The sequence below is a fragment of the Hemibagrus wyckioides genome, linkage group LG25 (genome assembly GCF_019097595.1).
Source record: "Hemibagrus wyckioides isolate EC202008001 linkage group LG25, SWU_Hwy_1.0, whole genome shotgun sequence".
Taxonomy (NCBI): Eukaryota; Metazoa; Chordata; class Actinopteri; order Siluriformes; family Bagridae; genus Hemibagrus; species Hemibagrus wyckioides.
Genome location: NC_080734.1, coordinates 14,182,865 through 14,285,517, shown reverse-complemented (window position 1 = coordinate 14,285,517; position 102,653 = coordinate 14,182,865). Strand labels below are relative to the sequence as shown.

General features: G+C 38.2%; 2 protein-coding genes across 2 annotated transcripts; one reads left to right on the top strand and one right to left on the bottom strand.

Annotated features, from left to right (window-relative positions):
* Positions 1-8,639: 8,639 nt before the first annotated feature.
* On the bottom strand, positions 8,640-78,449 carry kcnh5a (potassium voltage-gated channel, subfamily H (eag-related), member 5a). The gene is made up of 12 exons (XM_058379296.1): positions 78,221-78,449; positions 70,965-71,088; positions 64,341-64,447; positions 63,268-63,396; positions 57,422-57,537; positions 56,625-57,017; positions 50,765-50,845; positions 47,116-47,545; positions 32,863-33,062; positions 31,146-31,398; positions 29,559-29,755; positions 8,640-13,308 (listed from the first exon to the last, which is right to left on the bottom strand). Exons 1-12 carry the CDS (start codon positions 78,291-78,293, stop codon positions 12,109-12,111), a joined length of 3,303 nt encoding a protein of 1,100 aa, XP_058235279.1. The 5' UTR covers positions 78,294-78,449; the 3' UTR covers positions 8,640-12,108.
* Positions 78,450-78,709: 260 nt separating this feature from the next.
* rhoj (ras homolog family member J) lies at positions 78,710-100,871 on the top strand. The gene is made up of 5 exons (XM_058379297.1): positions 78,710-80,231; positions 92,032-92,090; positions 95,690-95,854; positions 97,632-97,727; positions 97,818-100,871. Exons 1-5 carry the CDS (start codon positions 80,024-80,026, stop codon positions 97,962-97,964), a joined length of 675 nt encoding a protein of 224 aa, XP_058235280.1. The 5' UTR covers positions 78,710-80,023; the 3' UTR covers positions 97,965-100,871.
* The last annotated feature ends 1,782 nt before the right edge of the window (positions 100,872-102,653 follow it).

The window sequence follows — 102,653 nt, the reverse complement described above, 5'->3', positions numbered from 1 at the left end:
TTATTCATAAGTAGCAACGCAGAAAATGTATCACAATGAAAAGCAAAGCCTTTATTTGACTTTTCATTGGTTTGCCACACAGATATGCTCTTACTGTCCAGTTAATGACCTAATTTTGGGTGTGGTGGTAAAAAATAAATAAATAAAATAATAATAATTATAATAATAATAAATAAATAAAAAAGAAGGGCCTGAAAGCTTCATTTTCCAGGTGGTATTGCTGTCCATATAGATGAATATATACTTCTGTTCTAGAAAGGGAATCCAGCTAATTAAAATAAATAAAATAGGCAAATAAAAAATCTAAATGTCCTGTTCAGTCACCATTAACACAACAGTTGCACTCAAAGACACATACACGATGGCAAACTCAAAAGCAAGTAATATTACATCTAAATTTATCCTGCAATGAATCTTATAAAGAAAACACTTAACTTCCAGTGTTATCTGGATTGGCTGGATGGAAATAGGTCTGTGCAGTTAATAACAGAGATTAACTAAGCTAAGCTTAGATTGGCTAAAGCTGTTTTAAATCTTAATATGTAAACAAATTCAGGCTCTCCCTTCTGTGATTCTTCTAAATTCATGCTGAATTAACAAGAAACATGGTTGACAACCAAGCAGCAATACCTTCTTACCACCAGTATTGCTGGGCCACATGATCCAGTGAGACAAGTGAGATTAATTGACAGTGAATGGATAATGACAAGAACTCAAAATATTACGAAATGTATTCTTCTCCTTATTATTATTGCTTGAGGTATCATACTGAGGAACTGTGATTTTCAAACCAGCAGCTCAGTCATATACACCCTGCCGAGTCAGCAGATCAACTCTCATCAACTCTTACTCCCACTTACTTTCTCTGCATGCAAGAGATAGAAGGCCCTGTCATTCAGCATGTCCTTAGAGTGTCCTCATTACAGTTGTTCCAGATAAGTTGTAACTATTCTTTAACTCTCCAGAAAAAAAACCTGTAAGCGCAGAGTTCTCCAAATGGCAGCTTAGGATCTGATTGCTATTACCATCATCAACTGTACACTAACTACAGAAACACACCATCATTTGGTGTGAAGTAATAATTATATTCACATCAAAACGATATCATTCTTTTTAAAAAATAACAACAATATGTAATGATTCGATTTCTTCATAACAATACATTTAGAAGCCTAACAGAAGTGAGTATGTGTCTATGTTTTGGATATTCATTCAAACACATATGCACATGTTCTTACAAAGCAGAATTAGACATTAAAATGAAACAGATTTCAAGACAAATCAGACTATAAATGTACCAATACATATGGCACCATTACCAGGATGAATAGCAATATGTTTCACAGAATCGACAGGACGTGAAACATTTTGATGTGCTAATTAGATTAAAATAAATCATTGGCAGTCTGCCTTTAGAGATCTGGCAGACAGCACTGCATCCCACTCAAGTCAGTATTTAAACAAGAATCTTTTCTCTTCCTGCAAAGACTGTGTTATTTGGCAATGCATGATACAATGTTAAAAGATGTGGGCAGAGCAAGATATTCTCAGAAAATGATATTCTCTCACACGCTCACCAAACATCTTCCATCACCAAGCAAATAAGGAGTAAACAGTAATTTAATATCAAGGCTGCACTTCTCTCCCTGAAATTATTTCCACACTATCATAACTGTGACAGAGCCTAGCATCACGTAGGTGGTACTTTCAGTTCCTCAGAAAAGCAAAGCACTAAAAATACAACAAAGTAATATGCATTGTGCACCCGGAATATTCTGCATGGGAAGTCTGGAGTGCTATTTTTGAGAATAATGTGAAAAAGCAAGCTCCAGTGTTGCATAACATGTAATATTAACTAAGGTTGCATTCTTTGTAAACCTATTATGTATTCAACAAGAATTAAAACTATAATGCAAACACAAAAGGGTCGGTTTAGCGTCACAATCCCAGAAGTTCTATAAGGCAAATAATTCACCCACTAGAATGTTCTGCCAAGAATTCACCCACTTGGATTTTTTTGCAGTACATGCCGCTCTTTACCCCACTCACTGTTACTAAATTAAGGGCGAGTACAGGAGCGATACTGATGCTGGATTGTCAGTTCCTGACTTTAATTAGAAGAATCGAATCACCTGCTATCACTGAAATCATGCAGTATTGGCCTACAGTGTGCGTGTCAAACCACTAAGGTTTTTATGTTTTAACACAAATGTTTTAATGTTTTAATGAACAGTTAGTGCTTAAATGTTTTTTTCTTCCTCTTAGCAATTGCTTACATGATGCAACATCATTGTAAGACTCACAAAACCTTGAACCCTGCCCAACATGGTGCATATCTCAGACAATTATATGCACTTTTTTTTTTTTTGACAAATGCATTACAGTTGTTTTGCAACAACCACATTGAGATGGCATGACCGGACCGTGTGCAAAGTCATCCCAGCATCATTTTAACAAGCAGGAGAGTCAGAGCTGGACACATCCACCATCACGTTAGACTTTCTCCATGTTAAAAGATGCTTGGCAGAAGTGTGACTTATGACAGGAATGTCAAACTCAGGTCCAATTAGAGCTATTTGTGTTTTCCATCTTCTAATACACTCAACTCAGCCCATGATGGTAATTTAGCTGATGAGTTATGTCAGGTGTGTTGAATTAGGTAGAATGTTACAACTCAGCCTTGCTGAAGCTTTCCAAGACTGGAGTCTGAAACCCCCTATTTTGTCAGCCATTCCTGCTCACTCTTATCAGTGATACAGCAAGACAGTCATACTTACTAAACATGATGCAATGGCCTCATGTCACAATGAATCCTAGAATCTCTGTTCTATCTACATATAGTACGTATGAAGAGCAGGCAAGACATAAGGAAATTGCAAACATATTGTACAAAAGACGGTTCTGAAATTGCTTTGAGTCATCAGAAAGCTGATTTTAGGCTTCACGTCAGAAGCTGACTGAACACACACTTAAGCCAGAGGTTTATAAGGTGATGCAACCTTGCCATTAAGTAAAATAACAGTACTGTCAGGATATCTTTTTAAGAATGATGATCTAATTCACTGGATGGCTGTAGGTCACTGTGTCAAACAGACAAAATGGTGAAATAGCTCTGGTTCTTTTCTGATGCTATATGAGAATATGGATTGGGACTATTACTATTATTATGTATATTTTTACTATTTTTTTACTGTTTTTGCTATTACTATTATTATGTATGTTTTTGCTTAAATATATATTTACATACACACACACACACACATATATATATATATATATATATATATATATATATATATATATATATATATATATATATATATATATTACTACTATAGTAAATTTCATTTTCATCTCTTAAATCTTCTATATTACTCTAACATCTAGTGTTTCCTTATCAGAAATTAATAGAAGTATAACCCAATTCTGTCAGGAATAGGAACAGAACATATGACAGGGCATGCTGGTTTATGAAAACAATCAGCAATGGTGTGTCCACCCTGTAGTTGATACTTTTCTAATAACAGCATGTCCTGAAATGTTTTATTCCTCTTATACCACAATACTTTATACAATTATTACATTTTATAGTTAACTAAAAAAATGAATTTACTTTTTATGTCTTTTTTTTATGTATAGATAAAACACATCATCATTTTTATAGCAATAGTTTGCTTTTGTGTAATGTCTGCTATAAATAGTAGCTCCATTCCACTCACCTTAACCTCCAGGGGTTGTGTTCAAACACCTGAAAAACTGTTCATGTGTACTCTCAGGCTGATCATTTTACTACAAAGTCATGTTGCAACCATATAACTCCGTGAACTTAGTGGTTTCCATTAATATGCAAATACATGTAGGAACAGGTTGTCTTCCATTTTTTTCTGCTTCAGCCCCAAGTGGATCCTCCCTCTGCGCTTCTCAGTGCTGCCTTACAGGCTGAAAATACTTTGTTGACTGGATCACTGACTGAAATTGGAGCTGAGCTCTCTGTCGATTTTTTTTCCATGCTGCACCATTTTTGTGTTTCTTTTGTTTTACCTCCGAGATTTATTTTTTAGAGATTTATACAGTGAGTTTCCACTGTATTCTTTGCTACTTGAAAAAGTAGCAGGCTTGTTTTCACTCTTTTCATGTGAATTTCCCTCCTCGCATTCCTTCTGGCGAATCGCAGAATCACTGGTTCCCACTATATGCATAGTCTTAGGCTCTAAGGAATAATGAGTAATAATAAAGGTTTCACACTTGTGTGGTCAATGTCTGAACTCTCTGGAGGCCAAGGACAGGCATCAGTTCTGTGCCACTGATCATCTCAGAGTAGCAACTGTCAGAACAGTGGTCTCATGCCCAGAACCTACTTTCATGACAATGCTGCCATAGTACACTAGTTTGGCAGATGTGGACCCAATCTGACCCACAGCCCAAAATTTCTGCAAGCCCTAAGCATTCATGATCAATGACAGATGAAAACCTGCTTAAGAAGCCTTGAAAGTAGTCTCTTTTTTAAGCATATGGGTGACATGGCATCAGATGTGGCTCAGCTGAAATCAATGATGTTAAACCTGAAGCTGGCAGCAGAGTGCTCAGCATAGCCCAGAAGCTTATTTTCCAGCTCGCTCCTCATCTGTTTTCTCACTCACCGATTTATTCAGCTTTCATACTGTATCTCTCATCATCTTATAACTAGTGGGCCTGTGCCATTCTGCTAGCACAGTTGGTTTTCCCAGAATTGGACACATTCTTCTTGTTTAACCAGTGAGTTAGCTGGTATCCTGCATACACACACAGTCTCTGCTGTGAGTGATTAGGAGCCATGCTAAAGGATTGAATTTGTATTCCTGCAGCCAGTTTTTAAGCTCTATGGAAGCAGGAGACAAACATCAGCAATATGTCTGCCACATTCACATTGACCATATCAGAGGGACACTGAGCTGTACCTAAAATAATGGTTTGCCCACGTGTTGGCCTCGGCCATGTAAGTGCTATTGACAGAGGAAGCATTATGAATGCAAATTCACTGGTGACATTTTTTACTATGTTGCCTCAAGCATTTAGACAGTTAACTAGTTCACAGCTATCAATCCCTCTGTGACAGAGCTAATCAAATCCTCATTCCTGACAGACACCTAAGACCCGGAATGGATCTTCACCAAATAGGTTTATGAATGATGGTAGGCAGATTCACCGTTTGGCCATAAGAACAGCACAGGATTCAGAGTTAGAAATCAGAACAGCTGAATGGATCAGCCAGATGAGATACCACTGCATTGTAATGACTAAGCCACAGAGGTATAAATTTTCATTATGCCATCATCCCAGTCTTTAGGACACAGGCCAATATTAAGCCCCATCAACTGGCCACTCTGTACCAAGAAATTTATTTTATTTTAGCAGAGGCCCAATTGAACGATTAGACCCTTTGGTCAAATCAATGGGTTCTATAAGAATGACAGAGGTCCTTTAATGATTATTAAAAAACCCTTCCATTATATATGACTTTTAGATTTTAATTAGGTTGTGCAGCACAGATTAGGTCACACTGTTGAGTCATGTACTTTCATGCACTTATTACATGGGAGCACAGTTTTTTGTGTGAATGCAAACAGTTCTCAACTCTGATGGATGGATGGATGCATGGATAGATGGATGGATGGTCAGAGACCTAAGGGTACTCTCATACTTGGATAATGGTTTCCGATGGCCTGCACCAGGGATCAGGTCTTCTAGGACATGTCCACCCCCCTAACATACATTATGTCAATTCATATGATTATGGTAGACCATGTGATTCATAACAGTGAAAGTAGATTCATTGTTGATGCTAACCACCCTGTCATCCAACATGTGGCAGATTTTATCATGCTTGCCAGTCAGTTTAGTTAGGTCGCTATGGGCTATTCCAGTTCTAAGACTGATTGACCTGTTAAATCCTGCTGCAACTGTAGCCTCATTAGGGGCTATTAGAATTAATACCACAGCAGCAAATGATCATCTCAGTGAGAGGGACACAGGCTTTAATAAGGTTTTCCCACAATAAAGACCTCAAAAGAACCTCATAAAGAGTCCTCAAGTCCTTTCTTCCTGAATTGAGACACATCCTGATAGTTTATTACATTGTAGTGAATGTATATAAATGCCCAGTGTTTCATGAGGTTTAGTGAACATGCTCGACCTTAAAGATGCTCCACAAGTGGGATCACTAACAGTTTGCCTCACTGAGCACAACTTACCTACTGGTTCAGTACAGTGGTACAGCAGTCTTGCTGTTAAGCAGACACCCCCTATGGAGTGACATTTGCACCCAGGGGTGGTGAAATAGATCTGGGAAATTCAGTCATGCACAGACAGCTCTTTGTCAATGCCAAGTCATTTAACTGTTAGTAATGGCTCTTCGTAGTGGACAGTTGCCCATGACTGAGCTTGGCAACTAGTGCATATGTTCACACATCTAATACTGGCAATATTGCCTGGCACATTATTATAGCACAGTAAATGGGTGGAAATTATCATACTTCACAAAAATGTATACATTCAAAATATTTAACTCTGCATTTTTAACAGGTTTATGTCAGGATAAGAGCATTTATTTGAAAACTAGTTTCATGACTGAAAGGTTCCTTCACATCCTGCATTGTCACAGTCAGTGGCACAGGAAAGATATTTGCACTGCATGTGGTGGGCATTTAACTTTAGGCTCAAAGCAGCATTTCTGAATGGAACTAGGTGTCCTTCATCTGCCCCTCAAGAGTTAGGAATGGGATACCCCCTAGTGCCGTTGTCCATTATTAACACCTCTCTCTATGGAGCCTTAAAGAATACTGATTGAGGCAGCAATCACTGCAGCAAAAGGGTGGGATAAGCTCGTCCTGTATGTGCTAGTAAATTGTGGCCAAATCCAGGGTTCTTGCATAAGGTGTTTGTTTCCTAAATTTGTTGATTAGATGATACACCTGATTGACCAGTGCTTTACAAAAGTCTAAGCAGAGTTTGGCCAACAATGTGAAGGGTGATGACTACATTCTATGAACAGGCTACACGCCCAGACCTACAGTAATACATCATTCCAACGAGTAGTTTTTATCCTCATAGGTACTACAGAGGTGTGCGAATGCAGTACATGTGAGTTCTTAAAGATTACACAGGAAGCCTGGCTTCATTAAAACTTGATTAAAATGTGACAATGAAATTTTTTATTAGTCTGTATTATTCATCAATTTTGGTTGAGTTGCAATATCATGCTGTTTGTTCATTAAACACAGGCCACAGGACATGTTTTACACAGGAAAAAAAAACATCTCAACATTTATTGGATTATACTCCTTACTTTACCTACCTGGATACACGGCTTCTCTTAAGATGATTGGTAGACCACTCACAGAGGCATCCACCTACCATCCAGTTACTCTATACAATAAGTATAGAAAGTTGTGCTACCACTATTGTAATTGTAGCAGCCACCATTGTCACTTTCACCGCAACCAGTGTGTACCTTTCTAGGTTGTACAAGATAAGTATCGCCCCTCCAAGTGGTATGAAGATGGTGGTCAAATCTGCACACTTTTCCAGTCAGTCATAAGGTGAGCCAGTTCCTTGTGACATCTTTGTATAGTGTTTCCTGTCATTTCAACAAATGCTGAATCAGTGATTTTGTGTTAAATGTCTTGACGTGTGTGTGCATGGACACAAAAATGGTATATAAGTTATCTAACTAGAATTCCCACTTCCTGTTCGGCCTTTATGTTTGCCTTTTTCTTAATTAATCAGCACTTTCTGAACTATCACTATATTACTATATTGCCAAAAGTTTTGGGACATGTGCTTTTACATGCACTTGAACTTCCCATTCATGCTTCATGATATCCCATTCTTAATCCATAGGGTTTAATATGGAGTTGGTCCGCACTTTGCAACTATAATACCTTAAAATCTTCTGGGAAGGCTTTCCACATGGTATAGGATTGTGTTTATGGGAATTTTTGACCATTCCTCTAGCGCATTTGTGAGGTAAGGCACTGATGTTTGATGAGAAGCCCTGGCTCAGAGTCTCCACTCTAAATCATCCCAAAGGTGTTCTCCTGGGTTGAGCTCAGCACTGTTGTGCAGGCCAGTCAATCTCGCCCATCCATATCTTTATGGACCTTGTTTTGTGCACTGGTGCGCAGTCATGTTGGAACAGGAAGGGGATCCATAAACTGTTCCCACAAATTTGGGAGCATGGAATTGTCCAAAATGTCTTGGTATGCTGAAGCATTAATCATTAATGCATTAATGAATTCCTTTCATGGGAACTAAGGGGCCAAGTCCAACCCCTGAAAAACAACTCCACACCATAATCCCCCCTCCTAGCTATTGACTCTGCAGAAAGTTAGCAGCTTCTGTGTACTGTGAGTTTGATTTTATACACCTGTGTCCATGGAAGTTGGAACACCTGAATTCAATGATTTGAAGGGGTGCCCCCAAAACATTTGGCAATATAATGTAGATAACCTGCTTTTCAATAAAGTATCTATTCCAACATAATTGGTTAAGAAAACAAATGTGATATACTGGTATTGTTCAAATATTGAAATAAAGACGTGACATGAGCACAAAAATAGTACAATTATGTTTATTTTTAACACCAGTGTAATACACTGTATATAACAAATTATAGATTTAGTCATGCCAGTGTGGTAAAAATAAACATTTGCCCCCACCTCTAATGTTTTTGTAATATCTTTTTACACTCTGATAAAAAGGAAGTCTCAGGTACATGAAAAAGAGTTTAACAAATGCAGAGTCTCACGCAATCCAAAAGAAAGAGCCTGGGCAGAGTCCTTCAGCCAAAATACAAAGTCCTTTTGCAACAAGTAAATGCTGTACCATGCAGCAGAGCTGTCTAGTGTATTAATATGATATAGAATATGGGGGAGAAATAGCATGCTATATTGTAAATCCGCTCCTCTTTAAAACAACACCCAGCTATAGATCATTTATAATACTTGGCTGCTGTGTTTGCTGACTACACATAATGGTACAGTATCACTTGGTGCATTGTCTATGCTTCCCAGCACTAAAAGTCTTCTTCCCCAGGGCCCCTTGGATTTCGTACATGTGTGAAAAAATTTGCAGCAAAGTACCACTTTGGCAGGCAAACATCATTTTCATTGGCATCAACTTTTCGAACACATCAAAAATGCAGCATGCAGTCAAACGCCCACTTCTTCCCTGTGCAAAAAAATTCTGTAGCTCTTTTGTGCACCAGGGAAATGGAGACAGACCCTAACCTTCCCATTTCTGATGCCTGGCAGGACAAAAAACCAGACTTGCTATCAAAAATCATATTCCAACTTTACAAGGTGGAGGAGGTCAACAATGTGAGTCAACTTCATTAAAAATGAGCAATGTTTTTGTTCAAAACAAATGATCATTTAGCATCTGTTATCTCTACAATGTTAATATTCATGTTACAGCCTGTGTGCTACTCTCTCTTGGGTCATGAAGAGATAAACGGTAACTCAATTGGATTGCACAGAGGAAAAGGAGCAAAACTAATGCCCCTATGCTACTTTGTGTTCTCTCAGTGAAGGCAAAGGCCCACAGTAGAAAACATTAGCTTCTTAGTTTATTAAACAATTATGCAAAAAGGTTTTAATATACCTATAATTTCTTTAATAAGATACATTTGCAGCAAAAAAAAAAAAAAGTTTCACTCATTATTCTCTGATCTCATAAACCGGTGTATAAAGTACTCTTTCACATTCACTCTCAAAGCCTGAGTACAATGAATCATGAAGAATGATGCACGATAAGAAATGCTGAGGCAGGAAGTTTACCAAGATAAACTTTATGAAATTGTTAATAACTGCTAACCACATTTATCTCCAAAATACGGGGGGAAAGAATTCAAAAGCCAGAATAGCTGACCCAGAATATAATAGCTGACCATGTGAATTATAAGGTTAAGATTACGGTAATGCTGACAGATTTGCGAAAGTTATTATATTGTGAAGATATTGTCGCTAATCATCCTGTACATATCCACACTATCTTGGTTATTCAGCTTATATAATACAAAAACCAACACCAGCTCACCCGGTTTTGGTGATACCCTGGAATTCTTCGACATGTCTGTGTTAAGATTCCTTCATTAACAGCATTTACATCACAAAAATCTATGTGCAGAATGAATCTGTGACTTTTGCACCTTTAAGGGGAAGTGAAGCTTCTACAAGGCCTCCAATGTTTTATGTATTTAAAGCTCAGTGTTTTCTGTAAGACTATTATTCTATACTACTATTCTAGTGTTAGTATTACTGAATACCTAGGGCCGAACTAGAACTAGAGTACAGACTAACACTACTTCAACTGAAAGGTTATTGCTTGTCTTTGTTAAGGCCAGTAAAATTAGGCAAATTAGATGTTTCCACAGAACAAAACAAGGAAACTTGAATGAAGAGTTTTGCAAATATTTGGTAAATGGATTTATGGTTCCTCTCACACTGCATACGTAATTTTATTTGCAATGTAAATTGAACAACTGAACAATATCTAAAACGTGTAGCACTACACTGTGAATATACGGCGTGAGCCATTTGATTTTATATCCTGGACTTATATTCATAATACATACATGGGGGAAATTCATTCAGATCACTCAGTCATTCAGCTGATTACAGCCACGGTTATATTGGGTTTGTGCTGTTACCTTCCATGACTCAGATTTCTAACAATTTATTTCATTAACTGGTAAAAAGAGGGAAAAACGAAAAAATAAACTTCCCCAGCTGAATAAGGAACATGCTAGATAACTGTGTTACTAGGTTACAGTTAGCTGTATGACTTCATTTGACACTAGAATTCTAAGCTGCCTTCCTATGAGCCCCATGTGAGGTGAATCAAAGTTCCAAAGCTGTGTTTTGTGAGAGAAAGTAACAAGAAAACGACTAGCATTGAATGAACATAATGCCACTATTTCCTAACAGCGTGTGGGTTTGAGGAGGATAGCATGCAAATATTCTTTGCTTTAATAACATTTGATAACTTTTGGTGCCTTCTTTATAGCTACATCACCAAACGAAAACTTTCCAATCACGTACTTTTCATACAGAAAGTCATAAAGTGATATTCAGCTTGTAAACTATTTCAGTGTAATGATAAAGTGAAACAAAATAAAATAGGACAGCAATATGAGAAAATCTCCAAAATTGACATCTTGACATCTGTTATCAATGTTTATATTAATGTACCAAAAAGGACCTATTACCCATGCGGAAAAAAAAAATAAAATCATGCTTATGATAATATAGACGTGGGTATGTTCATGCGTCTAAGACTTCTTCCAAAATTTTGCCTATACTAAAGCTGGACATGTTAATTTGTACAACTGAATGTTGTCTTTCAACTCCCTTTCATGCCAATTAATATTACAAATCCAGCATGCACTCACATCATAGCGAAACAATTTTCCCACCCATCCCACATTCTCTCCATGTCAAATTTAGATGCTAGATTTAACATAAAAGTATTGCTTCATGGGTTTAGGATGAGAAAAATAAAAGCTACATATCTTTAACTTTCTATATTAGAAGATAAAATAATCTCTTTTGGATATCCATCTACAGTCTGCATGCTATGATTTATAGGGCATTAGACACTTAAGTTAAAGAAACAAGACATGGGGACATGTTGGGGTAAAGAGTGTGAAAAGATGAAAATAGCTAATTAAGTCTTCAGAGGTGGTTTGTTCAAGCAGTGCTACCAAACACCACACCAAGCCTTTATTACAGCCACAGAGCTCATGTGTGCACCGTGCAGTGCTTCTGCTCTTGAAGATAAATGCCCTGAAATATTAGTCAGTCAAGAGATAGTCCAGCACATGGGGTCAGTATAAAAATTGTGTCTTTTTAAATCATTTTGCATGCAGTCATAAATGTACAAGCAACTACTGTTCTTAAAGTAGACTTCATTGGCAGGCCAGATTCCAGCTGGACATGCATCTATTTACAGTAGAAATTATTTTTACCCCCTTTAACATATTTTTCTGATCGTCACGAGAGGAGGTAACATTATAAATAAACCCACCAATCTATTTTAAATAAATAAATAAATAAATGTTTCTCTCTTGTTTCAAAAAGGTCCATCATCTCTGTCTGCCTCAGGAGTAACAGGTCTGGAGACAATGAAAATGTCTTGGCATTTGAATTCGGTTTTTGGGGTTGAAGTCTGTGGCTGTGGGCTTGATCTCCTCTGCTCTGAAAGCAGTCTTAAAATCTCCCCCACCTGGGCCTCCAGGACAGACAGACGACCACTCAGAGTCTGAATATCTTCCTTAAGTTCCATCTTAGCCTCCTGCAAGGTGTTTTGAAGCAGAGCCTGCTCAGGCACAGGTAGGAAAGAAAGACCTCTTGTGGTCAAGGCCCCTACTCCAGGGCTAGGCTGCTCAAGTGGGCTCCGCTCCATGGGGCTACGAGAGTCACCTACCCTGTCAATGCGTAAGTCACTTTTGGTGATACCGCTGTCACAAGAATCTGTCTTGTGTAGTGCACTCTTCTCATCTGCTCCTTCAGAGCCTCCATTTGCAATGTCACTTCCATTTCTGTCTGAATTGATAGTAATGGTTTCTTTTCCTTCAGCCACCTGGTTTTTGGTATCTTCTGGAAGCGGTCTTAGGGGCTGGGCAACATCTCCCCACTCCTCCTCCCTCTGTGGCCAATCTGAGTTAGATGGAGGAGCGAGTGAGGCTCCATTTTCTGTGTTCCTGAGACGCATCCATCCCCGACGACCAACACCACCAGCACTACCACCCCCACCCCTGGGTCGGGCAGGACTGGTGAACTTTAAGCAGTTCTGTTCAACCACACTGAGGCTGGGCTTTAGCTCCATGGCCTCATGGCAGGCCCTCCCACTGGAGTCCTCTGTTTGAACATATGCCAAGGAGCTGTGAACTGGGGTTATCTGCGAAACAGTCACAACTGTGGAGCCTCCATTACCACTACCTCCACCCAAACCAGGAGCCCCATTTTGCATAGAGGGTCCATGATGATGATGATGATGGAGCGACTGGTGCACCTGGTATTGGGGCTGAGGATAATGGTGTTGCTGATGGTGGTGGTGTGAAAGTGGATGGAGCTGGTGCTCCACATGGTGCTGGTTCCTCTCCAGGTCAGGCAGCAAGGACCCCTGTGCTCTCATCTCCTTCTGCTGTTTAAACTTCTGGAAGAGTTTGCGGACTGGATGGTCCACAGGAATGGAGAGTGTCACTTCATTTTTCTGGTGTCTTCTCTCCTCCTCCTCCTTCTTCACATCTGCTATTTTACGGAAGACAATCTGTGAAAAGGCAACAATTTCTTAATTCAGCTTTGTACACCACTGGGGTCTATTTGCTCCCCACAGAGTCTATTTGTTAGTGGCAAAAACATTATATTTCTAAATCTAAATTAGGAATATATAGAGGAGAATAATGGTTTTATAATGGGTTATTTAGTATTCTCTAGCATGCAAACAATTTTACATTTACAGTGTTCATTTCTCCATGTCACTATAATATCCAGCATGCATTACACAATTACCACAAACACACAACTCTCACCATGAGCTAGTATTAGTGATATAGAATGCTTTATTGAGTGCTTATATTATAAACATGCAACAGCATCCAAGAATTCTTAAATGAATCTTCGAAAAAGCTTTCTTTCTCAGGTATTTTGAAGAGAATATTATGTTGAATTGATAGAGATATCAAAAGCACTCCCAAACATGGTGTAAGCTGAACTTTTATAGATTTTTGAACATGTAAAATAAAATTTCACTCCTTTTGATGCTTACATCACTAATATGATAAGAGCACAGAGTCTCTTTCTGTAATGACCAACAAGATTGGACACATCTGTAGTGAAACTCAGCCCACTCTGCCATGCAGAACTCCTTTATAGTCTTAGGTATGTTCCTTCTTTAATTCAGACCAATTCAGGTTTTCAGTATGGTTCAATGTGAGATGATGACTGCACCATTGATTTAGTTTGATTCTGTGATAAGTCTGTCTTATCACTTTATTGAAAGCCATATCTAAGGCACTATAGCCATATCTAAGGCTATATCTAAAGCACTAATATCTAGTGCATTTCAGTAGCAGTAATCAGGTTCTGGGCTGTATTATTCAGGTATCAGAATTCATGATGACATCAATATTCACAAGAGACCCAAAACAGCCAACCCCATATTAAAAAAACACCAAACAGTAGTTCTAATGAGAATGGTTTTGTTGGAGTAAAGATAAACAGTTTCTCTTATTGTTTAAGTGGAATTTTTAATTATTATGCATAATGTTTAATGTGTGGTTTTTTTTTTAGTTTTGCAGGGAGGAATTGAAGCTATGGTTATGGACAGATCTCTACACCGAGCTGCATCAAACATGCCTGGAGTTTTGCCGAACGAAATGCAGTGTATGATCAAGTCCCTAACAAGCAGTGCTCTTTTAAATATTTTAAACTGGAAATAGCTAACAAGCAACACAGTGTCCTTCAGTAAGTAAACAGCACTAGATAAGTGGATCTTCTGTGGGCAAGAAAAAGCAATGCAGCCTCTGACAAGCCAGCACTTCACTCAGACCCAGACCATGGACCTCCTCTTCTGTATTTTGCCTCTTTTCAGTTATGGGCATGCATGTGACAGAAGCTTTGATCGCATATGGTATTAATTAGGCAGTGCTAATTAGCCGCTTGGGCTTCTCTCTGGGTGCCCTAGGGAAAGCTGAGTGGCCCAGCCTGGCATACTATAGAAGACATTCTCCACAAAGCTTGTTATTTTTAATAAGGTTCCAATCACACTATCTAATGACTATCCCAGGTTAAGCACGTGGATTTTGTTTTTACTTGCCCCCTCTATATTCTCTGCTTTGGGATACAATTCAGATAATTTGCATAAAAATAACTTTCACCTCTGTTCACCTGTTCTTGAAACCAGAATTAGTAAGATGGAAGAAGAAAAATCTCAAGAAGGTTTTTTTTTTCTAATGAAATATCTATTGATTAACACACAAACACCAAATCTAAGATCTCGAAATGTATACACTAAAAAAATTTTAGACAGTGGTAAATGTTTTATGACATGATGTTTTACAATTGTCATTACTCAATTTTTCACTGCCACAGCATTCAGTGACATTATGTTATTTGTCATGAGATGGAGACAGATGCAAATGCAGGAAGAACAGTTTAATAAACAAGATAGCAGACAGTCCAAAATAAAAGACAAACTCAGAATCAGGGAACAGCACAATTCAGATGATATGCAAACTGGGCAAACTAAGTCAGACAAAATCATAGAATCTATAATCGAAACACGTTCAGAAAGCCAGGTAAGCAAACATGATGTGGCATATGGTATAGTCAGAACACACAGTAAACACAGCAGAGATGTCCTGGTGTTAGTATGTGTATGAACAGAAGTTCTGAAGTGTACTGAAGTAGAATTTTGCATGGCCATGTTTGCAGGCCGAAGTGCAAGTTTGGTATTATTAAACTATTATATCATCAGACATGCCATATATTTGCATAGACACTCTTCAATGAAGAAGAATTTTGCATAGAAGCTCTTCAATGTACTATCAGAGTACACTAATATAAGTTATCACTCAAAAACATGAGCAGTATTTTTTATTCTGCCCATTTATCTGATATATAAAACATGAATGACTTGCATAAGGGTTTTGAATCCTCCGATGCACCATACACTTGTCTAAAGTCGTGCAGTGTCCTCGCTTTCTGTAAAGGTAAATGGTGAATCTCATTCTATCAATCTATCAATGCACAAAGCTTTCAATTAGCTATATATATTAATGAAGCTGAAATATTTCAGCCAAAAATAGTTCAAACTGCTTGTTTATGTTAAAATCTAAAGAGAATATGATTTCTGTATGGGGTTGTCCTAACATTTTTAAATACAGCTAAATAAATATTGCCTGAATATGTGCCTTAGGTTCCAGTTTTAACCTGATTAAAACATTTAACAAATGTGAAACATGATTAATTAAACAGCACCGGTATGCTTAGTGAGCAAAAAGCATGCATGTCATCGAGCCAGGGACTTCAGAATTCAGAACATCACCCACATTTCCCTACTCCACAGCTTATAATATTATAATTAAACACCCCACCTACTCTCTTTAAACCTGAAAAAATCCACAAAAAAAAAGCAATATCACCCAAACCTGATTTTAATTACAGCTAGAATCTTAAATGATATATATATATATATATATATATATATATATATATATATATATATATATATATATATATATATATATGGATTTTTTCCAACTGTGCAGAATTATGTGGGTGTGTTTCAGATCACAGAATGATTGGCGCTGGTGTTTTGTTGGCAAGGTAAAGATGTAGGAAACACAGTGGACTAGGGTTCGGATAGGACATGAGGATAGACATGAGGATGGGAATGATACCATTCAGTGCTTTTCTTGTTTCTTACACAATTTGAAAAAAACATCACATGGGTGAAACTGGAGTAAACAAAGTAGGTCACACAGCCCTGGTTAATAGGCTGAATTACCTAATGTCAACTGATATTACCATCAATGTAGTCTCAACCAACTCAAAATTAGGCAGTAGAATGTGGTGGAAGAAACTTTCAGAAATCATCATTCTCTATTTTTTATTTTTTAGTTTGTGCCAGAAACGATAACAAATTGCTAAAAAGCCAAAATATTCTACAAGGGGCCATTCACAAAATTACTGTTTTTTTATTTACTATCACATGCTGTGTAATATAACATCACAGTAACACTAGTGATTTTAAAAATGTCATCTTCTCAAGGCAGGCAATGGGCCATGATGTTAAAAATAGAGCTCAGAATGTCATGTGACTCTTCATTATCTCTGTGCAGTCTTTCTGCACTGCATTGCTGCAATCGCATGTAATTTCCTATCTTTGTGAAGGTAAATAAGAAATTTAGCTCCTCTCTGCTATCAGATTATTTACGTAGCACTTTTTTACCGTCAATGGGATGGCAGTGACAGAGAATAAGCAAGGAGGAAAGAGGGAGAAACAGACAGCACAAATAACAGAGCTCAGTAATAATGCTGAAGATATAAACAAGAGCTAGAAATGCTACAGAGAAGTTATAGTTAGACAGAGAGCCAACGGGATATTCTCCTATGCTTCTTGTTTTATGAAAATGATTTAGATTTGTAAAATGATCAGGAGTCAGTAGTTGTTACAGTTTAAAATGGTTATAAACCAGGGCTATATTCTGAGTTGGCATCAGCTCAAAATATATATAAAAAAAACATCAATATTTACACAAAGTGTATAGAGTTGGCTTATGCAGGTGTGTGATACTTGATTTTCTAGGTGACCTAACCAAATTATTAAAATTGTGTGCATTTCACATCTTTGAGAAATAATGTCTAGGCCACCATTTTAAAAAAAGGCTGCATTTGCCCTTGATCCATAAAAAAAAAAAAAAAACAACTGATAAAATTTTAGGCAAAATTTTATCCTCATAAAATTGGGTATTTAAGATGAGCTGCATCTTCAATAAGCTGCTGTCTCCTCCGATGTCCTCTGTGTGATAAAAAAAAAAATACAGACCTTACAGGGATGATACAATCTATTAATAAGGGTAGATTAGTGGTTAAGGTGTTGGACTACAGATTGGAAGGTTATGAGATTTAATCCCAGGTCTAGCAAGCTGCCACTACTGGGCCCTTGAGCAAGGCCCTTAACCCTGCATTGCTCAGTCTTATAAAATAAAAATGTAAGTCGGAATGTAGGAAACGCAGTTGACTAGGGTTAGGATAGGACATGAGGATGGGAAAGATACCATTCAGTGCTCTTCTTGTTTCTTACACAATTTGAAAAAACATCACATGGGTGAAACTGGAGTAAACAAAGTAGGTCACACAGCCCTGGTTAATAGGCTGAATTACCTAATGTCAACTGATATTACCATCAATGTAGTCTCACATGATAAGGGTGCCTGCCAAATGCCAGAAATGAAAAAACAATTTTTTATTTTTTTTCTTTGCTCTCAAATTTAATAAAACATAACATATAGTTATCATTATGAAGCTACTATAAATGATCTTAAATTCTTAACACATTATTCAGTGACTTTTAAAATAGCACTAGAGCCAGCACATCCTATTATCTTGTATGATGAACTAGAAGTAGCCGTAGCAGAAAGTGTGGTAGGAGTGAAAACACTACTTCTACTGCTGACATTTACACGAAGTAACTGCATGGACCTGAAAAATTTCATTATGAATTATGAAAATTCAACTGTGCTGGCAGATTCACCACATGAAAGTGCAACAGAAAAATCTGCAGGAATTACATGATGCAATCATGGACCATCAACATGGACCAGAATCTCAAAGGACTGTTTTCAATATCCTGCCATATCCATGGCATAAAGTTTTGAGAGAAAAGTCAGGCACTGACCGGTATTAATATATTATTCCTAATAAAGTGTTCAGCGAGTGTAGCATTTCATTTACAAACACCTGGAACACTAGTAAAACCATAGTGTATAATTATGTATTCTTCATGTCCCCTAGTAGCGCTAGAGGTAGCCCTGTTCTTATCAGCTTCATGAATGCAAATTAGATTAAATCTAATTCTGCAGAGATCTAAATCTCTAAAATATTTATAGTTACTGTGAGTCATGGAAGTCCTAAAATATTTTAACCTCTAGGACAAAATATAAGTAGGAAAGCTCTATCATCACGAAAGAAGTGATGTGTGTTGATGTTGAGCTGCTTTAGAAGATCTACAGCCATGTAGACCCCTGAAGCCCCGGGGTCAAGGTGGGCTAAAATACACAGTGACCGATCACAGTATCAAACTGTTACTTGCTAGCAGAATATATCTGATGGTAAAGGGGTCAGAAGAGAGCAACATATCCCAGATAACACTGTGCAGAACTGCTGTAGCTCTCTGGGGACATTTAGGGCAGGTGTGTAATGGGTACACCTGTTCCCTGAAATAGCGATATAATCCCAATTCACATCGGTGTTCTTCTAGCAAGTGGCTTGTTTGCAGAGTTCAGTGCTGTTACTCACCCTAAAATACACAGCGCTATTAGAACTAATCACTGTCCATGATAATAGAAAAGTTTTCTCAAATATGAAGAAATGGATACAAGCAAAGTGTTTATTTAAATTGCAAAATTAGTGCACACTCCAAGCAACAGGTTAAGTTGATTAGAGCTCTGGGATGTGGGATATGACAGGTATTTAAACTTAAAAACTACTTATAATTAGACTTCGGCTGCTGCTTATATTTCCTGAGTATCTGTGTAAACACTTTAAAAGGATGGCTGACCGAGACAAAGCTCCTTTACATAATAAAATTATTATTATACAATTAAATTACATTTTCCGTTCACAGAAGAGTCAGTTCATGAATATTACACTACTAGTGGCATCATTTTGGTGACATGGTCCATAATTCCCCTGAGCATGTGAATTTTATACCAATTTTATGTCTATTCCCATTTTGATTACAAGTTTAGCATAATGATGCCATTACTGGCACAACAAGAGTAAAGCCTGCCAAAGCCTATTCATACAGGATTTGGGGGAACTAATCATCACCCGTGGAGTACAAATGAAAACTGTGTATTATTCATGCAGACAGATTTAGCAACACAAGGCAAGTAGGCAACGTGCATTTGTACAGGCTTCCACAACATGTGAATATTTCTACTAGTCACTCTGTCCGTATGCTTTTATCGTATCTACAGAGTCATAAGCCAAACAGGTTAAACAAGGATGAATGCATTTGAATTAAAGATAAAAATGTGTAATATGTACAAATAATAAATCATGCAAGCGATGCATCTTTCATTTACACGCTATAATCCAAAATCATATAGTACAGCAATGTAGACATGAAAGTTGATGTAATTGTGATGTAAATAAATAATACAACAACTTCCTAATGACTGAATATAAAGAGGAATTTACACTTAATCATACAATGAATAATTTTTTATTCCAGCTATTCACAATGCATTCACAATGACCTCTAGGCATTAAGAGGGAATTTAAAACAACAATTCATTTTTTTATTGTTCATACTCTCTGGATGGCATTATTATTTTCACAATTACAAAAAAACTGGTAAAACCTTATATGCAAACTAATACATTTACTTTTTCCTCACCTAAAAAGTTTCAACTGACTGATTTTATTTCTGAACAGCATCAAGGCAATATAGTCACCTAAAAATAGAAACTGGTCTTGAACCAGCATGTGTCTGAGAGAAAAATTCCTGAAAGAATGAGGCAAGTCATGTAAGCACTACATTTCCAAAAACACATCCAGACTGTGGTTAAGGATTCACTGGTGTCAAACATTTTTTTTGGCTTATTCTCAAACTGAAACCAGAGGGATAATGGAAAAAGCAATTTCCCAATTCAGTCATCTGAAGCAACCACTGACACAAAAGAACAAACAGAGATAAAAGACAGAGCTTCTATGATCAGAGATATGAAGGGAATTAATAAACACTGTAATAGATAAATTGGACAGCCACAAATTACACAATGCCTGTGATAATCGATAAATGAATAGAAAGAAGACACCAACACACACTGAGGAAAGAAGCAGGATGGAAATCAGCTGGCTAGGTGCACAATGCATTAAAAACATCCGGGTGAAACAAGTCTCTATGATCAGCCTAAAATATTATTGCAAACATATTTATCCAGGAGGCCAGCCTATATACTGTACATTTCACGGAAACAGTGGATATATTTTACGGTGTTACTTTTTAAAGAGCTTCTAAGCTTTTGAAAAGTATTTCTGGGAAATGAAACAGCTGCATTCTTAAAATGTAAAATAAAAGAGAGGTCTTTATAGTGCTAGTGGTAATTTTTCTCTAATCAATATTTAATTTCATGCACATTCAGAGCTGCTAGGTCAGCCCTTCAGATATAAGAGTGAAATGTGTTTATGAAGTTAGACTTTAATGCCTGTGAAATCTAAAATTCCACAGATGTCATTTATGGAGGACAACACTGAAAGAGATGGTGTACTATTAAAAGAAAAAGAAGTGTAGCAAAAAGAAAAGAAAAAGAAAGTGTAGTTGCATTTTTAATGTAACTTCCGGTGCTATACTGGGGTCATGGCTGAATGATAGCATCTAATTATATCCTTTTTCTCAAACAAGATTGAGTACGAGCTTCAGTGTTACGTTTAAATTAACAACTGATCTATTCGATAGATAAATAGATAGATAGATAGATAGATAGACAGACAGACAGACAGACAGACAGACAGACAGACAGATAGATAGATAGATAGATAGATAGATAGATAGATAGATAGATAGATAGATAGATAGATAGATAGATAGATAGATAGATAGATAGATAGATAGATAGATAGATAGATAGCATGCAATGTCTGTGGCTACTTCGTTTCATTCCAGGGTCGTTACCTTCTAAATTCCCATTTCCATGCTAAATAGCAATAGCAATTTCATCACTTTGTCCATGACTGTGAACACCAGCAGTAGCCTATAGAAGGTCCCCTACTGCATCAAGCTCATCCGCTATTCCATTTTCGCCTTGTCAAAAAATTGTCTTGCTAATAATCCCGATCTTGTTATTGTTCAACTTGCCTCAGTTGACAGTGCATTGATGTGCTCTTTGGGTGAAGGAAATGTGTGTATTTTATTACACTTGTCACCTGATAGTGTGAACCTAGGTATTGTTCTTCCAGGCCTTGATAGATTAGTTAGATGATAGACATGATCAATGCATTAATTGTTTAGGACCTGAGCATTTGCAGTAAACACAGATTTAACTAGAGAAAGGAACATTATACAGAGCATGAGATCTTTAACAAAACTAAAACTGGATCTGTCACAGAATAGAGCTGAGCCTTATCCATTTAATAGTTTCATCCATTCCTAATTCATTTCATCCACTCAACTGAGTGACTGGGCTATTCCACAATGTACTGGTTTCATTAATGTACTCTTACCCATGTTTAAGAATATACTGAAGTTGCAACCAGATAAAGGGGTGTGCTGCACTAGCAGATGCAGAAGCTCTAGACTTGAAATCAATATCACTGATAGAGAGACTACTAGCCTCATTAGAGGAACAGGCTGATGAAGCATTGCACATAAATCCACGCTGCATACAACTCAAATATAAGAGAGCTGACACTCTGGTTTGTAAAGAATACCTGTGGCTGCCAGGAAAAAAAACCCCACCTGTGTCATAGTGGCTGAAATTCGGGAAAATTGTGTTTTTGACTAAAATTGAGTTGTACTGAGAATACTGAGAAAAGTGTGTACATTTACGCTCTTATGCTTGTACACAATAGATTGAATAAAGTTTTAAAATGATAGTCTAAGAAACACAGAGACATTTAGCTGATAGAACATAACTCACAAGTCAGTGAATTAATCAGTTTATTTCCCCGTCAACGTTATTGCAAACAGGTCCGTCAAGTGAAGAGATGATCACGCCGAAATACCACGAAGGAGAAAAATGCGGATGAAGGCAAACATTAAAACAACATTTCTCATTGTAAAAGGATTTAGGCTTAGGATTTTAGCCAATCTTTCTCCCAGTCTGGTCATTTGCCAGTTCCCACCCACTAGCTAGCTCTTCCTTATCACATAAGAGCTACCAACTGGGATGAATTGAGGCTGCATAGATGATCTTACATAAGTCAATAGTGCAGGCTCTAAATGCAGGCATCTACATCTACATCTGCTTGCAGGCAAGTGGAAAGTTTTTTCACTATGGTGCAAAACTTGGGCATAAACCCCTTATCTTGCACTGTGAACAATGCTTTGGAGTTTTTTTTGCAGAGTTGGCTGGAAGAATCTCTTTCAGGGTCTACCTTAAAAGTTGATGTTGCTAGCATTGTCTGTGCACTGGGGACAAATTGGCGCTTTGCCTGTGGGAACATTAAAATTAGACAAAACTTTTCTTAAAAAGGAAATTGTTCCACTGGTCACAGTGCAGCCTGGAGTTGGTGCTAAGCAGTTTGTTAAACTGACCATATGAACCAGGGGAAGCACATATAGTGGTTTTCGCTTACCACAGCTAGCTTTTTTTTGTCGAATCTAATTAATCGACGTAAAGTGTTCAAATCACCGCTCATGCGCTCTGTGGTAGAACTGAGTGATTCTCAGCCTCAAAAGAGACTAAGTTGAGTGCTTATTGTACTCAGCAACAAAAAACAGCCTATGAGAATGAGTCTTATCCTTAATAATAAACAGATTTAGAATGTTGAGTGTTTCTCAACCTCACCTGCATCATCATTGCACAAATTTTTAATCTATAATAAAGAACACAATCAGGCTGATTCTCAGTAAAGTGGATGTGCGTCAACATTTTGCATGACTGTAATACACAGTAAAGTGCAGAATCCTCAGTTATACTGTAATTTCTTTGGTACCTTAACTTGCAGTGGGATCAAACACAGCCGTCAATATGTAAATAAGTCCCAGAATTAATAAATACAGTGGATTAACAAGATGCTGATACCTATTAGCAGTGTTAATGACTATATATATACAACAATGAACGGTATGTGCTTCATTATGCACTGACGCCGTGAATTAGTGTGTGCATTAAAATCATTACAAGTAAAGCATTTTCTATATGTCTGCATTCTATATTTGTGTGTGTGTGTACGTACAACTCGTAAAACATTTAAAGCACTGATTAGTTTAATGCGAATTTACCACTTAAATTAATTTTGTATTTAACTTTGTTGAATTCCTGTCAATCAAAATTTCCAAAGTGCAAAATATGCCTGTGATCATTCCTCAGGAACATCTTCTGTTTTTGAATTTCTCATTTCTCAGTTAAATGAAATGCTATTCTCCTCAAAAGTTTTCAAATGGCATTTTCCAACCCAGTTAACATTTCATCATAATTAAGAGAAATTCAGGGCACCTGAAGAGCCTCCAGTGTTCTAGCTCACAGTAAGAAGGACAGACACAAAGCCAGGCTGACTTGAGCAAATTGGTACTGAGGTTCACATGGTGCAGAGCTTTATATGAGACGGGTATCAAATTAATTTTCTCTGGGATCACAAACCCATGTAACCTGTATATTATTCAGCTGGGTCTTACTGAAGAGTGTATAGCAAGCATTTGTCTAGAGGTGTAATGATTGAAATTCGATATGATGCAGTGGTGTCTCAATATGATATATTTACATTAAAGATAAACCTTTGTATCATTTAATTAAAAATTTTATCTGCCAACAATTTCAACTTAGAACATTTACATTTAGGAGAAGCATTGAGGAGCTCGCCTTATTTGGTAACTTTAAGAAAAGCTGCTGGAAACGAGTGTGAAAAGCTTCATCGGGAATATTGTCCTGAATTTAAAATAGATATATAAAATAGATTTGCTTTTCTTATTTATTTATTTGTTTATTTATTTATTTTTTAGATTTGTTCAATGAAAAAAAACATCTGAGAACATGTGTGTCTACTGACAGGTAGCATATATTTATATGAAATTATATTTTACTATCTGGCCTTTTTAATATAGCCAAAAAAGAAAGACAACTGTATTATATACTGTACATCTCACAACCGTCAAAATTATACAAGCAAATTCTTTATTAGAAACTAACCATCCTGGTTCTTTATATGTCACTGATTTCCAAAGGTATGCTATATTGTATTTATACAAACACAAAAATAGTCCAATTGTATTTTTCATCTAAAGGATACTTTATGAAATTTAGTGATAGAGGAGATAAACTATGAAACATTTCCACCTATGCTCTATATATTATTCTTTTTACTGTAGGGTCTGAAGTCTGAAAAACAGAAGTTGCTTATAAAAAAAATGCTTTGCATCCTTGCATAAGAAGAAGGTGAGCGTCTCTATTAATGAAGTCTGGCAGGTATTTATACTTTATTCAACCCACTGCTTCCTCTCAGAAAAGCGTACTCCATTCTCCATCTAGCCCATGCTCCATCCTCACATGGTGATATTAGCAGCCCAGCTAGACTGCGTACAGCACCTCCCACTGCACAGCAGGCCAATCATCAGATTAGCGCCTGCCGCTAGCGACCACAGAGAGATCTATTATAGTCTCAATCAGATTCACAGATCCATTCTTCCTTATTAAGGCATCCTCTGGAAGGCCCATACTGAATGGGTGAAGATGGAGCTCACCGTCTGAAGGGGGGTATTGCCTTGGTGGAGGCGATGCCATTTAGAACGGCATAAATTACAGCACTGTTTGGAGATCAATGCCTAGTTTGGACTATGAGCCAAAATTGCTGGAGTAATCAATCTGACTATTGTACAATATGCAGGAGAAAAAAGGGAGCCTTTCGGAAAATGAATGATAATCAGCATAAATTTTAAGTCTTAAATTTTGTATTGTAATTAGAACTGTATAAAATGTCGAAGTGGTTAAATGATAAAATGTACTAAATGTAATGCTTATTCAAAAAACACAATCCTTCATAATAATGTTGATCATTAAATCATTTTTTTCTTCTTCTTCTTTTTTTTTATCTTTTTCTTCTTCTTCTTTTTGTTCTTCAAAACTTTAGTATTTCATGGCCTCAGAATACTCTTTGAATATACTTGAAAATTCACATCAAAAAGAATTTTTAGTCGTAACTCTATACACTTCTATGCAGTAGAACAAATAACATTTTGTTCATAATAAAGTAAGTGTTCATTTGAGGAAATATAACTTGCTTGTTTCAGCTGTTACAAGAGGCTGAATTTCACTCTAGTCCTTTAGCTAAACTGATCTCCACACAATCAGAGCCATAATAATACTTGTCCTGCACAAATAAATGCGGATGCAATAACTGCATTTATAGACTAGCTGTCAAATTGTTTGCTGCAGTGGGCGGAAGGATCAACTCACAATAATGTCTTGCTTGCTTAGCCAATGCATAGGGTCAGGATGGGCAGCCATTTCCATTTCCATACTCATTTCTCGAATTCCATGTTCTCCCAAAGCTCCAAGAGACATGTGTACATGCACTTTATATAGCACTGAGTTCAGCATCAACAATGTAACTGTAGTTTTAAGGCACTCACAGATGCACAGGTTCTTAAAATAGGGGATTTTTTTTTTACTATATGCCATATCCATAAAATCATCTTTTAGGACACTTCATGCCAAAGATAGATGATACAGCAAGCACATACAGTATCTTCCCTTTTGCTATTTCTGCAGATGTGTGTATTTCTCAGGTCTTAGTCTTTCCCCTTGCTGCTGAAAGAGCAATTCTCTGTCTTCTCATTTACAGTAATGGTTAGAATGATGAACCTGTGTTGTTCAGCTTATTGGCAGGAAGAGGGGCAGTTCCAAGAAGATGCCTTGTAAATCAAGCAAGAGAGATGCCCATCAGTAGAGCCTCATTTCTGGAATTAAGTCTTAAACCACAAACCTAAATGAATAATAATTAAACAAGAAGGTGTTTTTACTTCTGAAAAAAAAAGAAGAAATGACAAGATAAGATGTTCTCATGTTAAATATAGGCTCATACTCAGTGATTGATGAGAAATGATTTTTTTTTAATTATTATGAAATCTCTTGTACAAACTCAGTATGTTACATGAATATAGGCTTGTCATATGGCATGATTCTTCTAAAGATGTTTAGAATTGGAAGTTTTACTGGTGTCAGGAGACTAGTTGGTAATGCTTCATTATAACTGCATGCCATTTTTTTGGATTTCAGCCTATTTAAAAATGAGCCGTTAAGCCTTTACAACTGCTAATTGTTCATTTTCAGCCACTCCCTAGTTCTTCCATTAGCTACCAACCAGAGAATTTGAGAGAGAGAGAGAGAGAGAGAGAGATAGAGAGAGAGAGAGAGAGAGAGAGAGAGAGAGAGAGAGAGAGAGAAATGCTGTCCTTTCCACACTTAGAGCAAGGTAAATCATGCACTCTTGGACCGCTGGCCATAGCATCAATATCTAATCTTGTAAACTCCTGACAATGGGGCGTATGCTTTTCTGTTCACCTACTCAAGATCCTGTCCTGGGAGTTTTTTCCTGCCACTGATTAAACTGCGTTGAATTTACCAATAAGTATGAAAGAATGCTAGTGTTAATTGTACAGGACTGCAAAATCATGCTATAAAAGCTTTATCTGCTGAATAAAAAGTCAATAACTGTCATAGTGAGCGGCCATGTGATCAATTATAAAAGTTTTATAAGGAGGTATATAGGAGTATTATGTGAGCCCATCCATGAGCTACAAAAGACAAGAACTACAAACTATTTTTAACTGAGCAGGATCAAGATACAAGTTTACACCAGCTCTGGTTCTGGTCACTGCCTGATGACTGAAGATACAAGCAATCTGGTCCCTGTGACTCAAAAGTTTGAGAGTCTTGTCCATAAAAGGAACTGGACTGCCTATAAATCAATAGGCAATTGAAGGTTAAGGTTTTGGAGTTCTTTCACAGCTAGACATTCACTGCAGAGATATTTCCTAGACTTTCACTGAGCCGTTCTCTCACAGCGAGGACACATTGAGGAGTGATAAAGAGAGTCACACCATACAGGGTGTTGCAAAAAGCCACTGACCAGGGCAAATGGTTCATGGTGAGAGGTTTTGAGTGACAGCTCATAGATAAAAGCTGCTCAGCTATGACACTGGGAAAGAGAAGGCTTTTTAGATAAATGGCATAAAGAATGAGTAATATGTTTGCCAGTGTGAGAATGAATTCATGCACACAATCAGGTTTAACCGTATTTCTGAGTTATTGTAAACGTGTTCGGGTTTATGGCTCATCAGGTAAATCACATGTAGTGTCTACTTGTTTTATAGAATCCACCCAGAGGGTAAGAATAAGGCTGTGTTTATGGGTAGGTGTAAGTGTGTCCTTCTAAGTGATCAGACTCATGCTTTATTCAAGATATGCTCTGTTGGGGGTATTTCTTCTTAGTAGAGCCAGCTCATCAGCTAAGCCACCCAGAGGGGTGGTACTCTGCCTGTGTCGCTCTGGCAGAACAACCGTCAGCCCTAAAACCTGGCACACAGACATACACGACACAAACCTGCTTCATCTCATATCTCATGATTGTTAGTTCTTACTCCACACTCCTTTTTAACCTACACATGCAGAATGTCCCTCTGAACACAACCTACTTGCAACGCACACAGGAAAAATCCACCACTCCTACTACTTTATGTTTAGGCATTATGTACAGGGCAACCTACAGCTAGCATGACTCACAGGTTGGTGAAATGTTTTATTTGTATTTAAAACTCAATGCAGCTGGCAGTATTTGTTAAAAGTTATTAACATGTGACCTTATGGCACATAAATAACTGTCTACCAGATCAATGAGTATTAAAATACAAAAGGAAAATTGGACCCCTAGCCACAGATATCTCTCATAACAGTATCATATCAGTGTAATAAACTTTCTGAAGTGACATTTTAAAGCAGGTATTCCCTCATGAGCAAGACTGTCTCCCTGCAAGACAACAAATTAATGGTTGCATATGTTACAGTAAATATGCTTTCTTCAAGCTGTCTCTGGACATTTCTTTTTAGTCTGTTTAAAGAAAAAGCAACAGCATAGTTGTTCAGGAACAAGGAATTGAAAACACTGAAACACACAGATGTCCGTATCAGATTCTACAGGTTTAACACTATCCACTATATGACCAAAAGTATATGGACACCTGATCATCACATATGTATGTGTTTGTTCAACATTCCACCATAAAGTCAGCCCCCCTCCTTTATTGTTATCATAACCTCCACTCTTCAAGGAAGGCTTCTCAGTAGATTTTGGAGTTGGCTCTGGGGATTTGCCCATTCAGACACAAGATCATCAGGCACTGATGTTGGGTGAGGAGGTCTGGTGTGCAGTCAGTGTTCCAGTTCATCAAGGTGTTCAGTGAGGGTGAGGTCAGGGCTCTGTGCAGAACGCTTGGGTTCTTCCACTGGAATCTTGGCAAACCTAGTTTTTATGAAGTTCATTTATGTACAGAGGCATTGCCATGCTTGGAAAGGTTTGGGCATCTTAGTTCCAGTGAAAAGACATTGTAATTCTACAGCACACAAAGACATTATAGACAACTGTGTGCTTTTCAACAATGGCTGAGATGATCAGGTGTCCACATACTTTACTACATACCATACTGGTATGTTTTATTTTTGGCACCAAAATTAATAAAACAATGCAGTTTATTAATTAAATGCCTTTAATAGTCTTTAACCGTTTAAGTCTTTAAGTTATTAATAAATCCCATTCATTTCTGAAGCCACACTGCTCAGCAGTCTATGCAGGCTGTCAATCTAAATAAATCATTCATGTGCTTAACCAGCATGAGACCCAGTTTCAAAGCCATAAGTGGGCCTGAAGGCTCTGCCCCATCAGTCCCAGCCCCAGTAATAACATGGGACTACATGTCATCATGCCTCAAGTTCAGGTGAGGACAAACTGAAAAACAGATGCAGATTTTCAGCTGACGGCACTGAGGGAAATAAACAAATCTGCTGTTTTGTGAGCACAACATCAGTCTAATATATCTACTCGGGGACCATTTGTAGACATATGTGTGACCCTTACCCGCTTCCGGAGGTTGCAGGTGAGGATGAGGTTACGTGAGAAAGAGTTGGCGAAAGCTGTGTAGAATTCCAGCACCTTGAGCAAGGCCTCTCTCTTGATCACATGCAGGTCACAGTAAGTCAGCGCCCGCACGTTGGCACATGCATGAGCAAGTGTGGTCTCTTTCCAGAAAACATCACCAAACACATCACCCTTGCCTGTGAAAAATAACACATTGACAAAAAAAAAAAAAAACTAAAGCAAAAATAAACATGACTCTTGATCTTTAAAGCTACATTTGTTGCTGGAATGTCACTGAATGTCTTCAGTCTTAACACAAAGTTTCTATTAAGAGCCTAGGTCTAAAGTCTAAAACGGACTTTCTTTGGGCTCAGCCTTAATCTGCCTTCCTCTAACGTACACTGCTGTCTTTGACAAGTGGCATCATTAGGAGCTCAGCAGGTTCAGAGTGGTGGGTTCAAGTAAGTGCCTCGAGCATAATTAACACACAGCGTTCCCATTTTATTTCATTTCATAATCATTAAGGCAGGAGAGCATCTGATCTGCTACCCCATTAGAGCAACGAGACTTTAAGTTCTTTTCTGCAGCACCCAATCACACCTAATGTGATGTCATTCAATAAAAATAGGGGAGTCAACGCAGGGCACATCATAGTCTTATGGCAAGAGGCTATAACCATTACAGAGTGTTGCTTACTCTATTAAAGGATAAAATAAATATTGCTTTTGAAAATAAATGTGTGTGCATGCGTGTTGGAAAGAGACACAGAATTCTTCTGTTTTTATCGTTTGGAGCTTGGCCAAATCTCCCCATGCTGCTTTTATTGCCTTAATAATCTTCACTCAATTGCTAACAAATGACAGATAAGGAAAACAATAATACTGAATTAGTAAACATAAGATGTGTCTCATGTATCTAATTTAGCATTTTGGGAGTTCATAAATTACAGTTTGCTTCTTTGTTTTTTTTTCTGTACTCATCTTTTTATGTCCATAGAATCAAATGCGTACAATCCTTGCTACTTGTGATCTGCAATGGCCAGAGCACAGGTGTCTACAAATCAATTATGCGGAATAATTATGCATGAAACGCAGCGAAATAACCATATGCATAATTCACTATGGTCTCTATATGGGTTTTGTACTTGGCTTGGAAGGTAACCTTTAGGCACACAACGGCTGTGCATCAAAAAGTTTGAAAGTAGAAGACAATCCTGTATATTCTATGAACTTCCTTACAGAGTAACAGATACAAGTTCTAGAGAGAGTAGAGATTTGTTTAAATCTTTCAACACACTATTGAACTTGGTGAGTAATTATGCATATCTGAGCTTCCTTGATTATAATATATGAGAACACAGATTCTCCATTTCAGTGGGATTCAAGGAAATGACACAAAAAAAGCTTCCTAACAAGATTTTTCTATGCTTTTAAAGCTCAATTAATCAGTATGCTGAGCCAGGGGCAGGGTTTCTTAGAAGAATTTCTCTTGCTAAAATTCTCCAGTGGGTATGCTGCCTGCAGTAAAAATCACTAAACATGTGTCACATCATTTTTTTATATATGCCACAAGAGTAGTCTAGCTTACCAAGAATGGCAATAACCTCATCATCCTGAATGACCTCAAGCGAGCCGGACACCACGAAGCATAGCGTGTCAACACTCTCTCCAGCGTGGAAGATGAGGTCTCCCGGTGCGCAGTGTGTGGTCTGGAACTCCACAGCTAAAGAGCGCAGACAGCCGTCACTTGCCAGCCGGAAGGCAGGATGCTCATTAAACACCTGCCGGTTAAGGTGTACGCAAATGTCCGCCCGCATGTCTTTGGGGCAGATAGACAGCACCTGGGAGAAAAGAGAGGGTATAAATGTCAAGGCAGTGTAGTGACACATTGCAGTGTCAGTTGAGGCGTGTGAATCAGGATGGACGAGACAGTGAATCAACACTGTGTAATGAGTGGAGAAGTGGGGACCCACACTGACTCAATGCAATTCGATGGCAGCAATAAAATTTAAGAAAGAGACAATTCAGCAAGAGTCACGCCAATAATATACACAAGTCAAAAAAGTGCAGAGTAATACAGCCGTGTATCAGTGTGTACAGAATTTATGTACAGGACAAGCACTGCACTCGTGGTCAGAGATTTAGCTTCTTGTAATGTACTCGTGCCAAAAGACGAAAGAAAATTGCTCAGCTGCTGTCCGTATCTGGAAGTGATTTGGAGTTTCTTAGTAGGCATGAATATTTCATTTTGGTGCAGTGTAGCACAATAATTAAATCAGCCGTCAACTGAACGACTTTCCTCACTTTTTTAACATAGAAAAGTATGAAAACAGCAGAGGAACAAAATTCCAGAAATTCTGCTGAAACATTATTAAGCAACTGAAAAATGCTGACTAAGATAAGATAGGTGCACTTTAATGCTAATAATAGGCATATATTCCTTATCAAGGATCTTGGAGTTAAAGCGCAATTATTATAATTGTTATCATACTAATCTTAAATAAAGCATTATCATGTAGCACTCAGGCCCAAGCAGTACTATGCCAGTTTTAAGGACATCTTAAGTTCTCAGCATGAGTTAATACTAATACGTTAAGCAAATGTATAAGGTTGTATTATGGCATTTTCTGAAGTGACCTACAGTGAATACATGGTGCATACCATTCATAGACCATGAAGGTTTATACTTCACTAAACACTCTTCACTTATTTTGTCATGAATATGGTTAAACTAATTGTCAGTCATAAGATAAACACAGACAGCTGCATATTTACTCATGTGATTTAATCCTAATTAAATACCACATTCATTGCACTCATTCATTCATCACAGCTTTTTGGAAACAACCCCAAAAGTGGGATTATTAAAAACCACATGAGTGTGAGTGTGTGACATTATTGCTATGTTACTATAAGTGGAAAAGAGAAGTGGTTGTATTCAGCAGCTAAAAATCCATCGAGACTGTGTGAAAGCATGGAGGTATCTAAGAGGAAAACAGATTCAATTTCATCCCACCAACCTCATCAGAACATTTTCTTGTTTTTTGCATAAGATCCCCTGGAAATCTTTTTCAATTTCTTGAGAACAATCTAGTTGCAGCCGGAGACATTAAAGAAAAGAGCTTCTTTTCTGATATTAATTGAAACTGGTCACTGTGACCCACTGGACTTGAAAAATGGCTTTTCATTTTACGTTTTATTTAATTAGGCTGAACAGATGCTAAGGTACATATTTTAACAAAAAACGTTTTGCATGATGTGATACAAATGTACCACTCAAAGGGAAAAGGTAGAGGCTTTCTCACCTTCTCTGTGTCGATGCCTTTCGACATGGCCCATGTGGAGACGATGTAGTCCATTACTCTTTCACTCAGACCTTTAGGCACCTGATAGAGCTTCAGAAAATCCCGTACATTGTTTAGCATCTCGTGGTAGCGGTTGGTATTGGTATACATCTGCTGGAAGATGGTGGTCACGTTTCCAAAGATGGTGGCATACAGGAGAGCTGTGAAAGAAAGATGGACAGCAAAGGCATTTAGTTGGGTGAAAAGCCACTCCAAATGCTACTTACTGAAGATTCACTAATGAAGATACGGTATCTAAACCTTTATTTTAAGCTTTAAAAACATAGAGCTTAGTATTAACGTCTTGAGGGAAGATTTCACCAAACAAATGGCAGGGTGTGGATGTGATCATTTTTATATTTTACAGTAAAATTTAAATCCATGAAATAATGTAGTTCATGTTATAATGTATATTATAACTATAAAAAATTGTTCTTTCACAAGCATCTCCTTTTTTTCTTAAGGTTAATGAGATATAAATGTCATTTTACTGACATGATCGTAATCCAAAGCTGTTGCACAGCACCTCTGACTCCTTCCATAAATGTCATATTAAGGTACATAGATGTCTACACATAAACAATGCTATGGATTTTAAGTTTATTTTTAGGCTTAGATTATGTGACACATCCATCAAATACAGTAAGTGCATGTGACTGAGCTGTTACTATAGAAACAAAATTATTATTATAGTTTATGAGTATTAATATACTATTATTCATCCATGCTTTGGTATAATAAAAACTAAGCACCATGTCATCTCACTGGCTCTTTAGTTGTTTTAAGACAGCATAAGCTTTCTCAGTTGCAATATGAGAATTGCCTAGATAGGCATCTCGAATTCAATCAAAAATGAGATCTGTGTTCGAAAAGGTAGGTGGAAATTGATGTAAATGCAGGCAAAGTTTATTCTGACAAGCACAATCAAACAAATCCAAATCATGAGACAAGGTCATTATCAGAAAACAGGCAAAGGTCAGGTGATGTGTGAAAAGACTCAAGTAGAGAGAGTATAATCTAAAAAGCAGAGAAACAATACACAATCAGATGGCTTGGTAAACAATTTACTGAGCATTTACTTCACTTACGTGTGCGTGTCTGAGGAGGGGGTGATATTATAGGATGTGGAGTGTTCTGGGAAACGGACTTCTCTGAGATGTGGGAGTTGACCTGACAATCTTTTCAAACTCTACTTGTTTGTGAATCATGATTTCAAACTGGTAGAGTTATATTTCTGTTATTCAATGAGATGAGTAAAATCGGATGTTACGTTGGGTTTGTTTTCGTCAACAAGATCCACTCCAACTCCAAAAAACTGTGACTGCAATTTTTTTCCACAACTATGTCTTTACTGTGACTAACCAACACAGTGATGCAATCGTACTCTCTAGACAAAGAAATATGATTTTATCATTAATAATGTGGACACTCAGTCAAAGAGTCAGTTTTAATAAATAAATAAGATTTGTACTGCTGTAGGGGGAAAAAAAAATCCATGGTTCCAAAATGAATAGATTTTTGTGTGTAGCACATAGTGATATGAACAAGAAAGCCCAGAAGATTAGATAGGACTTCAGAGAAGCTGAAAAACTGTCACTCAAAACAATGCCACTGGCTTGTCAGAGAAACCATGTTTTTCTTTAAAAAGGAATAATCAATAATCAAGGTTGATTGATTATTAAATACCTTTCAGTTGCAGCGCTGCAATCTAAATCTGGTCTATTGGTGTATCAACACTGACTAAAAGTAAACAAACTATATGTTTAATCCATAGCTATTTTTTATTTATCCGTGTTTCTTCTTCCTTGAATGTATACCTACAGTAATTAATATAAGTATGGTGCAAAACACCAATAAACATGACATATATGAGGCTTGTAAATAACTGAAATCTGCAATTTGCAACTCGTAGTGGTCCTCAAGATGTTACCATGGGAACAAACCCAGACCAAAATAGTTCCTAAGCTCTGTGCTTGTGTTATTTCCAGTATGTTTACTGGTGCAATAGGAAGAGTTTAAACCCAGAGAAGATAAATATAAAAAAGACACAAATGTGTCATACACCAAAAAGGAAAGAAACAAAATTGACAGTACACTGGGTGGTAGATCTGATTACAGTCTCCCTCTGTTATAGACTAGCTTCTATTCAGTTAGTAATAAAAACAGCAGGCTATGCAGGACCAGAATAATATACACATGAACTGCAAGTTGAATCCTCCAGATTCAAAGAAGGAATCCAAACAGAACCATAAATAGAAACAGAACCATATTCAGCGTTCTCAAAGATCACTCACTTTCAGCAACCGCTTTGAATCATGTCAGGCTCCAGTGATTCTGAAGTCTATCTGAAGAACACTGGACACAAGCTGGGAATATGGATGTATGACCAGTCTAACACAGAGCACCACACACATTCATGCAACCATGAATTTATCTTAGCCTAACCTTTGACATGTTTCAGCAGGGTTAAAGAAACCAGAGACCCCAGAAGAAATCCACATGGGTACAAAGAGATCAAACCAGGGATCCTGGAACTGTGCTCCTGGTGGCAACACTGTCTGTTGCGTTCTATGTTAACATTTCATATAGCAAGAGAATTGGGTAGTAGTTTTAAATCTTTAAGGGTAAGTCTGGCTGGTCCATACTTACCCTTGTAACTTGTATTTAGCTTTCCAATTATTTAATAATTATACCACCTTTAAACATTTTTATAGTTGAATTTTTTGCAGATTACAATTCCTGTCATCCTCAGCACACAACCTCATCACATGACCTCCAGTCAAACTTCTATCCCCCCTCACAGTCACCTGATTAATAATATTCCCTATTTTTACATTACTTTCTGTAACTCTTGCTTTAGCATTTAGCCTGTGATGATGGAAAGCATAAGCTATCAACCTTTTACGTTATGGCTGGAGCCTGGTCCATGTTTATTAATAGTCTTGTCTTATTTGCCTGTCTTGGACTGACTGCCTGCATCACATTTCTGGATATTGCCCAGCCCTCTGGTTTATCTTTGAGCTTTGTAGCTCAATCAGCACAATCCTGATAACTGATGTATCCAGAATGGTTCTAAGGCAAGCATTTGTTATGCACATTTGTTTACACTGAGTTATATTAAGAGTTATTGGTGTTTGTTGTATATGGCACTAAACCACTAAGTCGTTACGCATGGTGAAGCAAGCTAAATGAGAGTAATAGCTTTTGTTTTAATGCAGTATGTAATTTAGGTAAGACTTTGCCAATGAACAACGATGCAGATCAACAACGAACTAATAATTCACTTTTTATGGTGAACAAAAGCTATTATTTTCATATTAGTTAAAACAATATGATGCAGGCATTAGCGGACCATCAGCAGAAAAATAAACACAGACACACAATCCCACTAAGCCAAAGTGATTTCCGCACAAAAGCAAGCTACGTCAGAGTCCAGTGCATACACAGGTCTAATAAACTATGTAATTAGCCAGGGATCAACCACAGATTAGTGTTAATTGATACCACTAACATTTCAAAGGTCACAAAAATAGTTAGAAGCCTTTTACCTCAGACTTGGAAAAGGCCACAGAGTAGAAGTGTTGAAAAAGTAGTATGTACTAATAGCACTAGTAGCTCTTTTTCTCTGGACATTGACAGATAACTGAGCTTGGCATCTATTCGGCAGCCTGCAACAAATGATCCTTTTCAGAAAAGGTTAATGGTTCTAAAATAGAAACTGTTTAGAACCATTATCCATCCAAAGAACCTTTGATGAACCCATAGTAAAGGTAAAAGAAAGAATAGCTGATGTCTAGTTTGGCTTTTCTTTGTTCAAATGAAGAGCCTGGAGATAAAATCTTTAGCAATTTAAACAGACTTTCACTCCAACATTTCACTTTCAGCTTGGAACCCATGCTTTATGATAGCCCTAAAGGCACATTTTGGATTTGCTGAAATGGGTGCATAAAAGTTTCATGATTGTCTTGTAACGACAGTATACCCACAAGTGGAGAGCTTGTAATAATTGCCTGATTAATATCCAAGTTCCAATGTAATATTTAGCAGGCTGAGTCACTACTCCAGTACATGTGCTGTAGGCTAGTTCACAGTCCTGAGACAGATACATACAGAAAGCACACACTAGCAGAAGTAGCCATCCAAACTCATCTTTGCTCCTAAACTAAGCTACAGCCACCCCAAAGCATAATAACTAGATTAGGACAAAAGCCAGGCAACACTTAGGCATGGATATTACAAATAAAACAGAGACTAAACGGAACACACAGTTTGTAAGTTGCTCTACGGCCAGCTCGCAGTGTCCTGTCTTAGCAAAATCTCGGACATTAAAATGAGCCCCAGAGGGCATTTTCGAAGTGATACTCTAAAATCCCTCACTGCTGAGAAGCCTGTAGAGGTGCCAGAGGCCGAATACAGAGCAATTTGCTGAGTATGGCTCTAACTGAGCGAGTCTGCTGGGTTGGCACAAATACACGCACTCAGATACATACCAGTGTATAGATAGGAAAATTCTAATCCTGACTGGATCATGGCAATTAAACATTTACTTTTTACGACTGGCTGCGGACTGGTTTATTACGCGTTCTCAACCTATCAGTGGCTTAAGGGATTTAGGAAATGAGTGCCAAATTAAATGGACACTAAGATTTATTCTATATGTTGTTATACAGATTCTCTACACTGATATCTTTTAAATGTCATTACAATACATTTTCTGTCATATATCAACAGAGATACTGATCAAGCTGATCACAAAAATATTCTAAAAGACAATGTTGGGGATCTTCCACTGTAATGTCATAATGTTGCATTTGATAGCAAAGGAAAAAAAAATCTGTTTCTTTATTCCAGGTTTTCTATCCCTCTGATTTTTTTTCTGGATTTAAGTCATATACTTGTGTTGGTTGCTTGGTTTCTGACCCTTTTGAAAAACCTCACCTCAGACACTGAGGACAAAGATACTCAGAAATAATCTGCCAACTTTGCAGTTGATTTAGCTCTAAGAATGAATAAAATGTTTCAGTGTGCTATTTATGTAAAAGATTGCACACCATAAATCTTACAAACATGTTATCTATTTTATGAGCATTGAAAATCTGAGCATACAAGCACAACAATTAATTTACAAGTATAGCTATTGTGTGCTTGCTTAGTAGTTGAGCTAATTTCCATACACAATTTTGAAACTATTTAGTCACCAATCCAGGAACTAAAGTGATTTTTCCTTCACACGTGAACCAGCCACGATATTTTTTTCAAAAACCCAGTCCACTGACCAACTGACCAATACTGTGCAGCTCTGTCAAGAATCGTGCCAATCCATAAGTTATTATAAATTATTTGCATTGTACATGGAGTAATAAAGAAGAGAAGAGAAGAACAGAAGGTCATGAGTTGTGTTACACCTGCTGTGGCAAAATGATGTGGTCAAATGCAGACATATGGTAAAGAACGCATGTTGTGCATTTGCTGATTAATGCTTGAATGATCATGAAGCGCAGCACGATATAACCCCACATAAACACACAAAAAATGTCTTGCTGAGAGTTTTTCCTCTTTACAGCCTCCTAGCTGTGAGACTGACAGCAGTGTGAGCAGTGTTTTAAGCTTACTGGCGCATCCTTGGCCCACCGTCTGGTCTCTCTGTCATGCTGTTTAGTTTACACAGCTATCTTTACATAATGTATAACTCAGTAAAGCCTGGCACACACAAGAGAGTGAAATACTCACTGGGTGTAAGGACTGAAAGCAAAGACTAAATGTTATTACAATATTTTTAGATCATGATGCAAAGAACAAATCACATTTACTCGTAGACGTGCAATAAAGGAATCATGGTTCGTCTAAACAAGACATGAAAGGAGAAATGTGTACGGTGTTTCCTAAATGCTAAAACTGGACAGTTATTTGGGTTTGATTTAATTTCGTTGTCACTGGGCATAAATATAATGAGATGTTATTGCAACACAGCAGTAATAAACGTCACCTATGAAAAAAAAATTCAGCAATGTTTAGCTAAGCGCATTAAAGCATAAATCTGAGAAAAGGGCAAAAGTCCAGAGAAGCAAAAATTAAGATCTCACACTTAATGAAGATGTTCACACATTCTGCTGAAGAAATAACAATCCATGTTGTCATTAAAAGGCACTCTCACATGTGTAAATATGAGCTATATTCTAAATCAGTACTTCAAGTGAAACGAGAAATCTTCTCTGCCCTCAATTAATCATCAGTGAGAGCATTTCATATTGTTAGGCCCCATGGGACTGGAGATACGAAACAGCTCTGGGAAAAAAAGTGCTGATTTTAATACATAAAAATAACAGAGTATGATATGTTATCTGTCACTTCTGAGGAATATTTTAGGGATCTCTAGCATGCAAGATTTGCAGATTTGCAGATGTCAGTCAAACCGTTGTGATTTACCTGGACTGATTCAAAGCTACCATTTTATTTTCCATTCAGGCATAACAGCTATATATAATTCAATTAATATACTTCTGCTATCTTTTCTAACTCTGGCCACAATTTTGATCTTAGTGAGGCTGGAAAATTTACATTAAGCAAAAAAAAAAAATTTTAAGACAAAGCAACATGCAACAAAGTTGTTGTGCAGCCTTTTAATTAACCGATTTCCTCTGGGCGAACTTCCTCGCTCCTTATGCTTTTATCTCACAATAACTCTGTTATTTCACTGTTCATTAACATTATTAAAGAAATTACAGTACCCAACATAAGCATCAGCTCATTTTAAGAATGCCGTGTTAATTCCTATATCATTACAAAAGCTTTAAACGCACCAAGGACAAGTAGATTCCTTCCAAATGACTGAATCTGACGCAAAACCAATGTTGTTCTCTCCCCTAAAACCACACATAAATATAAGCAGAGTGCAGTAGCACTTAAGTTTGCATAATCATTCTAAGGGATTGCCTTCAAGATATTTTTCTACAAAGCCTCTTAAACACAAGCTCATATCACTGCTCACTTGTCTGCCCAAACAATTAGGCACATATGTTGCCTGTCCTGTCAGTCTTAATGTCGGGTTATTTCTCAATGGGCTTTATTTAATGGCCCAAAGATAAACTGACATTGTTTAGCATGAGTACTAAGGATGCCTGCGTCCCGCAAGGAGAATGACTAATTCACCCGGGTGCAGTAATTACAGCACAGCCTGCAGCCAGAGTTCATTTCTGTCCATCATTCTCTTCTCTCTCTACCAACATGAGCTTATTCCCCCCAACAGTACTTCTCTCCTGTCTTCATATCATTGAAGCAGATATTTCCTAAGAACATGACAACCATGTCATCTGGTCATGCAGTCTCATTGTTAATCTCAATCTCAGTGCCAACCAACTCCATGCTTTATTGATATAGAGGAGGCTCTGGTATTTAGAGTTTAATAAAACCTAGGACACAGCTTGTACCAGCAGTTTTGTCTGTGAGCAAGTCAATTCTAAAGTAATATTTATGACAACAACAGAAAAATGAACAATTATACTAAGACTATATGATGCCCACACACATCTTTCATGGTAACAGACAAACCTACATTCCAACAGCCTTTAACCCTCATCTTGCCGTAATATGTGAATTAAATGCCTCTTATTTCACCTTATACGTTTTTATAAATACGTAATTGTTTTTATGACACATCATTGTATAAACATCAATAACCATCTTGACACAACAATAAAACTTTTTCTATTTTTCTGGCCCTGTCATGTTTTTATTGTTTATTGAATACTTATAATAGTATAATAGTATAATAGTAATAGAGTACACAATAATGGATGTTCTTACTTGTTCTTAATTTTTGCATATAGTTTTTATATATTGTGATGAAAATTTTACTGATGAATGCTAATGCTAATGCCATAATAAGATATTTATGAATATTTTATTTTATCTTAAAGGTTTTTGTGCTTCGTCACACATCACCATTACGTTGGAATAACCACCTGTTACAGTAAGCCTTATAATAATAATATTTTTAATTAGGTCTGTTTACCAGTTGTTGAACTTCAGCTGTGTATCAGAAAGTTGAAGCTTTGTGTCTGTTTTCTGTAGCTATATAAACACTGCCCTTAAGAAATGTGTTACCAGTGATGTGATCTTGGTACAGGACAAACTATGGCTCAATGTGCTATTGTGTGTTTGTTTTTGGGATGCTGCTATCAGGCTCAATTTACAGAGTACGTGCTTTACAGGCATTTGGTCAGAGATGGTGTCATGTGTCAGTGGTGTAGGAATCATTGCGATGCACTTAAGCAGAGTACGCAAGGTCATTAGAGGAGAAGCAATCCCTCAGTCCAGTTTGACCTTTGAGAGCAGATTAGGTTCTTGACCACCTGAAACATCCATTACACAAGACTGCACAAGACATTATACAAAATCACTCAACCTAAAAGAAAAGCAGTGGTATGTAGCAGAGCCTCCTCAGACATACTACATAACCTGGGAAGCACTAATCTCACTGGGAAGCTTTGATTATGCTGTTGGGGAGTTTGTGTAGAGGTATTTAATCTATTCTATGCTGTAAAAAATGTATTAAAAAGCTCAGAAAGTTTCTAAGACATCGACTCTTTTTATAGCGTAGTGTCTTGCTGTTTTGTTTATTCACACTAAGATTTTCCCCACAGCGAAGAACTCCCTGTATTGTGTTTTGCTCTGCTTATTAAACCAATAATCTACAGCCTATATCCTACTCTCTGTAATTCCACAAACAATCTCTCTCTCTCTCTCTCTCTCTCTCCTGTAAATGCCTCTCCTCCCAGTAACCACATCATCTCTCTCTGCAACACAATACAGATCGATATGCAGCATCGACACACCACTTAGACCCTGAGGCTAAGAATCACTCGACCCAGCATCTCTAGTGGTCTCTATCCTTCAGTGCACTTCCTTTGGCTTCCTCAGGCTGATTTGACTCATTCTGTCCGATAACCTTAACGTCTCCAGCCACAACTTCCACACCACATAGCGACGAACTCCGTCACACGCACACACCAAAAGGGGAAATTGAAACACAGCGATTTCCTATAACATGAGCAAATGTACAGGGCAGGTTAGAAAACAGACTGCAAGATCTTAAAGGCTCCAGTGTCAAGAGAGTCCAATTGCCTTCCACAAAAAGAGTGGTCCTATTTAATACCGGTAAAAATGGTGGAATCTATATACACAGCACAGGCTGTTTTAACACAGTACAGGGGAAATTCTAGTTTCTAGAAGACTCTGTCAGGTTTGATATGTGCTTACAAGTAATTTCATTTAAAAACAATAGCAACTTTGCCAGTAAAAGTAATGGAAAGGAAGAACCATGTCACATCAGTTATTAATCACAGTGTAGAGCAGATGCAGCGTGTACATAAGTCCAAGTCAGTTCCACTTCCTAAAAAAAATGATTAAAATTAAAATTTCAAAAATGTGTGGGAACTCCGCAAATCTTGTTGTAGGTAATATTTTTTGGCCTAAGGTCAGACGTCGCATTGCTGCACCAGCAGCCTGAGAGTTTCTCTATAAAGCAAGAACTTATGAGTTTGAACAGTGTTGTCTGGTCAGGATATTAGACGAGAGGGATCAAATCTAATATCTATCAATAGCTTGATTAGATTTGAGCATTGAATTATATCACAACAATCTCACAGATGGTGCGATAAGAACGAAACACAGGAAACTATCCCACACACACTTGTGCAGCTGCAACTGTGACTGTTTTTAAGTGTCTGTCTGTAATGACCTGCTGGCTTTATGCCATGCTTCATCTAAATACAAATATGAAGAACAGAAAAGCTGTGACCCATTCAATAAACACTAAACTTAGGCTTCTGCCATCTGTCCTTTTGTCCATTTAGTCCAGTGACTTTTTGTTTCTCCTCCAAAGACATTTTATGAAGAAAAAAAAACAAAAACATGACAGCAAATAATCCACCTTATGTGCTTTCATTACGCTCATCACTGTAAGTTACATGCACCTTTTCACTTTGCTGATGATGTATGAAGCGCTGAAATCTATCAGCCCAAATGAAGATCAAATCTGTTTCATCTGATTCTGTGTAATCATCTGACATGACTCTCTCTGATAGGATGCATGTATCTACAATCTGAACAAGAACAAAATTAGCCCCAGCCTTGCTTTACACTATTAACAATTCCACTTCAGTCCTTACAATAACAAAATAATCCATTTTATAATAAAGCAAAGTATTTGATATGGATTCCAAAAATGAAAGTTTATATTGATGTCTGTTATTTTTGTAAAGACAGGGGAGCTTAGCCTAGCAAACACTTTTATACAAGCCTCCCTGTGTCAAAATAAAGTACAGGTATGAATACTGTATTGTATTTATGTCAGCCTGCTGCACTTCCTGAAAAAACACAAACCACAAACCTGGATGTCAAATAATTAACAATCAGTTATGCCTCTGCCTAACTTTAGAACAAATTTATACTGTACACCTAGACCTGAAGCATCACAAACAACATACACATCTGTGTGTGTTGTCTAGCAAACTTGTACACACTCATAGTGATTTGTTTCAGTTTGAGTTTTTTGAGAAATGGTGACACCTACTTAGCTCCTGGGTGAAAAAGAGCAGGAAGATCACAAGTTCATGTCCTGGCAGTGCCTCAACTGTCCGTGGTCTGGGGCCAAGGAAGCAAAATTGTCTGTGCTTTCTGGGTGGGTAGTGTGATAAACTCTGTCTCCTCTGTCAATCACAGCAGTGCAGGCCAATTGTGGGAATCGGTGAGCTCATGTATGTGTACGATATCTGATAGTGCTTTAGTGGAAAATGTGGTTGTCTGGATTCACATATCTCAGCAGAAGCTTGTGTTAGCTTAGTATCTGTTATATTTACTAGGGCTAGCTAGTGGGTATTAATTAGCAAGTGACTAAAACTGGGAAGAAAAAAGTAATAAAACCTACACCTTATTGTTAAGAAGTGCAGTAAGATGGGGACATGGTTTCTTGTGTTACATCTTGAATTTTGCACATCATCCCTTTTGCAAAGCTTAACATCAGCTATTACACAGCCCTGCATGAAATGAGATTTTAATTTTCTATCCACAAGTAATTTTCAAGTAAAAGCTAAGCAAATATCACAAAACTAATACTTTGCTGACATTAAATTAAGCCCTTTTTGCCAGTTAGGGCAGGCCCTCTATAATTTATCCTGATGGTCTAATTCTGCTTGGTGATTTCTGCACTTGTGACCCACCTTCTGCTGTTGGCCCCACATGGATATCCTGTACTTCTCAAAACACACTCTTGCATTAGTGGATAATCTCTACTGGAAACTGCACATTTCTGCCTTCTAGGTAAGGCAGCCATAATCATGCCTATTTACAATATGCTCAAACTGCACTTTTCTAAAGCTAGATACTGTAATGAGTCATAATCCCATCATGGGATTACTGGTTACTTTTGGAGTCTGGTACCTCTTAAGGTTTCTTCCTATGCCATCTCAGGAAGTGTTTCCTTGCCACTGTATTGCTCATTAGGGATCCAAGTCTACATCCAAGTTTACATCCACAGTGGAGATGTGGGTCAACATCAGAACTTTTTTAACAAATGTTCATGGTTTGCTTCTACTGCAATACAGGTGGGATTAACAGACTCCCTGGTTATTAAATATGTCTATCACTTGAAAGGGAGGAATATAATGATATATTGTGTAATATGTGCCATCCACTCTCTGGGCCTGCCTTGACATAAAATGGGGAAATTTTTTCATCTGCTGTTGACAGCCATACAGTGGGAAGGCTTTTATGTAGGTGCAAACGTGAAATTATTTAATGAGGCAAGACAGATGCTCATCATATATGTGCACAGCAAGGTTCTGTGCAGCATATTGTATGATTATGTTTGTTTTTAATGTTATTCTTTTTCTTTCTATCACCGTTTTGAATTCTTGTTATGCATTTTGATATTTCAAAATTGAACTGAAGTCTATTTTTGCCCTTTACGCTCAATGTACTTATCGGTGATTGTCCTGTTTTAGTTCATCTGACATAAAGGTGAAGCAAAGGTCTTTCTGAGCAGAAGGTGGCTTGGGGCTTCATGACATGGCTTATTGGAAATGTAGTGGGTGATGTTAACAAGTCCATAAGGAGAGGTGGAGCAGGATCTATAATTAGCCAAGCTATGCCCTCATCTTCTGGCCAGATCAATGCTTAGACTAACAGGAAATGCATCGCTGTTGGGCACCAAATTAACAAGCCCATACTGCCTTTGATTTATGAACACAACCAAGTTATTGACTAGAAGGAAAAGCACCGAAAAGACTTCATGTTCTCCTGGGCATTTCTTGGACAATGAAAGTCATGAAACTGTCTCTCCCAATTTGATGTACTAACTAGATAAACGTATCCCACACTGACTCACATATGAAACAAGAAATGGCCTCTGTTACACCTTCCATGTCTTTGACTGTCAGTCACTTCCACAGTACCCAATTATAGTAATCAGGAATAAAACTCAGGGCCAGTCATATCCCACAGTGCTAGTGATTGTTCAGTCAGCAGGGTGTTCCCAAAAGAGCCAGCAGAAACACTGAGACAGTGTGAATGGCCAGATGAGCATTTTAATCACCACAGATAAGGTGCAAACTTGTACAGCCAAGCCCAATCAGTTTAAATACAGCTTAACTTGGTGAGACAGCACAAGCGAGTTCGATTTCGGGACAGAGACAGAAGGAGAAAATTGAAAGTCAGAAGAAGAATAGTGATTAGATGAGTGATGGAAAGAGTCTCAAAAAGGGTCAAATTGGCCAGATAGAGGACTCCTGGAAAGAATTATTTTTTTTAATAAAGGAAACTATGAAAAAGGAAAAGACAGAAACACACATGAAATCTGTGAAAGTAGTTAAACAGTACTTATATACAGTATAAGTACTGAAATGTAATGAAATTGGCAGTGGAAGAAAGTAACAAACACCAGGTAATGATTGCCTTCTCTAGTCTGTGAGAACACAGATAAAGAACTTCCATAAACAAGATGACAATAATATAACTGTAAACAGGTTGAGAAATGATAGCCGTAGACTTGTGGAACATTGTGCTAGAATGGTTTACTGTCAAGCCTCAGAGGATTTTCAGAGGATTTGATTGTTCAATCACTCACCAAAGCCTAAACCAAAGCTAATGAAAATGTAGCAAGCTGGTCTGAAAATGAAGTATGCAAAAAAGGTTCAGATTTTAAAATGAATTTGAATTAAAGTGCTGTTTCCAGGCTATTCCTAACAGTCCATGTAAGGTGCCTGTCTGGGAATTAGAGCAATAGATGTCTGTGTTATGGGTTAATACATGGGTGTGTACATGAAACCAACCGCCTGTAAGCAGCTATGATCTCACTATATTGTCTATACAGTTCTTTTAGGCATAGTACTGTCCATTCTATAAATTACATTTGGTCTAGCCAACTGTATTCTCCTCGGTTTCCAAGGCAGAACTACTTTGGCATTACAGATGCATCCATGGATAGAAGTGCCTATTCTCTAAAGTAACCTCGAGGCTGCCTGAAGCACAGTGCATCACACTCCTTCTTACTCAACACACACACCATCCTCCTTAGCCTTTGCTTGCATTAAAATGAATGCAGCTCCAGTCAACCGAAATATCCAACAGGACTATAATTAAGTACAAATTGATTGCTTCAGTTAGTGGACATGTGGAATTGGTCACTGAGAAAAGCATGTTTTATTAATTACTTAAGATAGGTCTCACAAAGTTCAGTGCTGTTGCTTTTTCAAACAGAACCATACATAACCCCCCCAAAAAAAAATCAAAACCACAGGCTTGATAGAGTCTAATAATCATAATCTCATTTTTTTTGTTATCTATTAAAGCATAATAGTGTGTATAGATCTAGGATTAATGCTAAGAGGTTTATCTTATGGCTCATTGCTGAAAGCTAATTCAACCACCTCATACTACTGCATGGAAATGATCAATAATCATATGATTCTCTTGCAGTATTCAAATCTGTAAAATAAAAATTTGCCTAATAAATTTTTTATTATTTTGACGAGTTTGCATTTGTTATACTTATTTTGATGTTTATGGTTATTTGATAAGGTTATTACAAAATCAAAACCAAGCAATTTTTTTGGTTTAACTATAATATCATGAAATTACTCTCAATAACAAAATAATCTTTCTAATCTCTATGTGTAAGAACTGAGGCAGTAAAAGAAAGTATTGAAGAACACTTACAGCCCACCATCATCATGGCCACAGAGAAGATTTTCTCGCCATCTGTGGTAGGAGCGATGTTACCGAAGCCGATGGTAGTCAGGCTGGTCATTGTGAAATAAAGTGATGATATGTAGAGAGTGTCCTTACTCGGTCCTCCCTCCCACTGGCCTGATCCGCTGGCATTGTACCGATAAGGTGTGCCGATACTGATTGCTAGCTGATAGAGCCAGCTGTCTGTCTTAATGGTGTTGGTGACTTCATCAATGACCTCGTAATCACCGATGCTGTACCAGATACAGGCCAACCAATGAGCCACCAAGCCAAAGACACAGACAAGGAGAACCAGAACAGCAGCTCCGTACTCCAGATAGTGGTCCAGTTTACGAGCCACACGGCCCAGACGCAGCAGACGCACCACTTTGAGCGAGCTGAAAAGGCTGCTGAGTCCCTGAACAGAGAGGGAGAATAAATATAATATTTTAGCTCGACTGTCATCCAAAGAAGGGTATTGGGAAAGATAATTAATATCAACATGAACATTTCACAATGGTTTTCTTTAATATTGTGTAACCAAAAAGTACAAATGGTGCTTTAAGGTACAGCACATTCTCCACAATCACAAGATCCACATAAAATACCCAGAAGACATTTTTAAATTGTGAGAAGCACTGAGTTTCGGGCATTTTAGATCTTTTGCCTATGAATAATTCTAGTGTGAGCAATGATTCAGCCATCTTTTGCCTATAGTTTCTTTGATCTAACAGTTTTCAACCCAGAGAAGGAGGAGAGCAGAGGTTATAATAGACAGCTGCACTTCCTCTTCCCCAGTCACATCAAAGTCTCCCTTTCTCCTTCAAGTAGGAGGAAAAAGTCGATCATCATAAAGTTGACGTGTTAGGAAGTGGCCACCGACCTGTAACGATTCTAAATCTAAATATAACAATGCATCGCATGTAGAACATCATGGTTTCATTCAAATACCAACTTGCTGCTGATACACTCAACTCCTCCTCATAGCTCCATCCTAATTTGTGGTTTATTTATACATTTATGTATTTCATCATTTATTCACTATTATTATGACAGTATTTTTTGTGAATTTTTATGTTATTTTATTTTATTGTGTATTTCCTCCTCTGAATCCTGCATAATGGATTTAGCTTGCTTTTATACATGCTTTAATAATTGTCTTTTTATGTGTGTACTGTTTATTAATTATACGCATAGCGAATTTCAGCAGTGAACATTGTCACAAAGCAGCTTTAAAAGAATCTAAAAATTCAGAATACAAATACTAAAATTTATCATTTAATTTTAGATTTCGCTAGAAGCGATGGCGTGTGATAAAATGAACTGAAATGAATTCCTCACAGTCAACCCTGGACTACTGAAGTATATTCTGTACAATAGAACAATCGGTGCTTTAAAGAAATCAAAATAGTAAACCAGTAACTGGACTTATGTACAGAAAAGCATCATGTTGCGAAAGATAGGTTTCTAGCTTTTTGAGAACGAGAAAAAAAAAATAAAGAGAGTGGGTTCGAGTGCAGGTACACCCACACAGACTAAAACAATAGGATCCTTAGACAAAACAAAAACTAAATATCACTTCCCAGCCTTATCCAAGTGAAAATAAGAGTTTTGAAAGAAGCCAAATTAACATGCAAAACAATGCATTTGTGTTTCTTAACATAGTCTCTATTTAATGACAAATGGTTTGCTTGCCTAGTCTCTTAAAGGACTAAAAGCTGACGAAATAATGCCTTCTAATAAAACATAATCCCTGAATTTCCTTTAATACCGCGTTCCATGTGCATAGCTGACAAGATTTATGGGGATAACAAGGAAAACAACTGAACTAGCAGTGGCTAGCCTAATTGTTTTATCTTCATTAGCATTAGCAAGTGGCAGACTGTCAACCTGGAACCATTTATAAATAGCAGCACCAGCATGCAACTCACATTTTTAATTAGCCTTTCCTTTTCCATAGTCCTATCCTTTTTCTTTTTTTTTTTCAAGCTGTCAGATAATCATGTGAACAAATACTCAAACATGCAAAAGGAGCAATTTTCCCACAACATATTCTGGGGGTTAGGGGTGGAGTGCTCCATGGGTATATTTATACTAGCATATGACAGTCACTGCTTCTGCTAGCCAATCATTGTGTTGTGTATGTGCGCTATGAATCTTTCTTATAATGGAAATCTCTGTCTAGTAATTTATCATTCAGGGATCTAGTTTGCATTTGTGCATACTTAGCATTTAGCAAACTGTTTTCCTTTCCCAGTAAGGATACTATAGATTTGATTTAAGCCTTATTAGAAGAACTGTATGGGGCAATAGCTCAGAACCGGTGAGTATTTACAAGTATTTGTGTTACCATAATGAAGGAAATGGTGATAGTTGTTCATAGTGTTTTGTTTGAAAACAGGAAAACTTAGAGGAAAAAATATATGGGTAAGACCTGTCTAAACCTGTTACAATTAAAGCTGTTAAAATGATTATATTTCCCTTTAAATTAACAACATTTATGTTTGCCATTTTCATGGGTTTGTTCAAATAATTCAACATCACAATAAATACAACATGAAGAAGATAAAAATAAAATAAAAAAAGAATAAAATAGTTTAATAATTTAATTTAATAATTTATTTTTATTTCTAGTTATTTAGTTATTTATTTTTATTTATTATTTTTTCCCCTCTCCTTTCTCTGTTTACCTTATTTTGGAAAGCTGCTTTGAGACAATGTCCATTGTAAAAGGTGCTTTTTTTGTGTGTAAAATAATTATATGTGTCTATAATTCAGAATCCAAATGATATTATTTTTAGGTCTAGTTTTTGATTTATTGAGGTTTGGATTAAATCTACTTGGCACAAGTGAATAATCAAATACCCTAAGAACTATAAGAATTTGTTAATGGTGGATTGGGAGCTTCATCACTGTAATGAAATTAAAAAATACTCCATGGATTCCTGCAGTTTCCTAATTTTACGTAACACTGTTCTATGTAGAAGACACCATGTTTTAACAGTTTAATAATGTTACAACTGAATAAGATTTCAAAAGCAGTTAACATAACCTTCCTATACACATGAACACACACGATTTACTACCTTACTTGATATATAATTACATATAATTACGAGGACATTTGGTTTCAACATAATCTTCTCTCACAAACACACATCATCACTGACATCCAACCCTTGATGTTGCTCCAGGAACCAATCATCACAGCTCTGCGTTCTACAAGAAATGAAACTTGTACCAAAGGAGAGCAGGTCACAATGCTACAATGCTTCAGTAATAGCTCTAGTAAAATCAACCAGTGTGTGTGTGTGTGTGTGTGTGTGTGTGAGTGTGTGTGTGTGTGAGTGTGTGTGAGTGTGTGTGTGAGTGCAGGTGCCTGCAGTGCCTGCTTAGAGAGCACGGTTTTAATGCGGCAGGCTCATTTGGATTGCCTCGCATCTAAAATCACTTTAGACAAACAAACACATGGGTGAATTGTTCAAAACATCATTAGCATAAAATTACAATACCATTAAATGCCTCCATACTCAATAAGCCGAAGCATAGAAGAGTCGCACGCTGCAGGGAGGCGGTGGAAAAAGAATGGTGAGACAACCACGAGGACAACAACAAAAAAGAAAGAAGAGCAAATTACCGGCAATACGGAGTCTTCGGTGCGCGTGACGTTCCGCGCTGCCGGTATGTGGCCCACTGCGGAGGATTCAGAGATGGAGTCCTGAAATAATGGGGGATATTACTGAAGGTCAGAGAAGTCAAACAAGCAGAAGGTGGTTAGTTAGCCTGCGTATATGAGGTCAGATATTTGCATCAAATAAACTTGGTACAATTGGACAGAACATTTTGCTTCAGAAAATGTAAAGGAATGCAGAATGTAAAGGTGAAGGAAAAGTAGTTACTTGTATTTGTCATTAGAAAAGTGACATATATGTAGATATGAGAGGAAAATCCATCCTATAACGTCTCACTAACGTCTTAGTAATTCATCATCTTCTACTATAACAATGTCATTTTATTCTAAGGGGCATGAAAAGCAATAACTTACCACAGATCAAGAAAATTTCATTAGCTGCTCAAATGGAGTCAGCGCATCCTTAATCTATGCAAATTCTCACACAAGTAGCCAATATTCCTAACCTGAAACCCCAAAGCATCTCAAATAAATCCTGCCTGGTCATAGCAGTTGAAAGTAGCTTTGTGTTTGTTGGTGTCTTGTTTTACTAACGGATTTATTTGTTTATGTGATCTGCCCTAGTATATGGAATCTGATTGAGTGACCCTGAAAGGATAAGAGACAGTGTGTGAAAGTATCTGATGCTCCTGATGCAATAAAACAAATCAGTGAATGAAACCTGGTTCAAGTGAGAACATGGAAAACATTTAATAACTCAGTAAAATGATCTCAGTCAGCTTGTAGGAAAAGTTTGAACACTCAGAGCTGTCCTGCATTGGGGAAGGGGATAGAACACAATTGCAGGCGCGCATCTGACAGCTGCATGCCAGGAAGATGACATAAGCTGGGTGTTGTGCAACAGCCTCAGAGCCTGTTTTAGCATGTATATAGTCAATGTTCACATGTGCATGACATGACCTTTCTATATTCATCAGCAACAGAACGGCTAGGCTGTGAGAAAGGGCTGCTGTGGAATGAGCGTAATGTGGGTTTGTCATAGCAACACACGGTGGCTGCACATAGCACCTGTCAACTCAACAAGTGTGTTGATGAAGCTGACAACTCGTTATAAACTGTGGGGAAAACAGAATTCACTGGGGTCACAAGCGGTGAAGCAGGCTGTGACATTTTAATAGCATGTGTTTCAGTCACATCAGGCCCGTGTCATTTGACTCAGGCTTCAATAAACAGGGATCTTCACTGAGACTGCATCTTGTATGTTAAAAAATCTTGACAGAAAAACAGAAGCTGTTTCAAAAGCTGTTTCTTACATTCTCTCTGTCTTGATTTCTATCATGGATTAGAAAAATTCTTCGAATGCATGCTAAGAACTGCATAGATTAGCAGACTATAGTCACCTGATACATGCACTACTTCTTGCTGACTTGTCAGACAGTAAAGAATGCAGTTTAGATGTACTTTCCGCTGTAGTTTGATAATAGACAAAGTCTACTGTGAACAGGACCATGATGGGAAATGTTTTGTGGACCATTAACACTCTGATAACACATTGCATGAAGTGCGTGAGATTTATTTTTTTTTAATCTACTCCTAAAGGAATTCCTCTCACAGTTATTTTTGCTGTCATTTAAAGCTAACTGAAATCCTTGCACCGTGGCATGGTGAATTCCATTGTGACCGGCACTGTTTAAAAATATCGCGTTCAGAGTCACACGTTGCACATCCCTGTTCAATCCCACTCAGCTGCTTAGGACTCGGATCATGCCAGCTTTACGAGACCCATTTTCAGATCTTACAAAGAGAGGTTATAGTTTGGAGGAAACAGCTCCAAATTCTTCTGTTGACATTGCACCTTCTAATATAATGATTAAACGGCATAATAAAGATACGCAGATTTATTATGTCGATCTGAGTTATTTATCTTCTTCATTAAAAGTGTAGCTTAAAAAGCACTGAGGCTGGAAATTTGATTTGTGGCCTGTGATACAAATGCTGTGGCAGTTAATTGCAGAGCAGTCTCAGATCGGGTTCTTTGCCGCACAAATTAAATAACCTAAAAATAGCGACGTCTTGAAAGATGACTAGTTGAATTGCAGGTCGAGTAGTTAAAAAACCCTAATGCATGCAAAACGTAATGGACTGAGATGTATCACATGTAGACTCCCTCCATAAACCTTTAAATAAATTGCCTACTGCAATCTTTAAAATTAAAAGCAAACATAAAACAAATATAAATAAAGCATCATTTAATAACTACATTTCTCAGTGTATTTCACAAAAACATCTGTGTAGAACAATTCAACAAAATCAGTGAGAGCATCGTCTTCTAGCAAACACAAGAGAGTGTGAGCTGAATTATTTCTGCTCATTATTTTTCAGAAACTGCTTTAGCCTGGTCAAAGCCTATCCTCTTACTCTGGGCACAAGCCAGGAGGATTCACCTCAGATGGCAGCAGTCCACCAAAGTTCACCATGCACACACACATTCACAGACTCGTACATACCAAAAGGAAATTTAGCAGAGACCTACACATACACAGGAAAAATGTGAGAAACTCCACACAGTGTTACCATAGCTCAGGATCATACTCTAGACCCTGAAGTTGTTAGGTAGTAGTGCTAGTGAAGGGCAAAGAACAAAAAGTGCTTTGGAAATATACAGGATGTAATTCTGAAGAAATCTTATACAGAACACAATATATTGTGAGTAGGTTCTGAGCAGAAACCTAACAAAAACATCATCATCATCAAAAAAAGAAGAAAAACCCTGAAGGATCTCATATTTCTAATAGTGTGTATTTAAACCTTTCTTATGCTGAAATATATTCCATGGCTGATTACCATTCCCTAATTATAGGAACGTACAAAACAGTGGCATAAAGACATAAGTGAAATAAACTTGTAATCATTTATTTCCTCTCATGTGTTCAAGATAAAAGAGCAAGCCATTTTTTACACTTTGGAGTACAACCTAAATTTCTTTGCTTTGTCTGCAAGCAAAAATGTGTTCAACCCTTTAAAGGAAAATGTGAGAAAATGACTTATTGTCAAACGGATACCGAATGCTAGATCTGTGCCTTGACATATTCTGTTACATTGTCACAATAATAGGATGATAAATTTTTATTATATTTGTCTGGCTTTTCCTGCACCTGTAGCCTACAGCTGAGCGCTACAGAGCTGAAGATAGCTGTGAACAGCCTGCCTCTGTACGCGCTCCTGCATGCCAGTCGCTGTGTCAGAGTCTATTGCGCTTTAAGCACATCAGATTGATTAAGTCATGCAGGCAGAGCCCCAGATGCCACAGCGACGAAGCTCTTTATTGCAAACCAGTGCACTGCAATTTGGTGGCTTTATTGCGTTCATCTTGTTGCTGAGCTGTATGTACACTGATGGCATCAGCATGATGGGAGATGACGCCTGTTGCCAGGGCGACCATGAAACTGATGCAGGCTGGGAAGAAGATGTAAAGTTTGCATTATCTATGTAGAACGTTGTGTGTATTTATAGCTTGGTAAAAATAATAATAATGCAAACTGAGACTTGTGCTGTATTCTGCTTCAGGTTCTCCACGATGGTGCACTGTCGGAGGTGTAGGTAAATGCACTAGGCATGCATAAAGTCAGCATAATGCGCTGGAATTGTGCCTAGTGTGGATTTTTAAAAGAATGCTTTTCCTTACTGATGCCCCACAGTGTCACCTGACCTTTCATTTCAAATGGGTAGCTGGATTCTAAGCTCAGAAAACGGAACTGGTCAGCACAGATTCAGCAATTATAATGCATAGTGGATGATAATCATCAAACTTGTCATTTGCTTTTCCTTGAGTCGTTTAAATTTTGGTGCTCTCTGTCATATACACCTGCCCATGCCTTACATCTCAGCCATGCTGTTTAGAGGATAATGTTGAGTTTATTCACATAATCATTTCAAATCCTATCATTCAAAAACATCTATAAATTATTTAATAACTACTGTGACACTAATAGGAAAATTATTGGTTATAGAGATAATTATAGCAAGTCAGTACCCACAGACAGTCCCTGTGAGTTTTAAAAGGTTAACTCTTCAGCTGGGCCTGTTCGTACTGCTCAGCGCTTAAAACAAAAGATTAGACTAAGAGGCCCTTAAAAGATCATGTGACCAGCCAGCTAACAAATGCCCTTTAGCAACTGTCTGATCTGCTTAGGACCACTCTGCGTAATGTACATTCCTGTGTGCATCAGTAATCACTGTAAGAGAAAATGGAAATAATGGGAGGAAGTGGGCAGTTTTGGCTGTGGATCTCATGTACACATTCCAAGACCTTCTACATCTAGTAGATACAATAGCTGGATATGATATCTATACAAGCACACTATCTCACAGGCGCATATATCCTGCATACATAATCTGTGTCAAGATGGGAAGTTTGGGGAAGATATATACCATGCAGTATGTATCTTGTTTTTAACAGAACATAATATCATCATTACTGAAGCTACTAATTGTATAATTTAAGTTTAAGGGTGTACGTAAGAAAGCAAATAGGTGCTGCTGACAAACATTCAGATTCAAACTTTAAATAAGGGACAATTATTGTTGGGAATGACACTGAATTAAATGAATTAATTAATAATAAGGGCATGGTGGTGCAGTGGGAAGCCTTGCACCACCAGTCCTAGGGACTGCATGCTGAGGTTGGGTTATTGTTGGGATACTGTATGTGGAGTTTCACATGTTCTCTCTGTGACTGTGGGAGCTTCATTGGGACACTCTAGCTTCCTCCCACCTCAAAAAAGTGTGCCAGTAGGTTGAGTTGTCACTTCCAAACCTGACCAGTGTGAAGTGTTCACTTAAGGTGCAGGAACAAATGAATGAATAAATGAATGAATAACCATTTAAGCAGGTCAGTTTACCAATCCAGATATATTGGAAATATACAAATAAGGTAATACTTTTTTTGGTTAGCTTCTTATTCTTTTTTTACTTTCATTTTTCTCAACCGTGACAGGGTTAGTCCAGATCTGGTTGTAAAAATGCTGTGCACTTGTGGTTTCTGTGTAACATTCACCAAAGTCTTCCATGGAGTACCTGATAACTTTTTTACAAACACCTGACACCATACTAAAGCAGACAAAGTTTAAACACCATAAACAATGTGAGATTAATATGTGCATGCAAGAGAAGACTAAAAAAAAATTAACAGATTAACATCATTAACAGTTATTACAGAACTTTGTTTGAATGAGTTAATTGCAAGAAAATCTCACTGGCTATTGCATTGTCAAACAATTGGCTTCTTCTAGCACAGAGGAGCAAAATATACAGCCAGTAGCCTCTAAAAGACCTGTCTGTCGGTTTGGTTTGCCTCTGCTGGATGATGAGTTGAATATGGAGAACAAAAACTCAGTACAGGTCCTGATATATCTAATAGCTGTCATCTTCTGGCTTTATAGAAGCTAATTTATCAGATAAAGAACCTTTCATAGATTTATTTGGTGCCTGCCAGTGTACACCTAACACAATAAAAAATGTTTTGAAAAAAGTGGAGAAAGTGACAATTATATGATTCTTCTGGGAAATAAACTAAAAATAAAATGTTTGTTTACTTTTGCTCCCAGCAGGTGGAAAGAATTTAATAATTGACAGCACTATGAAATTAATCATGGTAAAATGTATGGAAGGTGGACTAAATATGCTGTATTTACTTTTATAAAGCTATAGCACTACAAAGTATTACTGTTATATGAATAGACTGATAAATTTTAACCAATCTGGCCCCTTAATAGTTGGGGACTCTCAAGTGAAAGCCAGATGTCTGGCTTGTGAGACAATTTACACAATGACATACAAGGTGTTATAAGATGCTGCTACATCTTACCTCATCCACATTCTCAAAAGCATTGATGATGTCATATGGCAGGCAGGAGAGCAGGTCAATGACAAACCAGGTTTTCAGGTAGTTCATGCGGATGAGTTTAGGATCTGATATGACCTCTCCACCAGGCCCCACAAATGTAGTGTGAAAATTAAGCACAATATCCACCAGGAAGATGACATCCACCACACTGTCCACCACCAGCCAGGCCAGGTTGTTCTGTTTGGTTTTGAAGGAGACGTTATATGGCACCATGATGGCAGTATAGAAGGTGAGGATGAGGATGACCCAGTCCCAGGTGGTCTTGAAGGTGCAGTAGTGCAGGATGATATGAGGAGGAGTTTTAGGCGCCTCCTGTTTGTATTGCGGGAGGATGTCTGAGCCTAACTGAAGAGCCTGGATGGAAGAGAGAAAAGTATGTATGAGGCAAAGTGTCAGATAATAACTTATGTGTAACAGGGATAGAACTGCTTAGATGTAGAAGTTCTCCTTTGTGGTATCATTCACTATACAACAGCTGTTATCTTTCTTCTCTAGTATTACTATGGGAAATAACACAGCAGCAGTACTGGGACATACAGGCTCTTCGTGACACACTACATATATCAGCACTTAGAAGGAAGTAGAGTCGAGTTTCTATATTCTGAAAATGGTAATGAAGTGAAAAAATTGTGTATGCAAAAGGCATAGACCTTTAAAGAAGGTGACTCATCAGTGATTTTGCTATCCAGTGTAGAAAGTTGACCTTTCTGGTCTGTAGCCGATAAAGAGTGCTAGGCAGAGAGAGATGCAGCACTCACCTCAGCCAGTCGAGAATGCTTGTGGCTCACTTCAGTTTTGTTTAACGGGGCGAGTTGCTGGAGTGTGCCACGGCTGTTGGTCAACGCTCTGGTCAGTCTTGCAAATTTGGTCCATCCTACCACAGGAAAATCAAATGAGAAAGCAGATAAACAGCCTTATTTTTTCTTTAAAATAATCCTCCTGTAAACATTTATACCAGGGGTGTCCAATCTTACCCGCAAAGGGCCGGTGTGGGTGCAGGTTTTCATTCCAACTGAGCAGAAGCTATACCTGAGTCTACTGAAAGCCAAGATCAGTTGATTAGCCAGTTGCAATCAGGTGTAGCTTCTTCTTGGTTGGAATGAAAACCTGCACCCACACCGGCCCTTTCTGGATAAGATTGGACACCCCTGATTTATACATATATGGAGGTCATGATTTACTTAAGACACCAAAAAAAAATCAAGTCATAATTTGTATGTGCAATCTTAATCGCAATAAATGACATGTGTGGTTAGTGAGCATGTGTGTGTGTAATTTACAAGAAAAATCACATCTCATGAAAAACAGACTGAGGGAATAATATGCAAATGGAGGGGGGCACTAAATGTTTTAATCTGTGGTGTGTTTGAATCTCAGAGACACTCCAGGAAGAATGAACTGAAGTTAAAACCGAAGTATGAGACAGTTACTGGCAGTGAGGCACATCATAACATAGAATACAGTTTGTAAACGCACATTATGTTAATAAAATAAATGGGACGGAAAATTTTAATTCAAAGGTTCTGTTTAAATGTGTGGAAAATATGTAATGTAAAAGCAATGGTAATTTTAAGTCATGATTTTGAGTAATTTTCAGTTTATTTTAATGAGGCATTTTATAAATAAACTCTCTTATCGTTAAGATTCTGTTGGAAAGTGGCTTCAGGAAATTCCACACCTGCCCTTCATTAGTAGTAATTTGTAGCACTGACTCCTTACTAATCTTTTTAGATTGACGTGCCCTGTATTTAGCAACTTTAGGCTAGAAACACCAGCAAATTAATTCATGAATATTCATGAAGACAAATATGCAAAACACATGGTATTTTGCTCATATAAAGTATGCAATCCTCCATAGAGCCTGTTAGTGAATCAGCTCACATTGTCAGGTTTGATGGTGTTTTTACACACGAACAAAACAGCAAATCAGGACTGAGAGCTTGAAGGCCTTCAGCAGAAAATAATTAAACCAAACTTATTTCCCATGACAAGAGTCTTTCTGACTACCTTTCTTGCTTTCAACAGTGAATGAAGAACTCTCTTTCTTTGTCTTGTTCCCATAACTAAATTGCCGTTGTCTGTTCGGGGTCACTTCAGCAGATCATCCGATCCGCATACTTGATTTTGGCACAGGTTTTACTCTGGATACCCTTCCTGACGCAATCCTCCTGTTTTATCCAGGCTTGGGACTAGCACTGAGAGTTAACCCCTCAGTGGCTGGGTTGGTTCCCTGCCGGAGAATCAAACCCGGGCTATGGTAGCGAGAATCTTTCATTATGTGCTCTCTGATTTTCTCCACAAAGTATTGGAGAAATAGACACACTTTTTTTATAAGGCTATACCATCAAATTTTGACTTTAAAAAGAAAAGCACTACAGCACAGGACCAGATAAAAACAAGAAGCCTGTTCACTAGCTAGGTCCAGGTTTGAAGCTTGAATATTGGCTGCTTTCTAAAAGTCCAGCATTCTGAGGAGATCAAACGTCATCATCTTGGAACTGATCCTCAGCCCCATTTTTTTTTTTAGTTTGAAATTGCAGTAGACTCGATTCATTCTGCTTATTCCCTAAAGAGACTGAGATTTATAGTATCCGACATTAAAAGCAGACTGGAGGAAACACAGAGATGCACCACTGTTTTCCAATTTAAGAACAACAAGAAGGGGAAAAGTGACCATTTCATGCATTTCACAGCAATAGTACACAAGGGCACTCTCACTACACAACCACATGCCACATGAGATCTGTAGAGGATAAGAAATGGGAAATCAGCCTTGTGTACTGATTGGCTCAAGCACTCCAGCAGAGCATGCAAACATATAAAAGAGCCTTAAGGCACAGTGGAGAAAACCGACAAACAGGCACTAAACAGGCAGGATTTTAGCATCTGTACACAAGCCATTATTGTTAAGTAACATGAAGAAGATGAATATGAATAGGGATTTTCAGTATTTCCACAAGAGACTTGAATAAATTGACTAAAATATGCAAATAAAAGGAAAGAAGGAGGTAAATAAGTAAATTAAAATGGTTAAGGTGACAGTAGGGAGATTGGAAAAGAAGGGAATGAAAAAAGAAAGTAACAGTTGTCCAAACTACCAAGATCTCTCTGAGGACAAGGTGAAAACTCTACAAGACAATCAGAGGCCTCATGCAGCTCCACATTATGGAACTGATATTCCCGAAAGATTTGCACTAGGATGATCTTAGGATGATCAAGCACAGGGTCAGCAGTAATCATAACATAACAAATAGCGACAGAGTTAGAAATAGTAGAGGACATGGAAGGAGAATGAGAGGGGAAAATGACAATGTCTATTTGGCTTCTCTGTTCCCTCTGGGTTTTTGATTAAAGATTTCTCTCCATCTCACTGATTAACTTCATAACTGGTCGCAGTTGTTGAGTTTGAGCAGCTGCATCTGTCAGGATTTCGTATTATTTTCACTTTTGCGGTCATTTTGATATTGCCCAGCTCCCAAAAGCCAATGGTAAATGGTTCAGAGGTTCAGAGTCCCGCACAATGATATATACAAACTATATAAACTCATACAGCAAGAGGTTTAAATATTACTGTAATATTTGGTGACAAAAGCACACACAGGTATTTTGCAAACTAAAAGCCATAGTGTATAGACTGATGTACATTCACTCTAACGGTTATGAAAATCTGGTGCATATTTAATAACTTCCCCTAAAAGCACTCCAGATCATGGCAGTGCATGCTATCCAAGTGGGACTACTGCTTCTGAAACCAACACACACATCTAGGTCTGTGTACCCAGAGGCAAGTAGAGGAAAGTACATGGTGCTATGGAATACAGCTCCTAAAATAGCTCTTTACTACATGACTTCTTAATTACAATGCCTGCTTTATGATGAGCATGTAATAGAAGCTTTAGCACATTATGAGGGGCTCTTTAACATAACAAGTAGTAAGTGCACAGACCAGCCTTTCCACTACACTATGTTTACTACAAAGCACTAGAAGGATACCACATACCAGGATATGTTAAAGACAACCTGAAATGTATATGGTTTTTTACTTTGTTAATTACTATTGTGCATCAATTCATCATTCAAAATTTTGCACCACAATGCAAAGACATCATGCACATATAAGCAGGAAAAATAATAACCAGAGTTTCACCACTCTTTTCTCCAGTAAATTTGGATTTTGCCAATCAAGCTTGAGATGACCAAGAGTATGAACTAACAAGAAGAGGGAAGACCAGCCATACACTGCTTTCCACCCAGGTTTCCTGTTTCACTCAGAATCTTACAATTTGCAAGTCACAATGATGCGGGATGAAGCGACAACCACGTGATAAACTACATGATAAATTGAAGTGAGGGAAGTGGTAGCTCATTGGTTAAGGTGTTGGACTACTGATTAAAAGGCTGCGCTAGGCCCTTGAGCTAGGCCTACAACTGATGAGTGGTAGAAATGTGATAAAAGTAAGTAGCTTTGGATAAGGATGTATGTTAATTGATAGGGTATTATCAATAAAGCAATCCAGCACTAGAAGGAAATAAATCAGTCCAAACCTGAGCTCTGCCCATTCCACTAATGGAGCTGGTCTAGATAACTTACTTCATATATTTAATTTGGAAACCATAGTCTTCACAGATCATCCCACATAACACTTAATTTACAAGTACGATTTAAATGGAAGAAACATTAAGCATGCTAGCTAACACAAGCTATATACAACTGTATATCCACTAGGTGGATATTTTTGCATAATATTGTCTGCATTTTGCTAAAATCTATATCACACAGACAAATGTTCTTATCATATATCACTCTTCTAAAATATGACAATATTGAGTGTTGCTTTTACATACGCCCTAGCCACATAAAAAATAAATAAATCTTTTCTGATTTTCACATGTGAATTGATGTGTTTCTTCTCATTATGTCTTGATACGAAAATTCAGATGAAAATATATGGAATTGTTTTGATGTGTTTTATTAATACACACTGAAATAAAGTGAAAATGCAGATAAAAATTTACACATGTCCAAAAACGTTTTTTTTTTAAAAAGGAGGTCTGTCTTTTAACCATATCTGGAGTATCATTTAATATTTGTTTATCGGAAATAGTGGCACACCTGTTCAAGTGCAGAAAGCTTGACCGAGGCCACGGCAAATAGCAACGGTTACTAAGCATCAATTGAACAAACAAATAAGGTAGTGCTTGGGATCAGTCAATCAATACTCATGTCATATAGTGACACACATGAGCATTTACTAGTTAAACATTGTGAAAATGACAGGCGGGAGTCCCAAACTTCATCATCAAACTGGATTATCAGGTGTTTGCTATAAAATGACCATGTATCATATCACAGATTTTCATGGCTGATAATAATGCTTAGTGATCTCTCTGTACACAGCAATGCAGATATGATAAAAAAGGTCTTTCCTAAGCTTCTGCTATATTAAAACAGCTTGATTGCTATTGACTCAGAAAATCCATCTGCAGTTTAGATTAATTTCATATTATTTCTTATATTTACTTTTGAAACGATAGCCTGAGTCTGATGAATGCTAAAAAACCAAACACATGCAGTGTGGTTCTGTGTGTTGTCATCTAGAGCACGGTTCTTTAGCTTATTTTCATGTATGCCACAGGGGTTTGGATACAGAAACTGTTTCATGTCACATAGCAAATTCTTCACAAAATGTAATTTGGACAAATAGGTACAAGACTCTCAGGAAAGGAGCACCACACAGCCGGTGGAATAGAGAGGAGGTTCACTCCTCATCCTCTTTAGCCCTGGATGTCTATTTGAGAAGGGAGCAGGTGTGATTTTGCCTCAGTTCCACAGCTGACACCTTGCACCTGCTTGTCGTTCTGCCAATCTAACAATGTGACAGAAACTACCACGCTGCTTTGAAAACTGCACATGTGTGTGTGTGTGTGTGTGTGTAGGTTTCAGGAGGGTACTCTGCAAGCCAGGATCATGTCAAAGTTGTCCTCCGACTTAGCAGAGTCACACAAGCTGATAAGGAAAGTAGCCACCAAACCGGTGGAGTGGGAAGGTAGGGGTCAGAGGGTGAGGAAAATATAGAGAGATCTGACACTTCCCATCCATCACACACATAAGTGGAGTTCTCCTGTGCTGCTGGAAAAGAGAGCCTTCTTAAACACAAAGTGACAGCTCGTCTATCTCCGGCTCTATTCTGCTAGCACAGGCTACAGCTCACAGCACTGCACAAATCGGCTCGGATGCAGCATCTCTAATTGACCTTGTAATGGCCCTTTCACACTGTATCTCTTTTTAAAGTGCATCTCGGTAATTATTAAGACAGTTCTGAATTTGCACAAGAGGTAGCGAGAGTAATGTGCGTGTTGTGAAAACCCCAATACTACCTTTTTTTTTGTTTGTTTGTTTTACCATCTGAATAACTCCTTAAAATGTTCTAATATGTCAGTTAGCAATCACTAGCTTTAAGTATGAACTGTATTAGATACTGTATATTATAAGAAAGGGGAGTGGAGATCGTAGTGGGACTCAAGTGCCAAACTTTTACCTTCTGGCAAAATTCACATCAAACATCACATTGTGAATCAGTTATCAGATCTGCTGTAGTCTTACCTTTGGTGGTCTCGTCCTCAATGGGCTGTTTGAAGACGGTTATGTCCTTGAAGGTGCAGAGGAACAGAACCACTTTATCGTTTTCGTTCCTGATCGGGGCCACCTGCATGTATAGCCATACTGGGCTCCCTGATTTGGCCGAAGAAAGGAGGTATGAAAAATCGGGATGAGATGATTGTACAAGAACAGGGGGGGGGGTGAAACAAAAGGAGCAGGAATGAGAAAAGGTGATTAGGTGGATATAATGGTTTTATGGGTTAGACATAGAGATTAAAGGTAAGAGAAAAGGGGTGGAGAAACAAGAAAGTTCATTAATATGTGAAATCTGCTGTGTAGCCGTCTAAAGGATCATTAAGCCGCAGATTATCCAGACAGGCTTATCTTTAGAAAGTGTTTTAGGACTATTGATCCTAAGTGTCTACACAGACAAATGGGAAATGTAAGATAACTGCAGGCCTTAAAAGCATTATGGAAGTTTGAATGTCTACAGCACATCCCTTATCACAACAAAATACACAGTGAACTATTGTGAAAAGTCTCTGAGATACACCAGCAAGTTCCAACAACTAATTCAGAAATGATTAAACCTTGAAGAATGCACAAATCTAGAGGTGTAAATGGATGAGTACTGCACATCATTTACTGGGGAAATAGTTTCAAAGAGTCTAAGTAATAAGGTTCTCTACGATATTCGAGCCATTTTAAAAGTAAAATATTTATTGGTACTCACACTGAATGGATTTATGCATATATTCAATGTTTTTTTTTATTATTATTATTTTATTTCTGGGGGGGCTCCATAATCCTAATGCTCCTAGTGTTTTATTATATTGTTCACCATACTGATCAATTTAAATTGAATCATCATTATTTTTGCTTGTGTCTGCCAGCGCAAGACTGAATTTAGAAAGCAGAAAGCTCTTCCTGTAACAGCTAAAGTACATAATAAATAAAGAACAGTTTGTGCTTTAAAGTGCTTCAAAAGAGAAGGCTCCCGTTAACGCTGTACACTGTACACCCGACTAAAAGCCTTAAACACAATGATCGCCTGCATGAAGCTCTGTTATACTCACTGTTCTTCTTATAGAGTAGAACTTCAAAGCAATTGGACTCATAGTTGTCAAAAGTCTGTCTGACTTTGTCTATTGTCTTCTTGTCTGTCAGTTCACCATACATAAAACTGCCGGAGATGAAGTCAGGAGGGGTTGGAGGTGCAAAAAGAGAAAGGATAAAGAAGGAATCAGGTGGGTGAGGAGATGAAGAGGGGTGGTTGAGGTGCAGAAACAGGTAGCAAGGGAGAAAGAGAAAGAGAGAGAGAGTTAGGTGAGTGAACACACCTGCGTATCACAAACACAAACAGCCACTCAACAAACTCTTTGTCTGTCAATGTCAATTAATTTAGTGTGTGTGTGGGTGTGTGTTGGTTATAGTGGGTGATGACACTGGCTGAATGATCCCACAATTCCACTGTTTGTCTTCATCAAATAAGAAGCTGAATAAACACTAACACAAGCTGGTGTTTCTGCACAAAACACACTGATCTCACTCTTAATACTTATAGCCACTTAAGCCACTTAGCAGGCTCATTTCCTGGATTTAAGCCTAGTACTGAACTGAATTACACTGACCCTTTAAATTAGTCAGAAGGTCTCTGCGGAAACCTGAAATCTGAATCAGCATGTGGTAAATACATATTATGACATTAGTACTCAGCCACGTGACTAATACATTAGCAAGGCGAGCTCGTTCATCAAATTACGCATGTGCTTGTAACTTCTGTATTTACCAGCTGTGTTTTTTATGACCATATAAAAGTGCTTTCTCGTTGCAGCCAACAATATAGAGTAATGAAACCAAGCCAGTACTCTAATGACACAGTGACTGCAGTGTCACCGGATTCTAGGAAATAATGTACCTCAGGGTTTCCTCAGATGGCTTTGTAAGGGGTTCTGCTCAGAATCTGTTCGGAAAAGGGAAACTTAAGAGTTTTATGAAGAGTCTCAAAGAGTTCCTTAAAAGGACAAAACAAAGAAAGATCAGGTTCAACGTAGGAGTAGTTTTTGGACAACATTAGGAAGGCTGGTTTAATAACTGGTTTAAAATAAAATAAAAAATTATATATTTATTTATTTATTATTATTCTTACTCCTTGGAACATATCTTGTTCATTACAATTGTATTATATATAATTGTGTCAATTCATTAGTTATTACAACTGTTCTTTAATGTGTTTTATACCACAGCAATGTGTAATTTTTTTTATTGTGGAATGGGGTTTGCTATTATTGGAAAAATAATCAACGGTAATAACAATAACAATACATCTCAAAGTATTTTATTTTTCTTCTACAACAGTAATTTTCCAATATTGTTTTTCAAAAAATGTATTATTATTTTAATTACTCAGTTGTAAATGGATCAAATGTACAAGACTTGATTTCTTGAGTAATTAAAATAATAAGTGCTAACAGGAACTAAATTGTTATTGGAATAGTTCATTATAAATGGATAAAATGAACAAGATGAACTTGATTTCTTAACTATTCCAAGAACAATTTCGTTCCTGTTAGCACTTATGTTACAGCAGTCCTTTTTCTCACCAGCCGCTCTTTTTTCCCATCTCTTTACGTTAATAAGTTCACATAGGAATACAATCCGATATCAGCTTTAATGTTCCAAAGCACATCATGTTAACAGCTACATGTTATGTGGAGCGTCTGCCATACAAGGCTCAGTGTAAAGTGCCAACATAGAAATGATAATCATTATCAAATTAATTTTCAAATGATCAGCAGTATCAAATCCAAACGTTATTGGTCTCGTACACAACCATACACAGTACGAGGTGTAGTGTAGTGCATTTTACAACTGTCTGCGACATGAAAATAAAATTAGTAAAAAAAGAACGACTATAAAAAATATTTTAAAAAAAGGAAAAATAGCGTCATAGTATCGTTTTCTACAACAGCACCTCTGACAGTATTTCCAAATTACATCATCTCTTTACTGACTCAATGTCATTTAATGTCATTAAAATGAATGTGAATAAATCATAGGGTGAAGCTTTCTGTAAGCTTTATTTAACATCTATAGAAGTAGACCTCAGTGTACATGAGACTCCACTATGTAACAGCCAGAGGTCAAACAGTTTCTTTAGGTTTTCTGCTGCAAGAAATATCTTCAGTGCCGTGGACTTTTTATCTGTTTTATCAGTGGCAAGCAAAAAAAAATATGTTGACTTTACTTAACAAAAAATGCAGTCATTGTCATACTGCTGTGGAAGAATTCATATATAATAAGACAGGGTGTGCTGCTACATAAAAATACTCAGTGATAGCAAATTATTTCCTTACAACAGCATGCTTTTCATTAGAATCAGATTCACATTTGTTTCCTAAATGCGTCTACATGTCTAAGGAATTTGCCTCAGCGGATAAAATCGCACCGCAATCGTATATGTACTTGTTATGAGAGAGTATGCAGCATACAGTAGTTACCAGATGTGATTAAAGTGTGTATACAAACATACACTCAATAAACATTTAATTAGAAACACCTATACACCTACACATTCACGGAGATACCTAATCAGCCAATCATATGGCAGCAGCACAGTGTGCAGATACAGATTAAAGGTTACAAATAATGCTCACCTCAAACATTAGAATGAAGCAGAAAGGTGATCTCTGTGACTTTATATTAAAAAAATATATGGAATGGTTGTTTGAGTATATGACAGGATAGTCTGAGTATTTCAGAACCTGCTGACCTCCTTGGATTTTCACATACAACATTCTCTAGAGTGTACAAAGAAGAAAAAAATCTTGCCAGCAACCAGAGGAAAATGGCCAGATAGCCTACAGGAAGGATATAGTAATTCGAATAACTCTCTTTACAACTGCAGTGAACAGAAAAGTATCTCATTTTAGTGTGTCTGCGCCCATAATAGCCCCAGATTCCTGTTCTTGGCTGACAGGAGTGGGATCCGATGTTGTATTCTGCTGTTGTAGCCCATCCACCTCAAGGACTGATGTTTTGTGTCTTCTGAGATGCCTTATTACTCACCACAGTTTTAAAAAGTGATTATTTTAGTTCTTGTTGGCGTAATCTAGTTGGGTCATTTTCCTCTGACAACAAGGCGCCAAAAGAACCAGAGCATGCTGTTTAAATTCTTGTGACTGCTGTGTGTGAAAATCCCAGGAGCTCAACAGATTCTACAATATTCAAACCAGCTCTTCTGGTACCAACAATCATGCCATGCTTAAAATCACAGAGATCAAACTTTTTCCCCATTCTGATGGTTGTTGTGAACATTACCCAAAGGTGCGGGCCTGTGTCTGCATGATTTTATGCGTTTCACTGATGCCAAATAATTAAATAAGTGCATGAATGATTAAGTAAACATGTATTCTTAATAAAGTGTTTGATAAGGGTAGATATTTGTAATGTATAATACATATAATACAAATTTATTCTCTTGAAAAACGGTTTCAGAAGGAATCTGTGGATAGTCAACAGTTCTTTTTGGACTTTCTGATAGGATCTTTCCTCTATAAGGCTATAGGCTCCCTTTGACAAGCCTTAATGGTATTACACTTCTTTACTACAGAGATTCAAATGAAAAGTATGTATCAGAAACAAGGGTGTGTCAGCTCTCACAAGTGTGTGACAGTCTCCCTTAGCTTCGCCATCTTTTAGATTTGTCACAAACTTCTCCAAGTGGTTTTATATGAAGGAAATCAGAAAGTTGCTGTCCCCATGGCAACTGGGCAGAGAGAGATATTTAGGAGCCAGTCGGAGACTGCAGACAGGTGGCTATGACTCACTAAAAAGGGAGACACAGTTATCTTGTTCTCTTCCTTTTATTCTCTGTTATCTTTTAGCCTGATTACGGTTGGGTGGATGAGTGGTTACAGAATTTGACATTTACGATTTACTGCACTCTTCAGCGCAAAGCAGATTCCAATCATTTCTACTCTCTTTAAAAGTTTGTGCATGTTTTCACACTCTGCTCATTACTTTGCCCTCTTTAAGAGAGGAATCACAGGCGTAATGACTTCAGTGAGCTGTTACTGGTGGGTGCTTTCACGGGATACTGTATCAAATCCACATTAGTTTTATTGCTTTAGCTGACAAGTCTCATGCCAGCTCCATTGCTAAAACCCCCCTCTGCACCCTAAGTTACTTGGGAAGGCTATCCGTTTCAGTGGGTGTTTCCACCCAGGCGACTGGCAGCCTACTGGTCTTATTGGGCAATAATAAGACACTCGGAGAGGCCCCTAAAGAGAAGACTGGGGAATTTAGCATGTAAGTGGCCAGGTGAAATAAAATAGCACAAGTGTGGCTCGAGACATTGCAGGACTGCAGAGATTCACGGTGAATTTAGAACCACCACCTACTGAGATGGGAGGAGGAGTGTGGCATTTCCCCTTCAGCACTGCAGAGAAAAGTGATAATTATGGCTCGACCAGTCACCGCTGACCTGGAGAATCAGTAAGTCGGTGCACAATGAAATTGGTCACTTTTAATTTAAACACAGTGGAACATGTAATGGACCGTTAACACCCCCTTTTCTGTCCTCTCAATATCAAACGCTGATCGCAGCCTAATGATACTGCAGATTCTCTCCATTTTATCATCGGAGAGGATTTTTTTAATACCAGCAGTGTAAACAGGATAAGCAGAGCCACTGCAACAGAAGACTGAGCTCTGCTTTTTAATTAATGGGATATAATCCGGTCATTTTGTTCTAGCTAAATAAACACTAAAATGTTTGCCCTACTCTATGACACATAATACGTGCAGTGTCAATGGATCAGACTCCATTCCATGCAGAGAAACAATGCTGAACTGAGTTGCTATTTTAAACCCTTCCATTCCTTCTGCAAGCCTTAAGCATAACATTCATAGTCAACTCTGCAGAAATGGGAAACATTTACATGCACTATGTATCAGGGTGAAATTTAGGCATAGCGCAGGAAAGTGGCGCTTCAGTATCTTTGGTTTATGTGAACTGCAGGTTGAGCTGAGCTCTGCTACTATAATTGGATAAAAATGTAAATCATAGCATGGCACAATGATGATATATTTTCACAGTGCTTTATAGAGAAATGCTTTCACTTGAAAATTATACAATTGTTTCCTTCCTCAAAGGCATTTGTTGAATATTGTGTACAGTATACACAAAATGCCCTTCAGAAAATTTGGCACCCTTTGTTCAATTGAGCATACTGAATCTATAAAAAATAGCGCATGCATTTTGAGGGGGATTGAAGTTCCACATATTTTTCCTACAGAACACTGGTTTAAAATTACTGTTACAATTCATCATTTGTGCCAGCTGGCCTGGGGAAGACTACAGTCTCTTCCTGTAAAGTCTAACAAGGTTGAAGACTCTTATAGAGAGATCTTAGTCCACTCCTCTATGAAGAATATTCTTTCTTAGGTATGTGCATGTGGACTTCCTTATTTAATTTAGACCATAGGTTTTTAATAGGATGTAGATCTAAGACTGAGCTCATTGCAATACACTGATATTGTTGCTTTCTTTAACAATTTATGTGTTGATTTATGAGCATGTTTATGTAAAAGCAACTTATCTGGCTTAAACCTTCTGGCAGGAGCAACCAGGTTTTGGGCTCCAATATCCTTCTATTCTATTCATATCAAGAACCACACTGACCCCAAAACATCCATGATCCATATTTTACAGTGGGGTATTGAGTGCTTTTTCTTGTACACAGTCCCACTTTTTCACATGCTGATGCTGTGCATAACAACACTGCTTCTTCCTTGCAACATTGTTTCAGACATGGGGAAAAGGTTTTGTTATGATTGTATGTTTTATATATTCTACCAGATTATGTATTTTCTTTAAATAGTAAATATCTTGTTTGTGCAGGTCAACAACCTTTGTGTTGAAAGGTCTTTGTTGTATTGGTGGTAATGGATTGCATATGTGTGCAACCTCATGTTCATAATCCAAAAAAAGAGGACATTGTTAAAGGCAGCAGCAGAGATCCTGGGGACTGAGAGCAAATGAAATGTTTCTAAGAATGATAAATAATTTTAAAATATTCATATATATATTATATATTATATATATATATATATATATATATATATATATATATATATATATATATATATATATATATATATAAATATTTTATTTTTTATAATATAATTATATAATATAATATAATAATATTATATTTTTTTTAATATTATTTCTTTATTATTATGAGATCTGATCTAATAAGAACAAAAATAAGCACTTACTAAATAAATAAGCGTTAATAATAAAATATTATTATTACTATTATTATTAGATCTCTAATAATAGTAATAAATAATAAATGATAAATAATGCAATGAATGGTATTTACTTTTAAAATGACCCAACACATAGCAGCAGACAGTTAGTTTTAACTAAAATTTAGTTTGAATGCAAAAATCATGTGCAATTCAGGGTCATATGCAAAAGTGGTAAAGAATAGGAGGCACAATAAACTAGGAGTTCAACTGAGATACACTGCATCATTGTTCATTTTTGATGATGGATTAATTACCTGAAAAAACACCGCTTTTCAGCTTTCAGTGGGTATGACAGGTTTAGCATTGAGCTTTCATCCTGAAATTTCAATGCCATGTCCTTCTAGTGACCCTTTAGAGGTGTAGTAATGAACTACACTCACCTGCAAGTACTGCTCTTCTGCATGACCTCAGCCCTGTGGTAGCCAGAAAGCTTGCAGAATCCGTCATTACTATACACTATAGGCCATTCGACGATCTGTGCATTACCCAAGAGAAAACTGGTCTCTGCGAAAGAAAGAGGGAATTCAGCTAAAACAATGTACAATAGAGATTCACAGTAGTGTCGCTGGTACTGTTTGATAATGAGCACCTTCTCAGAAGCATTATGTGGAGACATAAATGAGGGGAAAAAAGAGTGCACAGCAAGCACTTGGCATTTGAATATGAATATTATAGTCCAATAAAAGAAATATTAACAAGGGCTTCTTTAATTAAGTTGTTAAGATCTGCTGTGCTCGTTTAGTTCCTAGGAGCTCAAACGACCATTGCAAACTTGCCCACACCAGTGCAAGAAAAACATTTCACACACACGTACACACACACACACACACACACACATAAGCACTCCACTCCATGTTGATAACTTCACAGTGTTGTGTAATTCTAACTCTTTGCTGAAATAATCTCAATCAATTCTAATTAATTGATGCTCTAAGTAGCCAAATGAATACATTAATTGTAGTTCTGGCATCACAGCTAAAGAAGCCAGAGGCAACTGTTACAGTGGCTGAAATAATACAATTGCAGTGGAGGGAAAAGTGGACTGGTGTATAAGTGCTTCCAGTAAAGCTGAGCTCAGCCCAAAAGTGCATCCTTCTGAAACACAGCATAAAAATAGACAAACAACGAGGACATTGTGGCAGAAGAGACAAATCAGTGCACATTTTGTAGCAGAAACCTCAAAGAGAATAAATATTCTCGGTTCAGCTTGGCCATAAGCCTCAGTGCAGAGAGTCAACCTGCTGAGTCGCATCGAGCCAGGAAGAAAAGGCGGAGGAAGAATGGGAGAGAGAGTGATAGAGTAAGCGATGTAAACAATGAGAAATAGAGAGAGGTAGAAGTGGCAAGAAAAAGCGGAGCCCTTGACAGCCATTAGTGGAGGTGGCTGCTTTTCTTAGTGGTTGAATAAATTCTCTTCTCTCCATTCTCCACCTCCCTCATCTGTACAAGTCTGGCTAAGAGGGGGAAAGTAAAACGATGGATGCATGTGGGGGGCTCATTACAGGGGTCTCCACAAGCAGGGCTCAAGTGTCAGAGACCAATCAGCATGGAGCACTCCTTAAGGGCCTGGATGATCCAAATCCTGCTTATAGATTCAGCCCCTGTGATATGAAATCTGTGTCAATGGTGATATACAGATATCCATCTAAACAACCAGACCATGCTTGCTAATGGAGTCACGTCCAGGCATGAACCAGCAGTGCACAGTGAAGAGACAGAACAGCAGAACAGAGGTGCATTGTAAAAGAAGCAAGCAGGAAGGACAGGCACCTCAACACTAGTGATGTTCCAGTACATTATATCCCAAGCACACAATAAAAAATGTAATGTAGCCACATGGCTTTCGCTATATAGGAGAGCTTCATTCAGAGCCACACTATATAACATCCAGGTTCAGAATTCCCCAAGCCAGACATAAACCTAAGCTAACATTTCCCCCTATTTTTCTCCTTAATTCCCATCTACAAATTAGGTCTCAGCTATCATATGATATCTACGAGCCTGGGAGGGTGAAGGTTATCAAATGCTTCCCAAGCCACATGTGAAGCCATCCAACTGTATGCTTTGTATACTGTGTCACAGGGCTGCATATCACTCTTTGAGGAAAGCGCTATCAGCTCCCTTCCACATGCAAGATGTCAAAGATGCTCACAATTTCCGAGTGTCTCTGTGATTGACAGGGGACAGAGAGTATGCCCCTCCTACTCAGCAAGCACTGACAATTTTCTGGCCCCAGATGGCTGTAGAATCATTGGGATTCAAGCTGACAATTTCCAGGGTGAAGAATTTACTAGTGGTAAGAGGACTCCCTAGTGGTGTAACAGAATTTTTAACAATTTTTATCCAACAGATTTTATTCACATCAAGATATTACAGTGTTTCACTTGGGCCACCAATAAATACAACATTGAGGTGATATTGCAATACTGTGATTTGGTCAAAATTTGCTTTTGGGATCATGCTAGAGCCAAACCCATTAAAAGTGAAACCTCTAAGATCAATCTGATTACTTGCAGACCCCATAAACCTATGTGTTTAAAAAGAAAAGTCATTTTTATTTTACATTTTGCAAGCTTCTACGGTATTAGTTTAGCAAAGGCACAGTGAAACAAAAATAGAGCGATCAGTTGCTTAAAATTGACATTACAGATGAATTTCTCAAGCCACAGCAGTTTGCTGTCTGTATATTTTACTCAGCTCATTCGGCACCTGTATCTTTACTGAATTTCCTTGATCTGCCCTAATTTTTAAAGACATCACTGTCTTCTCATTCCAGCTGATGCACACATAAAACAAACCTTTAACATATGCACTAATTGCAAGTCTGGTCCCAGGTGAAGCTCAAGGAGCTCATTGTGCACATGCAGGTAGAGCTTTCAGCCTCCAGATGGGACGTTGGCAAAAGCTTAGTGTTTGTATTGTGAATGTGAGCCATACTGAGAGAGATGAAAGATGCAGCACTATAGGCTCTGTCTTTATGTGGGAGGCCAACAGGCAGCTCTCCATCGCTGAAAGTTTAATTAAAATAATAATAATAATAAACTATAGGCTTCCTCATACATACACAGGTACTTTTGCCAAGCAATCACCACAGATATTAAGTACATTTTCTATAAATGGTTATATGAGGGAGGAAGTCATGGAGTCATATATCCCTAAAAAACATATGCTTCAGATAACTAAGCACTCTTGAGGTATTGTAATCAAATCAGATATAATAAGACTTATTTGTCAAACATGCATTCCTTATTTCCTCCATCTTCAATTGATTCTTTCCATGTGTCAGCATTTCAAGAGGAGAATGGTCTTCTGGCATGTGCAAAAGGAAATAGCCAATGCCAGTCTTTATTCCAATGCCAGTGCCAAGAACTTAGCAGACTACAATGGGATAGGTTATTGAATCATCTCTATACATTCAGTCTCCAAATAGTCCCAAAAGGAATTATCAGCTAGACCTTAAAAAAAAAGTAAATGTTTCCTGAGGTCTAATATCAAGTCTGAAATCACTTATTAAAAACAACTGTACTCTATTACTATGTACTATATTCATTGCATATTTTTGTTCGCTGTACATTCTGAACAAACAAATCTGTATTATATGCATGTGAAGACATTATTTTGAAAGAGTTGAATCATATTCTATACCAAAATTAACAAATAACCATAACAAGATAATCACAAATACATAACAGATACATAGCGTCAGAGGAGAGGGAGACATAGATCCAATTAAACAAAATACACCTGTAATTGCACTGGAGGGTCCTCTATGAATATGATTTTTCCTTTTTACTTCTGCCTTACTATGGAATTGAATGTAAGCAACGACTGAATGTAAGCAAAGAGACCGTGCATGGTTTATAAGATGCTAATAATTGTATCTGAAATATCCAGAGAGTCAGACCTCCTCAACAATCAGGAGCGAACAGGAAGTGACAAATCCTCGTTAAAGATTTCCACTTGTCCAGCTCACTCTCTGCCTCCCTTGCCATTAGTTTTCTTCATTCTTTTTGGTCTTGCTATTGACAGCAGGCCTCTTTTGCTTAATCAATAACGTGTCTCTGCGACTCCAAGACTCTTTTAGTCTTTTTGATGGATACATTAACTCCGTTTTTCTTTTCTTGGCTTGTGATTCTTCTTACACTCTTGTAAGGGTTTTTTTTTTTTTTTTTAACCCTCCCTCCACATACCCTACACTAACAGTGTCACTCATCCTTCTCTTCAATTTCAATGTCTCCGTCTTCATTCATGTGTGTGCCACACACTGTGTCTTCAAAAAGAGCATGCTGTGGATTGCCCGGGAGGCCACATAACTGAGAACTGTGTGAGGGGAAAAGAGAAGGATGCAATCCCAGAGATAAAGAGACAATGACAAGCAACTAAAAAGGCAAAGATTAAATAAAAGCAGAAAATACAAAGAAATAGAACAGACAGACAGCTGAAAAAATCAACTCCAGCTCATAACTGACTCTCTAGCACTCATTGTTCCATCTTGGGGCTTATTTAATTTATCAAGGGAAAGAGAATCCCTGGTGTCACACATCATTCAAAGCTCTCACCTCTGAGACTCTCATTATATTACCATCATTACTCTCCGTAAATAATTGCATGGACTCAACAGTACTGGATCTCCTCTCGCCTTGCTAAGGAAAGGTTACGTAAAGGTAAAATTGCCTCAGGGTGACATTTGTTTTGTTACAGCTATGTGTATTTTGCCCCAAAATGTACCAAAGCACCTGGTCTTGTGGCCTTTCTAAAGGAATAATACAGAATAATTTCTACAAAAGGTTAAATAAGGAGACAACAAAGCTGTAATAACCACTAACGCTACAGCTACGCTACAATGTAGTACCGAACTGCACAAAAGGGAAATATTAATAAGTGGGTGACAAAAGTTATTTAGTAATTTTTAACAAATTTCAGTTTAATGATGAGATTTTCAGGGTTTCAAACTTTAAACAGTTAAGCCTTCAGGGTATATTGTAAAAAAAAACAAAAACAAAAACACTAGTTGTATATAAATTACAAATACACTAATAAAAAAAGTATTTTAAAAGGCAATAAAATGAGACAAAACACCAAATAAACCTCTCTTGGGTTACATGCCCTGTAAGGTATAAAACTTTTTAAAATTACTCTTGGAAATAACTTTGCACAGTAATAAGTTATTGTTAGCCACACATCAACTTTAACATCATTAATTTCACAGCTGGACTGCTACAGATTTTCATCCATATGTATTGTGTTTGTACTGTTTGTTTCCGAGCAAATTTTTATCGTTGATTAGCACTGACTGTGACTTGCCTTATGTTAGGTCTACTATATTTGATGTGTCCACATAAACAGGTGTGTGTGTGTGTGTGTGTGTTCAGTGTGCATTCATGATAATGTTATGTGTTACTAGAATTCCTCACTTTCCATAATCCTCTCACTACAAGAAGTGTGTGTGTGTGTGTGTGTGTGTGTGTGTGTGTGTGCATGTGTGTGTATGTGTATGTGTGCGTGTCTGTGTGCGTGTCTGTTCATTGTTTTCTGTGGTCCTATAATTCCAAGCTTCTCATGATGCCCTCACTACAGTAATATTGTGTGTGTGTGTGTGTTCATAATTATCTTATGTATGTATTCATGATTATGTTCCAAGCTTCTCACGATGCCCTCAATACAGTAAGATTGTGTGTGTGTGCCTCACTACAGTAAGATTGTGTGTGTGTGTTCATAATTATCTTATGTATGTATTCATGATTATGTTCCAAGCTTCTCATGATGCCCTCAATACAGAAAGAGCATGCATGCGTGACGTTCATGATTATCTTCTGTGGCCATATAATTCCAAGCTTCTCATGATGCCTTCACTACAGGAAGAGTGTGTTAAGGGGGTATGTAGGGGGTGGGGGGTTGTAAGCAGAGGAAAGCGACAAATAAAGGCAACCATGTGTGACATCTACTGGTAAGCGGCTCTAAATGCCGATATCCTGACAAACTCACAAACAAAAGATCAGGTCCATAATAAACGGCAGCGCATCACTGAGTCCCGATAAAGCTGGAAATACAAAATTTATACACACAAATCTACAGCTACAAACTGCATAGAGTTTTATACACCACGCGTCTTATGCAAGTGTTTCAGTAAAAAAAAAAAATTATTCTATAAACTTTTATATTACTCTCTGTTCCTATATTTATTAGTGAAACGTATAGTTTTAGGAAGTAATTAGTACTTCCAGCTGACTGCTCCATCCGTAAAACGCACGTGTTAACAAGGAGATAACAAGGTTTACTAGTCCTTCCTTTAGTAAGTATCCTTATCCTTAGTAAGTAACACAGTCTGCAGTTTGTTATATTTCTCTCTCTCTGCTAAAAATCCAGTGAAAAGTTCAGATGGACTGAGAAAAGATTTGCGCTGCTGCTGTGCTCGGTCGAAAGCAGATCTCAGAGCGCCTCTCTCACACTTCTCTGCTCCTCGTGTGGAAGCGGCTCTTCAGGAGCTTGAGGTCTAATCGTGAAAACGCTTCTCCTCTCAGCAGGGCTTACAGAGATACTCTAGTCAAGAGGCATCTACAGCTCCACTGCAGCGCCACAGCCAGAGCGACGAGCCGCAGACGCACTGTATCTCCCTGCCTCACTCACTGTATCACAGAGCACTTCAAAACATTCACAGGGATGGATGTGTAGGGATGCTGAAAATGAAAACGTGCTTTTCATCTCTTCTGAAGAAGAGCACTGTGGACATTGTCAATAATTCACATCTCACTTTTCAAGCGGAAGAAAACTAATTGATGAATCACAATTATTATTATTATTGTTATTATTATTATTATTATTACCATTGTTGTTGTTGTTTTTTGTTGTAATTATCAATATAAGGAAAATTCTACTACTAACAATAATAATAATTATTATTATTATTAATTATTATCATCATCATCATCATCATCATCATCATCATCATTATTATTATGCTTGCTGCGTTTATTATTTATTGTATTTAACCCTAAAGAGCTGGAACTTTCTTTATAGAATAAATCACTGGGAAAAAACCTTTAAAAGATACATTAAAACGTTAAAAATTAAATCATGAAAAATAACTAAAATAAATAACATTAATAAGCAGCTCAAAAATTCTAATTTGATATTCTAATCAAAAGAATATCATAAGCCTGTTTCCTTCCTTTCGAAAACAAAGCACAAAGCACTCTGGTGTGTTATGAGACAGTAAAATATCAGAAAAGTCGCACTTTTATTTCAAACGACTTCATGTCTGTAAGAGAAACGGACAAATGATGGTCTTTCTCTGCTGAGCACGAGCGCTGCCTTCATCCTGCAAATACCACCATTCTGATATCGGTGTCCAAAAATGCATGTCAAAAAGTAAGTTCCGTTTTCGAGTGTAGGCTTTAAACTAGAATCTAATGATCTGACTTTAATTCCTGTCCCAGTAAATCATATTTTTTTTGCACAGAAACTGGTTTTGGAAATGTATCAACATGTTAAAATGTCAAATGTGATGTTTCAAGTCTGATCACTCCAAGAAGCAGCTCACACTCGGGTAAAATCGCGCGATGCCCGGTGAGGACCACATGCAGTCCTGCGTGTGTTATCAGGTCTCTCTGCGAGCTGAAGAAAGAAGTGCGCTTACCGCTTGAGCGTCGGACGATGTTTTCCAAAAAAGTGTTCTGCGGCGCCACCAGTCCTCTCCTTCCCCCGTGCATTCTGCGCTCAAACTACGAGGTCCCTCACGCTCGCACACTCTGCCGAAGCTGATCGCGGAAATGAAACGGACCGGCCGGGGATGTGTCGGCGGGATGGAGAAGACCATGGTAACGCTGCGCCCTGCCTGGCTTACACGAGCTCGTGTGTAGCGCGGAGACTCTGCCAGGCTCGGTGAGCTCCGCGCTCCCCTGCGAGAACGCGCGTGCGCACTGAGAGCAAGAGATGAACGCAGACTGGCACAGGAATCTCCGGCGCGGTGCGCGGTGCCATGGCGACGGAGCGCGCGCGACACAGATTCTATAACACGTGCGGGAAACACAGCTGGAATGACACATCTGTCGCAGAGGAATGTGTCGACCCTGCCGTGAGCGGCATCAAGTATGGAACAGATGTCTCTTTAAGTGAAAATGTTTTAACCATAAGGCTACTGTGTTGCTGTTATGCGCACGTGATGTCGCGGGTGTGGCAAAGTTACGTATAGGGCAAAGTTTGCAAAAATGAATGGCCACATAATGACATTCTTGTGTTTGTTTCATAGTTGGTCTTAAGAGTTTTGGTCAAATGAAAGCTAGTGTTGGACCGCTAGAACCATTTACTGAACGCACACGCCCTGAGGATAACAGCATTGTCATCGTGGTGAATACTGGGAACACTGGGTGTGAAGTGGGAACACACTGTGCAGTCCAACGAAGGACGCCATGTGCATATACATTCAAACCAGGGGCGATTTACAGTATGCTTAGGGACAACACACGCACAGAGGCAGTAACCCGAGCTCAGGAACCCGGGACTCCCACGGTGCCACCTCGGACCCAAATCATACAAGCAAAATGTCCTCCACAGCCACCTGTCTGCAAATATGATTAATTTAGTCTGTGTGAATTACATTGGAAGACATTTTCTTGGATCTGATTTGCAGTAGAAGTTGGGGTGGCAATTGTGATGTCAAGGCTTACCTAAGATTCACAGCTGCCACTCTGTATCACCTATCTACGTTTTCTTATGTTTCTGCACTAAAACTACTTTATCACCCACTTTAAACACAGCCTCAGATTAGAGCAGAGATATTGGGGATTTGCACACCTATAAAAGTCATTAGAGAAAACTGTGCGCGTTGCTCCAGTGAATAAATGAGTTAGACTGCACTCGGATTTGGCTGTTTGCCTGCAGTTGTTAAGTTTTAGTTAGCCTCCTGGAACTGCGGGACCTGGACTATGTCCCCTCCTTCTGTTTGTCGCTGCTGTATTTCTGCCTAGTCTCCCTTGTTAAGTGGATTTGGACAGAGCCCCTATTGTTCCCAGCCCACCCCTGCCTAATATGGCATTCTCGAGGAAAGCCCCAGTTTCCTGAAACGAGCGACGAGAAGCCGGCGAATGGCGAAGGCAGCTCTGAGAGTCAGAGACAAAATGTGAAAATCAAGACGCTTTGGCGAAAGCGTTTCAGTGTCGGACACGGAGACTGGACAATGACGGGATGAAAGCTGGAGGACTGTTTGTGAATTCACGCGAATCCGCGGCTAAAGGCTCCGGTTTGTTTTGGAAGCGCGGGGGACAACAGTGCGGCTCACCGACCTGACGGATTAGCGCGAGGCGTGAGTAGTCATCCTGAGGGTTTGGACTGGTTTAAATAAGGCCCTTAGCGTCTTGTTACAAACCGCAAAAGGACAGGGATTAAAGTATTCCGTGTGTTATAAGGGAATAGAGGAGGAGAACGACAGCATTAGACTATCATGCCTGGCCGTAGCTCCAGAAGTAAGCAGCGTGCAGGGGCTGAGCACGGAGCCGAGAGCGCAGAGCCCTTCACTACTTCTGTTAAAAAGATGCTGAAATGTGTGGTGGTCGGAGACGGAGCGGTTGGCAAAACCTGCTTACTCATGAGTTACGCCAATGACGCTTTCCCTGAGGAATATATACCGACTGTGTTCGACCACTACGCAGGTGGGACAATCATTTAATCTCTCCTAATGTAATACTTTATTCACATTGTGTACAGGACATGTCCTGTGTCCGGTGCTCTCTCTCTCTCTCTCTGTCTCACTCAAACACACACACACACACACACACATACACTTATCCCCCACCATAGCCGGGCCATGGTCCCAAGAATAGCCGCCTGATAGAGGAACTGTTACTGGATACACATAATCCTCAGTGAAGGCCTGATACACATATGTTAAAAACAAACAACTGTTAACAAAATGTTTACAGACAGCTACATAACCTACAGAGTCAATCTTAAAAAATGTTCCATTCACTCTGCTACCTGTTGAGCACAAACTGGGAATCTTAATGGCAGTATCTATTGTATCAGTCTAAAATCAGATAGGCATATCTGTAGATCTGAGTTAGCCGAAAAATCCATAATGGAACCTCATGGAAAATTTGCATATGTGATAGCAGACGAATTTTGGAAGGTTTTGTGCTGACATGACAGCTGATATTTTCTCAAAATAGACAAGAAGTATGGGGTAGAAATTGCAGCAGAAAGGCTCTCAGGTATTAAAATTGGAAGAGAGGACTCTTGATATTTTTCGTTCATTTTTCTTCAGTAAGCACTTCTGGTCAGGGTCATGGTGGATTCAGAGCCAACTGAGAACACTAGGTCCAAGGTAGGAATACGCACTGGATGGGAAGCCAATCCATCGCAGGACATCATGATAACACATATTCACACATATGGACCATTTAGAGTACCAGCTCCACCTAACTGCATGTTTTTTGGGAGGTCAGAGGAGACCAGACAATACAGAGGAAAACCTACATGGCTGTGAGGAGAATATGTGAAACTCTGCACAGACATGGAGCTGTAAGGCAGCAATAGTACCCACTAAACAACTATGCTGTCTCATTAGAGTACATGTTATGGCGAACTGTAGCTCCATATCATTCACCTTATCTATAACACTACATGGTTGTATTATTGTGGATTTCAGGCTTTTCAGTGGCCTAAGACATGTTTCTGGAGATTTGCTGTCTGATACCAGCTGAGATCACGACCATCAACTACCATTATCATATATTTTATAGTTATTATTGCGTCATTATAGTTCTTACACACTTATTTCACATGAATGTTTTTCTAGTTGCACTAAAAGATTAGAAGATTTTCTTCATTTACTAACAAAAAGTATAAAAAAAATAATAACTTCAAACTGTGAAAACTGGGGTTAATATTACACAAAAAATTGAACACAGTGTAATTTGGTTCAGGTTCTGTGAATACAAGGCTTTGGAATAAGAGCTTTATTGGGGTCAGTTAATGACCATTATTTATGCATTTGCTACATGTACATAAAATTTTATTTTCATTTTTTTTCCCACTGAAAGGTGATATGAATTGTTGAGAACCACTATTTTAACACATTTGAAGCCACAACAAATGTTTAGCTATTAAATCAAATCATTTTGGATTCTTTGGAGTTTTGCTTAAACTCTGCCAGTGTGTGGAAGTCTTTTAATGTGTCTGCTTTTCTGGTCATTTCTTTGTATGTCTGTGACATCACTGGAAAAAGTGACATCACTCTTAAAAACTCTTGTTCTCAGTGAACAAAAGGACAGAAATTTGACAAAATTCCAATTTTTCCCCAAATCTTCCCATCTAAAAGAGACTGCAACAACACATTGTGCAGGTTTAAAAGTATAATCTAACCCACAGATGATGAATTAGTTTTTCCATGATCTTCACACTCTAGACAAAAAGGGTACCTGTTTATGTTCTCAGTCAGAGTTTGAACTCCAGAGCCAGAATAAAAATCAACAATTACGTTCAGGCCTTGACACCATCTAGATGTGAGTTGTGACATTTTATTGGCTGAAACTGTTTCTGCACATGGGACAACGTCTAATGCACATTAATGAGCCAGAGCTCCTCAAAGCTGGAACCGTGGGGGTGGGGAACACAATAGTGCTATATTGCAGCATGTACTGTATGAGGCAACTTGTGAGTTGCAGATGTTGTCCAAGTGTGGAATGCTAAACCTTGTTGACGTAATCACTTAAAACGGTGCCACAAGGCTTAATTAGGTGGTGTTTCCTGTTCTGGATCTGTTGATTAAACTGCTTCCAAGGCTCAAATATATTAAAAATGTCAGTTATGTCTTCCAAAATTTTAGGAAACACAGATTTTAAGGATGAACACAAAGCTTCAACGCTTACAAGTTATCTCTTTTTGAAAGTGATGAGAAGACCATATGTTTACAAGAAATGTGACTCCCACTCCAGACTTGCTCATTCATTGACTCCCACTTTAGATAAACAGACAGATAAGTAATGATTAGAAGCATGTCCATGCAGTTCCAGTCATCGTGGTTTGGAATGGAAGTGCTGTTTAAATTGCACCAGGGCAGCTTTAATAAAAACCCCACCACACTATATGACAGATTGTTATTGTTGACGCATTTATGTGGCAGCAAAAAGGCAGAGAGACGGAAGTCCGGAAGAATGGATGCTCTGAAAGATTTTTTTAAAAATTGGTTCTATTATAATGCATTGGGAAACATGTGACCTCACCACAAATATGTAATGTCCCTTTTAAAAAATTTATGGGCCCTTAAAACCTCACTGGTGGTTAAGTAGTCAGAATGTGATGTGGAAATGATGCAGTGTAGGTAAGCATTCGCATTTTGCATGTCATCATACTCTTGATAGATTCTGTGAAAAATAACAGAAACATAAATGTAGCATTTCATTAAAGCTGTATACATATTAGGACAGAGAAGCTCATATATAAAATGTGAGATATGGCTGGGTTTATCACTATCATGGGTTACGGATTTAGTGGGAATCGATTGTGACTGCTGTTGTTGGACCTACTGCTAATACCACACTTCATAAGTTAATTGTCAACAAGATTTTAGATATACTGCTAGTCAAAAGCTTTTACACACTCATTCATTCATCCTAGCTTCATCCTGATTAGGATCTCAGTGGCTCAGGAGCCTATTCCATGACCATTCAGCATGAGGGTGGAATACACACTGGAGTGGATTCTAGTCTTTCACAGAGAGCCATACACATACAGTGCAATTTAGCATGTACTCCCACCGGCATGTTTTTGGGTGATGGGAGGAAACCATGGAACCTGAAGGAAACCAATGTGGACACAGGGAGAACATGTAAAACTCCATACTGATAGTAACACGAGACAAGGATTGACCCTGGAGATTTGAGGTGGCAATGCAATGTAGCACCATGTCACGTTTTTGTTTATTTTTTCATGTATTATTACAGTTTACTTACTGCTGGCAATTAAATCATTTTATCTTATCCTGTCACAGTGGTGGAATATATCCCAGGAACACTGGTTGCGAGGCAGGAATACACTCTGTGTAGGACACCAATTAAATAATGAAAAAATAAAATAAATTTCATAACAAATACCCAGATCTTTTGTATTCATATTCTGAATGAATACACTTTTTGGTGAATTATAAGACTGTAAGTTTATGTTTATTTTTCTTGTTGTTGAATGCAGATAGCATCAGTATTAGCTAATTAGCTAATTAGATTAGCTAATAGGAGCCTAATTAGAGTGATCCAGATATGTCTTTTCAGTTACATCTATATTTTTTTCCAAAGAAAATAAAGTCTCAAAATCATGCTTGAGCCTATTTCATTGTTAGATTTTTTAGATTTCTAGAGTAAGTAACTTGAATCTATTTTGTATACTGTATATCATGCAATATTTTACTTAATTTGTGTTACCATCTTAAGCTTATGTGGCTGGAGTTCAGAAGTCCTCTCTATGACTCTTCCTATCTCTATGGATAACTTTTAATGGCCTCTGCAAGCCACTGTAACCATTCACGTTAGCCAATCGTTGAGTCACTGAGCAGGATTTCAAGTGTGAATATGTCAACACAGAAGCATGCAGTTATCTTAGACAACTCAGTCCAGCTACACACAGTCAGTTCACAGATCTGGCATTATCACGAGTAATAAATATGCTATGTGTCGTCTTATCTTGAGCCTTGTTCATATGTGCTATATGTTAGAAACCCTACCCGAGGCATGTTCAAACACAGAGATGCATGATGAGTTAGGCGAGATAGAGTAGCAGGGGGCAAGAGTGTTAGAAGACAGAAAAAAGACCGAGAGAGAAGAGAAGGGACATTCTTCTATCTCGCGCAGCAGGGCTGAGCGAAAACACAGAGCCTATCAATCGTTCCCATTTAGGTCTAGCTCCATCAGTTTCTCCACATGGAGAGGGCCTCGACACAGCATCATAATAAAATGGGTGAACTGTCACACAGTGCCTTAATGTCTAGGCCAAGGAACACAGCGCTCTCTTGTATGCGGCTGAAAGGCGCCCATTGTTTTTGCTATAGCAGTATTAGTGTTAAACAAGAAATGGTCATTATTCTGCTTGCAGTAGTTACTGCAGAAATTGCAATAGTCACAGCATTTTTAAACACATGCTGAGATGGATGAAACAATTCACATATACAACCCCCAGATGGATCAATGTCTGCTAACCATTTAGTGTCATAACCTTCTCAAATGTACTGTGCGAATGGCAAAGAATTCGAACAATATTTATTCTCATAATCTAGCATCCTTCAAATCTGATTACGTTTGCAGTTAGTATACAAATTTCCATTTTAGGATCACAACACTCCTGGGCCTCTTTGCTCACGTCATGGACTGTAAAGGACGTAGGGTTAAAGTTCCACTGGTACGAGAGGCCGTGGTTTCCGTTCACAAATCCCACTGGATCAAAATTCCCTTGTCCAAAACAAACAGATTGCGTTCCCAGTCTACGGCATAGAGACTGTTAATGCTGTTGAGATGAGTCATTGTCTCGTGTGGCTCCCCACAAGTCGTGTAATATACTAGTGATATTGCCTTGTTAAGTCACGGGCACACAGAGGGCATTGTGGAGTTAATATTAAAATTATAATTAAAATATCCATCTTTGATGAAGAACACCATTTCGATGCTGTCATGGGGTGTAAGGGTAGACACGCATTTTACCACTCATCTAAAAGCCTTATTATGGACAGAAGTATTGTTCAGACCATATAAGTTTACCTAACAAATGTCTGTTATGTAATATTGCCAGAGGACATCTGTAGTGCTTATGATTGTTTTGCACAGGATAAGCAATCCTCCGTTTCTCCATAATGTATGAATCACATTATGAGTGTGTTGTTCTATTAGTATTTTACATACTTCATATATTTAATGTAAACAGTTTTCATTAGCGTTTTAAATATATTACAGCTGAGCACTGAGGACTTAGAATGACTGTTTATTACTGGTGTAATGTCTGTGATAATAAGAATCAACTTGTGGATGTTCCACCTTAAACATTATACAACTAAAAATGGTTAAGGTGACATTTTTTTACTGTTTATAGCAAATAGGCTACACAAAAATATATCAATTTTCTCTATAATCCCCATTTCATGCAGCACAAGTGTTCTAGCACTTAACAAGCGTCCGGCTTCCTCTAGAACAAAATTCTTCTGCTCGCATGTTCAGCCGCTGATGCGCCATCTGTTGCACTGCTTCATCTGACCCGAAGGTCTTTTCCCCCCAGTGCCCACTTTAGTGGAAATCACTCAGAACAAGATCTCAGATTTCTCTAATTTAAGTCACAATATTAAGTTTTGTATTCATTTTTATCTGACTCAGTAAATTTAATAAGTATAATCTTCGGCAAATTGCTGTGGTATAAAAGGAATAAAACCCACAGCTCCAGGGTGGTGGGTTCGAGTCTGAGCTCTGAGCTCCAGGGTGGATATTCCTGCCCTGCATCTGCTGTTGAAAGGATTGGCTTTAGAGCCACTGCAACCCTGACCAAGATGAAGCGTTACACCCCATAGATAGAGAGAACTCTTTTCGCACAGTTTTGCATGTGTTCATTTGGATACACTGGTTTTCCCACTTCTGCATGAAAAACATATCCATGCTAATTGTCCTTGAATTATTCCGAAATTGTTCATATCAACCCTTGTCATGGGTTGGTTGATGATTTAGTCGGTTAAGCGCAAGCAGAAATTCAGGAATAAATCAAAGTTTGATGTTTGCGTCATTTCCTGTATAAGTCAGTTTATAATGTAAAGACAACTAGTGTAATAAAAGTGTCAGACACCTTCTTCTTGCAACACTGTTAAATGCAGTCTTTGCTATATCACTTGACACTGATAAACAAGCTCTTGTTTGCCGTAGTACAGTGTGTTACAGTCTGCTGTGACATGCTGATATTTTTTATTCTGCCTTCATGCTTAGATCAGCATAACATACACTAGGTTTCATCATGCCATACACTTCTTATGCATCCTTAAATATTTTTTTAAGCTCAGTGTGCATGATTTTAATAAAAGTATAGATCAAAGCAAAATGACTGGGAAACCACAAACATTTCTGCAACATGTCTCCGCTTACTGAAGACAGGTACTGAGTGGTGTGTTGCAGAAACTGTTGTTATACACCGTAGAGCCAGACTGCAGAAATGAACATTTGCAAATGGAGCGTGAAGCACGTCAGCACACTCGTGCCGGCTGGGCATCTGTGTAGAGTCTCAGAAGGCACAGGTTTGCAAACAAAACAAAACAAGTGCCAAATGGAACAAATATTTATCACTAATTTTACATTCATTTCCAGTTGCCTTATACAGTCCCTTATTCACAGTGGTGAAGTGTGTCTAAGCAAAAGCAGTACATGGCTCTTCGAGAGCTTTGCCTTGTTACTGTTTGCGCACAGCCTCACCAACGTGATTTGATTAATACGCATAATTAACAGTGCTCTCAGTTGACCAGGGTTTTGCTCTTAGCCAGTTTAATCAACTGTACTAAAATACAGTGCAAAAGCTGAGCTGAAACATTCATCTCCCTGCACTCTGCAATCTCCCTAACGACTGTCTGTTATCAAATATGGAAGATTTGAGAAAAATTACAATAATAATGTTTTTTTAGCCTAATTATGCAACAGTTCTTTGCAGGACGGAGGAACACATTTCCATGTTAAAACAGAATCACTGAAACACACAGTGAAATATTGTGTGTTTCTTACTCATGAAAGAAGGAAATACAGCAAAATGGCTGAACAAAAAAAATTCAGTTCCCCCTGTGCATGAATATTACATGATTATTGAACCTCAGTGATGACTGTCGTGACTCTGCCGCAGACGAGGAATAAATGGAATTCTTTACTACATTTTAAATAAGATTAAATAAAATGATCATTTCAAGAATTATGATAAAGGCACCTGTATTATAGTTCAATAATCATTTTATCCAGTGCAGGTTTGCCTTCTAAAATCATTCATCTGCATCTGGGTACAAAAATACTAGAACAGAGGAAGGAAAGCTTAACTGGGTGAGAATTTTAGTCAGAAATATTTATCAGTAAACTATAGATGATATTTTCGCTGTCAGTAACCTCGAGTCAAATCCACTGACCATCAAGAAATACATAAGATGTATTTAAGCTAGCGGTTGAACATTGCATTTAGCAAAACTGAGTCAATAAATAGCTATTTGAATCGAGTTCACAGCTTATCAGATTTTTTAGAAAACACATTAAATATGCTCACAGTGTACTGAAAGATTGGTCACATGTGTCTAGTGCTAATTCGTTGATAATTTTCGTGAGAAGCTAGCAACATTCCACTGCCCAGCAACATTCAATTTCACATTAATTTTGACACACATTAACTAATTGAAACAGCAGTCTGGACTCAAAGTCCCAGAATGCAGTGCAGCTGCACAGTACAATTGAGCCAAGTTATTCGGTTTGGCTAGCCAAGAGATTCAGCTTGGCAAGTTAGCGATCTATGAGATCTACGTGATGCATGACAAGCATGATGGCACTGACAGCACTATTAGTAGGAAGTTTGTAAACGTATCTGTTTAAGCAATTTATGGAATGACCAATAAGATGTTGAAATTAAACAGCACAAGTTGTTGAGGATGGATGTTTGAAAGATAGTGTATGTGTATAGTATATGTTAATTAAATATACAGTAGTATATAAAGCATCATAATCAGTGATCACTAGTACTTGTATTTGAGTGATGATGTACTGGAATGTCAGGGATTTTCCCACTTACACTAATAACACAGTTCATAACTGTTTATCTATTGTGCTTTCCTCTGAGTGGGTTGGTCAGCTAGAAGCCATGGTGGCTCTTAAAGCATGCTCATATTACACAGAGCCACATTGTAAGACGCCTGGAGACTTCTCCACACCCCAAATCACATTACACAACATGTGTGGAGGTTTTCAGCTAGAGGGGGATGATTGGAACAACACCACGCGTCTCACTCCAAGCTGTGGAGTTAAACAGCAGGCCGCATGACGAGAGGCAGCTGACCGGACGGAACAGCTGAAGGCCCCTCTACCACCCCCAGATAACCACAATATTTTTTCTCCCTCTCTCTTCCTCTCTGTCTTTGTCCTTTTCCTGCCCCACCGACAGGCAAGAACAGTGAAGGGGGACACAGGAGAGGAAGACGGTGTGTGTCAACAACCTACTCCTTATTTAGTCAGAGTCTCAGGAGGCAAGCAGAGCTCCTATAGAGAGCCGTCAGGAACAGCTGATACACAGCAACAGAGGCTCAGCTACAAAGCGTGTCTGAATGAAATGCTGCGTCAGTTTCATCTGCCTTTACCGGTCTTTTCAGCTACATTTGCAGTCCTTCAGTCCCTCTCCAAGAAATTGATAACCTCCAAATTGTAGAAGTGGCAAAGAAGCAGAGTTCAGCACTTCCTCACTGCCTCAGTGCTGTTCAGCATGCTTTTGCCTGCAGTATTTGGGATCGAACTCTTGTCTGCATTTGTACAGGAAGCTAAATTTAGCAGCAAGATCAGCAGTTGTTCCAGTGGGTATAAGACACGACTGATTTGATTTGAATTTCTGAAACGCTCTGCAGCCTCACACAGCGCATAGTCACTCATCAATTATATCTCTAATCTTTCAAGATTATGCCACATGCTGCCAAGAGATACAATAACGCTTGACATAACAACATGATATGCAGGGAAGTTTCATTTCACTGCTGCTTCTCACCAGCCCTGTGGAGCTTTTAGCATATCAGCTCATTACTACTGCAGATGAGGGGGAGAAATATTTAAATGACTGTATTGCCGTTTACGAGCATTAAGCTAGTGTCAACGCCCAGAGTGAAAGCTCTGGGGAATATACAGACAGCTTAGTGTGTAGCTAAAGAGACAGGAAAGCGCTCGGATGACACACTTGTTTCTTTGTTGAGTACCGATTGTTGAAAACAAAAGCCAGAAAAAAGGCATGGCTGTGTCTGGCCATTTTCCTCTTAGTTGTTGCAAAACAGCTGTCCTCTCATCTCCCCTCATCACCCACAAGGATGTATATTGTTTCTACACACACACACACACACACACAGCCCTTCCTTATCACGCTTTTAAAACAAAACATCTTCAGCTGTCAACAGCTGTCTCATTCCAATCCCAACCCATTCCCAGCCTCTCCAGCTGGCTGAAGGGTCACTTCTGATAAGATAATATGATAATATTAATAATATATAATATGTTTTATCAGCAGTGGGCTTAGTTTATTTTAAACACTTCATAAAACCTTTGATATTGCTATCAGAAAAAAATGTTGCGCTATCACACCCTCCCTAACAAAACTATTCTCAGGTATGAAAGCGGATCTGAGTAAAAGGATGAAAGAGTTCTCTACTGTCAATTTAGAATTCAAGAAAAATAAAGAGGTAGTTTATAGTTATAGCAGTTATTCACAGCTGTCATGAGATTCAGGCTGTCCAAATGACAACCACAAAGCTCAGTGGTGCACCTACTAGTGGCATTGTATTTGGAGATGATAAATCGCAGAACTTCTCAATAGTGATTTGGGACACAGAATTATTTCATTTGTCCATATAGACTGTGTTTGTTTCAATCCCTTTTTGCTACAGTGTAGATGACTGTATGAATGTAGCATCCATACAATGAACAAAACGCTATTATAAGCTATCATTAACTAGGTATTTAAATCTGTCTCCTGGGACATTCATTTTCCCACTCTTTTAAGCAAATTTGCCAATAATACATTGGAAAATGTAGCTAATGTAGTCTCCAACATTAGTGATGATTAAGAGTTCATTTCACACCATTTGTCTTCAGTGTACAAATCCAAATTGACAAAACTTGCTGTGTAAGGTTGCAGTAACAGCTTCTGTTTGTTGTTAATGAGTGCTGATTGTTGACAACCTACACATACGAGGCCATTTTCCTCTTAGTGTCATTTCCCTCTTAACTGTCCTGTTAAACCCTAATCACTCACAAGGATGTATCCTGTTTCTACACCACTTGAATTGATGAGACAGGAAAGATCACCTTTGCATTTACACTGTAGTTTGAAAACAACATGATTTTTTTTTTTAGAAAATAGATTTATAAAGGAATAAGCAGTCAAACTATTATATTAAAAAGTGTAAACAATGGGCAGTGGAGGCTCTTCCACTCCACAGGGGCAGGAGTGGCAGATCCCAACCTTTTATATAAGCCTTTCAAAAAATCTTAGTCTTCATAAAGTCTCCATTCCTCCATACATTTTAAGCAAACAGTGAAAATATTCATTGATTTCATTGATTTGATTGCTGCAGGTGTTGTACAGTTGAAGGGAAGAACAATTGCTGCCACTATTTGATCATTAAAGAGCCATATTGTCAAAAAAAATGGGTACTACAACAATCACTTAAAGAGGTCCATTGGGGCAAGAGTCTCTAGATCTATAAATGTGTTGTTTATGACTGGGGAGGAGGAGCAGCAGCCAGATCAGTTAATGGTATTACCTCTTCCATCTCCGTCTTGCACACGGTGACAATGACTACAGGAACACAGCTTTTTAAGACAACCACTCCATTGAACACAGCTTTTTTTTTTTTACCCACATAATTTCTTTATAAATTTCCATTTGATGAAGCAGCTGGATTGAGTGGGAGGGAGAGTACTTTGGAACAGAGGGTGTTTGGCACAAGTTTATTTGCAATTGTTTGAATAATTTTGTAAGGCAATTCTTTTAGATTTTTATGTGATTCGACTCAATTTTGTATTGCAATAATTGTCTTGGGTTTCAAAAGTCAATAAAAAATTATTAAGCAAAAAAAATAATCTATTTGATTGTAAGTTATCAAAATGAACCTTTGGAATTTTTTTTTTGTCCTTTTCCTGATTAAAAAGGCTGGGATTAGCAAATTAGTCTAAACTATTAGCTAGCGATTTTAGTAACTATCTAGCATGATATAGTGTTTTGGCATGCAATTATTAGCAATCAGAAACGATCATAATTTCACCAATTTCACCACTATTAGCTGAGATGGCAGATTAATCATTCAGGTGGGAGTGTTATATTAGACACGCTCAGTTTAATCAGAGCGTTGTACTGTTTGGTTTTCCTATGCTATTGATCACTGCTTGGGGCTCTGGCATATAGGCCTGACTTCAACTTTCTGTTTTCTGAATGAAAATTGGTGCAGATGCAGTTTGTTTAAGTTCATTTAAGACTCTCAGTTGCCTAGGTTACCTATCTATCTATCTATCTATCTATCTATCTATCTATCTATCTATCTATCTATCTATCTATCTATCTATCTATCTATCTATCTATCTATCTATCTATCTATCTATCTATCTCATACTCATTTAAGTTCTTAGTGAAAAGGTAGGTCTTCAGTTTACCCAGTAACCTTGTATTGTACTACATTTCCTGCATATAGATGAACTCATCACTACCATGTGGTTTCTTTTACAGTAAATATTACAGTGTCTGGACGACAGCACTTGTTGGGGTTGTTCGACACAGCTGGTCAGGTAAGTCACAAGTCATTACATCATTTACGCTGATCATTTTTGTAGCACAGTGCATGAATACGTATAAACTAAATCCTGAATTTCACCAGCAGTGTATCCAGCATGTAAGAGCTGAGAAAGGACATATTCTGTTAGACATTTTGAAAAAGAAATTTTTTGACAGTTTGCCAAATAAACCTGACATTTTGATAAGTGACCTAACCCGTTTCTTTAATAGAACACTCCGGGCTGGCTTCCTTCATCATCTAACTGTTATTGATGGTTTTATTGCTTTGCATCAAATAACTCAATATCTCCAATGTAAATAAGCTTCTTCAGATAGCCCCTAATAGGGAACACATGAGCAAGGTGCACACAAATTATGCAGCCTGCATCCATCTGGAAGAGAGGGAAGCTGTCAGGTGCTATCGACTGAAACTGCTCTGTGCTTGTTGGCTACAGTTTGTGGTGTCAGTAAGACTTTTAGTATACCAGTTGCATACACCTTAATGGGACGCCTAATACAACAAGCAGCACATATTTACTGATGGGATGACAGCATGAACAAAAACGATGAGTAAATATTAATTCTACAAATGAGGTCCACGCTGGGATCTAGAGGCAGGTAACAAATTAAAAAACAGTGTCTAATTAAGTTGTTTGTCTACAGCAACCTATTGCCTAGATTTTACACGACTCTGGAACTATACTGGAGAAAGGAACACCGTTCATTCATAAGGCATTTCCTCACTTGGTGTTTTAATGATGATGATGGTGTGTCTTACATATCGGTCCGATTTCTTTCATAGTTGGTATGAGATCTGCAGACTGTGAAGGACACAGTGTTTTACTGTGTTTAATGTTTTACACACATTACGGTTGAAACTCAATACCAAGTCGTGATTCAGTCCGAGCAGATGATCAGATTAATTAATATGTGTCCTAAAGAAATACAGATGCAAATTTTAGTCAGAATATTAGATACAGATACAAATCCAAATAATGGCATTGCATTATATCCCTAATATACCTAATACGCATATATGATTTTCATATTCCTTCACCCAAATTCCTCCGCCTTGTGGATGGGAGCATTCCCATTCTGGAAGATCACTATAGGAAAAAGAGATCAGAATAACCTTGGATTGATTTGCAGTGACTCTTTACTTTAAAGGGACAAGTGGACCCAAATCATGCCAGCAAAATTCCCTTAGCAGAGCTAACGTTTGTTTTTGGGGGTTTTTTCTTTCTTTCTTCACACGCCTGTAGCTCTTGTCACAAGTTTATTTACACATGGCTTTATTCATCAAGTCACAAGACATCATATAGTCTCTCATATGAAAAACAATCACACAACTGGACCACTATTTGGAGCTGGAAGACACTACAATCGGTTCCTGCAGTGATGAACTTACTTAATTTTGAACTCCTATACACCTTCACATTCATGCAGTTGTCTAATCATCATGTGGCTGCAGCTCAATGCATAAAAATCAGGCAGAAACATGTCAAGAGCTTCTGTTAACGTTTACATTAAACATCAGAGTGAAGAAAAAGTGTGACCTCTGTGAATTTTATAGCGTGGCATGGTTGTTGGTGCCAGATGGGCTGGTTTGAGTATTCCATAAACTGTTGATCTCCAGGGATTTTCACACACAACAGTCTCTAGTATTTACACAGAATGGTGTAAAAAAAAAAAAAAGCATTGAGTTAGAGATATTTTTGAGGTTTGAGATTCCTTGTTATAAGAGATGTTAGAGGAACATGGCCAAAAAGGATCTAGTAACTCATATAAGCCCTTTTAACGACCGTGGGGAGCAGAAATTATCTCAATATGCACAGAACATTGAACCATGTGGTGGATGAGCTACAACAGCAGAAGATCAGATTAGGTTTCACTCCTGTCAGCCAAGAATGGGAATCTTACTGGCTTAGATTCACCCAAACTGGACAGAAGAAAATCACAATGACTTTTTTCATCCTTAAGCTGTCCAGATTCAGTGAATCTATGCCCATGATGGCCTCAGATTCTTGTTCTTGGCTGGCAGGAATGGAACCTGATGTGGTCTTCTGCTGTTGGAGCTCATCCCTCTCAAGGTTTGATGTGTTGTGTTTTCTGAGATGCTTTTCTGCTCACTCTGACTGGATGTTAGGATTAATGCATGAATATGCAGGTGTATGATTATGCAAAGTTACAGTGAGGGTATCTCTGCATTATACCAGGTATATGAGCAGGCTATGTCTTGTACTAGCAAAAACAGGGAGATTTTAAATCTCAACTTGATGTAAAACTCAGCTGGATGTAATACCATTTAACATCTGCAGCATGTAGTCATAGAAACCAAACTTTCCCACAGTTCATTAAGCAGCTCTCAGGCAGCTCATATCTGTGTAGAGGGTATAGAGAACAGTCAGGCCTCGTGCCTATGAAGCAGAACTGTGCCACGCTGTACTGAGTACACATCAGTGTGTTTTTCAATAAAGAGCAGCTACAACATGCTGGGCTCTTCTCTGATAATGATCACTTACTCTCAGATCAATTGCACTTGAGCAATAAAGGGAAAGGGCTCTTATCAGGGAAAGCTGGTATCAGAACAACGCTCTCATCTTGCAGTGTAAAATAGGTGTTGTATATATGTTTTTGTGTAGATTCACAGATTTGCATACACACACAGACCACTTTATTAGGAACACCTGCAAACGTTCATTCATGCAGCAATCACCCAAACATGTAGCTACAGAATAATGCATCAACTCATGCAGATCTGATCTTGATCTGATTGTTGGTGCCAGAATGGCTCGAATTCCTGGGAATTTCATACAAAACCATCTCTAGAGTTAACAGTATGGTGAGCAGCAGTTCTACAGGTTGTTGATGAGAGATATGAGGAGAATGACCCGAGTCATTTATTTTGACAGGAAGGCTACTGAAATAACCATTTTTTATAAGAATTGTGAGCAGAAAAGCATCTCAGAATTTAACAATTCTTGAGGTGGATGGACAACAACAGTAGAAGACCACATGGGTCCAGACCAAGGACAGGAATCTGAGGCTACAGTGGACACAGGTGGACTGAAACTGAAGATTGGCAAAATGTTCCCTGGTCACTTTCCAGTCTTCATCTGCCTAGTTCAGTGTCCAGTGTGTTGTCAACTCATGCTTTGCCAGACTTCGATAAAATTCTCCAATAAAACTCGAAAATCTCATAAAAAAATTATCTTTCTTCTCAGTCCGTATGTGGGGGAAATTAAATAAAATCACATTTCTACTGTATTCCTGTTACATGTCAGGATTAGACAGAAATCAGAATATGAAAATAGTTATGAATATTTTAAGTACTAAGGAGATATGCCACTAATCTGCAAATTTTATGCATTGCACTGCTAGCACATAGCTAACTGGATAATACTGAAGTTGCCAGTGTGTACTTTTGAGAGAGAACCGGCATAGCCCAAGTTTTAGGAAAATTTCCTAATTGTACAATACAATATATATATATACCATATTTCATTTTCACCTTTCCTCTAGTGTAAGGTTTCATTTTCAGCAGCAGACATGCTTTGAATGAAAAATGGATTTTGCTTCTTGTCATCTCCTGTTTGATTCTCTGTTGTTATAGGAAGACTACAACCAGCTGCGGCCCCTTTCCTACCCCAACACTGACGTGTTCCTCATCTGCTTCTCTGTGGTGAACCCGGCCTCCTATTACAACGTGCAGGAGGAGTGGGTTCCTGAGCTCAAGTCCTGCATGCCTCATGTGCCATACATCCTCATTGGCACACAGGTGAGCATCACATATGCAAACACAACTGCAGGTTTATGTTTCTATTCCAACAACTGTTGTACCATGTGTATTCCAAATATTTCTGTTTATACAATGGATAGTTCCAGTCCTCTAATTTGGCTGCATTTCAAGATATAGTATAACCTCACTGGGATGTTTGTGCATCTGTGTGCATCATTCTGCTCATCTTTGTTCCTCATATAAATCTCCTTTTTCTAGAAATATAGCTAGGAATATAGCTTTTTATTCACTAGATGCAGGCTCATGCCTTCGCTGAATAACAGCCTTGCTGATTCTGTATAAGCACAGTGTCCTGTATAAGTAACCTTTCCCAAATGTTGTATTGTTGCTACCTGGAAATGAAAGAGACAATTATATGCCATGAATCTATATATAATATCATATGTAATGTTGACATGGGAGATCAATGTACACCAGGCATAACATTATGAACACTGACAGGTAAAGTGAATAACACTGATGATCTCCTCATCATGGCACCTGTTAGTGGGTGGGATATATTAGGCAGCAAGTGAACATTTTGTCCTCAAAGTTGATGTGTTAGAAGCAGGAAAAATGGACAAGCGTAAGGATTTGAGCGAGTTTGATGAAGGTCTAAATTGTGATGGCTAGACGACTGGATCAGAGCATCTCCAAAACTGCAGCTCTTGTGGGGTGTTCCCGGTCTGCAGTGGTCAGTATCTATCAAAAGTGGTCTAAGGAAGGAACAGTGGTGAACCGGTCACAGGGTCATGGGCGGCCAAGACTCACTGATGCACGTGGGGAGAGAAGGCTGGTCCGTGTGATCTGATCCAACAGACGAGCTACTGTTGCTCAGATTGCTCAGAAGTTAATGCTGGATCTGATAGAAAGGTGTCAGAATACACAGTGCATGATGGGTCAGGGCTGTGTTGGCAGCAAAAGGGGCATGTACACAATATTAGGCAGGTGGTGATAATGTTATGCCTGATCGGTGTATTTTGTAGAATTAAATGATTAATTGAGAATCTGCAGCAAGACTTTAAAACTCCTGTTCTCTGTCCAGTCTGACAGAGCATGAGCAATTTACAAAGAAGAATGAGTAAACATTAAGAGCAGCTGATATAGCTGATAAAGCTGTATAGCTGATAAAGGTGCAGAAGACTTGCCGAACAAATGTCTGCCTTTTTTTTCTTTAAATCAACCTTTGTGTCACAATAAAAAATATTTTGAACATTTAGTTATACAGATTGTGTGAATGAAAGGGTAAACAAAAATTATGCAAAAAAATTAAAATGCCATTAAGTCAATTGCAGTTCCAGGTTTAACAAAATATGGATGTTTTTTATTCTCAGAAAGTTTTCAGGTACTCCCAAAACAGCACAGAGCATGCTATAGGACTTGATCAACATTTTCCTTGACTGAATAGAGAAGCAGATGTTTCATGAAAGGCCTTTATGGCTGCAACACTAAAATCTGGATTTACAGATGCTTTATAGACAGACATTCTGGCCTTGAAATTTTCATGTCAGTTGCAGACTCTCCTGCTTTCTACTAAGGTAGAAAGGTTTTCTTGTCATGTCCAGTTGTGATAAAAAAGTCAACTATAAAAAAAGAATGTTTAAAAAGTCAGAGAACTATGTGTTTATTTAATGCTTTAAAGTCCAAAACCCATACAGTTAAGAATAAGTCGATTTATATTGACAGCATAAACTATTTAAAGGCTGATTGTACTACAGTGGATTTTGCTCTGGCTATATTTCAACAGCTTTAATTTGTTTTGTTTTGTGTGCTCCAGATTGACTTGCGAGACGATCCAAAGACACTGGCCCGTTTGCTCCAAATGAAGGAGAAACCACTGACATACGAGCAAGGCCTCAAGCTGGCCAGAGAGGTATGAAAATCTCGTTCATCTCATCTCCAACATACCTTTTCTTAGACGCATACCGACAGGCTTCTACATGTTTTTGTGTTGTTTATACAGATCGGTGCACAGTGCTACCTCGAGTGTTCCGCACTGACCCAGAAGGGACTTAAGACGGTGTTTGACGAGGCCATCCTGACAATCTTCAGCCCCAAGAAAAAGAAGAGGTGCTGTATATCATGCAGGAGCTGCTGTACTATTGCATGATCGCAGCACCTTTAGGCATATCGCCTAGTGAACATCAGCAAACATCATGGAATCGGTCTATTTAAAGCAGGAATAAGACATGACACGAGTTCCTTCAGTACCTGAAGGGGGGGATGAGACACATCTGGGCATCTTCAGCACCTCCAGCTCAATGTGTATTCTGCATCACCACTACTGTCATTCAAATGAGAACAATCACATTTCAGTTCCTTAATTTTCTATCTAATAATTATTATTAAATATTAATTATTTTCTGCCCTCCAGGTTCAAGGCTTTTCAGCTGTTTTCTGTAAAGTACATTGACTTGCACAGACACTGACAGTAAAAAGAACAAGTCATGCTTCACTGAATTGAAGTGGATCAAAATGAACGCAATGTGTATATCTGCTCTGCTTACATTTAACTCCTAAGATGCAGACTTTGATAATGGAGTTTCCCTTCGGGATTTGGAAACTCGAAAACTCTCTATATAGATGACTAGATTGCGGTTTCTTTAAGCTCAATACAAGTGCCTCAGTCAACCTCCAGTCATTCTGTTCGTGTTCATGCCAAAGACAGATTGTTTCCTCATCTTAAGCTTTAGACGGGGATACAGGTATCTGAATTGCCACAGGGTGACTTCCTCAATTACCAGTCTACAATAACATTCTGTTTTCCAGCAATGGTTTATTTTAAGTTTCATATATTATAGGCTTTTCAAAGGCTCCTGAAACAAATCCATTCCTCCATAAAGGGTGATTTTTTTTTTTTTTTTTTTGCTCTTGCCTAAGATCAATAACATGCTCTTTTCTGCAGCCTTAGCCTGAGATAGTTAATAAGGGAAATTCTCGGGAGGCTGGCCAAATCATCAATAAGGAGCGCAGAAAGGAAATGGTAGAAATGGAGAGAAACAACACGATTTAGAACAACAATTAAACCCAGTAGATTGCTCTATTTCCTAAAACATTAATGTGCAGGTTAAATGTATCTCTCTCTAGAAAGTAGGATTTCAGTAGCAGAAGTGCTACCGTCTACAGCAACATCTACAGTTTAACCAGAGCTAGGATTTCTAGCTATTGCAGTGCAAGAGCCACATGAATATTACTCTTCCTCCTCCAGTTCCCCCCCATGGAGGACACTTTGCCTTCCCAATCAGACAGCATGGCCAATTTTTTTGTTCTCTTGGCTCCTGGCTACAGATGGTTGAGACATCATCAGGATTTGAACTCACCTCTTGACCTGTGAATTCATGAGCTTTGGTCAAGAAAACAGGACTGGGGTATCTGATTGGTTAAAAAAAGATAGGATGCTTATAATTAAGTAGTGGACACCCAAATTTTTTGCCTTGCTGTTTTCTTGGCACACATCTTTAAGGAAATTAGCTGTCTCATCCACCCACAGGGCTTTTTTGATAAAATTCAATTGCTTCTCTCTGCCGGTTTGGATTTTCTTCTTGCAACAGTGGTGCTATGAAAATCCCCAGGGCATGAAGCTGATGCTTTTAGTGCCTGCATTTTACAATTGTACTTGTCAACACAACAAAGAACTAAGATTTTACCAAAAGTCCAGCCTCAGTTGTAATCTCCAACAGCAATCATACACGGTTTTACTGCTCCCATTCTGCCAAATCCACCTCCTCATTTAAGGCGATTTAAGAAAACCGTAAACACATAAAGCTTTGTTTTTATCCCTCATCTTTTTCCAAAGATCTTTTAGGGGCAGCCAGGGGTCTAAATCATGTTGAATCCCTGATCTCCTTTCCAGCAAAAGTTTGTAAGTTTGTTCCATCTTAATAAATTATGATCATGACCATGACCATAAAAAATGGAACAGTGCAGAAGTTCAGACACACATATTCATATTCATGTATAGCTTTCCAGTATCTGAAATGACACCACACACACACACACACACACACCTGGTCTCATTGCTGTTTAAATGCACTCCTGCATTGGCACTAAATTCATTTGCCTTGGTGTACACTGATTGCCGTTAAGTGGCACCTCAGGGACGACTTCCGGAGCGAGCCACCTCCTGAATGAGCCTGAATCCACGTGCCTTCCATGTAGCACAGAATTAAGTTTCTTTTCTTTTTTCCTTTTTTTTATGACACTGTGCCTTACATCCTTCTATGCAACTAATTGTATACTGTAATCATACACAGAAGACCAGCATTAGCCCTGGCCACATTAACTATAACTTGAACTGTGTATGTGTATCCTTTTTGTTTTCTTTTTTTTATTTAGAATGTGTCGAGATTTTTCTTTATATGTATTAGTTACATTATCATACATTAAGACGACAATTTTAGTTACTACATCCGTATACCTAATAAATCGACAACTTGGTGTATGACTGCTTTTCTTCAAGAAGAAAAAAAAAAAAAGATATATATTTATAGCTTGTACATATCAGGTGTGATTAAAAGGTGAGAACAAATGGAATGGTTTACCTTTTTCTAACATGCCATTTACAAAATTATTCAGCAGACACTTTTGTACATCATCCATAAGACACTAAGACTGGTCATCATGCACAATAGTTGACCACTGTTATGATATTGACAGAGCTGTGCTGTACCAACGAGCTGTAAATGTTCATTTTGGGTTCTGTCATCGAGGTGCCATTTAGCTCATCTAATAAAGCAAAATAAATCATGCAAATGTGTGTTAAAACATCTCTGGCAAGAATATCACATTTTTCTGTTGTGGTTTCTTTACTAACAGTGGCTACATTTAATGTATAATATTTGTGTTTAAATGAATAATTTGATGTATATATTTTTCTAGCATAGAATTCAAATGCAATAAATAAATAAATGAATAAATAAATAATACACACACACACCAGGAACAGCATTGTACTGTACTTTCACAGTGACCTCAATATCACAATGTAATTAAACATAAATGGGGAGCACTTACTTTCATTTATTTGTTCACATAACATCAGATACTCCACACACACTATATTGCCAAAAGTATTCGCTCACCTGCCTTGACTCGCATATGAACTTAAGTGACATCCCATTCCTAATCCATAGGGTTCAATATGACGTCGGTCCACCCTTTGCAGCTATAACAGCTTCAACTCTTCTGGGAAGGCTGTCCACAAGGTTTAGGAGTGTGTTTATGGGAATTTTTGACCATTCTTCCAGAAGCGCATTTGTGAGGTCACACACTGATGTTGGACGAGAAGGCCTGGCTCTCAGTCTCCGCTCTAATTCATCCCAAAGGTGTTCTATCGGGTTGAGGTCAGGACTCTGTGCAGGCCAGTCAAGTTCATCCACACCAGACTCTGTCATCCATGTCTTTATGGACCTTGCTTTGTGCACTGGTGCACAGTCATGTTGGAAGAGGAAGGGACCAGCTCCAAACTTGGTCCACAAAGTTGGGAGCATGGAATTGTCCAAAATGTCTTGGTATGCTGAAGCATTCAGAGTTCCTTTCACTGGAACTAAGGGGCCAAGCCCAGCTCCTGAAAAACAAACCCACACCATAATCCCCCCTCCACCAAACTTTATACTTGGCACAATGCAGTCAGACAAGTACCGTTCTCCTGGCAACCGCCAAACCCAGACTCGTCCATCAGATTGCCAGATGGAGAAGCGCGATTCGTCACTCCAGAGAACGCGTCTCCACTGCTCTAGAGTGATGCAGCTGCTCGGCCATGGAAACCCGTTCCATGAAGCTCTCTGCGCACTGTTATTGATCTAATCTGAAGGCCACATGAAGTTTGGAGGTCTGTAGCGATTGACTCTGCAGAAAGTTGGCGACCTCTTTGCACTATGCGCCTCAGCATCCACTGACCCCGCTCCGTCAGTTTACGTGGCCTACCACTTCGTGGCTGAGTTGCTGTCGTTCCCAAACACTTCCACGTTCTTATAATACAGCTGACAGTTGACTGTGGAATATTTAGGAGCGAGGAAATTTCACGACTGGATTTGTTGCACAGGTGGCATCCTATCACAGTTCCACGCTGGAATTCACTGAGCTCCTGAGAGCAACCCATTCTTTCACAAATGTTTGTAAAAACAGTCTGCATGCCTAGGTGCTTGATTTTATACACCTGTGGCCATGGAAGTGATTGGAACACCTGATTCTGATTATTTCTGAGGTAAATGTTTGGTGACCTAAAATGTACATTTCTCATTAACTATAATAGATGGTTGAGATAAAAGTATATTTTAAGCATTAGACTTTTCAAAAATTAATGTAAAATGTATTACGATTACTGAAATAGTATATTGAAATATCTTTACACTGTTTTAAATTATTTCCTTTATATACACAAGCTTACAAATGTCATTTCAAAGTGTACGCCAGTTGGGGCACAGGTAGTTCAAGTGGTTAAGGTTCTGGGTTGTTCATCAGAAGATCAGGGTTCAAGCTCCAGCACTACCAAGCTCCATTGCTGGGCAACTGAGCAAGGCCCTTAACCCTCCCTGCTCCAGGGGCACTGTATCATAGCTGCCCCTGTGCTCTGACCCCCTGAGATATGTGAAGAAAAGAATTCCACTGTGCTATAGCGTACATGTGGTTCTCTCAGTTCTTCTTCTTCATGGACTAGCCCATCAACAACAAAGGAATAGCTGAGAAAGCTTTTTGAGAGCAGAACACATGGACCTACATGACTAACGGAGATTTCCAACAAGAGTAAAAACAGCAGCAAACCAAGTATACTTGCACTCGACTGCTTAAAACTCTTAAA

Excerpts from the sequence above, each read along its gene's own strand:
- kcnh5a (XM_058379296.1), bottom strand. The coding sequence starts at position 78,293 with ATGCACGGGGGAAGGAGAGGACTGGTGGCGCCGCAGAACACTTTTTTG. Across the intron at positions 31,399-32,862 it reads AAGGCATCGACACAGAGAAG|GTGCTGTCTATCTGCCCCAA; the intron begins GTGAGAAAGCCT and ends CTTTTCTCCCAG. Across the intron at positions 13,309-29,558 it reads CCTGCAACCTCCGGAAGCGG|ATTGTCTTCCGTAAAATAGC; the intron begins GTAAGGGTCACA and ends GCCTTTTCACAG.
- rhoj (XM_058379297.1), top strand. The coding sequence starts at position 80,024 with ATGCCTGGCCGTAGCTCCAGAAGTAAGCAGCGTGCAGGGGCTGAGCAC. Across the intron at positions 80,232-92,031 it reads TGTGTTCGACCACTACGCAG|TAAATATTACAGTGTCTGGA; the intron begins GTGGGACAATCA and ends TTTCTTTTACAG. Across the intron at positions 95,855-97,631 it reads ACATCCTCATTGGCACACAG|ATTGACTTGCGAGACGATCC; the intron begins GTGAGCATCACA and ends TGTGTGCTCCAG.